General features: G+C 38.0%; 4 protein-coding genes across 4 annotated transcripts; 1 reads left to right on the forward strand and 3 right to left on the reverse strand.

The window, feature by feature from the left end:
- Positions 1 to 21414: 21414 nt before the first annotated feature.
- Positions 21415 to 35786, reverse strand: LOC108682795 (glucoside xylosyltransferase 2). Its single transcript, XM_018172034.2, has 6 exons — positions 35482 to 35786; positions 34465 to 34576; positions 27279 to 27615; positions 26615 to 26782; positions 22776 to 22973; positions 21415 to 21663 (listed from the first exon to the last, which is right to left on the reverse strand). The coding sequence occupies exons 1-6, from the start codon at positions 35654 to 35656 to the stop codon at positions 21478 to 21480; spliced, it is 1176 nt and encodes a 391-aa protein (XP_018027523.1). The 5' UTR covers positions 35657 to 35786; the 3' UTR covers positions 21415 to 21477.
- Positions 35787 to 47314: 11528 nt separating this feature from the next.
- Positions 47315 to 56534, reverse strand: LOC108682793 (protein O-linked-mannose beta-1,2-N-acetylglucosaminyltransferase 1). Its single transcript, XM_018172032.2, has 14 exons — positions 56479 to 56534; positions 56110 to 56203; positions 55535 to 55797; positions 55185 to 55290; positions 54926 to 55056; positions 54620 to 54690; positions 54303 to 54407; positions 53873 to 54034; positions 51391 to 51586; positions 50297 to 50493; positions 49511 to 49625; positions 48533 to 48610; positions 47963 to 48084; positions 47315 to 47664 (listed from the first exon to the last, which is right to left on the reverse strand). The coding sequence occupies exons 1-14, from the start codon at positions 56482 to 56484 to the stop codon at positions 47511 to 47513; spliced, it is 1800 nt and encodes a 599-aa protein (XP_018027521.2). The 5' UTR covers positions 56485 to 56534; the 3' UTR covers positions 47315 to 47510.
- Positions 56535 to 65829: 9295 nt separating this feature from the next.
- On the forward strand, positions 65830 to 96599 carry LOC108682791 (lactosylceramide 4-alpha-galactosyltransferase). Its single transcript, XM_018172031.2, has 9 exons — positions 65830 to 66058; positions 67301 to 67451; positions 72442 to 72537; positions 86392 to 86588; positions 86949 to 87085; positions 87541 to 87639; positions 95067 to 95223; positions 95602 to 95732; positions 95883 to 96599. Exons 1-9 carry the CDS (start codon positions 65962 to 65964, stop codon positions 96027 to 96029), a joined length of 1212 nt encoding a protein of 403 aa, XP_018027520.1. The 5' UTR covers positions 65830 to 65961; the 3' UTR covers positions 96030 to 96599.
- Positions 96600 to 115144: 18545 nt separating this feature from the next.
- LOC108682794 lies at positions 115145 to 117269 on the reverse strand. The gene is made up of 3 exons (XM_018172033.2): positions 117116 to 117269; positions 116262 to 116384; positions 115145 to 116016 (listed from the first exon to the last, which is right to left on the reverse strand). The coding sequence occupies exons 1-3, from the start codon at positions 117258 to 117260 to the stop codon at positions 115724 to 115726; spliced, it is 561 nt and encodes a 186-aa protein (XP_018027522.2). The 5' UTR covers positions 117261 to 117269; the 3' UTR covers positions 115145 to 115723.
- Between the last annotated feature and the right edge of the window lie 15668 nt (positions 117270 to 132937).

Raw genomic sequence — 132937 nt, forward strand, 5'->3', positions numbered from 1 at the left:
AATTTCAGACTCGGTCCAGGCTCCAGACTTATTCTTACACAGTATTTGAGTGTCTGTGTAGTAGGCAGGCCGGAGGAAGTGCAATGTTTCGGCAGCTATTAAGGATCGGCTTGCGATATTGGTCTCGAGGAAGAGGCTCAATGACGGCTGAGCCTTAGTCCAGTCTTAGGCTTTGGGTTAGGAACACATGGAGACTAGCACATGGCAGGTATTTTGCAAGTTTTCGACGCCCTCTTTGTGCCTGCGCCAGCAATACGCAGTCCTGTGCAGCTGTGGTTATTTTAAACATATATAGGGCCGAGGTATATCATCGAATTTTTAGCTGGTGAACTAGAGAATCGTTAGTTCTTGAGACCTCCTCTCTTTCCACATTAATTTCCGATTTTTCCGAAACGTGTAATTATATTTTATTGCACTCCATCAATTTTCATGTTTAAATTTTCTCTTGCTACATGCTATTATGGACTTTTCACTCGACCTTCATGCACTTGTACCCAGCTCCTGTTAAATGCTGTCATGGAGGTTTCACTCGATTTACATTCAATAACGTCCGACTTCTGTTCATTCAACTACCTACGACTCTACCTCATCCAGTTACTTCCGACTCTACTTCATTCAATTACGTCGTACTCTACTTCATTCAGTTACGTCGTACTCCAGTTCATTCAGTTACATCATACTCTGTTCATTCATGTACGACGAACTCTATTTAATCCAGTTACGTCGTACTCCAGTTCATTCAGTCACGTCGCACTCCAGTTTATTCAGTTACGTCGTACTCTAGTTCATTCAATTACGTCGCACTCTAGTTCATTCAGTTACGTCGAACTCAATAGTTCATTCAGTTACGTCCGACTCCTCCAGTTGCATGCAGGCATGGACATTCCACTCGACCTTCATTCAGTTACGTTCGACTCTTATTGCACAGAAGATATCGAGGCAAATTTGTGGGCAACGATAGCGGCGGGAACAGCGGTCACGTTGAGGACTTCAGTGGCGCTCGATAAGACCAAGTTCTTTGCTTTGCTTGCTGCCAAGGAAGCTACTTTGTGCCTCCGCCCTGTACTGAAAATCATAGACGTCGCACCGCTATTCTCTATTCACAGCTTTCCTGGCTTTTATAAATACTGAGAATTGCATGTGTGACATCTGCGTTATATATTATAGGCGTCTTAATACAGGCGGACAATCCGCGTAACGCCTTCTTCAAAGGGTCGCTACGCCTAGAACGAACGTTGCAGCACTAATTATACCTCCTGATGCGCTGAGCTCTAGGCTTAATAGGAGGTTCAATAATTGTATATTAATTTCGCTTCGTCGGTTTAATAGTGCAAGAATAGATCAATGGCAATTATTGAATATATCTGCACAAAACATGGAAAAATAATAAATAATAGAATTGCTGGCAAGGTAATGACAAATATCAGATAATCACAAAAAATACACAAAAATTATACAAACTAGGAACGCTGAACAGATAAAGCGACAGTGGTAGTAGGCAGAGAAAAAGTGGCTGGCGGAGATACGTATCCGCAATCTGCTTATTCTAGCAGATGTTGCCATACGACAATCTCGAAATAAACAGTCTCTAAAGCATACGAGCTGCGGTTACAATCCGCTTATTACAGATATTTACATAGCAAAAATTATAGTTTCAGCATCTGCAAATATGACCGATCGTTGAATGGCCATCGATGATGCGAAAAAAAAATATTCAGAGGACTGGAATAAATAACTTAAAACTTTGTACAGTAATGAAAACAAGATAAGCATTCGCATCTAATCAACTTCAGTGTTGAGTCCCGTTGAACAATCTTTGGGTGTTGAAATTAGCTATGATAATAATTCGTTTTACAACATCCCGATAATTGCATGTATTACTATTTGAATCTGTGACTAGAAAATTGTATTTGATAACTATTTGTTCAACTTTGTTGTCTGAAGGTATGACGTTACAACTCACTACTCGTGACTATTCTGTCTATACATTTAGTAAAAACGTAAGCAGTTGCCAATTTCCATTAGTAGTTGCCAATTTCCAGTAATTTTTCATCAATCGTGAGCGGGAATCTTGCATGCAAAGTCATAAATCCCAACACATAAAGCTTATCTCAGAGAGATCACGTGCGTTTTATTGTGCAGCCATATTGTGCGCGCCATCAACGGCTACAAACCCTAGTACGTTGTCGATATTATGAGCCTTAAGTCCACTCTTAGTAAGCCGATATTACGACCGGAATCTCCATTAAAATCTCCTCGAAACTGCCGCCGCGGGATCGTAACGAGGACTGCTCGTTACAAATCTTTGGATGTGTTCAGTACAAACTGTTTTTATAATGTTTTTAATATATACTATTCTTGAGGGAAATAATATTGAAATTTTATTTATTTATCGACCATCAATCAAACAAAGATTCAATAACAATCAAGAAATGGTCCTGGAAAATTTTCAGGCATTTCTGGAAGCTTGCATATTATGATCACAGTATCAGTTTACCTCTTTATTTATTAACTTCCCTCATTACATAATATATCTTTCCAAATATTCCATCGGTTTAACCACATCAAAATCTCCGCTATCGACCAATCTTCTTTTTTTTTATCTGTAACACCTTCGATAATAACTAGGCAACAGAATATTTTATATGTTCATTAAATCCAATATAACGAGTAGTCCGTGCTCTATTTTAATTAATCACGCCTTGTGTTTAGATCGATCAGAACTTTTATTCAACTGAAGCTTATTGCACGCTGCTTTTGTCATCAACGCAGCCTGTATTGGAGAAATACTCAATACACTCAGAGGAATGTGAAAGACTTTGCCCAAATAACGATCCACCTTTGGACCTCATGCGGGACATTCTGACCCAGTTGGGCCCGCCTATACGTCTGCTCTTAGCCCGTGCCATGGGTAAGAAAGTGCATCACTATTTGGACAATTTGAGGCATTAATTTTTATCAGTACGACAGTACGTCTGCATTTCTCCAGACGCAACTGTTAACGACCACGAATTACCACGCTGCACCTGATGGACGAATAAGCTATTATTTGAATTGCGTGAAGTCCTCGTTGTGCCGTGTAAAATTTTTCTCAGAGCCTCTTTTCTTTTTGTCGGCGGTTATTCCCACTGGTTTACGTTTTTTCGCAATAGCTCCGTTTAAAGTTAAACGACGCTTTAATCTTCCATCTTTTTCTCTGGAGCTTATCAGCTCGTATCGACGTCGGCGCTCAGTTGCTATCACAGTAGCGGCAGTTTGTGATGTACGGAGCAGCAATTTTGTGAGAGCCAAGGAGAAAATAAGGCGGAGCTTCCCTTCATACATGCCTAGGATAATGATGCCCTTAGGCCGCTCATCATTGACGATTCGGCTCAGATGGCTCTTGTAATCTTTATGATTGGTTAGAATTATCTTGATGAAGACTGTTAACTGTTTTATTATAGTGTAGTTGTGTTGGCACTGAACAATAGACCAAGTTTGGCCTGTCGACATTTATTTTTATTTTGGTGTTCAGTCACAGAAGAATTTAAAGACTAACCTTAAGACCAGATCTTTTCAACCCTGAGTTTTTCATAAATCAAATGCATTCTTTACTGCTCCAGACAAGCATTTCAACCACCCAATATCAAATTTAAGCTCCTGTAATAGTTGAATGCTATATTTTACAGTATTATATTCAGCTTCCAAAATAACATACTATGGCATAGTAACATTTGTATCCGCTTGTTGATCTTCTTATTTCCTAATGTTGAGTCATAACCATCATTATTGACGTGGTTCAAGCCTCATATAATCGCCTCACTCTTGAATGCCACCCTCCGGAGCCCCGCTGGCGCGCAATATTCCTCTTCAGAACGCAATTGGCGCTCGTAATCGCTTCTTAGATGCCTGCTTCTGCCGCGCGCGCCGGCAATATCCAATAATTGGACAGATCGATTTGCTGTCGTCCGGAAGCCGAGTGCTTGAGCTCCATCAGCGAGAAATGATGGCCAGCTCAATATTCTTGACTTTGGCTTCGGATTGTCAAGATCATACGTCATGTTATTCTCGTTGAAATGAATCCCTATATAATACCTGTGATTCATTTATTAGTTGTTCTTCTTTTTTTTCTTTTCTAATTACTATATTCGGTCATTAAATGAACACTTGGCTTTCATCTTACCGGTATCTCATTATACCGTTAATTATTATACTAATTTCACTAAATTTTCGTGTTCTGAGTCATCAAAGGTTGCCTGAATGCAGATACATCGCTCGGTATGGCGTGCAGGGAGCAAAGTTCATCTGAATTTCATCAGCTATCCAAGATCAATTACGCATGCTTTGTGATTATAGACACTGATTTGTATACAGATATTTCTTTCTAAATATTCTTCACAAGCATGGAAGATTATATATATTTATTCACGTATATTGACCGTTTACTGGTTTATTCATGTTATATTTGTGCTCACTCGCATTTGAAATATATAAGAAGAATTAACATCACGGCTGCGTTCTCGCACTTAATATAAGCAAAGACTTCATGCGGTTCACAGTTCCTACTTCATTATGCAAGCTTATTGCTTTACGTGTAAAGGGAATTTGTAAAGGGTTAGAAGTGCTTAAAAGCCGCGACTATGCAGTGCTGCTTGCTGTCAACCTCGAATATAAAACAGTGCCTATGCCGAGGCTGCCTGATGAGGTTGCGGTGCTTTTATGGAAATAAAATTTTGCTGGCAGCCTTGCCTTTTATCGTCTATCTGAATAATTTACGCATTTAATTTTTACATAAAAATACATAGAAATAAAAATTTCCAGGCAGCCTTGCCTTCTATCGTCTATCTGAATAATTAATACATTCAAGTTCTAAATAAAAAATTGAAATAAAATTTTACGGAAAGCCTTGCTTCTTGTCGTCTCCCTGGATAATAATAATGCATTTAAGTTTTAAATAAAAATGGAAATAAAATTTTCCAGGCAGCCTTGCCTTTTATCGTCTATCTGAATAATTAATGCATTCAAGTTTAATATGTTTAAACCAAACCTCCAAACCTCTCTGCTAGTCTGCTTCAAGCTAAGTCGCATGACGGAACCAATGGTCAGCCTAGAAATTATATATATAATTTCTAGGGCTAAGTGGATTATTTAAAGTTGTGACTGGCATTGACGAAAAGTGAAAAATTAGACAAAATACCGGTCATAATTTGCAGTAGAATCAATCCCCTCATTTACATAAAACGTCAATTCTTCACTGGACTATATTGTTTTGACCGCGCTCAGATTACGTTATCACTAAACCGAATAAGATTGGCAGTAAGTTCAACATTTCTTTTATGTCCATGACGTCATAGAACTAATTATTCAAAGGCTGGATATTTTGCCGCTTTAGTTATTCTTGGATTTGAAAAAATTTGACTTATTAATTCCTTTCTTTTTTTTTTTGACACGGATAAGTTTGTCCCGAGCGTCCCATTCTTAAGTTATTACAAGGATTCTTAGGAAACGCTGATGGCAGCGAAAACACCTGAGCGGAATTCCCAAACTTTCGCATGAACTTCTAAGTTATTTGATCCTCTAATATGGGTAACTTCTAATTTATTTTAATCCTCCTCCTTCTTTTAATATATATATATTTTTGCGATCCTCTAATATGAGGAACTTCTAAGTTTTTTTATCTCTAATATGAAAAACTTTTAAGTTATTTTTATCCTCTAATATGAGGAACTTCTAATTTATTTTAATCCTCCTTCTTTTAATACATATATTTTTTTTATCCTCTAATATGAGGAACTTTTTAAGTTCTTTTGATCTCTAATATGAGGAACTTTTAAGTTTTTTATCCTCTAATATGAGGAGCTTAATCCTTTACCGCCTGACATGAGTAACCGGAGCAATATTGTCACGCGCCTACTTCCCAAAAAGGATACGTTCTAGTGTGCGCAAAATGACTTGCACTGATGGTTGCCGCCATGTACGACAACTTTAAAATGTTCTCTGTTGCGTACAAACGTCATCAGGTTGCTACACTCAATAGTTTACGTATAATTTATGTTGAAAGTTATGTTCCCGGAGAGTGACATACGGCGGTAGAGGATTTTAAGTTTGATTAGCACGATTACCAAAAGAATTCCTCTTAGGCTATTCACAGTTATAACTAAACTGCAATCGAAATAACATAGAAGTACAATAACGGATCAAACATTTTTACTGCTTCTTATGGGAAGATACCTTGTTATATTTTGAAAAAAAATGCTGTTCCATTTCAAACAATATGTACAATCACTTGGAAAAATTATTTCATTGCCTGTCCAACATTGTAAACTTTTTTTCTTGACTTAAAACACATTTTCAGCAAATTCATAATCTCTACTTTTGATACTAATTACCTCAAAAATTATTTTTATTTTAAATTTCTTACCTGTAAAAAAATTTTTCACGAAAAATTTTTATTTTATGCACTCATTATCCGCCTTTATAGCACCTTCGGTATTGCCATTTTGCTTTTCCCGTCTAAACGACGAGAATCTTCGACGCATAGTCCAGTCCAATCCCATTTTACTCGATGATTACTAACTCTATTATAATTAATAACTATTATTATTTATATACCTATTATCACCTCTCCGTATGTGTGTTTCAGGACGAGCGGGAAGCTGTTCGACTTCAGCGTCCTCTGCCGACACTGTGACAAGGAGACCACCGAACCTATCGAGTGCAGTGTTACAGGTCAGTGTACAGTAAATTGGTTAGCACCTCAGAAATAGGTAATTCTTACATAATTTAATATCGTGGGACTTTGATTGGCTACAAACAAAATTATTAGGAAATATCCTCTCAGATCAACATACTTCATTACTGCCGCTGAATGTTGACCGTCTGATCGTTCATTGCGTGGCTTAGGACATTCAATTATCGCCTTGAAAAGATTCATCTCAGATGGTGGGTAAAATTTTCACGCGTAGGAATAGTAAGCAGCGAAAGTTACGTGCGAATGAAAAATAATTTACAGAATTTGCGCGTGTATGAATAATAATTAACAAAATTCACGTGTGTATGAATAATTAACGACATTTACGATTAGATGTAATGTGTTGAAGTGAATTTGACGTGCGAGCTCAAAAACTGGACGCCGTAGCCAATCCCTGGTTTAGGGTGATTCGCGGAAACTGCCTGATTTGAAAGCTCAATTAAAAAAGAACTAGTAAAGATATCATTACGACATAAATTTGATTCAAAATACATCACCAGAAATTTTGTATCACTTAGTTTTTAAGATAACCTCGGAAAAATTACGGTCCCCATTATCAATGCGTTCAGTTAGTCGATTTATGAAGTTCAGTTCAACTCGCTGAAGCATATTAACGGGTATGTTGGTGATGGCTTGGCGTGTGTTGATCCTCGAATGAGGTAGGGTCATTTTACAGTCATTTTAAATCAGTAATTTAAAATTATTCCTTTAAAAAAAGTCATGCGGATTGTTATCACTCCAATAATGCATGTTTTACTTGTCTACGCTGCCGGAAATGTGGAAGTGAGTCTCGTCGCTATAAAGAAAACGACTGCGTCGTGAGCCAAGTTCTCAAGATGCGCTTCACGTGCATTTCGGCATTCCAGCGAACAATAAAATTGTTTTCCTTGAGTTCTTGTGCCACAGTCAATTTGTAGTGATAAAATTGCAGTTCTTTGTGTAGCATTCGTACCACACTACTAATCGAAATACCTAAAACAGCAGAGTGTACGTTCTGAACGGTGTGGAGAACGCAGAAACGCCTATAAAGCTCCCTCTACGTTTTCGGGTGCTGCGGCAGTCCACTGACCTCCAGACCCTCTTGTATTCACGCTTCTACTTGCCCTAAAAGTATTCATCCACGTAACAATCTATTTCCGATCTGGAACCCGACAGCTAGGGAGGACGAATACTGAACCGAGTACGGAATGCTCGTTAAGTAGCGATAATGGAACGGCCACTAGAAAAGTACGCCTCGACATCAAATGCATGCTACTCACTTGTCCAATGCATAGTAGCAATTTATCAAGCGGGATACAAAACTTCATTACCTTGCCTTTCATATGAAATACTTTTCGTTCTTTTCCTACAACATCTGACTGATTGTCGCGAAATACAAAACATGAAGTTTCCGTGAATTACTCATGCGTTGCGCTGAATAATTCGTTGGTTGCATTAAATTATATATCCGCTGCACTGATTAATTTTCCAGTTGCTTGGGATTATACATCCGTGCGCTTAGGAGTTGACCAGTTATATTATGACTTCATCAGTTATCCTGCTTCACATGAAGCATGATGCTCCACTCGGGCGTGTTATATTCAGCAGTTATATTGACGACTTCATCAGTTATCCTGCTTCACATGAAGCTGGGCTGCCAAGTTAAGCAATTAGTCAGACTGCCGCCGATAGTTTTCATGCTTCATTAGTTGACGAAGCAATTATTACTTCTGCTGTCTGCAGATGTAATCTACAGACTTTCTGCTGTCTGCAGATGTAATCTACAGACTTTCTGCTGTCTGCAGTAGTAATGACTGCATTAAATGTCATTAAATGTTTCCGAATATATTAACATAAGTCCTGTGAACTTGATTAGCATTATCTGTTTTGATCTTACAAGTGAGGTTTGAAAAAACCCTTTCATTGACTGAGAGCTAATGCTTCGCACTCTTAATACCGATGTTCACTGCGTATCAAGATAACAACTGCTGCTAGCAAGAACATTGCGTGAACAATATCAAGCTTAGAAACACAATGTTTGGGAAGCCCAATGTTTAATTGTTTATTTACGGCACAAAACATTGAATCCAAGTTTTCAACGTTTTTTTCTATAATAATTATTTCTATCATTAATTATATTCGTAGAATTCAACAAAAAGGTGAAGCTCGGAATGAAACAGTTGAACGGATATGTTTCGTGCGTTGCCTGAAGCCGGCATGAGAAGGTGAAGATGGGAAGGCGGCTTTCAAAATTTCAACTCTTAAATTATGCGAGCGAAAATAGCCGCCATTCCGCTCATAAAATCAAGAGAGCGAGTGCCTTAAATTTTCTAAGACGTCAATTATTTAGCCGATGAATTTCGCACGAAAAAAGCAAATGAGTCGTTAAATTCCATTTCGTTAGAAGATTTTCATATGAACGGTACAGGCAGACAGAACGGTATTTGACATTTAGGAAGCAACGGAAAATCAATGAGATCGTGAACAGCTCGCCAACGATACGTAAAGGAAATGTCGTGAAAGCAGACATTGCATAAAATTTGAAAAATTTTCCTGAAATATGAATGTGGAATCAGCTTTATATCTATAACAATTATTCGAAATTTCATAGCTAAACAAAGCATCTCAAGATCTTGGTTGTCTATAATGTATGAAATAAGGACGTCTAAACTATCTAGAATATTTTCTAGTCATGAAAAATATACACGACTGACATTACAGGAAAAAAGTAATTTCAGAAAAATCATCTTCACAAAGGCAAAATTTAAAACTGCTGCTGAAACATTACTAACATTTAGAATTGTGAATGTGTTTTCAGTGCAATCTTGGAAAGCGAAAATTCTAGCTATTTCTTACCGAATACTTCGCGACATTGATTGCGTTCTCTGATATCCATTTGTCTCTTTTTACTTGCAATGAGTTTCATGTCGAAAATGAGAGTTCTTCAACCAAAAATTTTTAAATAATTTTATTAACTAGCGTAATTTCGTGTATTAAAAAAACAATAAATTATAAATTTGATTATACTTGGCTCCTCGCACACAGGGAATGCATTTACTACAATTAATGTTGCCCCATCTTCAATGCCTCTGTGGACTGTAAATTAGCCATTTATTTAAACAATATGAAGACTATTTACTAATTCTTGCATCTAACAAAATAATTTTCTCCTATTCACCTTCCTTCCATTTTATTCACGGAATGATGCACGCCTTCAATACGACCATTTTTCTCTTATTGAGTCCAAGTTTGGATCTTCGGCCATAATTTTATTCGACTTCGCAATATGCTAAGCGAGTTCGACATCGATACCTCCTCGGGGGCGGAGCTCGTGATTGCCAGCATGCAGATTTACAGCCTCGAAGCTCTCTGAATACCGGCTTCCTGTTAATTAGTTTCGGTTCATCCCTTCTAATGCATAATTACCAGGCGCTAGAGTGTGGGTCGCAGAACAATGCAGACATTGAGGCATTTCGGCCCCAACCTTCTTAATTAATAATAATAATAATATCATAACTAGTTTGGTGGAATTTATTATCTCTATTTATTTATTTATCTTCACGAAATTTATGAAAAACTTTGTGCAGAGTTTCCTGTCCTAATAAAAACTTGAGCAACAATAAGCGTTTGCACAACATCCGCTTATGCCGCCATCTTTCCTCTTTGCTTATAATGTAGACTCCTTTGATGTTATTCATCAAAGGTTTCTCTTCTGTTGAACATTAATGGCTGAGGGTCGCATTTTCCTAAAAGTTTTGTAACAGAACAACGTTACTAATCTTCTTCCAGGAGCAAATTTAAATTAGATTAACAATATATTTTTAGTCGCTGAAAAACATCGTCATACATAACCATCGTGAATCAAAATATGAATTTTTTTCTGAATTACCATGTCATGAATGCAGTAGGTAGTCAGTATATCTTTATCTCTAGCACGCGAAACCAATAATCGTACTCTCTCCGTATTGCATTTACAATTTTTTACTACTCATGTTTTCTAACAATTATGGCGCGTTAACTTGGAATTGGTGACTAAATATGCATGATTTTATAGAAAAAAATTAATTTATTCAGTTACCAATGGCATTAAAAAAGGGATAAATAATCATTCGATGTTTTAAATTTCATTTCACGTCCTTCAATTTTCATCAACAAATTTACTTTTCGTTAATTTATTAACTCGCAGCTCTAGCAGTTTATGCTTCCATGAACAAACTAACCAAACAATTATCATTTTATTCTCACTTAAATCTTACAAGAAACTTTTTTTTCGTTCCCCTCACTCCAACCTCTTCTTATAAATACATTTTCCATATAAATATATAAATACACCTTCTATATTACTTATATTCTATANACTTAAATCTTACAAGAAACTTTTTTTTCGTTCCCCTCACTCCAACCTCTTCTTATAAATACATTTTCCATATAAATATATAAATACACCTTCTATATTACATATATTCTATATAAATCTTATATAGAACATTACAAATGTTCTCCTTTGTCCAATAAAATGAAACATTGCCCGAGAGATGGCACCGCGAAAGCTCCTTTCAGTTTCGAATTGATATCTTCCCCGAAGGAGCGGCATCCAACGTTTGATGTACTTCACATCACGGCAGTGGGACTCGACTTTCAGGAATCATTTTAGCAGAACATAAACCCTTCATGAATCTCTTCACAGCTCTTACAAACTTGGTTGATGTTGTGCTGAAATGAGTAACTTGGCAGTGCAACTTGAAATCGTTAAAAAAATTAAAAAAACTTACATTTCATCAAACTAGAATGAGAGAAGACGCTATAGAATTAGCTTTTTCATATCCAATTTTATAAATTAGGTGCAAAAAATATTTTAAATTGCATTATAGCTATAAATTAATTGACATATAAATACATTTTGAATGCCTGCTCATACATAGACATTTGGCAAATAGTATTATTCATGTTTAAAATTCCTACAAAATTTCTCCCGATCTTGTTATTTATTTTTTTTTATTATTTAAATTTTTACTTATATTTTTTTCCTCATAGCGTCGCTCTAAATTCCGTCACGTGCCAAAAAATGTGAATTACTTCAGCCTTGAGTGGAAGATAAATTTTCTGTTGAAATATTATTCATTTTCAATATTTCATGTTTAATTCCTCATCCTAACTTTCATTTGTCATCAAAATTTAACACAAATTTTTAATATCTTTACCTTTTCTTCCCATTATCATTCAACGTTTTTCTAGTCGTTTTATGATGACTAGTTTCATACTAAATTTTCATTTCAACTTGATCTTTCTTGATGTTCCTTTACTTTATTATTATACTTCTTGCTTTTTCCTTATTTTTCTTTTCCATCTATTTCGTTTTTCTTCCTCTTGCTATTTACTTTTGGCATCTACTATTTATTGCACAAACAGTGTATCCCTGATAACATCGACCGGCATGTTCTCTCGTACTCGTACGTTCATGCCTACATATCGTGTCCCTGAAAAGATCGACAGACATGTTCTCTCGTACTCGTACGTTCATGCCTACATATCGTGTCCCTGAAAAGATCGACAGACATGTTCTCTCGTACTCGTACGTCCATGCTCACACATTATATCCCTGAGAACCTCCTCGTGACGTCAGGCAGCTCGGTCTCGCCGGCTATAATTAAAGGAGGTGATGGTTCGCTCGAGCGCAAGTTATGCAGGCTGTATCACACTGACACTTCTCTAATTACGGAGGTCGTGAGTTCTAAGAGAAAGGAAAGTAAATTTTGCCGGTGCGCTGCTCCCATTCCAGAAGCTCTGGTTCAAATTTCAGGACAGGGTCTGGTATTCATGAGGCCGTGCAGAGTAGTTCCCACTGCGTGTTTTGGTGAAAATGTTGCCCACAGAGAGCAATTTATTACGTAATTTATTTTTTGCTCGTTTTTCAAGGCACTCGGAATTGATTGATTCCTACATATTAATAATTTTCGAGCGTACATACAATTCTAGGAGCGTGAAAGCTGTAGCTACAAATGTCGTAAAATTATTTAAAATTATTTTCACTCGATCCTGCTCTAGTTTCTATCTTAAAATATTCTACATCGCGAAGTAAATTAAAAAGTTTTACAGTAACCACCGAAATTGACTTTGGATAAACCTATACATATTTTTGTATAATTCCACAGCAAAAACTTCCAAATGTATTTTTATTTGGCAAGTTCTAACGTTTCTCCGTTTTTCCGCGGAGAAAATAAATGAAGTGAAGCGACAGGGCCACTTGCCACTAGTCCCAATAGGCTGCCGTACTTTCCTTCACTGCAGCTTCAATTAACTCTCGACAAGAGCACCGCCAGTGTCTCGTCACTCGCTTGTGAACGTCTCTAGTTTGCTGTTTTGCCCTGTACTCGGTTATGGAAGTTTCAAGCAGGGTTCAGTCCAAGCCATTTTTTTCGTGTATGATGGCCCGAAGTTTGTTCAGTTTCTATAGTTATGAGGTGAGTTACCCTGAGGTGAGTTACCCTGAGGTGAGTTACCCAGAGGTGAGTTACCCTGAGGTGAGTTACCCAGAGGTGAGTTACCCCAAAGTGAGTTACCATGAGGTGAGTTACCCTGAGGTCAGTTATCATAAGGCGAGTAAAATTCACAAATTCAAATAAAATTCACAAATACTTCAAGTATGCCGGCTTACCATCCCAGTATATTGGCACGAGTTGCATCAAATAAATTAGCTAAACTGCGCACAATGAAAATTGTTAACGTCAGCATGACTCACGGATCTTTGATGCAGTATTTATAGATCAAAATCGTGGATAAAATTAACGAGGCCACCGTGAGCACCGCCATTAGATTGAAGTCGTTGTCGAACTGAAGACGAGTTTTGAGACGCACAAACAGGCGCTGGTGACCACTACTGCTCTTTGATTCTTTCATGCTGATAATTTTCCAGAGGCGTATACGAATAAAACTGATCGTAAGAGTTTAGTTTCTACGTACATCCTGCCACTTAATGAGTCAGAAAATTAAGAGAAGGTTAAAATAAGAAGTTGTTGAAATGTAGTTAATTCTTATTGAGGGACGAATATTGCCGAATTCTTATTGAGGGACGTCACTCCGTAAAAAATATGCACGTTTTTCCAATGCATGTGAAAATATAGGAACTTCCTATGTATATGCAGTGTCTTTGGTGGTTGTTTGGTGTGCTTTGCTCTCTGTACAAGTGTTCATTTTGCAGTGCACAGGAAGAGTGCTGACGTTGACCGGTAGTATCAATGGCTGTATATTATTTAGTGGTCCTGCTCTTGCTCGCTTTTAACACTCGCTTGAAATATTTTTCTTCTCTGGACAGGAAACATTCCTGTCTGGGCTGACGGCATTTTTGTCTACGACGGCCCCGGCCTTACGAAAATCGACAAAACGCTCTATCAACACTGCTTCGACTCGGCCGCCATTATACAAAAGTAAGACGATATGCAAGTCATTGCTTTTTACCTTCACTTCCGAAAATGTAAGAATTTTATTTGTCGTAGCAAATGGATAAAACGAATAAGATAATAGCGCGAATTAAAAATTGGATGAAATTATCACAAAGGTAAGCATTTTGTAACCTAAATCCGCATTTATTAGGCCTGCCTAAATGCTTACATAAACTTCACTGATAAACACGACTATATTTTATGGAGCACACTGCGAACGACAATTATTCTACTTGTAAATAGCTTTTAGGTTTCCATTATGGGGTGCCACGAGAAGCATGCCTTGATCAGGCAGCGTGAGCAAAATTTTAATTTCGAGATTAGGAATGCCGTCTTCATTTTCAAATCCTTTTCTTTTCTGCCCCGAGATTTATTCAAGAGTTCAATTTCGGGCGACTTTGGACGAAATAGGTGAGATTATTCATGGCAAGCGTGAATCCTACCATTGATCTCAGTTTATTTTCTGCTCTCAACTTCTCACATTTCTATGGAGAAAAATGGCCCAGGCTCGTTTAGGAAGCTTGGCACTCCTTGGTAATGCGTGCTCGCTGGTGTCACCAGTTTGGCCGTGAAAAATCTTTTTTAAAGCTTGGACGGCTCACTCTGCCCAACTCAACGAAGAGGCTCGATTCTTTTTGTTCTCGCACCGCCTTCTGGAGACCGCATAATTCTTCGCCGAAGATGATGATTCAACTACCACCGAAAAGAACAGATCTTGCTGAGCTGGCATGTCAGAATACGCATCTGGCGTCTGTAAATCCACGAAATTGAAGACAACCATTTTTTCTTTATTGTATACTTTGAGAAGACAACGGAGTTTTAGCGGCTTCGCTCTACAGAGATCGGCGGTTTTTGGTGTCTTTTCTATTAAACTCAGACGAGTTTCTGAGCTTTTGATCTCCTGCAACTTCCGAATTGGGAGAAGGTCCAGATGAAAAGAGTTTTTCAATTTCTCATTTCGCGAGTAATATATTTTTAAATTCTGCTAAATTCGTGAGAAAGACTAGAACTTGTCTGACGTACGTTTTCGCTCGAAAATTACGCAACAACTATTGAAGATCTAATGAGTTATTCGAACTCTCATCATAAAAAGCACCTAATTCTGCCTTCACTTGACGAAATTTACTTTTACTACATTCAGTAAATGAAAAAATCGACAAAATGAAGTAAGTAACACTCTCTCGAATTTAGCCCATCCATAAATTTGACATAAACCTACTCTGCTAAAAAAGGACTCGCTATTCACCAGACAGACAGACGCTAAACGACAGTAATCCATTCATATAATAATTCGACAGTAATCCCTCCATAGCTCGGCTAATTTTTAAAAGTAGAAATTTATTCAGCTAGTCGAATCACCCAAAGCACGGAAACGGTAAAGAATCTCGGAAGAAACTGGCGAAAATGTTATCTTCGAGGCTCCGAATGACTTCGCCATCAAACAAAGTGACCGCGCTTTGCTCAGGCATCTAAAGATGCCTTTCTCAGAGATCCGTGCGGCTATTGAGCGATCGCCTGCTACACCTTCAACTCTCGCTGCTCCATTTGTGGTCGTTACGTCATGACCTCGTGAAATGTGGACGCCATAAAGCTATCAGGAGACGCCGTCATCTAGTGACCTAAGGACGTTTTGAGAGCTAACAGTGGACGTCGTGACCTATAACAAGGGATGTCATGACCTATAACAGGGGACGTCATGACCTCTGACAAGGGACGTTATCATGTAATGACCTGTGGATGTGATAACCTCTAACAGGGGACGTGGTGACCTCTGGCAAGGAATGTCATCACGAAGTTGCCCGTGGACATCATGACCTTTTGACTTATGGACTTTATGTCTTGTAATAGTGGATGTCATAACCTAATGAACGGGACGTAATGTCTCGTGATGAGTGGACGTAATGACCACGCACAGTAGGGACTTCATTGAATTGTGAATTAATTCCATCTAATTGTGACCTTGCAACGAAATGGCTTTGTGATCTGCTGAGATGAACCTATGAGCTGTGATGCAATGAGCTCCTAAAACCGCCGCAACTCAGCTGTGACTCTCATCAGCGATGTCAAATTCAGTACGAAACTTGTAAAATTAATATGTGTAAATTAAGATGTGTTAATATGTTTGTGTGTTTGTTAATTTTAGCTGCACACGAGCAATGAGAAAGATATAACCCCTCGCATGCAGTTGTGACTGGCAAAACAATTATTTATTTCTCAACAATCATTTACCGTTTCAACAAATATTATTCGTTGATGATAAGATAAAAGACGCAGCATTACACGTTGTTGGTTGTGCAGGTTTCGTGTGTCGTCAGGTACAGCGCAGTACATGTCGCGCTACCTGCGCTCCGAGGCTTACAAGAAGAACATGAAGGCAGGCACCATCATCGTCGGGGAGTTTGGCACTGCCCCTGTTGTTCCTGAGAAAGAGAAGGGATTCTTCTCAAAGTAAGGATATATATCTGCAAAGTATCTATTCATTATTGAAACTTTCAATAGAATAATATATAGAAACACTACATATTATACTATGTTTTTCTATTGATCGTACGAAAAAAACGAGAAATTCTTCCGTCACTAGGTGTCGACCGACGATAATTTATCATTTCAGTTGGTCTGTTAGTAAGTCTCCATTCGAAAACGAAGTAAAAGTTGTACAAAATATACATAGTGATAAGGAGCTTTATTATGCATTGCAGGCTTAAGAAGATGACCGATATGGAGAACGTCTTGTCAGACAACGCAGCCGTCAGCATGCATCGGCGGCCGCTAGTACGCGCTCGGCGAGACGCTCTTCATGCAGGAGATCTGCCTCGACACTCTTGAGACCAAGGAGAGGGTGAGACCTCGGACTGCGCTGCATCATAAATGGCCGATGAATCTTGTATTTTGTATTAGGGCATTTCACATGGTCATGTTGTAGCGACATAATAACACATAATACATGTAAATAATAAAAACAGGGTGAGACCTCCGGCTGCGCTGCATCATAAATGCCCTATGAATCTTATTGTGTATTGTAATCTAGCACTCTGAGACAGTCGTATTGCAGCGGAATGTTAACGCCAAAAGGAATATAGTACTAAATAAAAGGTTAAAATCTCGGACGGCGTCCTTTGAAGGCTGTATATTATGATCGAGCATTTTACATGGTCATGTTGTAGCGACATGATAACACATAATATATTTTGTAACCAAATAAAGGGTGAGATCTCAGGCAGTGCTTTATTTTAAATGCCTGACGAATGTTGTGTATTACGAGTATGATCAGGCATTTCACGACGGTCCTATTGTTGCGAAATTATAACGTCATAAGAATGTTATATACTATACCACGCAGTACTGTAATTAAAGGTGCCGTTCTAAATTATTAGTGAAATAGTGTAAACAATTGTAGAAACAATAGTTTTCTTTTCTTTTCTTATTCAATTAATGAGGAATAACTTTATTGTACACAAACGATATGATTAATTAAAAAGTTTAATTTCTATAAAATATTTGAAACTTTGAATTCGCTCAATTAAACATCATTAATACATATCATGATATTTAAACAACGGAAGTTAGTAAATTAGATGCATACAGAAGATTCTGAATGAATCAAGTCAGTGAATATTTTATTTCCAAACATGTTCAATTGTTTAAATTTACCATCATTAACTGCAATCTCAGGGTAGAGTTTTTTTCATCTATTTTCTCTGTCTGATTAAATACATTATTAGGTAGAGAAAATAGATTGTAAAAAAATTACAATTTATAACCTCGAACACGTCCCATGATGATGTAGGTATAAATTTAGCTATGATTTCTTTAGTTAATAATGAGAAATCCATCTTTAACGGGAGCAACCAAATTATATTATAATTTTCAATAATATTTCGGCAGCGGACGTTGTACCGTGAGGGTAGCCTGGTGACGACCTCCCCTCACCCCGTGTACGACAAGCTGGGCAACTGTTACACCGTCGGCCACGCGGTCAGCCTCACAGGATCTAAATACAATGTACTCGAGTTCCCTGCCGACGAAGTATTTAATCTTGGACAACTCATTAACGTGAACTGAATTTCATCCCCTGTAAGGGGATTCATCAAGCTACTTTCGCGAAATTAGGAAAATCAAATTAAACACACTGTTTTCACAAGCTTTTTTGACCATTTAATGAGAAATTTCAGCCATCTCGACAAGCATCCAGGCACGATACGCTGAATTTAAACATTTAATTTAAAACGCTGAATTTAAACTAAGATCTAAAAACTAAAAATTCATAAATAGCAGGAAATCGAAATAAAAATCTATTGCATAATTCGTCCGTACCTCGCAGCGCGTCTGGCTCCGCGGTGGCGCCTGTCTCCGTGCTACATGCACTCCCTGGGCGTCACCGACCGCTACCTCGTCATCATCGAGATGCCTCTTGGCGTGTCGGTCTCCGAGGTCGTCAGTGACGTCTTCAATAACCTCGCCTTCCTCGACGGCATGAAGTGGCATGAGGAAAGTGTGAGTGATAACACGTGAACGGCCCTGTTATGTCAGTTTGTCATGAAGAAAGTGTGAGTGATAACACATAAACAGCCCTGTTATGTCAGTTTGTCATGAAGAAAGTGTGAGTGATAACACATAAACGGCCCTGTTATGTCAGTTTGTCATGAAGAAAGTGTGAGTGATAGATAACACGGGAACGGGACTTGCTTTATGAATTTAACGAGGAGAAATTTTTAAGCTTAACCAGTGAAAACATTTTCCATTGCTCATGTCGTGGCCTTTTTTCTAAATGATGTACCAGGAAAAAAAATATCTATTTCAAAAACTCTCCATCTGCAGTTGATTATTTTAGTTTTTCAGACGTTCATACATCTGATAGAACTATCGACATTGAAGCCTCTACGCAATAAGTTTGTAGTGAAGCTTCTATTTCTGCTGCATATCGCCGCATATGCTGCATAAGTTTGTAGTGAAGCTTCTATTTCTGCTGCATATGCTGGTAACGTCGTGGTGGACTTCCCCAGCTACAGAGACACCGCCCTGCTTCATAAGATGTGCATCGACAAGCTCAGAGTGCGTGCAGTCATATATAGTTGATCTAGTCCCTGCTTTATAAGATGTACATCGACAAGCTCAGAATATAGTTGGTCTAGTCCCTGCTTCATAAGATGTACATCGACAAGCTCAGAGTGCGTGCACTCATATATAGTTGGTCTAGTCCAGTGGTTCCCAAACTTTTTCAGGCTGGCGCCCCCTTTGGCTCCCTAGTGAATTTCTAGCGCCCCCCACAGACACATACGTATAAAAACATTTCAGCCATTAGCTCTTTCTTGAAATTTAGTGCGCTGCAATTTTAAAAGATAAAGGTTAAACACAAATGTGTATTTCACGAATAGAACCCCATTTAGTGAACCAATATTTTTTTCAGCTGTTTCAACGGTTTCAGCACTAGAAACCTAGGACGCTTCGGGCACATGTACGGCCGGACTCGTGGCCGGTCGCACGACCAATCTCAAAATTCAATTATCAAGTAATATCTCCCAGACAAATGAACGCAGTTCAATGAAACTTGGAACACGTATTCATCAGAACCTAACGCGGATTTTTAGCTCGTAAAAATGCGTAAATTTTACCTTCATTCGCGAGTTATATTGCGATACAGGCCAAAATTCGCAGTGATCACAGAATTTTTTCCAACTACTGAACAGATTTGAACGAATTTTTGAACGTACATTCCTAACTACCAAACGGTGATTTTTTTAGCTTGTTAAGAAATTTTTAATTTTACCTTCATTTGCGAGATTTTTTTATTTCATCGTCATTCTTGATTTCACACTTCCTTATATATATATATATACGGCCCGAATCGCCGGATAATTAGTCGCTTAAATTCTCGGCGATCAAGAAATTTCTTCTAAACTACTGAAAAGATTTCAGCGAAACTTTGTATATAAATACCTAGCCTCCAAACGGTGATGTTTAGCTCGTGACAATTTCTCTATTTTGCTTTCGTTCTCGAGTTATACAGATATTGGAGGAACGACCGGCTTTCCTACCGGCAGGTTTAACCAGGAGCCGTTTACGTATATCCGTATACGTATAGCCGTATAACTCGCAAACGAAGGCAAAACAAAAAGTTGTAGCTAGCTAAACATCACCGTTGCTCAGGTTAGGTATTTAAATACTAAGTTTCGTTCAAATCTATTCAGTAGTTATGCAAGAAATTTCTTGATTGCACGTATTTAAGCACGTATTGCTGTTTAAATCACGAATGAAGGTGAAATAAAAAAAACTCGCGAACAAAGGCGCATCGAATAAATTTTCACGAGCTAAACATTACCGTTCGGTAGTTAGGACTGCAAATTCAAAATTTCGTTCGAATCTGTTCAATAGTTTGGAAGAAATTCCTTGATCCCTGTGAATTTCGGCCCGTATTGCCATATAACTGTGGCAAAAAAAATGAAGGCAAAATTAAAAAAAAATTCACGAGCTAAACATTACCGTTAGGTCCTAACGAATACGTGTACCAAGTTTCATCAAGTTAAGTTCAGTAGTTTGAGAGATATTCCTTGATCATTGAATCGCTGGGAGTCATAATGTGCTGCACGTGTTGTGTACAAATCGTCAAACAAACGTTCGAACTTCTGACTTTGACTTCGGACTGCCGCCCGCCTCCTACCGCCCCCCAAACGCCATCTTCTTCCTTACCTTCCCCCAAAATCTTTCTACCGCCCCTATGGGGGCGATATCACCCACTTTGGGAACCACTGATCTAAAGGCTATATTTATAAATGTTGCGGTAACGCTGTAGCGGCAAAACCTCGTATCGCTACTTAAATATGTAGCGGGCGCTACCGCTACATTGCCTTATATGTAGCGCCGCTACCGCTACCGCTACTGAAAATATAGCGGCCGCTAGTAGCGGCCGCTACATGTAGCGCGCTACTGCCTACCTCTGTCTATAAGATTATGATGGCAAATGATAATATCGTGACATACACTGTAATAACGTCACGCAGTGGCCGCCACTACTGGCTCCGAGTACATTAGTCCCCAAGAAGTTTTATAAAACGAATAACCCGAAAGAAACGGATGCAGGAAACGTTTTCATCCGTTTGTGCGCGATTTGAATTCATTTTACTAGTTTGCGGAGCCTCTTTTAGTTTTAGGAAAATGGCTTGAGGTATTTTTAATTTAATTTTTAAATAGCGAAACTGAAATATAAATTTGATTTGTCCTAATTTCCAAGCTAGCATTTGGTAAGCGATTTATGACTCACAATTTTTTTCATTATTTGTTCTTATAAAATCTGAAACCAAGTAATATCAATAGTATAATTTAGGAGAGTATCTAGACGAGATCGTTCAGTTGTTTCAGGAGCTTCTCGAAACTGTAGGAGCAAAACATATTTTCTTCTTGGCTCGCCTCCGCTCTTCGCAGCTCATCTTCTCGTGTGTGGAGGTTTTTGGTTAAGTTTTGAAGTAAGACTGACAAAGAATCAGTCAAGTCGTGCCTCTCCCATGCAACGAAAATCTCCTGCACGAATTAAAGCGAGAAAAAAAGAATTAACACGATTTAAACGCAGCAAAAAATCGGTTTGAAGTTTTATAAAAGTTTTAATCCGTCAAAGAATGAAATCGTTACTTGTAACAATGATATTGTTCCATAAGTGCATAATTCTCCGTAGTGGAGACTGAAAAATGAAAAAAAAAAACAGAAATATATTAAAAATGTAATTGACAGGATATAATTACGTAGAGTTTTATAAACAGTGTACAAATTAATCGAAACCTAAAAATTAATTGTCAGTTGAGTTCAGAAAAACATTACTCACACACTAGGTATTTTCGCTAAGTTACTGAACACTTACGCGCATTCTGGTATGGTTCTTAGGAATCTATTTATACAAGATGGCCTAAATAATCGCGTTTATGAAATAATGCTCTATTATATTGCATATTTAAATTGTAATAAAATTCCGATGGAGATTCTCCGTGTGGAATTATCAAATAATTCATTGGTATTCATCAGAGTATTAGCAAAGATTTTGTGTAAATATCGTCACGATGCTTTATGTTGAAACATAGTGTTCAATACTCTCATACACAGCACGAGCAAAGAGCGGAAGTTGCAAACTATTTTAAGATGCCTTTTTGCCGGGATAATAGGGTATAAGGTGTCCAATACAATTAATGGCAGAAAATACAACGCTATCTGAATAATGCATCATTCATTTTTCTGCGTGCAATTTCATTCAAAGATGGAATTTAAGCAATGATGCAGTAATTATTCCCATGCCACCAAAATTGTAACCATGAAATAAAATACGAGATCAATACGGTGGAACACGTGACGATTTTACAGTTAAACATGCATATAAGCAATCAGAGAACTGAGCAAGACTATGAATAGTGATATTTCGTCCGTGTGTGGGTTCACCGGACGCAGTTCGGCCCGGCAAATGGCTTATCAGTGTTACGTCCGATCTGTGCTCCTGCTGCGAGTAATAGAATATGTCACTATGTGGACAATGGCGCATTCATTTTTATGAGTGAAGGCATTAATCTAAGAAAATTATGCGCTCCTACTTCTAATCCATAAAAAAAGAATGTTCAACTGGAATTTGATGGATAAAAAAACTTAAGTACCTCCATAGGGATGACGAATGGCAATTGATGAGGAATAGTTCTAATATTCCAAAGACCTTCCGCAAAAAATCTTGATCTTGCGCCGTGCACCAACGAAAAGCCTGTTTGTTCGATGGAGCTGCAGTTCCAGTTCACTGTCAAGCACTGCTCGATGTTGCCACTCCAGTCACAGCTGAGGTCGTAGATGTAGTCTGGAAACTGACGACAAAGAATCATTAGGGCGTACAAAAAAGTTACGATTTCGCAAATTTGTAATCAGCCAATCACTGACGGTTTTTGATGCTGAACCCCTAAGCACGCAGAAGAAAATAGTCGCTACGTGTACTCAAACGAGGTTGGATAGTACTGCTTCAGCTCATGAGAATATAATAAACGTCCAATCCTTTATGATGATTTCCGAAAGGCTTATCCAGGCGTTATTTTCACGAATAAACGATCTGGCCGGTGTTCTAGTAGATCGGCCGCCCAGTGGAAATAAACCGATTCGCCGTTTTTTTTACTATGGCCCGTATGCTAAATAGGGCACTAGCACTACGAAGTAGCACTATGCACTACGAAGTAGCACTATGCACTACGAAGTAGCACTATGCACTACGAAGTGTCCTGTTGGTATGCTAAATACGTCACAGACACTAAGCACTTCGAAGTAGCTCTACAATGTTTAGTGTACGCACTATGGCTTGTAGTGCGTAGTGCTACTTCATAGTGCTAGTGCCCTATTTAGCATGCCAACCGTAGTGTTCCATGTCGCACTAGTACGGCACTACGGCTTGTAGTGCGTAGTGCTACTTCGTAGTGCTAGTGCCCTATTTAGCATACGAGCCTATGGCATGGATTTTTTGTGTTAATTTTGAAAAAAAACGACGACGCGGTTATTTGTTTCACGGGCTGGCGGTAACTGAAGTAACGGTCATACCGTTTTGCGTTTTTTTTTTTGTTTTGGGGGAAAGGGGGTTAGTGCGTAATTCATTTCACTTTGGCACTCGTATTTATGATTCATAATTTAAACATCTGTAAGACGCTCAAGAAAAATTCGCTCAAGCTCCTCAAATTCTTAATGAACTGGCTATTTGCACCTTTGTAGTTCATATATTGCAGTAGGAAGAGTGTCTTATTATATTACTTTAGAGTGTATGTGAATTCCTGTCTTAAAAAATTATCAATGATATGTGCAAGGTTATTTTTTCGGCATTTAGTTTTTGTTTGTACATTTACATCATTCACAGAAGCACTTGTAAGCTGCATGTAGAATGACATAATTTGACTTTACAATCGGAGAAGAGCTAAATAAAGATAAAATTTTGTCCAACATTTAATTTCAATAATTAATTATTATTGGTAATTGGTAATAGAGTGTCGGTTTGAGGAAAACCGACTGCCAATAACGCAATCGGATTAAATTTTGGATAAAATTTTAACATATTTTGAAACCTATATTTCAATTTTATATAGAAACAAAAAATGAGCACATCATAGGATATATTATGAAGATCCTCGATTTCAGCGCAAGAAAAGCACTATAAAAATAAGGCTCTAAGAAAATGCAGCAAGTTGGACTCTGATTGGAATTATATTCAACTAAAATTTTTATGTTCTCGGTAAAATTTTTCAAGGGTCTCTGAGGTTTCCTTCTCATCTTCATGCATTTTACGAGTACTGGGTGGTAAATTTTTCAACTAGCAAGTCGTGTAATAGTTCAAAAAATCAGTCTTTCGTTGATTTAGAGGCAATTCGCGTTTGCGCTCATTCGTGCCGTATGTATTTTCATTATTTTCAAAAACTCTATACATTTGTGAAAGGTGTTATGAAGCGGAGCATTTTTCAACGTTTGTCTTCGGGAGGAAATGTGATCTTATTTATAAATATATAAGTGAATGTGTATGGTGGAGTGTGATTTTTTTTTAATTTCACGCCCAATTCCATGAAGAAGAAACTTTGCGATGGAAAGACAGTCCACTTAATGAGATAATGCCTACAGATTGAATGCCCACTTGTAGTAACGAAAGATATATATGTGGCTACTTCGGAGCAACGTCCATAAGCTGCCAGGCGCAAATCACAGCAGAACATAACTGTGGTAGCAGTGATTGCTTATAGTATCCCGGCTGCATTTACGGAGAATGTAAGGCAATGCTGGAGTTCATTGCGGGACTGCATTAATTTTGATTCGGTTCGTTTATTCATTTCTACAAAAGAAAACCGTGTCTCAATAATGCGTTCAGTTCCTATCCTCCTGAAATAGTGAATCGCCAGGCTTTTATCTTGTAGTGTTTTTTCTTATGTATTAATTTTTCGTGTCTTCTATGACTGTGTTCCGCGAGTCCTGGTTTTCGATTTAATGTTGTTATGTGTTATATGATTTTTAGGTTTCAATGTCTGACTAAGAATTTTGAATTGTAAAATGATTGTATTCATTTTTTAGATTGTTGAACTGATGATGGAGCTGGACTCCGAAACGTTTCAATATCGATATGGGTAATTTGTTTGGCGTTTTCTTTGCTTGTAAATTTCTTGATTAGGTTACGTTCTGGCATTTGAGGAACTGTGAAGCCTACAGCCCTAACAATTGATGATGCCTATTCGGAGGCTGCGACTTTACACGTGCAATCTTGTACTGAATGCCTGGTGCCATGATAACCAAAGTATTAGTATTGGATTGTGAAACTAAAATTATGTGAGTAGGTCTTCCCATCTTCATCCCAGCTCAAATAAAAATTATTGGTGGAGCATCGATGATTATTGGAGGCTATAGGTGAGAATTATAGGTAAAGCAGCGATGGCGCATCGATGCGGCATCGATGGCGTTTTCGGCCTTTATTCCAGCCATAACCTGTCGATCAGGAATATATCAGGTGAAGAGGAAAAATTGGAGTCGCAATCATTTTTATGAACTTTTTTCAACAAAATTTTCCTGTGTTTCTCTGACAATTTATGTCAGGAGTCGTCTGATACGTGCCCTGTGGCTTCACTTTTGTGAAGACCTTGCTGCTGTCTGTCAGTTTTACTCACGCCTATAGCGAGTTATCGCTAAATTCTTGTTACATTTACTTGAATCGAAATCTTAAAGTCCAAGCACACAGAACGAATGGTTTCGTCTTAATCTCATATAAACCTCGACTATATAACAACTTTCTACGTTGGATAAATTAAAGTGGCAAATTCCATCGTGCATTGTGCAGTTTGGGCAAACGGTCATCGGTGGCTTACAATAGATACGTATGGCTGCAATGGGCCTTCTATGATTCAGACCCTATAAATCATCGATGAATGTCACCTATACACGCCACCCTCTCAATTTATTGGCGTTTTACTGTCGATTTTCGGCAGATGTGGCCACACACCGTTACGACACCTATATTCTATCATCGCCACCTATAATCATCGATGGGTCATCCTTTATTTTTAAAAGGGAGAATCATAAGAACAGTACTCAAGCTCAATATTTCGACTTTAAAGTTGTCTTTTCTAAAGTTGCTTGTACTATAAATGCCTACATAATATTAGTTATGTATTCTAAACGTGTATTACTCAGATTGCTGTTTCTGTGTTATGCTGAATACTCATAAAGAATTGAAGGAATATTTTGGTGCATTTAATACGCTGCAGATCATATAATCTCCGAATTACACGCAATCGTGTTTTTTTATTCAAGCAAGTTGGCGTCGCTACTTCTGCGACCCTATGGTCTGTTCGAGTAATATTTATTTACAAGCAGAACATTCGCTTCATTAATGCTTGTGGAGCGATGTAAATTAATTGTACAAGCAACCAAGAAGATATGTAATTATAATCGATACCTATTATATTTACGAAGGAAGATATTATTTACGGATTTATACCTCACTGAAAACGAGGTTAAGTATATCTTGATCGCCCATGATGCCTTCCTTGAAAACTTTGGCAACACTTGTCACCATGGGCAGCCAGTCGAAAGGCAGGTCACGCCACCGTGTAAGATTGGCTAGCAAAAGCGCACTGCTTAAGCCTTGCCTCCCGTAGTAAGGTATCTGCACATATAAGGCATTTTAGCAGTAATATCTATGCAAGACCCAAACCGAAAAATTCTAGCTCTAATAATGGCTTAGAAAATTGGGAAGCACATGTCTTCAGAGTAGTGACTTATCATTTTCTATTTAAACGTATAGTCAACCGCGTTTTTCTTAATTACTGATGCACGTATTCAGTGGATATTAAATCTCTATGAGCAAAACGCATGGAACATTGAAACACTATATTCAGTAAATAGTTATTTCCTTCCAGAGTAAGCAAGTAGGAATATTAGGTTATGCAGCTCAATTGCCATTCAGAGGTAGAATATGGTTTGTTCATGCATCAGCACAACCCAGACAAAAATCCTGGCCGGTCAAGCCCCGACTAAGAACCTGAGAAGACTGTAATAAGATTGGAGCAGGGGTGCAAACTCAAATTCATATTTTTCGTTTCAAGTTAGTTAATTTGATTTGAATTCTACATTAAAAAACAACGCAATTATGAGCGATTTACCATTATATTGTGCTGCAAATAGTAACCATCTACAGGTGCGACTCCAAGCACCTGCGTGTCATCAAAGTTTTTGAAGTGCGCTACCAGATGCTCCGGAGGTCTCATGAACACGTGGTCGGTATCCAGATACACGACGGAGTCAAAATCAGACAGCACCCATGGCAGGAACAATTTTTCGGTGACACATTTCTCGTAAAGGTCCATTAAATGCCATCCTTCTGGCATAATGACAGGCCGATAACTCAACTTGAGACGATTCCGAAAAAGATCTGGCCAATGCGACACGTATTCTTCGATTGCAGGCAGAACAGTGTCATCATTTCCTAAGAGGATGAACCTAGTAAAAAAAGTCTTTTGAGCTGATTCTCATTTCAGAATATTTTCATTTTTATTCATTGGTGAGCGTGTAGCTGAATATTAGAGCTTGCATTGAAGCAACAGCAATCAACAATATTCTGCTTCCTATATTAAGAAAAAAATAAAAAAGTGTAAATAAATGTCAAATATAAAGAAAGTCACTTAAATAGCGTTGCCAAATTAAATTCTATGGTCATTATAAAACCAGAAAAATATGGAAAAATTGCAATGAATCCAAATTTGAGAAAATAGTTATAAATTTTCGCCGCTTATATCTACCAGGAGGCAGATAAGCGAATGAATCATCACAGTTTGCAGGAACAGCTTAAATCGCAGATTACTGACCATTTACCCACAAACTTATTTCGAATATTTTCTATCCAAAATTTTAGCATCATCTCCCAATCAAAAAGCCTGATCATTTACCTTCGATTGTTCATGAATTTTTTAACCAATGGCGTCAGTAAAGTTTGGCTACTAAAAACCTCGGACTTGACCTATAGTGTCACTTTGGAAGATACTTTTTTTGGATATATAATTGATATAAATTTTTCAAATACTTTCCAGACCCGAGACCTGAGCGATCACCATACTAAATGCATACACACAGAGCTGCCACCACGGTCACATGATACACTTGATTAAGTGTGGAAGAGAATGAAATGCTATCACACGTAAGATTCGACGTAATATGCACGGCTGAGCAGCGTAAATGCGAGTAGGAACGCAACATCCGCACCAGAGCTATATTCACAAGCTTTCAGGTGATCAATTGGCTTGTTTTCTAGGACTGAATTCAAGGCCGAGACTTATTGAGGAAATAACAGCCGGTATCCTTTATGTCAACGGCTCATGTTTGAAGAACACCGTAGAAAAAAGAAAGCGTTTGTGAATATCGTGCAGGGACCGAGTACCGACTCGTGTAACAAGATGATTACGCGATCTCGCGATGTGAGAGTGAATGGCCTTGAGCAACTCGCTATTTAAACCATGGAATTTACTAAAACTCTCATTTACGCCCGACAACTCAACCATTCTCGTCTATACCTACTAGTCTACTGCATCCATGAGCTGAACTGACTGAGTCATTTTGCTTCAATGCAATATTTAACTGTAGAAGAGTTCCAGTAATCATAGAAGTAGCACACTTCATATCATACGTTAAATTTTGTAATTACAATATTATCTATTGTAAAATAAATATCTATATATCCCACCGCTCATGACCGATATTATCATACCGTCGATTAGTGTCCATTAGAATATTATCTGTCAACATTAAAATGAATATCAAAATATATAACTCTGTTAGAATTTGATGATGGATTGTTAGCAGATATTGGAGAACGGGCATGCACAAATATGGTAAATATAATGTCTGTTAATGCAATACCTGTTCACTGCAGTATAAACAATGGATCATATCTCACTGGTGATTTACAAAATATATTGTATACATTTTTCCCAAACCTTTTCGCTGAATATAAAAGTGTGGAGAATCCTAGTCAACCAATTTGTCTAATCATAGATCAACCTTCAATTTATGATAACCGAAATTGGCTAAAAAATCAAAATAGAAATCTTTTGAACGCCAGAGGTGAAAAAATAACCGAACGATTGCATTTGAGAGCATTGTAGCCGCGCCTCATGCGTCTCTAATTTTTGTACCGCGATTTTCCTTGTTATTTTTTTGCGATCATTCAACAGTTATTCTTGTATTTGTTCTGATAAATTTGTACCCATTTTTCCATTAATGTTTTTGTCTATCGATTTTACTAGTATTTTCATTTAGAGAAAAAGTCTGTTCACCCTGATCATCCGAAGCGCGTCACTTTCATTTTGTCAGTCGTGAAGCACTTTGCGCTTCACTGTTGGTGAACCTTAATTCTGTGACCTTATTTATTGTGACATGTAAATTTGTGCGTGAAATTTGTGAATAGTTATATTGTGAGATCTAAATTTATGCTGTAATATCTGTGAATTGTAATTATTTTGTTAGGAATATTTAAAGTTAAGTATTATAGCCATATCTTAAGTTTATTTATTATTTTTATTTGCAGAATCTTATTGGTTAACTACGAACAATAGGTTCAGTACGAGCCATCCGCTGGGTTTTTGGGTTCATTTCGAGTTTATTTTGTGTTCTTACCAGTGCCTGTGTTACCAATAAATCGTCAGACTACCAAAGTTCACTTCCCTGCATGGATAAAGTTTCGTTTGTCTGACTGGCGCTGAAGTAAGAGCGGCAGGTATAGCCGTCGCGCTTACAGCATGAAATCTAAATATTCTTTAGAAAAAAATTACTTATATGGAGAACTTACAATGGAATGAAACTATTCGGTCAATGAATAGTTTCTTTCCAATGGAATGAAACATGGAATGGAAAAACAATTTCATACAATAGAATGAAACTTTTAGATCGATAAATCAATTAAAAAATTAAAACTCATGATTATGAGAATCGAATTGAAAATAATTTAAATCGCGAACACAACGATATCAAGATTATTATTCAGGATCAGTTTCTATTACCACCACAAAATTGTCTTAACATCGAAGGGATTTTAACTAAAGAGGATGGTAGTAATTATAATTTCAATGATAAAGTATGAATTATTAATCGTGGTCTGATGTATTTATTCGATCGAGTATCTTATAGAATCGGTAATGTTGGAATTGAGGGCTATAGATATCCTGGAATCGCTACAACTCTGAAAGGATTGACAAAATCTACATCTACAAAGCTCAGAATAAAAACGATTTTCTTCTGTAGTATTGATACTAAGAAAAATCAAATATCGAATGATGGATTCAATAAACGTGTAGTAAAAATTTAGGAACCGCCGTTGGTCAATTTAATGCTACAATTCTCCTAAAACATATTTTCGGATTCATGGAAAATTATGACAAAGTAATATATATATAGAGTCAAGCATGACTTAACTCTAAGAAGAGGTGACGATGCAAATGCTCTGTTTAATGTGATAAAAATCCACATAATCAATATATAATTGCAAGCAAAAATATTACTTCTAAAAGACTAATTTGGAAAATGGTGGCTTATAAACTATCTGATGAGTATAATAATCAATTATATAGTCAAATAATAAATAGAATTTGAATATCAACTGCATACATTAATCGACAATTGGAATAAGCAATAATTATCCCTAATCAAAAGTTCTTGGATTTGACTCCTACAACAAGTTCGGGGACTCAGAAACCTCGTTGTGCCATTTTAGCATTTTGAACTGATAGAGATAATTCACAACTTTAAAAATTGCACTGTTTGATAACTGTGATTTAAAGATGCAAATATCCGGCTCAATAACGAAAGGAATCCTAAGCAAGACCTAAAAATTAATTTTTAAAATATCAATTATGCAGTAGTTTATAATATGCATCCCAGACAAATTGTGCTTTTGCATAGAGAGATTATAGGTTTTTACGTCCGATTTTCGTATTTGATATTAGCTGACAAAATGAACGTCTTCAAGGCTGTCCTATTGATATGAAGATTGAAGCTGAATTCAATAATAACATTCATGATAAAACAGATGCTATGCTCTGATTCTTTCAGACAGAATCATTCAATTACGATATGAATATATGTATTCATATCGTAATTTATATATATGTATTCATAAATATATGTATTCATATCGTATTCGTATCGTATTGAATATCAATTCAATATGAATATATATTTAATTTAAAATTAAAAAATTCTCTGGTATTTATATTTCAATAAAATGATGTATTGTGTAAGGTTTAAAAAAATACTGAAACTGAGTATCAGCATATTAGCACGAAAAAGAACAAAATATTAAATAACGGACGTTGCTTAATTTGTTAAAAACTATAACTTCTTATGTATCTGCAAAAGAAGGAGGTTTCATCTTTTCAATTCCTGTAATCCTATGAGCTTTGGGAGATGCTGGGTCTCTGGCAGGGGGAGCTTCTGCCATAGCTAGTGTGGTTAACAAAAAGAAAGCTGATTATAAACTTATAGCAGAAACAAAACGTTATAATGAAGCAATGGAAGATGAAAAAGGAATTGGTCTGAGAGTCCCTTGAGTCAGAGACATTTTCATGAGCGATGCACTTCCTAGGTCACCTATGAAAACGGAGCGAAGAATTTTGAGTCAGGTTGTAGGACAGGGAACTGGGACTCATTGGACTTGGTATAAAGAAAAATATACTTGTTACTATTTTGATAGTGATGGTTTGATGTGTCCTAACGAGTTAAAAAGGACATGAATACATGCAAAAATATTTGGTCCGGTAAAATAATTTGTTGGCACTTATATTTAGAAATGTTAAAACGATTGGAGTATGAGAGATTTTATTCCATCCTTTAGATCTTTGCACGAATGGGTAATAATATTTATTTACTATACATTTTTATAAAATGTCGGGTATTGATATCTATGCAAATAATTTGAATCTTTCATCCAGTTGCAAAGATGGTGAGGAAAAAAAGTGTCCAATTAATTGAGGTATTTTCCTTAGTCTCCGAAAGCTTCAATTGAAACTCTTCGAAATGAACATTCCACCTTCAATTCAATTATCACAGCCCTGGGAGCAGACTTATGAGTTGAGTTTTTTCAATAATAATTTAGGTTTGAAATTTTTATACTCCATACTAGAAGTTGTAGTATAGGTTAGCAAAATTTATTCATTTAAGCAGGTTTCATTGAAGACCGTAGAATTATGAAGACCCTCATCATTAAGAATGAGACCCCAGCCATCAACCTAATTCAGACTACTGGATTTGTCAGAACCTTGAGACTATTTTTGGAGTGATTTTTGCTGTTTTAAATCCTTGATAATCTACAAATTTTTGTGATTTTGTAATTATTTCAAACTATTTTGAATTTTGAATAGTATCCTATTTACATGATTTTATACCTACGTCGAACCAAATTCCATCACTCAATGCGCCTTGTAACTTGATAATGAATGATTGCTACATTCGTAACGTTGTTAAAGAAATGAAAATGTCCATCGGTAAGTTGATTTTCGATTTACCAGTGCAAACAAAAAATAAAATACTTAAAAAAAACTTAAAAAAAAAGTTTTCCTTGTGGACTAAAAAGTAGAAAATAAATTATGGCTCGCCCCAAAAAACGTGTGTCGGGCAGATTTATGATTAAAGCGAAAAGCACACAACACACGAATTTTGGAAATTTGATGGTGAACGTACAGCCGATCCACGTTTTTTTGGGGCGAGCCATAATTTATTTTCTGTTTTTTAGTCCACAAGAAAAACGTGTTTTTTTTAATTTTTTGAGTATTTTATTTTCTCCTTTTTAGTCCATTGCTACACATGAAAAACGTTGTTGCGAGCCAATTTACTTGACTTGACGTACGTATCGATGATACGCAGCGTCAACGCCTGCTCGTCTATAACGTCAGTGCCCGCACGTCATACTATATATATACTATATATATATATATATATACTTCACTCAATTAAGCTAATTTAGGTCTCTCATTGCTAGTTTTTATGATTGTATCTAAAATTGTTGGGCGAAAATAGCCTGCATGCCGAATTTCAGATCTCTAGAGCAATTAGAATTGGGCTAATTTTCGTTATCAATGTTAACAACAAACAAATCCACAAACAAACAAACGCGAAGCTAAGTTAAGAAAAACGTGTTAATAAAAATATTGTTCAATCTATTGAAAAAAATAATAATAGAAAATTGTGAATAAAACGTTTTCTCTGATCTTCAATGAAACCTACTAAAAGATAAGTAAACAATTTTCCAAGATCGATTCTTCGGAAGAAAAACTAATTCGGAAGAAAAACAAAATGAAGAAAAAATCACTAGTTTGCAATTAGCAGTCGATGATGACGTCAAAAAATCGGAATTGCACAATGAAGCAAATTAGAAATTAATTACTAGAGCTTATAAGGAGATCCATAGAGTACTGTTGGTGTTTGAAGATTTAGTGAATGAAAAGCTTAAAACTTAAGAATTGCTGATTCATAACATCGAGTTACAAATTGTTAGAAAGGTATCTTTTACTGAAGTTGATCAGAAATTCAAAGGCTTGGAGTCGAATTTAGCTTCAACTATTGATGCAAAATTTAATAACATAACAAAACAAATCATGGATTACGAGCGAGGTCAGTTTCGATGACAAAAATGGCCGGGAAATTATTAATGTGAGTATCAAAACCTATTCAATGAGTTTTCTAAAGATATTATATTAAATCAGAATGAAATCAATCGACTAGAATCGATGCTACATAATGAAGCTAAGAAAAACACACAACTAAAGAAAATATAAACTGATCGTACAAATATTATTGTAGCTACTCGAGTTCGGGAAAGTCAGTAGGCTTTAGAAAATTTTCTTTGTTAAGAAGACTGGTGAATTGGCAAAAATTCAAAAATTCGAAATAAGATTGTGTGTAAATGATTGGTAACCTGTGATTTAAGCTGTTTATGCAAACTGTGATAATTCACTCGCTTATCTACCTACTTATACCATTGAAGAATTATGTTAAAGGTTTTTAAAAGTAATTGAAATTTACCTTAGCTAGAGTCAAAGCTATAAAAGCGGGCGCTTCACATTACTTCGTGGGAGGAAGCTAACATCATTTAAAATTACATGATAAAAAACATGAGCCACGTTGTCATGACGTAAGCTGCGACTTTCATTCATGTCACACAGACACACACTCATATACCTCATATACATAGATTCACATTTACACGCAGACCAATACAAACACACAGACTCACAAAAACACACAGACCAGACACATACAGGGTTTATGTACTGAACAAATCTAGAAACCGCTATATTAATGTACCTGATCGTAGCTGGGTTGAGGGCTACAGCTGACTTGATAAGAACTTTGGCCTGGCGCATTTGAGTCTCAAACTTAGTCATGGTTGAGCCCTTCGTCCGGTGAATTTTTCCATCTTGGGAGATTTTTGGGAATATCATTTAATTGTAGAAATTAGCAGTTGAGATAACCAATAAATATTTGTAAAAAATTTATAAAGGATAATCAAGAAATACACTTTTTCATACTGAACGCGTCCTGATACCTGCCTGTCATATAATTTAGTGTTCAGAAACAAACTTAAACTATTTAAAGACTATCTACCTAAATCATTGAATTTGAACGTATAGAATTATAAGTTTCAGCAAATAGTTTCAAAATAATTTCAGCTGAACTTCAAACGTTTTGTTACGAATTTTAATATCATTTTATTAGAGATACAATTTATATCTGCACAGTGGTATGACAGTTGGCATACAACACCTACACGAAATCGTGTTCGTCTGGATGACCTATAGTGCTAGCCCAAATGTCATATTGTTACGCTTTGTTCTGAGTGTAATTGTTGAAAATATAATAAAATCAGATAAAAAAATTGAAAATCTAAATCGAAAAATTCAGATTTATTTCAGTGGCTATGATAAAAAATGGCGTCTAGTATTTGCACGATCAGATGGAAGACATTAATTTAATTAGGCAAGAACCAACAGTGAATGGATTTGCATTGCTGGGAGAGTCTGCAATTCAGTTCGAAAACCTTTATGGCTTTCCTCGTGGTTAAGATAAAATTCCAGGGTATACTTCCAACTGCCTTCCCAAATTTGCCACCGTGGATTCCTTGGATTGATGGTTTTTCCTCCACTGTAATTTGAAAAGCCTCAATGATGCAGCTCGCTGCATATCGGTGCCTGAACTTACATGAAACATGACGCGTAAATTTTATGGGGACTTACGTCCACTATAACTATTTACTTTAAAACACACTAAAATAATCAGGATTAATATGAGATAATTGAGTTTATAGGTAACACAAATGCTCACCATTGCAAACAATTAAGACGAAAGGTGGTTCTTCTATGGCAAAGTGTCGTTCGGGATGACTTGTGTGATTTAAATTTGTCAATAACCCTTGATAATTCGACCAGTCATAAATCACTTGAATAACCAGAACAAACGTTACGAAGGCGGTAATATTCTTGAAAAGTCTAGCATACATGATCACTTTTTTTGAGCACAATATAAATCGAATGAGGTGTGATGGCTCATTTGAGCTTCTTCGAAGATTTGTAAATTATATTTGTCTCGCAAATCAGAGGCAGATGCGACAACTTTCGATCGAATTTTGTCTCATTGTATTTAAAATGTTGAGAAATTTTATTATTTTTTGTTATAGAGCTTATTAATTATAGAAACACACTGACTGAACACATTGATAACTGAAAATTTATCGCACAAGTGATGATATTATTATTGTTGGTAACAGCTACCGTTTTTTTTTCAAACATAATGTTAACCAAAAATTTAGGGTCAACATAGCCCCAGTAAATACAAATCGTCAGAATATGTCTCCAAAAAGCACTGAAATCAGTTTATAGTACTACATTTGTTCAGTTTTGCATTAAAATGTAACACTGGGCGATTAAAGTATGAAATAAAGAATTTGGGAAATGAAATAAAATAAAAAGGATTTGCATTTAAAAATTTTTGAGCAAAAAAGTGATATATAACATTTTCAGCATTAGTTAATAAATATTACTTTGAAGATATCTTTTCTGGAGTGCAGAAATCTTTAGTAAAAACACTAAAAAACATATAATATTTAGCTCCTCTTATCTTAAAAAATTACCCATAATTCAGGCAATTACTTTTTCAGGTGCTTTTCATTACATGAGCGTTTCCATGAAATTTTTTCGTTGTTAAAGAGAACGCAAAATTCACGAGAAAAGCCAAGAATCGATCGTTTTGATAGATCGTTAAGATAGAACGAGCTTAACCACGAATGTGCATTGCTGGAGAGTCAGTCATACATCGGGAAACTCACTGTGCCTTTCCTTGAAAATAACTTACACTTTGATCAAATATTTCGTCGTTCCTTCCTATTTTTGCCCCTGGCTTTACTCGTGCTGCTTTTGATTAAAATTAGTCACGTTTTTCCTCTTGCGGTATCTGAGCATGGCGCAATGCAGCTCTCGGAAGGGCGAAATCTTAATAATATTTATACATAGGTTGTTAAAACATGTTCAAGCTAACGACTTAATTATGCTTGCAAAATTATGCATGTCAGCAGGGAAGATTTTCATAAATTGTGATGTTTTCACACAATCGACAAAATGCTAAGTTGAAGAAATAAGTGATCAAGGAAGCTTTAATTTGTAACTCAATCAACCAAGTTCTGAAAATGATTTGGAGTGGTTAAATTTCGTTGAAAGGCAGATTTGAAGTATTGTAAAAAGGTTGATATTCAGTGGTTAACAGTGCATGCAGATATGCCTCAAGACAAGACATGCAGATATGCCTCAAGTGCCGATTGTCACTTCTCCCCCGATGAATAATTAAATTCGCAATATTTCACCATCAATAGGACATCAATCAAAACATAGAAGCAATTCATTAAATCAACTGAGTTCAAGATCACATTCAACGGAACGAATTTGCGAATATAAATAAGTTTCAAGTGCAGAATGAATATAAAATTCGTTCGTGGCACTACAGTTCATTAGCGCCATACACATGACAATCGACTCGCGTTGATGAGAAAAATAGATTCATCCTGAACTCGAATTATTTCATTCAAAATTTTCAGACAAATAAGGGGAATATTTCGATTACAATTTACTTATTTAATTAACTCTCAAGATCATTCAATTGATTAAGATTAAGTAAGACGCTTAATGCTTGTAAGGTGTCGGCGGAACATCGGGAAATGAAATGGCCGCGAAATCTAACTGTAGAGGAAGAAAATCTCAGATATTCATTTTTTAAGTAAGGTTCTATAATACAGTCGCTATTTTTTCAGGTCCTTATTACCAGGAACGAGCGGCATTTTGATCCTCATAGTTGGCAAACGCAGGAATTATATCGATTATCCTCAGGCTTCTTGTGATGGAAAATAAGTAGGATAGGCCGAGTAAATTACTGCATTGAACATGACGCACTAGGCCGAGCAAACTCCTGACTTCAGATTGTAAAGGTGATATAGGAAGTTACGGCTTGATTTTTGTGAAATTTTGGCTAAGCAAAACTTTTTACTGATGCTCGAATAATTACAAACGGATAATAATAAATACATACTAAATAATATGCATATATTTTTTTAACATGAAGTAAGTTGGCGGTCGCTGTTTTCAACGAATTATTTTATTAAACAACCTTGCTTTCTACCAAACGCCTCAAATAATTAAACGTTTTATATCTCGATTGTTTTCCTTAGTTAACATCTATCGACACCTTCATACCAAAATGTTTTTGTATTTTTAATACTCATATTTTTTTGGAAGGTCTATATATTATATAGACCTTCCAAACATGTTATAATATATATGTTATATATAACATATATATTTGAATTTTAATGAAGGTCTTGGTATTTATTCACGAAAGTATATCCACTGAAATCGTGGGCAAAAAATTGTATAATCTGAGAACTTGGGAAAAAATTTGGCGTTTGTTTTCCTGTCGAATTTTCGAAAAATGTATCCTCTGTGATTCTTGAACTACCACCCTTGATTGAAAAAGTTTTTTACTAACCACTCAATATGCTTTGCGACAATTTAAGAAATATTGATAAATTGGTGACATTAACCACTGCTAACGTGTTTATTACAGCTTCGAGGTTTTACTCAAGTGTACCTATTTTAAATTTACTCGAACGACGGATAATTTACTAGAATTAATAACAAGATTTAACTTATGGTTAGCTTTGCCAACGTCACACATTTTCGGCCAGAAGTTGCTTCGACTTTCAACTCAGTGCAGTCGCTGCACATTATGAGGTATGTTTTTCCAACATTTAGAAGTTTGGTTTCACAAAAGTGCGGAAATTTTTTGTAACAACATGTAAGTTATGTCTGGTCAATTTTAGACCTCACTGTTTTGTTTAGATAAGTGTTACTGTATTTGGTAATTCCCAATCATGAATTGTTCAAACCTGCGCTATATTGAGGTGGTTCCGAGCTGTATAACATGCAGGCACCTTGTTCATTGTTATTTTCCATGCTTTGGCACTGCATCTGAAACAATGTCCAAATAATTACAAATTTTTGTTCATCAAATACTTTTCAAATAAGAATTCTCATTTTGTTGATAAATGATTTAAAAATCAGTTCTTTCTCTAGGTAAAAAGATATTATTTCTATAATGTGCAGTCGTCTCTAGTTTAAAAATACAGTTGTGTGCAATGCGCATCTGTGTACGTCGGTATGAATCGAGATCATGATTTGGAACTTTCAGAGCATAAGGAGAGGAGTTGTAGGACTGGACATTTACCAGCGCCTTCCCCTCATCCGGCTGAGCAGAGTATTTGACCAAATTTTGAAGGTGATTTTAGCTTCTACTTTGATGTTTCAAATTTACTTTTTTTCAATCCCTATAAATTTTTAAACAGCTTGAACGTAGCCTCCAATTCGCATCCACTTTGAATTGTGAATAGATTGGTTTTGTGAGTGACATTTTGTTATGTATTTTATCTTTATATTCAAGCTCCAATTTCTGTTTCCTTTAAATTTTGATTGTGCTATCAACTGATTGTATCTGTATTCTAGTATTCTGAAACTGATGATGGAGCTGGACCCCGAAACGTTTCATCTATGGCGATACGGGGATTTGTTTGAAATTGCTTGGATCGGCTTATAGACATCTATTGAATTTGCGACTTGTATAATAGGGTTACATTGATACTTGAATTGCATCAAGTGTAATAGATTTCCTTTCTCTTAAAGGAGTTTATATATACGTCAAAAGTTGCAGCCAAGGGCTACAACGCAACAGCAGCTCATACTGGGCCCGTATTATCAAAACTCTCAAAAGTCCGCAAAATCAACTTACGTGTGGCGTAAGTGCTGATATGATGACGTAACTCAAGCGGTGGTATTATCACAACATTTGCGCGGGAAGCTACATGCAAGAAGCCGTACGTAGCTCTACGCCTGCTCGGAGGTGTCGTAAGTGGAGTTACGTTCAAGTTTTGAGTGTGCCGAAGCAATATAAAACTATTGATTTACTTGCAACACGGTGAATTGTGATAGAATTTAGCAAATAACTTAACATAGGTATAATATGTAATCGTGCTAAACGGTGCTTTTGGGATAAAAATGTCAATTGACTTTTGTGCTATAATTTACAAGCAAATGTTGATATTCATATCTAAGAGTTTTATGATCATTCACTCGAACAATATCTTAATGCATTTTTGATTTAAAATTATGTTGAGGTTGACAAGTCAACCATTACTTCTAGTTCTCTGTAAACAAATTTATTTCTTTTTATGACAGTCGCAATTCCAACTCACGAAATTTTCTAAATTCTTTGTAACCTTCTAAAAATTCTTTTAATTTTGAATGGGGATAATGCATTGATTTGCCCTTATTGTAAGATATTTTGGTTAATGATCACAACAAGAAGTGCATTGCTATTTGGATAACATCTCGCTCATTTATCCAAATATACCTTAGTCAGGCACCGCAAATGCCGCTGACACCGCACAACCTGCTTTCATCCAAGCGCACTGCGCACTGATGACTGATCGAGAGGAGCTATAGGAAATTCGTAAGACCAATGCATTGGTTTGTGAACGATGGAAAATCGTTCACGATATTTTATAAGTTTTTATTGTGCTCATGTCAATTTCTTCGAGGTGACATTGTACATAATAGTGTTAATGAATTTACAGTGAGGCCGCTTGCGTCCCATTGACTCCCGACCTTCTCTGCTGTGGAGAGAAGTGACGAGGGCGGTTGAGTTGTCTTCTAAGTAGTTGTGTTCTGCTAGCCGGTCGGTGAAGTTGCTGCTCTGACCTTCCTAGTGGTAGTTAGTAACTGCCGATCTGGCTTAAATCTTAGTGTGCCCTCTCCCTGACTGAACTGATTAATTCTTTGCCAGTGTTTGTGCTGCTCCTAACATGTAACCGTAACTGTAGAGCGCCCATTTAAAAGTGCTAAGTGTGTTTGTGGAAAGTGGAATAAACGTGTTTGAAACTTCAGTGGTGAACTAGAAAGTGGTTTTCATTATCAATTTAAAACTAGCTTTTTAGTAAGTTCGTGGCCAGCGTGCAACCTTGGGCGGCCATCCGTTGAAGCTAAGGTAGTGAACGTCCGGTCCCAGGTGTGTGTGTTAAATGCACGCAAACACGCTTTCTGTATACATTTTATCCAAGCAATAGAACCTTATAACCATATAATTTTACCGGCACAAAAAGCAGACAATTGGCTGACTATAATAAGAAAGAAATAATGTAATTTGAAGCAATACAGAATCCAAACATCAAATTGACAAAGGCATCTTGAGTACCGATCAAAAATATATTTTCAGGATTCAATAGGACGTCTCGAGTGGTGTTTGATAAGAAAAATTGACTGAAATATACCCTGAAACGATGCATCATTCCAGATGGTGGACAACTGTCAATAGGATTTCAATATGATGCTTTTTAAATCGAGCGAGTTGTTTTACCCATAAATCTTTTTTTTGTGTGTTTTAATATTAGGTGTATTTGTAAATATTTTGATCATTTCATGGTTTTTCTTAGCTCAGTGAATTTTAAATTTGCTATCATTTTAGTAACGGAAACATGGCTCCAAACAGATCAGAGTCAAAACTCTGATCAATTGTTAAATGTTCCTGGTTACTCTATGTATACTATTTTTCGCAACAGTCATGGGGGAGGTATAACTGCCTACGTAGACGACAAGTTCAGCGCGAGGGTGAATAGCGATTTCACTTGGGTGAAAAATGAGTATGAACTCCTGAGTTTTAGTGTCAGCCTGCCTGTATATGAGCTTTCTATATTTTGCGTTTATAGACCGCCCTCTAACAGCGTACGAATCTTCAATGAACTATTTACAACCGAGGTTCTCTCAAAAATCAGGGAAACTAGTAAATTAAGGCATTTTTTTGTGGAAACTTTAATATAAATCAATACAACCCTCTAAACTTATGCTCAACCAACAATTTTATCCATGACATCCTGTGTAGTAATTTTTATCCGATCATAACCAAACCAACCAGGATCTCTCCCAAAATCATATTACCCAATACTCGTTACTCGACCATATTTGGTGTAACTTTTCATTTGGATCCAATCCCGAATCAGCTGTTATTGAATGTGACTTGTCTGATCCCTTGGTGACGTTCTTTTATTTTGAAATGGCGCTTCCGTTTGTTTCGCCTCTGAAATAAATTTGCGTAATGAATGCTGTTAATATTTTGGAGTTCAAGGAGAATATGAGACTTTTCCCATCGGCATTTCTATCAAATATTAACGAACCTAACTTAGCAATGAATTTTTGTATGTCGTAACTCTAAAAATTTTATGACGAATCCTTTGCCATAAAGTTAGTGTCGGTATGGAAACATTGGCCTCCTTGGGTGTCTGCTGAAATTAGGTCTGTCATAAAGAAGAAGCATAAACTTCTAAAGCTTTCCCGCTCTGGTATAATTCTGCGCCCACCGTACACCATTTGCCGGAATGTCCTAAATGCGCTAATCAAGCAAGTTAGGAAACTATTCTGCTCAGCCAAAATCATGCAGACGTCGAATGACTCAAGAGTTCTATGGAAAATTGTCAACACCTTACTTGTAAAAAATGCTGCTAACAAAAGAATTGAATTGATACAAAATAACAAGCTACTTTCTGGTAGCGAGGCAGTGATTGAATATAACAATTATTTTATCTCTGTTGCAAATGACATCACTATAAACTTAGGTCCTGTGAACAATGATGTGTCGCATGAAATTCCTATCTGTGAAGCATCTTGCTTCCTTTTCCCTACTTCTGAACTTGAAATTAAGAAATTCTTACGGTTGTGCAAAGGCAAGCCACTTCAGATCGATGAAGTTCAGCCAAGAATGTTGTATCTTGTAGCTGAACCCGGTAGCACCAGTTTTGGCTCGTATTTTTGACCTATGTATGTCCTGTGGTGTGTATCCCGATTCACTGAAACGTGCTCGCGTTATACCTATTTTTAAATCCGGTGACCCGCACAATGTCTGTAATTATCGTCCAATATCAACCTTGCCATTTCTTAATAAGATTTTTGAAAAAATCCTGCATTCTAGACTCATAAATTTTTCAATAAGTTTTCAATAATTTCTAATGATCAGATTGGTTTCCTTAAGGGAACCAACACAACTATGGCCATATTTTATTTAGTTCTAGACCTTCTCAAGACGTATCATTCTAAAGGATAATGTGTTTCGCTGTTGGAAATATTTTCCAACCTGATTACTGAGTCAGTTGCGACGAAGAACAAGATCTTGTTCTGCCTATTAAAGGCAGAGTCTCTCTGCAATGCCTCATCTCTGTCTTTTTGCCCACAGTTGCGCAAATCCTGAGCACTATTCTGTCGGGGGGCTGCCTTGGACGAGTCTCCAGAGCTCCCTCAGCTCTAAAAGAAGAAGAAGAAGAAAGGCAGAGTCGCAGTTACTCGAAGCTTTTCACTTCTTTTGGAACGCTTTGGCCGGCTAGTTCAATCGCATAGTAAAACTTTAAATGTAAAGCTTTGCAACTTGAATTACTTAAAAACTACTAAAAATTACTTAAATTCTCATTTGGAACTTCGTGTGTTCCCAACTATTGAACGAAAAGTGGCCAGTGGCTAAAGCGATCCACCCTTCAAACCAATGGTGACACTTAATTTGAGCGAGCCCCCGCACGCACCTAAATTTATTCAATTGCCTTTAATCTTACTCGTATTACCATTATCGTATGAAGCACTGGTGTGGTGCACTTATTTTCAATTAAATAAGGTGAGCTACACTCTTGAATTCGAACTAATATTGAAATTGCTGAGAATACAAAGTGACCAAAAATTCATAGCTTAATTGTAAACAAGGATCTATTTCGAACAGTATGACTTCCTTGTGAACTTCTGGCGTCGCCCTCGCTCGTAAACGCTGCTTTCCAAAAATGGATTTACTCTTCTGAAGCGGAATCTGCATTAACTCTGAATGCTGTACCAGCAACTGTTTAATTTCGATTAAAACTACCGCAATTTATGTTCATTTGTTTCAACTCCCTTTCCCTGAATTTTAGCAAATAAAGACTATTTCTGAAAGAGGAATATCCTCGAGCGTAGGGAGGAAAATCCCCTACATCGCTTTTTTCTGGACCTACAAAAGGCCTTTGTATGAATCACCAAGTAATATTGGGCAAGCTCCACCGCTATGCTGTTAGGGGGATTTTCCTTATACTTAGTCAGTCTTACCTCACGAACAGAGAGCAGTTCGTCGCATTGAATGAGTTCAATTCCTCCTTAAGGCCCATCAATCTAGGTGTACCTCAGGGCTCTGTACTTGAGACTTTATTCTTTGATATTTTTATTAATGATATCTCCATCTTTTAATGTGAACTGTAAGCTTTTTGCCGATGACGCCGTGTTCTATGTCTCGAGAAACTCGTATGACGAAGCCTGCGACAATTGATATATCAGAGCTGTCATTGAATCTGTCATCTAGCAAACAAGCTAGTGGCATACACAGACAAAACTAAGTTGATGCTTCTTACTCCCAGACCCGATTCCGTTTTACGTGACATTGTTGTGGGAGAGCTTCCAACATATTTAGGCTATCCGTCAATTTTTGACGCGATAGCGATAATAAAAACTTCCACGAATCTAGGGGTACAAAGGTTTACTCGGAGACTCCAAAAACCAATGCGCATTATATCAAGGTAAGAGTACAGCATACAATAATGAGACCTTGTTAAAATCTGCAAGAAACACTAACCCTAATCCACTTGTCATACACCATTGAAACAATGCGAAAATGCACGAACAAACTACCAGAAGCGCGATGAACGCCTTAAGGCTACGGCCAGACTAAAAGCGTTCACGCGTACGCTGGCTGAAGCTTCAAGCAGAGCGGCGCCTCGCCGCGCGTATGGTGTCCAAACTAGACGCTGAACCGCGCAGCTTACTGCGAGTCAGTGTGTAGAAATGAGTGTCTACGAGAGACTAACAGCCGTTCTCCTTGATGAAAGTGTTATAGGGAAATGAAAGATAAATTTAAAAATCCCATACATACTTTATTTTGTCTTTTTTGGAATCCGTTCAGATGAGGTTATATATGATGCATACCTTATATGATGCATGAGGTTATATATGAGTCATGATGAAACGCCACTTGTATTGCAAGGCGATGCAGCTTACCCATTGCTTCCTAACTTAATGAGACCATGCCCCCGCCAATACATAGATGAAAGCAAGTAAATATATAACTACAGACTATCAAGAGCTCGGCGTTGTGTAGAATGCACCTTTGGCATTATGATTTCAAAATTCAGATTTTTAACGAAATCCATCGAGACCAGCATGGATAATGCTGCAGAAATAATTAAAGCAATTACGGTTTTGCGCAACGTGATTCTTGTTACTTGTTAGAAATTTGATAAAGACACGGCTTATCAATGGAATTGAATGCATCGAATGATCAACCTGAAACTATAATTGCTCCTGTTCTTAGAAACAGCTGTAGAATTGCAACAGATGTCCGGGAAAAATTCACAAATTATTTCGTATCAGATGCAGGAAAAGTTGCTTGGCAGTATCATGTGCTCTAAATAAACAATAAGAATATCCAAGTGCTCTGAGTGCTAAGTTCGTTCACTTCTATTCTCTTTGTTGAATAAAAGAATGTATTATTACTGTTATTAGCTGAAATATTGAGTGCATCAGCTATCATAGACCAATGGATGCTGATGTTTGTCCCATCACTGTGCTGAGGGTGAGAGGCATCCCAGATTGCAGGTACCGCCTCAACTGACGAGAGCAATGCGTCGACATCCTTCTCTCATGGCTGCTTCAAGGACACTGAACGCGCGTGTCCGCGACTCCGCGTCGAAATATTTGTCTAGAGTAATGTCGATTTTCCACCGCGCGGCAACGCGTGTGTACGCTTGAGGCAGCTTCAGCCTGTAAGCGTTTAGTGTGGCCACTCTGGTAGAAATACATACATATAATATCGCAGCGTGAGCGCGCGTACGCCTGCGTACGCGCCAACGCTTTTAGTCTGGCCGTACCCTAACTTCGCAGTAGAAGCAGTGGTCTCCAGGTGTTTATTTCCCGGCCAGCGTGAACCACTTTACTACATGAAGTATCGGTTTTCACTCTTATAAAGCTTGGGCTCTTCACTTCCTCCAGTGCATTGGAAATTCAAGGTGTCTCATTGGAAGTTCTCGTAACCATAAGAGAGAAGGTAAGTCTGGTGCCCACGTCCACCTGGAATAAGCATTAAATACACGAAGTAGCATAATGTTCTTATCAACCTACGCTCTGCCACAAAATAAGAAAATTACGGGGTGTACATCAGCAATTATCCTATGCATTTCAACACGGTGGGAATTGTGCCAAACTATCTAATACAAATCCAAGCAAAGAGTATCGACATTTCGTATAGACATCATTTGCTCTCAAGGCTTACCCGCCACTCAAAGAAAAAAGGAAGGTCACTGCTACGGTAATCTAACAACCATAGGATCGATAAAATTACTAAATAATGTTCCAAAATTCACGCGACACGAGATTGCAGTCGCCCTCAACGCTGATCATTAAAAAGAGACAGGTCGAATGCAACGCATCCTACTCGTCGCCAGCATGAACCTGGACAAACAAAAGACAGACGTATAGCGCAGCTACAACATCACCTTCAATAACACAATTTACAATGGGTAGATGAATTCAGGTATTTTGGTTTAATCCTAGATAACAAGATCTCCTTCAACAAACACATTAACCACGTATGTCAGGGACTGAGTAAAGCCCACGGTATTTTGCGTGCTTTATCAAATGTATTACCTTTCCCTTCATAAAAAACGCTTTTTACGCCTTTTTTTCAAAACTATAAAGCACTTCATAGTAATCTGGGGTGGTGTACCTTTCAATACAAAAAAACGGGTCATCACATTCCTTAATAAATCATTGCGTTCTATGCTTAGGGTTAGGTAGGACGATAATAATATTCCGTTGATATGCTTTGATATGCAGTAACGAATTATATATGTAGGTGGTCGAAAATTTCAAAACTTGACGATATGTTCAGATTTCAACTTTTAAAGTTAATGAATAGAGCTTTTTACCATAATGAACGTCTTTTTAAATCTGCTTTCGCCCCTCTTGTTCCCCAACATTCTCACAACTAACTAACATTCTCAAAACCATTTAACTTACCACAGGTTTGTTTAGCAATAGAAAAGAGTGGTACCGTTTTTCAGTGTGTCAAATGTTTTAACGAATTGCCAGATCAGTTCAAACAAGATTGCTCTAAAATGTTTAAAAAAATACCTTGATTTTATCCTTAACTAGTATTAATTTGACTTCGATAATTATGCAAGTTTTAGGCATTTTGGCTAGATGTTTGCAGTTGTACTCTGTTTTACTAAGTCTAATGTTGATAGCCTCTGATATGCTAATTGTTCTACTATGACATACGGTTATCATTTTTAAGGCTTTTGTTAATGGTTTTGATTATTTTAGAAATTTGTTACTTATTTATTCTAATCGTCGTCTTGTTATCATTGGAATTGAGTTTTGAACCTATTGTTTTGCCTGCGCGGCTTTTTTAGCTTATATGGGCAATCACCTGGAAGCCTTGCTATTTTATTTCACGTCTCTTTTTATTTTTCATTGTAACGTGTGCTCCTTCGGGAATAAGTAACTAAATCAAAGCAAATTAAAATAAAACAATATTAAATATTTTTTTAAATTAATTTATTTTAGGTCGTAATGCGTTCACCTGTGGTTCTATTCAACCAGTATCCTTTGGCACTAGGCCGTATAATACTGTGCTCTATGGTTGGAGTAGCGCACCTCCCTGGTGTTGCTGCACCACCTACAGATTGGCGCACCACTTTGAGGCTACATCTACGCCAGGCCGTAATACGTTGCACTGTGGTTGGAGTAGCGCACCTCCCTGGTGTTGCTGTACCACCTAGCAAGTCTCCAGGCGCGGTCATACCGTGACACTTGCTCCATGGCGCCTGGACGAGGTGACGTCATCATCGCGTTCTTAATGATCCTACTGACCAGGGTGGAAAATTGCACCAAATTTTAGCAATGTATGAACAAAATTTTACGCTATTAACACAATGTATGATGTGAACTTACGGTATTTGTTGAAACGTGAGTTTCAACACAGTAAAAGCGTGAACATTTCTGTGAAATGGCGAATAATTAAGTAAAAATCGTTCATGGTCCCGAAAATGTTCGCCCACAAAAATGTTACCACCAGTTTGAGTGGCTCCACAACAATATATTAAACACCAGCATATCACACAACCCAATATATATCAAATATACCAGTATTTTACACATACCAGTATGTTGAGATGGGACAGGCCACGGCGTACAGTGTGGTGTGTGGAGTGATGTCCGTGATCGTGTACTGCACCACACCTTCGTAGTTGTCAATAGCGTGATCCGAGTAAGTGTGTAAGCACTGGGGAAAAATTTTTCTGTAAATTTTACCCAAGTTATAGTTATATAAAAATAGTCATATAATATGACGAAAAAGTTATTATTTTACTTACAGAGAAATTAGCCCGGAATACTCGTTTGAGTTCCATCGTTGCCCCGTAGAATTTCCCTCTTGAAAAGTAATTTTGAAACTGCAAACTTTATACGTTTTTAATCTCTTTTTATCAGAACTAATGATAATTAAATCATTATTTCATACATAGAATATGAATAAATAATATTTGAACATAATTTGCTGATCGATTATATAATTATCATTGAAGATAATTTGTTACAAGTTGTATAAGTTTGATATAACTTGTCGAACTATTTTTGACAAGTTAACATTATCAGTCACAATTGTCTACATTTTTCATCTTACCAACCAATAATATTATTGTATTATCGACAATATTGTCTCAATCACTAACCTTAGCCAGGAGGACGAGGGACGAATTGAGGTCGCTGTAGGAGTTGGCCTCCAGATGAATTATGACGGGACCGGGACGCTGGGGAAGTTAAACATTCACTGTCGAGTTTATCATTTACTAAGATTATTTAATTACTTCAGTTGCTAATTTACCACGAATTAATGAAAATTATATAGAGTTTAATATACACTAAGATTCATTAAGTAATTAAATTGCTAATTTACCAGGAATTATTGATTATGATATCGAGTTCTACAAGTAATTTAATTTATCAGGAATTTATGATTTTTATACATTTTCTGTCACATTCTTTATTTTGCTTTTCAATTCTCGATTTTAACAAAACATTTGCCTCCAAGCAAATGATGTAGAAAAATCTTTGATTACGAATTGAATTCGGTAAAACCCGTTTAATCAACGTTATTTCAACCGTCTGGTGGGTAGGTTACAGCAAAGTGGCAAACTGGAGACTCACCTTATTAAACGATTTTTCTTTGTTTGACCCAAGATTAGGAAGAAAATTATTAACAGAATTATTAAGCATTAGAGATATTTCAAAGAAACTAAGAAAGTTCCGTATAAGCCATAATGTAATCTCTCACAGGTACAAATGCAGGAGCCACAGATGGTATATATTTAAATAGTATGATTATTCATAGCAAAATCATTTTTCATTTGAGTCATTTGAATGCTATTATGAAAATCATGTGCAAATGATATACCAAAATCAATAGATTTAATTTAATGTATATTTAATTTAAAGGATTTGAATCCCGACCATGCCTGAGCATGCCACTTTATTATTCAAAATTTTTATATACGAGTCTCCTATAAAGAAATTAGCTACTGTTTACTGGTATAAACTGCTGGAACAAAAGAGATTGGAATCGATCCATTTAATTATCTCGAATAATGTAAGTCAATGAAAGATTGGAAGCTGTGGAGGCATTCACAGTGATCTTTTTTAGTTTCAGTCACCAGGTTCTCCGGAATAGTTTCCATATGGCAGGGGTTAAAGCCATTAACCATTGAAAGGACTTTCGCCCTCCTGAGTTCACTCAAAAAATAATCCGCGTAGACGTTAGCTTGGAGTCTGAAATAAGTGTGAATATTTCGATCACAAATTAGAAGGTAATTTCGGCTTAGAAGCAAAAATTCACATTTATAGGCTTATATGGTAGTTCAATTAAATATGCGTTAAATTATAGTTCTGCAAGCTTATTTCAAATATTGCAGGCAAATTGGAAGCCTAAAGAACAAGGTACATCTGTGTTACTTTATTGTACAATTCCTTCAATCATAAAAAATTTTTCAATCTCACTGTGGCTTCTAAACTAAGTGGACCTATGAACTATATTGGTCTCTTAGCTATAGGCGTCTCTTCTATGTCAGTCTCTTATACGTGCATCTCTTAGCTCTATGCGTCTCTGAGCTATACAAGTATACATATATGTATCTGAACATTGTGGGTCCTTGAACAGAGCGCGTCTGCGAACGATGCATGCCTATAATACAACCAAGGAATGTATTTTGTAGCTGAATTGAGTCGAAATTTTTATTTGAAGCATGCAGTCAGGAGTATCTGTGGCAGCCTTTTTTTTAGTTATTGATTCAGTATTCAGGTTTTTCTTTTAAATGTGTCCAAAAATATGGCAAGCCAAGATTTTCCAAATAAATATTTTGTCGGACTTATTCAAGTCGAATGTCCTCCCTGTGGCACGTTGTTATTAGATAGGTAGCAATAGTAAAATGAGACTAACATACAGGTGTAAATTTTTAAGCTTGACATCTGGGTCGTGGTTGTAGATCATGTTGGAGAATATGAGGGCTTGGCTCCATCCATTGATGTGAGCTCCAGACGAACCAGAGTGGAAACTTCGGGACACTTCCGGGACCAGTGCATACCTTCCCCGACGAAGGGCCGCAATATGTAGCCTCCAATCCCAGTCCCAAGATGTGTCCTGTGAGATAATTTTTTGTGATGGAATTTCTTTTGAAATTTTATTTTACGCGTGTGTTGCCAGTGCGGGAAGTATCAAAATGCTCCTTCTGTAGGATACGATCATAAATGTCCGCCAGAAACCGGACCTGTCGAAAATGCCGGGGTATCCCACGACGTCTAGGGAGATCAGGGGCCAGTTATAGTCGATCAACAGCAACAACAGCCAAAAAAGTCACCTTGGTTTGAAAATGTAGGTGAAGTTGTCGCCGTGTTTCTTAAATTGTATCTTTCATTTTATTTCTCATTCTGTTTAGGACGCCTCTCTCATTTCAACTTTCAATGGCCGATTCTGAATAGTATCAAGTGCTGAGAAGGATGAATATTTGCTACAAAATTGAGAAAGGAATTATCTAGAACTTTTATTTCGTTCGACAAAAGCAAAATCTCTTTGCATCGAAGCATGGATCGTGGTGTGCACACCAAGCCGGATTATTGTTATAAGTTTTGCGTTCGTTGTAGCACCGCCTGAAAACTATTGCATTATAATTGCTTTGTGCAGAATACATCTCTGCAGAACCCAACTCTGTTCTGGTGCATCAAGCACCAGAATTAACTCCTTTGGATAAAAAGTTAGGTTTACAGCAGGTTTTAAAAAACATCACTCATTATCCGACATTCACTGCCCCTGCAAACCTTTCATCAACCTTTTTTCTTGCTCATGGTTCGCTCGTTATTCTTTATTTAATAATGTCAATAACCTGCGTATTTCATATAATTTTGGATTTTTTCATATCTTTGTTGTGAAATCTCGCAAATATCATCTCCTTGTAACCTAGGGGCTGGCAAATTATTTTACCCAAGAAATCTTAAGCAGTTATGGCCGCATGAAGCCCAAACTCGGTGCTGTCGCACTCACCGAGTTGTCGACCCAAAAACGAAGGATTTCTTGAGCGTATTCCCTTGTGACCATCCAGCCGAACTGGGGGAACATTTGTGAGCGCCTGACCCGCGTGGCGTCAGCGGCCACCGTGGGGCAGCTGTTGAGGGAGAAGCTGTTCACGACGTAGAGTGTGGCGTCAGCGTCCAGCAGCCACGCCGTCTGGTGGAAGTAGCTGCAAATAAAAGTAAAATAAGGTAGATTGTGGCGTCAGCGCCGGCAGCCACGCCGTCTGGTGGAAGTAGCTGCAAATGAAAGTAAAATAAGGTAGATTGTGGCGTCAGCGCCAGCAGCCACGCCGTCTGGTGGAAGTAGCTGCAAATGAAAGTAAAATAACGTAGTGTGTGGCGTCGGCGTCCAGCAGCCACGCCGTCTAGTGGAATTATCTGTATATGAAAGTAATGTAGTGTGTGGCGTCAGCGTCCAGCAGCCACGTATCATGATGGACGCTGACGCCACGTCGAAGTGCAAAGTTTCTGTAGGGGTGTGTGTGTGTGTTAAAAGCCAGCTAGTCCAAGCTTCAGACTACAGTACAAGTTCCTATCCGTGGCCGAGCCTGAGTACTGAGTTCACAGGCACTAGGTACACAAGCCAGCCTCCAGGGATGTGAAGACTGGCTTCCATGATTCAGGGATGAATCATGGCACTACCTAAACAAATCTAACCGGACCTAACCTAGCCTTATCGGCTGCTGTAAGCTGGAGAAGAGGAGAAAGTAACGATGTGGAGCGGGTTATTGGCTGCAAGAAGGTGGAGCCAGAGTTAGGTGAGTGGGAAGGTAGGGCCATGCTGGGTTATCACATCGTAGAAGACATGACTGGCTTGAGCAGCGACTGTGGTTTGCGGCGATTTACCTTTTAAGGGGACCAACTACCCTCCGGAAAAACTTCTACAGTTATTATCCGATCATCATGAAACTTCACATACATACGTAAAATGTGAAAAAAATAACATTTTGCTTAATGAATTTTTCGAAAAAATTGATAGAAAACGTGAAATTCATAGAAAACGGCTAAAAAGGGGCACTTTAGAAAATCTATCTCCTCCTACAAATATCATCCTACAACATCGAGACACATATCATTCGGTTCGTAAGGACCATACCTATAGATTTGATGATCATTTTTCTCATTTTCCCCTTGGTTTTTTTTCATGCGCGTTTTATCCCATTTTTCTCATTTTTTCTCATTTTTCCCCCCCCCTCCCCCCTTCTCCCCCATATAAAAAACGAACCAGACAGAAATTCAAAAAAATGATCATTAGTTCTATAGGTATGGTCTTTACGAATCGAATGGTATATGTCTCATTGCTGTAGCTTGAAAACTGTAGGAGGAGATAGGTTTGCCGTGCGACCAATCGGAGGTTTTCAGGACGCCCCAAAAACAACCGGGCGGCACGTAAAATGACGTAAAAGAGTCGTAACGTAGCCAACATACCGCAACCAAGCATTAAAACTAAGTGAGGAAGGCATAGAGCGAGTGGCTGCACACCTTTCACCTCGCTGTCATGATGGGCACTGAAAGACCTGGCTGCACGTGGCAGTATATCAAGTCACGCCCCGTAATTAATGCCGTTCCATGGGGCGTGGCAAACGTAAAAATGGAGGTAGAAAGATGATTCTGCCACCAATGGAATTGTCTGAAAGTAAGCTTTAAGATGAGTATGAGCACCGAATAATGCCATGATTGGCCGCTTTACGTCAGACGTTCCTTTTTAGTGTGTCCACCCTTCTAATTAATCCCATAGGCTTTACTGAAGGGCTCTAAAAACTCCCTCCCTTCGGGGGGCTGTTACGAAATCATTTTTCGACGTAGAGGGATGATTCTGGTACGGTTGGATGCGTCAAAAACTAAGCTTTAAGATGAGCAAAAAAACGGAAAGCGCCAAAATTGAAAATTTTAGGGTAGTCGGTCCCCTTAAATATTCGGATATACATTTGGCTTTCGGTGTTTCTATAGAGCTTGATCTACGTTTTCGTAGCTCCTAAGCTCTGTGTGTTTAGGCTGAGCGTTAGCTCCAGGGCTAGTTTTAGTGTACTGTGCGGCCAACGGCTGCGCCCAATATATGGGAAATAAACGAAACATCGTTCAGTGCAATATTAGTCTCTATAAATTTCAAAATAAGTTGTCATTTCTAATATACCTAAGAAATAATGTATCATGATAGAGAATAGAGTAATATTACGTTTACCATAAAGATATTGTAGCCACTTTGTCCGGAAACAAGGGTCGCGCATACGACAGTTTTAATGAAAAAAGTTCGCCAGTCTTTTGAGTTCAAAATTTTTAAAGCATAATATTTCTACAAGAAATAAATAAACGAATAGAGATGCAATAGGCGCTTTTTGTTCACACACACCTTGAAATTTCATGTACAAAGGAATCAAGATTTGTCCGCGATGGCAAAATGATTTATAACATTTCATTATCAATAACATGTATGTATGCTATTATGAACTAACCTTATGAAGTCAGGCGAGACGATGAGATCGTCCTCCAAGATGATGACTTTAGAAGCGTTGCGGAAGGTCGAGAAGGCCGTGAACAAAGAAAATCTGAAGTGCGCGTTGAGGGGCGTGCTGGTGCCGGCGTCTCCCTCGTGGCGGTGCTCGATTACCGGCAAGCTGAGAATTTAAATGCAATTGGTGAGAGAAGAATTTGACCATATCATAGCTTTGTTAATCCTCGCATAAGTACAGAGAAAGTATCAGGCAAATGAAAACTAATTTGGAAAGAAATAGTAGTGGCGATAGATTTATTATTATTTCATTAATTTAAAATTTATTTATTTATTAATTATTTACATTAAATTTAATTTTATGTAAATTTATTAATTTATTTATATTCATTTTATGAATTTTGAATTTTTATGAATTTTATTGAGCTTCTGACCCAAAGATTGCGGCCAGCTGCGCAGTCTCTTCCTGATGACCGTCGATAAGGACCAAAATATCGGTTTGAGCCGCACCCGTAGCCAGTAGGAGACTCATCAGCTGCCTATACATTAGTTAAGTGATCAGGACTAAAGTATAATTATTTGTTTTCATTTATCGCAATCAAGCTCATACAATCTTGAAGATCGCGTTTAACGTCAATAGTTTTTCAATTGAATACAGAGGACGAGCTGCCATTGGTGTCGGAAAAGCTCCGATTCTGTCAGATCAAAAATTAAGGATTTCCTGAACTGTTTCTTTTTGTACGGGACTTACCGGTAAAAAAAGTGACACTTGGTGGCGGTGAGCATCGCGATAGGGATGCTCTCCGACATGTGGATGAAGTTCTTTTGAAGACAAGGTCCTCGTTAGCATCAATGCGACACAATTTGCAAACTGTAATTCAGCTAATTGTTTTTATTTTAAATTGCATGATATATTCTAGACATCTTGACACCTAATGGCGATTATTCGATTGATAAAGTATTTCTTAATTTATTACGAAGTTCAGTGCGGTATGGTCATTTTGTGAAGTAACGAGGAAAGTTTAGCATGACACGTTTATCTTAAGGCAAAAATCACCGATGACCGCCGCAATCGCTGGGGGTCCAAAGGGTCCTTACAGCGGCACAAAGTCCCGTACCCTTCGTGGCGGCGACAAAATTGCGCCTGCTTCTGTCGCCGGGGGTCCCGGTGCCAGTCACATTCTGTTCCTGTATAAGTTATTCACTGCAGATCACGTTCTGTAGGTAATCATCGATGAGTATGTTAATGTAAGGGTTACTCATCATTCTTGTAAGTGAAAATCTATATTGGATAATTAACCACAATAGATACTCACCTTGGCCCTTTGGTATGAGCACTGAAACATCAATGCTAGATTGTTGGTTCTTGGAACCTTTGAAGACCACTGCCGTTTCCAGATAGACACGCGCCGCAAACTCCTCCTGCTCAAGACTATGAAATTTAACACTAGAATCATTATGAAAACCTTGCTGGGACCTAGTACCAACGGCAAAGTTTCAGGTGATGAAAAGCATAAACTTCCCTGTGCAATATTATTCAGCTGAGTGGATTTGTTATATTTGCAACAAGTTTGTACGCGAGTTTATTTAATTTACTGGAGTGATTCTCCTCCCAAATAGTTTTGATTGTATGCTACAAATAACTATTTGTTATAAATTAAAGCACCTCAGCATTTTGTGGTGGCCAGTTTTCGGGAACAACACTGATGAGTATAGACGGGTCGTCAGTGTCAACGTATCCAGTGTATCCCAAAAATATATTTTCGCCATTTTGCAGCCTTTTCTTCCCTTCTCTCTCATCCGATGTGAGCTCCAGTGCTTCGTACGGTTTTTTTGAGCTCTTTGTGTACCCAGCTCCAGCTCGTTGCCTCAGTTGTGCGTTGTCGATGAGGTATGGAGACGAGCCTCTACCCTGCGCCACGCCAGCGTCTGGATGAATACTTGAAATGGTATGAGGTATGTAGACGAGCCTATTCCCTGCGCTAAGAGGTATAACGAGCCAGCGACGATTTTACTGTGGGGAAACTTTATTCCATGGGCCGTGCTATCAAAACTCGCTTATGTACACATAGAGGCTGATTTCTCGTATGTGATTGGTGGGTGTATCTTGGAAAACCGTCAGTAGCTGGCTGACGGTGTTACTAACTGTAACTAATTTTGACATTACGGCACCATGTACGCTAAGGAATTTATTCAATATGCATGGCGCAGTTAATTTATGCGCTGGAAAAACAAGTTCACCTAACTTATGGGCTCCTCCCACGGTGTCGCCCTTCATCCCCAGGTGCTGCAGCAGCATGCGCTCTGTGCTCCTCAGGAAGTCCCAGGCAGTAAACTGAATAAAGCAAAACATTAATTACAAAACGATTGTCCAGTTCCCGTTAGTAATATCAATAGGCACGAAAATTCTACCTGAAAAATACATAACTTGCTTCACCATCATGACTAAAGAAGGCAGGCCTCAGGCAGACTAAGTTTGAGCGTGTGACCGAATTGATCATTCCTTTATAATGTGCCAAAACACTAACCATCATGACCAAGACGACCAGAGCCCCGGGCTGCAGGTTTGTCCAAGCAGTTGAGTCACTGCGAGCTGACCAACACACTCACCATCATGACCAAGACGACCAGAGCCCCGGGCTGCAGGTTGGTCAGGGTTTGTCCAAGCAGTTNCTTGACTATTTTGTACGCCGTGGCGGCATTTGACTCTACTTTGTATGTCTACTTTGTACGCCACTTGTCTCTATTTTTTACGCCGTGGCGGCATTTGACTCTACTTTGTATGTCTACTTTGTACGCCACTTGACTCAACTTCTACGCCTCTCCACAAACCCTTCCCTCCCGCGCTCCTCCACTCTGCTGCTGGAGATCTCGACCGCTGGTCTCGCCCATTCATCTGAGCAATGTGTGGACTACAGACGTGGCTATGGTGGGTGGCTTGGCGACTAGGATGCATTGTCTTCCTAGCATTTCCATACGCTATAAATTCCGTCAGCCAGAAAAGTATTCTCGAGTTGTGACTAATTTTTGATCTAGATTACGGAATCTTTTTTTCATTAAAATCTGTATATTCAATTTTGGAGCTCGTGAGACTGATTTCTTGGGTATGATTACGACAGTTGCTTATTAGTTAGATTTATAATTGTTAGCTTTATTTTAGCGATAACCATTCGATCTTAATTATAGAATTTTACTAGCGTCTCCTGCTCAAATTTGTCACTAATTTTAGGTACTGTGGTCTCTTGAAGCTTGACTGGGAACCTACGGGAGCACCGAAACTCAGCTCGCCTACAGTGCATGCAGGAGTCTCCACCTGCGCCACATTCGGGAAGGCAGACTGAACTATGATGACGTTCATCATAATTTCAATGCGACCTCGCATGTTGTTGCATTTAATAAACCTTTCTTTGACTGATTACTTTCTCAAACCCGGCAAGAAATTTTTCAAGAAGAGCTCTACTAATTACTAGAGACTAATGCGAGTTTTGAAAATTTTCAAAATAATTTTAACCACTTACTTGCATGAAAAATGTATTAAATATAGTTATTTTCATTGCGTCTGATCCTAATTGCTCAAAAACTATAGTTGAACTAATGACTGGCTTGATTACAGTTCCGTTCGTGAGCGGTTAAAACGTTGATCTTGCATTCAGCCAATCCGATTAATTATTCACGAGAAATCCGTGTAACGGTTCAACTTATTAAACCTCTTAGATTTAGATATATGAAGAAAAATTTTATTTTATTATTATCGAAGTATTTTTTGTAAATTATTTACAGACTGCGGCGCTCACCAAGCAAACTTTCTTCTTCCGTTGGCTCCAGAGGTCTCAGGGAGCGGTCCTCTGGAATTAACGCAAATTATTATCAATAATTAATTTTCCCTTAAAATAAACTAATAAATAAGACAACGACGTGGTGGGGAAAATAAAATCTATAGTTTTGATTATCTATGTAATTTTGACGGATGTTGTTTGTTGTCAAAAATTCACACCTTAATTTAGAGCTCCTCTGAACATCCAAGAAACTTGAAATTTGGCAATCATGCTTATGCTGCCTAACAATTCAAGATTTTATCATCATAACTAATAATAAAAAAAAATTTAAAATTCACGTTTGGGAGTAGGGCTATTTTATCGAATATCCAGACTTGCCAACCCTGGAAATTTATTTGAATTGCTAAAATTGCTCAACTAAAAAGTAGCAAATAAATATATATATATAAAAAAACATTTTTAAAAACCACGTTTATCTGGATTTTACGAAATTTAAACTAATGAAATAAAACAAATAAAAAAAACTTTTGAAAACCACGTTTTCTTAACGGACAAAAAAGAAAAACATTTACTCCTACATAACATTAAAGTTATGTAAAATGTTATGTAATGTTATGTAGGAGTAAATGTTTTTTCTTGTTTGTCCGTTAAGAAAACGTGGTTTAAAAGTTTTTTTTTGTTTGATTTAATTATTTATATTTTTGTAAAAAGCAGAAAAACGTGGTTTTTAAAAATGGTTTTTAATTTTTTTTTCTATGAGAATGCCACCCAATTGGTAGTTATGCTGGACAAATACAGATTTATGTAATTTTAAATCTGTTTAGGGACTGAAAATAAATGTTTTCATGTTAATATTTTATGTTTGGAAACGTACATTTTAAATTTTTTTCAGTCAGTACCATATTTCACCAATCGATATCTGCGTTTCTTGGGATAGAAAATATTTGAGATTTAAGGTTCCCTCTATGTATTAATCATCTCAGCTAGCATGATAATTCTACTTGCTAATCAATGCCAATGGAAAATTAACTTTTAATATAAATTTAATCATAGAGTAAAAAAATCAGGGGCTGCTCATTTGTATTCTTTATTCAGTCGTAGTTTTAGAAGCGAGTTTGTATTCCTCAATGCAAGCAAGTCTTTACAAGCCTCAAGATTCCGAGGGAAATTTAAAAAATATCAGGTATCGGTAATATCCCGACACAGTTTGTATTTAAGAAACGAGCTTGCATTGCTCATGTGTGTTACAATATAATTACACAAATAATCAAAATACTTTAAATATATAACAGATTATATATGACATCTCACCGTACAGTTTACGCCAGTGGTCCGGCAAGACACTCATCTTGGGCATGTGTAGGAATGTGTTCCTTATGTTTTTATTTATATTGTTATTTAGATGGTTATATATGTTGTCGAGGTAACTTCTGTTTTTTATTTTGAAGTGGTTGTTGTTGTTGATACTTCTTATTAAATTGAATGCGTTATTACTATTAAGATCATATTTATCTGCATAAGTCTGTTGTTCTATCACATTATCTTCATCTTTCTCTATAAACGATGGTTTGTGGCTCATCATCGTTGTTCTACTCACCGTAAGCGACTGGCAAACGAAATGTTTCAACGTAACGGAGAGAAAAAAATATGTATGATGCACCCTCATTTTCTTACAGGTACGTTCACATTGCTAACTTAAATTGTTTTCAATATTCGCTACTTGGTATATTATATTCTGAGCTCCAGCTGCGGGAAGCAAGAATAAACGGCGTTATTTATTCACTGTATGAATTTAAATCTAAGGTTTCCTTCTGCTACGACTACCGTGCATGTTGAGCCATATACGCGACTCTGGTACTGGTACCTTAGATTTATCGGTGCAATTCATTCTTACTCAGAAAATGTTGGAAAGTCAACACAGCCATTTGACGGCCAGGCTTAGCGGTTTTTCACGTGGAAAAGCTCGATCGATAGTAGAATAAGGGGCCTTAATCTTAAGCCTATCGATTTTATTCACATACTCGAAGCAAACGCTGTTGGCAAGCCAAATAGGTTGGTCAGAGATTTTCTTTCGGCCGGCGGAGCCGACCCTGCATACACTCAGCAGAAGATATGGGACGCTCTCCATAAGAGGTTTGGTTCCAGTGTCCAAGTGGCCAACAGTTTGTTGAAGAGAATCGATAAAATTCCAGTGGTGAGAAGCACCCACGACAGTGAGAAGCTGCAAGAACTCTCAGACTTCTGCGGCATTTTACAGTGCAACATGGAGTCGGCGCACGAGCTGCAGTATTTGAATATGGCCGGGGGTCTTCGGAAGATTCTTTGCAAGCTGCCCGAACATCTGCAAAACAAGTGGCGCACTTTCGGTCATAATTTCGAGCTAATGAATAATGTCCTTCGTCCTGCATTTCACGTTTTTGTTGACTTTCCAGCAAAGAATGTCAGACGAAGTCAGCAATCCGCATTATTTGCACAATAAGCCGATCTTTTCTGCTGACGGTAAGAAAACCAGGATGCTTGCTTCAGTTGCTACTCCCGATAGGCGCTAGTGCGTTTTTCATACAAACAATAGTCACGATCTCTGTAATTGTAAATCTTTCACTAAACTTCCTTTTCAAAAAAGGAAGAATTAGTCAATAGCGAAAACCTTCGTTTCAGGTGTCTGACTGGCGACCACTTGCTTACAAAATGTAAAGATTCAGTTGAATGTAAGATATGTAAAGGAAATCATGCACTGTACGTCAATGCATCGGAATTCCGCCTCCCGCCCATCAGGTAGTGCGGTTGAAAACGCTACGCGCAAAATAGACCCCGTAGTTCCGAAAACACAGTCTCTTTGTGCCACTATCTACGGTACTTCTAGTGTCGTGAAAAGTTGTTTTAAAACTCTCTTAGTGGACTTAACGCATTCAAATGTGCCTCTTAATACATTGCGATGTTATGTCATATTAGACGAGCAATCTAACTCTTCATTCGCTCACTCTAGCTTATTTGAATACTTTGATTTATCTTGCCCAGAGCAAGAATATCAATTATCTACAATGAGCGGTGTCTGTTCTTATGTAACGGGAATGATTACCAAGGGATTTTTAGTGAAACGTGTAGGAGAATCCACATCCTATTTATTAGTAAATGTGATATCAAATGATCATATTCCTGACATACGCCCGCAGGTTTTCGTTCCACTGACAGGCAACTTCACGTGTTTTGTGACGCATCTGAAGAAGCAATCGGCTACGCGATTTACCTGCGCTCCCAGAGCAGCGTGGGTGAGATTTGCGTCAGTCTAGTTATGGACAACTCCAAGGTCGCGCCCCGTGGAGCTACTTCAATTCCACGCCTGGAACTCTGGGCGGCGGTGGAGGCCGCACGAGCCGCCGAGGAGACCGTATTAGGTATGCAATCAAAGATCGCCCAGGTACACTTTCACCGCGTCAGTATGGTCGTACTTGGCTATCTGACAAATGAAACGAAGCGATTTTCGCGATACGTGCCTCGACGCATCAGTGCAATACTGAAAATTTCGAAAAAGCATCAGTGGCACTTCATATCCACCAATGAAAACCCAGCGGATATTACGTCAAGACCGCACGATCCAGATTCGCTTGCAAAAACTGTGTGGAGTTAAGATGTACAACTTTCTATGGAACCGTAATAGAGCGAATAATAGCTGATATGCGATGTGCCTTACATCGTTGTCAGTATGCTTTTTATACTCGTCATACGCAGACTGCTGAACCTCGTTCTCGCTTGTCAGTATATGTTCTGCATTATACTGTGTTTCACTGCCAGCGGTGCGCTGTCTGGTTACCTGTACAAACACGGTTTGGTTTAGCGGCCCTGAATTTCTGTACAATCCGGAAATTAATTAACTAGATTTTATGTCGAATCTGGACACCCTGAGGAAGTGTCTGAGACGGACGGATTAGTTTCCTGCTTGAAAACATCCTCTCAGCGAGAATTCTTTGTCCATGATATAGTCAGACGAACGAGCAATTGGAACAGAGCAAAGCGGCTCGTCGCTAGAGTTGCTTGCACACTGAGAGAAAATCAGTGTGCAGTGTTACCTGCTGCTCCCAAGTGTTTTTAAAACACTTGGATGTTTCAAAGCCTCCCCGAGGGGTCGCCTGCCGAAGACCACCACTGCCCTGGATGTAATGGACCATCATGATTCCTGCCTTCCGGAACGTAGCCTTCAACACTTCAAGCCGTCCGTAGCTAGGCCGTGGGTCGAACCAGCCCTCGGTCGAACGGCCACTCGTGGAAGGACGATAAATTTATTAACAGAATTATGCTATCTGAAACCTAACCTCAGATGCGGTGAACGTAAAATTACGTAATTTAACGATGCCCGGAAGTCAAATTCGATCCGCGGCCTGGTGGTGCTCGGCAGGTGATGGTCAAGGCCGGAAGAGGACAAAGCCGAGTGGTGCACGGCTGATTGGTGTAGGTCCGGAGAGATCCAAGGCGTTCGATTCAGGGCTTAATTTTTATTGGTGCACAAAATTGGTGGTGCACGGCTGCGCTCCCTCCCCGAGCGATCGTGCCCAAACCGAAACACCCAGGTAATTTGAAAACGTTCAGGTAACTCAAATTTGCGATTTTGAGACATCTAGGCGTTTTGACGTTACGACACGAAAGTATACGACGGAGAATTAGACCTTCTTTTCAGAATCTCTGCAATATCCTGGTCCAGTTTACAGCGCCTGATGAAATTATTTTAACATATTCTTACTCCTCTAGTCGATCCCAGTCTAATCCATGGCCGCCTCCCTACCAAAATTATGAAAACTATATTTCTCCATCTCTATCTGATTTCAACACTTTTTTCCTTTACAGCGGAATTAGTCACATATTCATTCTTCTATGCACATATTTATTACACAATTTATATCGGTATGTATAATTATCATGAAACTACACTCTTTCACGGACGACTCGTAGATCATCGTCCACGTCCGACCAACTCAGTATGACTCCACTGTAACAAGGCTCGAGGAAAACCAGATTATCGTCCTGTCCACGTTTGCGCAATGAAAAAACCAAATGAGCCACATAAAGAAGTTTTTGTGTAATATCGCTCTTCCGCATTGAAACTTCAGGCTTAAAAAAACAAACAGCTATCAAGAATTGCATAGTTTTCCTCTATCCTCTATACCTAAAAATTCAAACTTTATAAAAAATCAATTCCTCTATACCTAATAATTCTTAAAACTTGAAACTTCTATAATACTTGAAACTTCTTCCTCTAATCCCAACATGGATTTACAGGCCTAAAATCGGAGGCTGACTATCCACCATTCAGATAATAATATACAACGAACTTGCGCTGTCGAATGATATATTGGTCTGGTTGCATTTCAACATTCAAGATTAAAATATTACTGTAGTTGAACATCTTTTGCTTTATTCGCGTTAACTTACCTATCGCCTTCATCTTCATTATCATCAATCACCATTATCATCATCCCCCTTATTCATCATATGCATTAAGAAAAATACAAAAAAATATAAATATAAAAAGCGAGAACGCATGTATATATGTAAATAGAGTACCACAAACCTCCCATCACCCACTTTTCTAATGCATTCAAAGCCCCGACGGGTTTCCATCCTTCTTTCCACAGCCCCAAACACCTTCAACACCCTATACCCAACCCAATTATATATGCGCTATTGCGCCTTTTCATCTCCTACTGTCTTTTCCATTTCTCCTTCTTCTTTCATGGCCACTTTGTGCCACCTCTTGCTCTTTTCCACTCTTTCCTAGTGGCACCGCAACAGCAACTCCTATCAACCTGATGGATGAGCTGAATGAGGGGAGGGCGCTAATAAATGTCCACTCTTACAACTCCTCTCCTTATGATCTGAAATTTTAGAATTAAGATTACGATTAATACCAGCGTGCGCAGATTCGCGCACAATGGTATTGCAAACTAGAAACGAGCGCATATCAAAGAAAGAATATTTTTGCACCTAAAAAAAAGAATCGAAAGGAATTATACAGCAAAAAACAAAATGAATATTATTTGATAAGTAATTGATGAACAAAATTTTTAAACTATTTTGACATACTTAGTTTCAGATGCAGGGCCGAAGCATGGGAAATAACAATGAACAATTTTCACATATAGAGCTTGGAACCAGCTCAATGTATCGCAAGTTTGGACAATATTCAAGTCTGGTAATTACCAATTAGGTAATATTTATCTAAACAAAACAATGATGTCTAAAATTTACTGCACATAATTTTTATGTTGTGTCAAAACATTTCCGCACTTTTGTGAAACCAAACTCAGAAAAGTTGGAAAAACGCACCACATAATGTGCAGCGACTACATACGTAGAGTTGAAAGTCAGAGCAACTTCTGGCCGAAAATATGTGACGTCGGTAGAGATATACAGAACTTAAATCTTGTTATTAATTCTAGTAAATTATCCGTGGTTCGAGTAAACTTAAAGTTGGTGCACTTGAATAAAATTTCGAGGCTGTAATATAACTACGTTAGCAGAGGTGAATATCACAAATTTATCAATTTTTCTCATATTGTAGAAATTGTCGCAAAACGTATTAAGTGGTTAGTAAAAACAGTTTCTCAATTTTTTTAGGCAGCTAAAGAATCAAAGAGGATACAGTTTTCGAAAATTCGACAGGAAAAACACCAAATTATTTCCTAGTTCTCAAATTATTTCATTTTTTGCTCACGATTTTAGTGGATATACTCTCGCGAATAAAGTCCATGACCATTATTTTGCCAATAAATGTATGTTTGAAAAATGCAAAAAACAATTCAGCATGAAAGTGTCGATAGCCGTTGATCAACGGAAACAATCAAAATAGTAAACAATTACTTAATTAAGGAGTTTTGCCGGAAAAACGGTTGATCAATAAAATAATTTGTTTAGATCATTAAGTGCACAACTTGCCTTATAATTCCAGAATATATATGATGTGTATTTATTATTATGTGTATTTATTATTATCCGTTCGTGATTATTCGAAGCTCGAGCATCAGTAAAAAGTTTTCCTCGGCCGAAATTTCACCGAATTCACGTCGTAACTTCCTATAGGCTATCATCTTTACAATCTGAAGTTAAGATTGTAAGTAACTTACCCAGTTAGTCATGTCCAACGCAGTAATTTGCTCGGCCTAGCCAACTTATTTTCCATGACAGAGAGCCTGAGGAGACTCGAGATATTTCTGGCGTTTGCCAACTATGAGGATCAAAATGCCGCTCATCCTTGATTATAATTACCTGAAAAAATAGCGACTGTATTAGAGAATCGTTCTTAAAAAATAATATCCGCGGTTTTCTTCCTCTACAGTTAGCTGCCGTGGTCATTTCATCTCCCGATGTTCCGCCGACACCTTACAAGCATTAAAGCGTCCTTTTGGTTAATCCCAATCAATTGATCTTGCAAGTAAATTAAATAAGTAAATTGTAGTCGAAGTTCTCCCTTATTTGTCTGAGAATTTTGTATGAAATAATTCGGTTTCAGGACGTATCTACTTTTCCCATCTACGCCAGTCGATTGACATGTGTATGGCGCTAATGAACTGTAGTGCCACGAACGAATTTTATATGACATTCTATGCTTGAAAAATTTTACTACGCGCGAATTCGTTTTATTGAATGTGATCTTGAACTATGTTGATTAAACATATTGCTTCTATGTTTGATTGATGTCCTATTGATGGTAAAATATTGTGAATTTATTCATTCATCTCGATCCCAGTGTTTGATCAGTTTTTTCACTGATGTGAATTAGAGTTCCAGCGTAGTCTGTGGATTCTAGTTCTGTGGCGAGTAGAGTTATTACATGATGAGGCTTGGCGTTGGCTCCAGGACTTAATTAAGACCTAAATTTAAGGCTTTTTGCTACGACCTCCGAAGTAGCGACTGCAAGCCAGCGAAGAATGAGCATATGGTTGGTCTAAGACACCACACCGTAACTCATATACGAAAGAATTGTCGGGCTCATTTTACAATTCTGGTCATTTTAAACGTCTTTTTCCATTATGTCTTTTTGTATCCAGTGGCGTAATGAAGAAAAATATCTTAGGAAATATCTGCTCTCCAATCGGCCGACGGTCGTCTACCTGCTTATTATTAAGTTTTATTATTAATACGAAATAAATTATTTTAAAATAGAACTTATTGAGAAGAATTTGCCGACTTTCAGCTTTAGAAGTGAAATAATAATCTTCACAGCATTGGTATACCACCGTTTAAATTGGTATGCCATTGAATTCAAGATTGAATAAGCATTTCATAATTTTTTTACACAAGTAAACAACATCCCCTATGAACAGGTATGTTGATTCACCGACGAGGGAAATTTGCCATTTTTATGACGTTTCTCATCGTTTCAGCATTTCTTTCCGTCGAAATACGCTACATCAAATTGCCAGGTAAATTCACTGAACTATCTAAAATAAATAATAAATTATACTTTTAATTTTTTTCCCGTTAGAAGTTAGCCCAGCCAGAACGTTTCGATCCCTACACACATATATATTTGTTGAATTCAAATCATATGATTGCATCACTGATACAAGATATGATGTATGCCTTATTATAGTTCATTGTTTGTGTCAGTATCATAGGCTAGTATGAAAATATACGATGCATTTCGGTATGAATATCTAACATTTCCAACAATATTTCACTGAACGGAACAAAAATCACTGCACATGCATGAGATAAACTGGTGCAATGAGCGCACAGATTATTTATTATTATTAGATTTATTATGTTACTTATTATTTATTAGATTATTTATTATTATTTGGTCAAGGAAGTTAATGGCAACACACGCACCACACGTAGAAATGCTCATTCACCTCGGATCTGATTTCACGCGAAAATGGCATAGATTCGTCTAATAAATTCGCGAATAAAATACGACGTATGGTTGGATAACTAAAGTGCATATACCACTTACATATAATGCTTGGCTGCATTTTTGAAATTGCCGCGAATTATCACAAGGATACTTGAAAATTTCATGTCTATTTCTAACGCTAGAACAGCGGACACGAAAACCATTTGATGAAACCAGCAATTGTAACACAGCGACACAAAGGAAAATTGCGAAAAAGGATGACATTTGTTTGAAAGGAAGACGCAGGCCTGGATTTAACCATTGATTAATTTTTAAAACCAATTTTCACCCTGCATGTGTTTTTGATACTGAATATATCGTTTCTGTGCGATACTGATAACGCATCGCGAGTCATAGTGTCTCTTGTACATCTATGTGTATATGCCAGTTGGAGTATATGCAAGTGGAGTATATGCCAGTTAAAATCTCGCGAAATGCTACTACCTTTATATTTTTTTTGCCACTTGACATTTTATGCTGCTCAACGAAATACTTTTCATGACGCGCAATCATCCACAATAATTTTTTTCGTTACTTCCTTCAGTATGACCCATTAGACTGCACATAGTTGCCCGAATATATTGATTTTAATTGAAGTTTCTGCTCCCTTGAAATCCATTTTTGATGGTTATTTCTCCCTGCGCGTCTCTGTTAACGTTGGCTTGTTGTGCTGCCGTGATAAATTTTCAATATATTCCACCAATATAACGATCATGTTTGTGTTACTTTATAGTTCTGCAAATAATCCTGAATATTATTTCACCTACAGTCAGCTGGAACGGCGAACTCAAGCGGTTTTCTTTCCAAAGCCTCATTCATTTGTCTCCAATTAATCAAAGAGTGGCGCGTCCACACACAGAAGATGCCTTGGTAAAAGATGGCTTTTTGAATGGAGCAGGTCAAATACCTGTATTTTACCAGTAAGTTAATTTATAAAACTTTTATTTCAATTATTGGAATGTAAGAAATTAGAATAGGCTATCGTTATTTTTCAATGTAATCTCCAACCTAATTTTTTACCTTGATAGCCTGTAATAATTCAGATTGAGACGCGGTGGAGAGTAGACATGCTGTAATGTCGCTCCAGGAGCCTGACCGATTTGTTTCCTGCGTTGAAGTGCTTCCGGAACTATATTACCGTCGGGCGGCTGTGTTGTACAGGCTTGCTTCTGGGGATTCATTGTTTCCGGCGATTTTTTGCAGTGAGAGACTCTAGCTAAATCTCAGTGAAGGAACCCGGAAATCATTAAACAATTGAGAAAGAAGATTTTTCTATGGCTGGAAAGAAAGTTAACAAGATTGTTAAGAAGGACTGCGGTTCTTCGAAACAAGATGCACCAAACAAATCGAACAGAGGATCGAAATGCGTAGTTGAAAATGTTTGCAAGTTCTGCAAAGAGGCCTTGTTGAAAGAAGATGATCAGATGGTCTTCTGTGAACACTGCAAAGATTTCATTTGCATCAGTTGCGCGGAGCTGAGCTCTGAAGAGTATTTTTTCCTACAAAAAACAGAGTCGTTTCACTGGTTCTGTAGTGACTGCGAGAAATCGACTCAGTGTCCGAAAAAGCGAGAAGCCGATGGGTGAGAAATGGTTCGCTCTTTTCGCAGCATTTCGAGCTGAAATGGAGAACAATTTTCGGAAAGAGATGAGCACGTTGAGCAATGTAGTTGGCTTTTTGACTAATGAACTGAGCTCGTTGCGAAAAGAGCTGATCGAAGAGAGAGCTCAACGGAAATACACAGAAAATATGGAATTGAAGAATTACAACGTTGTCATAGCCGAAGTCGCTAGCGAGAGCTCCCGCGAATTACTAGACAAAGACCGTAGGAAGTGCAACCTTATATGAATCGGCATTCCCCAAAGCACATCATCTGAAACGAACGAACGAGTGATGGCCGACAGCAAGTATGTTGCGGATTGTTGTAGTAAAGCACTAAGCACATCGGTTGATATTGCATCGGGCAAAAGGCTGCGCTCCAAGAATACTGCTGCTAACACCTGCAGACCTCTGTTGGTGACTGTGAAGGAGAAGGCCCATGTTGGAGCGTGCTGAAAGCAGCGAAAAAATTGAGAGCGACCGTTGAATTCAAGTCCGTTTTTGTGAAGAAGGATTCCACCCCTCTAGAGAGGGCGGATTTCCGAAAGAAATGGAAGAAGCGAAACAGACGCAAAAACGCGGAAAATCATGTCAACTACATTCAAGATCTCACGAGGACTCCAACCGTTCGCCGAAAGCGAACGGGTTTTTTGCCGACAACCGCTCGCACAAAAAGTTTTGTAATGTTTCTACACGAAATCTGATTCTGTTTTGAACAAAAGAAATGAACTGTTTACTGTGATCGCAAACGACTGTATAGACATTATTTGTATCACAGAGGCACTCCCTAAAAATCACGGGAGAAAATTGTACCTATTCAATTTCAGTTGCTAGGTTTTAATTGTTTTCATAACTTAAACGAAGAGCAGTGCAGAAGAGATGTAGCTCTGTGGGTTACAACTTTTTATAGGGCCCAGCAAGTTAAATTATCAGCAGAGCACCAATCAGCTAGAGAATCAGTGTGGTGTGAGCCACACTAAAGAGAAGATATAGCCTCCTTATAGGCGTCCTGTATAGATCATCTAACAGTTCCCCTGGTAACGATAAAGTGCTGAACAGTCTTCTACCGAGCATGACTTTCAGCAGGTCACATACGTTGATCGTTGGTGACTTTCCCCATCCAGAAATAGACTGGGCAGATGAATCCTCTCTAAGGGATGGGAAACAGCCTTCATCATTGTTCATGGAGTCTGTGCGAGGCTTTATTGCTGGCAGATCATGCACCACTAATCTCTTGTCTACCTTGAATAATTGGACTCGCCTGCTGGACCAACAGGCGCCAGTGGATGCAGTGTACCTCGATTTTGCCAAGGCATTTGATAGTGTTCCTCATTAGCGACTATTACGTAAAGTGAATTCATTGTGAATAGAGGGAAATGTACTTCAATGGATAAAGGATATCCTTGTAGGCAGAAGACAACGAGTCAGCATTAACGGAACCGTTTCAGACTGGGCGTCTGCGCGCAGTGGCGTACTGCACGAAAGCGTTCTTGGGCCTGTTTTGTTTGTCGCTTTTATAAGCGATCTACCAGAAGTATTGTCAAGCGTGTGCTCAATGTATCCCGATGACACTAAAGTGTAAAGTACAGTTAAGGATGCGTTAAATAAAATGCAACTGCAAAAAAATCTCGATAGTTTAGTTGACAATGCTGTTGACAGTCAACATTGCTGTTGTTAGTTGACAATGCGTTTCAATGCTGACAAGTGTAAAGGACTTCACCTCGGGAAGAACAATGAACAGCAAGCTTACAGCATGAGAAGACATGGTTGCAACGAGAGGGTTATGATTAAGAAGCCTTGCGTGGAAAAAGATCTAGGCGTTTTTGTCGACAAGGACCTAAAATTCTCTAGCTAAAATTCATACTGAAACGCAAGTTAATAAATCCAAAGAACTGCTTGGGCTGATCAGACTCTCATACGAGTACCTGAATGTAGAAATAATGAAACAGTTGTTCACCTGTGTCGTGCGCCCGAGCCTAGAATGTGGAAACGTTGTGACTTTTGAAAAGAACAAAAATTTAGTAGAGAGTGTTCAATGACGTGCAACAAGAAAATTTTCAGGTTTAAAGGGCAAGACTTAAGAAGAAAGATTGAAGATTATAAAGCTTCCCAGTTTCCGTTATCGTCGCCTGCGCAGTGACCTCATTGTAGTAAACAGGGGCGCAGCCGTAGGCTACAAATTTTACTCATAATTTCTGAAATAAACCCTGGAGCCGACGCCTAGCTTCATCATGCATTAACTTTAGTAAGCCTCAGAACTAGAAGCCGCAGACTACGCTTGAAGCCCATAATCCTGACAAGCGACGCACTGCCGAAAGATAATGGCGCCTCAGGTCTTCAGCCAAAGCTTAAGCATGCTCGCTCATAAGCAGTCAGTTCCCCATCCGGCTGTACCTACTGCGGCCTAGCCTCTTCTGGCCTAACCTATTAACGCTGTCCCGGCTCACAACCTTCTTGCAGCCAATGACTGGCTCTACCAGCTCATTTAGACCGCCTTTATAACTTATTGCAGCCAATGAGGTTAGGTTAGGTCAGGTCCGCTCAGGTTTGTTTGGGTGGAGAAAAGTTGCAGCTCGTACAGGTTAGGCTGAAGAGGTTAGGTCAAAGGAGGTTTGGCCAGATGCAGTATGGCCATATTCAGCTTTGGCAAGCTTATTTTGTGGCTGTGGACATCCGGCGCTATGGCTTTGAGCACTTGGCTTCATAGGCCGTTATGCATTCTAGCGTTCTTACCAATGGAAAGGAATGTAAACCAAGTGTGAAGTTTGGCAAAGCTGGCCTTCGGCATGCGCCCCGAAGTAAACAAGTATACTCATAGTTTGTACAAGGTCCCACAAGGATTACTAGAATTTGAAACAAGAACCAACACCAGGGGCCACAACTATAAACTAAATAAACTGCGGTGCAACTCATCCATGGGACAACATTTCTTCTCGCTTCGAGTCACCGACATGTGGAACACCGTCCCTGAAGATATTGTTGACGCTCCGAGTATGAACGCGTTCAAGAACAGACTAGACAAGGCCATGCAGGAGCACATGTTTAGTATTGAAATGCCTCGTATCCTACGGAATAACGGAAATCTAGAAACGATTTTAAACCTACCGTTGGTTGAAAAGATTTGATCAAAAGGCCAGTCTTTTAGATCTGAACTAGTCAAGAAAAGTACAAGAATCGGCGACAGGCCTATCCAGGCTTATTCTTCCATGCCGAAGATACTATACTATACTAATTCAGACGGAAGGAGATTACTAAATTTTTTAAGACGTTAAAGAGGTTCATATTTTGAAAATTAACTTGAATAACGAGAAAATTTCTGTAGTAACTTCAAACTAGGAAATGGTATTTGAATTCATTAAAGTCGTTTGCTTTCTACACTGAATCGGATGGTAATAGAATTTTACTCATCAAATCAATGCTATAAAAACTGACATTCAATTCATAAATGAATCAATAAAACATTTGCGAAGACACTGCATGAGTGTTGTTTAAAAAATCTAAGCATTAGCATCATTTTAGCCATTGTGAAACTTGTTTAATTGTTCATAACCTATTGCCAGGCCTCCAGTAAAGATTGGTATTTGGTCACCTGCAGCTCGTAAGAACGATAGAAGAAAGAAAACATTCGTTCGTTTTGTTAACTTCCTTGGCTACAGAGCCCAATTCGTTCCATCGCGGTTTTCAATATGACGTTTTTCATTTATTTCATTAATTAATTATTAACACGTCTTTCTTTACTCAGCTTCGCGTTTGATTGTTGTTAAAATTGACAACGAAAATTAGCCCACTTCTTATTGCTCTAGAGGTCTGAAATTCGGCATGCAGGCTATTTTCGCCTAACAATTTCATATGCAATCATAAAAACTAGCAATTAGAGACCTAAATTAGCTTAATTGATTAAGTTGTATATATACACGTATATACAACTCACGTATCACCCCGACACACGTTACACGTTTTTCTTGTGGACTAAAAAGTAGAAAATAAATTATGGCTCGCCCCAAAAAACGTGGGTCGGGCTGTACGTTCACCATCAAATTTCCAAAACTCGTGTGTTGTGTGCTTTTCGCTTTAATCATAAATCTTCCCGACACACGTTTTTGGGGCGAGCCATAATTTATTTTCTACTTTATAGTCCACAAGAAAAACGTTTTTTTTTAAGTTTTTTTAAGTATTTTATTTATAATGATTTTCTTGATAGCTAGTGAAAAATTGGATTCTTCATCGGATGATTTTATTGAACAAGGATATACGTGTCTAAGAACAAATCATATATTACCAAGCATGTTTCAATATTAATTTTGCTGACAGAGACATCGAGCCAGAAGTCGGGGCGTATCATATCTACTTCATGGAGACCTCGTCGAGAAGAACCATCACCCAAAGAGGTTTATGCGTTATAGAAAGGTTAGTAAGTCTTTTAATATAGTATGGCTTTCATCGCCGTTATGCTTATTTAATGGCCTTTTAAATTTCAGTTCTGCTTATTCGTAGGATAAAATACATGAACACAACGAGTAGGTTTAGAGAACTGAGTTAGAGTATACTCAGATTGATGCGTTTGCTCAGCCTACCGAAAATACCGATAATCTCATACCGATATCTCCGATAATCTCAGCCTACAATTCACGAAAGAACAAAATTGAGAAAATTTAGGCCATTAATCGGTTTTTAAATCGATAATTAATTTGAGTTTTGACAGCTTTTTACATTCATATCATCAATTCCAATACTTGGCGTAAATTTTGAATGAACCAGAATTGTGGGGTGTTTTTTTTCTTGCCCATTCAAGTAATGGATAAGACAATTACAGTTTCAGTCAATAATAATAAGTAACTAAACATTTTCAGAAAGAAATGACAATTAGCTCGTTTTTTATAGTGCTTGGTGTTTGCATGTTCTTAATTTTTCAATTTACAATTCAAAGTTTTTGCGTTCCGAGAACCTAATAAATATCAGTAAACGAAAACTTTTGTTCTAAATTTTTCTTAATTAACATTTTGATTCCTTGTTGATTTGGCCAAACGAATGGGAGGAATTCATTGTAATACACCCAACTACACATAATTCAAATATGCAAAATTTAATACCAACGAAACAATTGATTAATTTTATACAATCATATGATCTACTAAAAAGTGAAATTTGAATAAAAAATTTTATTCCTCATTATATTTACCCCAACGAATATCGAACTTCAATTTTCATAAACTAATTATAACGTAACATAAATTTTATTATATTATATAATTACATCGACATTTTTCCCACAAAAGTTGATTTCGTGTTAGTCTTCAACTCTTGTAAGACAATTTTTCTAGAAGAGTTTATTTGTGACAATTTTCATCTCAACATTTTTCCAAAATAGTTTATTTCGTGTTATGATATGAGTGAGTTTATCATTGATTGTTTTTTTAAGCTTGTGATAAGTTAATTAATTGATTGATCGGCGATTGCTTCTTTAATTTAGTCAGGTTGCGTCCTTAGCGTTAGGCTTTACACGGAGTATCCGCGTTTATAGGTTCTCGTATATGAAATAGGTTACGGCGCAAATCGTACAGAGAGAGGATTGCAATAAAACACTGGTACCATTTATATTAAATTGGGGAATTTCATGCAACAGCATACAATAAAAAATTTCTATTACAGCAAAAGAAAATTCGAACACAATCAAAGTTAAAAATCTGTCAGTTAACAACACTCAAATCTTCTATTTATACCAGAATATTTTGTTGAACCTATACCGTCCGTTGAGTATAAGACGTAAATGACCGTTATTCACGCGCTCGTTTGCGGGCGTATTTCCAGCGGTCGTACCGCAGACGTAGCCGCGCATCCCCGGCGCTCATTCGTCATAGCCGTCGTGTCTCGCTAATATAGATGTCTCACGGTCAGTCTTGCCGTAGGTTGTTTTCCAACGACCGTACATCTTAATAGTGGTGAAGTCTTTTTCGTTGATGATGTTACTCCAAGCTCATTATCGTGTTTCTGATGTTGGTGATCGTGACCGTACCGCTACTGGCGATGACTGTAACCGTATCGTGTTGATGGCCGTACTGTTGATAATTGTTGCTCAGTGCTCAATCTTCTTAATCGTTGGACATCTTTTGGCCTCTCGCGTTGTCTTACGACAAAGTTCCAACCGAAGCAATGAATGTTGACCGTACAAATAAGCGAAGTTACGGCCGTTAGTCTTAAATTTTTGACGTTATTGTATCAGAGTCGAAGTGGTATGAACGTCTCGAAGTCCCGCGCTGCTGTTATGTTTAACCCCCGCCGGCCGACGGCCGGGCCGTCACCTACGTCTGCGGAGATAGCTGCAGAGCGTACTTGCGTGACAGTCATCACAGTAGAACAACATTTTGGAGTGAATTTAGGGTCTTTGTACAGGCAGCCGTCGCAAAATTAAGCCTACCCCTCGAAATGACGCTTAATTATTTTTTCAACTGATGGAATTTCCCTTGCGACAGGCTCCTCAATGTACAATGTAAACAACACCCAGTCCCATGGCCACGAAACAACCGACGTGTCTTACACACTATGTATCACTTCAACCCAAATTTCTATTATCTCAGCACCTGCACCCAAGCTATGTTCAATATTATGGTACAGAATAAAGCCAGAATTACCTACGCTTTATGTCCTTTCAACTTCCCTAAAAAAGGCTTGAGGCTTTAAAAAAAGGCTTTTCAACTTCCCTAAAAGGCATCAAGACTTTCTTCAATCCTAGTGGTTATTTCTACATGATAAAACCGAATAAATCTACATTACAACGTTAAATTGAGTAAAATTATATCATGCGTGCCCACAACTCATTCACATATGAACAACTTTTTGTCATACTCAGTACATAATTATAAGTCCGACGCGCCACCTGTTAGCCAAATAATATCTCACGGTCCCTAATTTCATTCGTAGAAACACAAAATCAATTTTGCATGAAATATTTTTTAAAATAATCCTAATTATTCCTAGCTAATCGAAACAATTAATGGCCACCTTATCAGTTACTACTATTCGTACATGAAACAATCATTCACACAACTCAAACACATTCCTGTTTTTCCTTCTTCACTTTTACTTATTTGCCACCTCTTTCTTTACATTATGTTTCTCCATACATAGGATTTTACAACCCATTGACCGCAGCACTAATGGACTGTGTGAGTTTCAACATTAATGGGCTGCAGCAAGATATGATGTCTCCTGCGTATCATTTATTCAAGAATTCAGGCAGGCAGGTTGGCGAAATAAACACGAAGAAAATAAAAACATATCTCTACCAGTAGTATAGGAGTGAGCATACCGTCACAATTTGCATGAACAGCGCAACAGGGTACTGATCATTTACCCCGAATATTACTCATCAAAATTGATCAATTACCCCGGTCATTTACCTACAATTTTATTTAGAACCCTCACCGTCAAAAATTTGAGCACTGTCTTTCGATCAAAAACCTTACAATCTTACCTCGAATCTTGATCATCAATTTCATGGGTTAACGACCAATTACCCCAATGGACCGAGCACTTTTTAGCCGAGAACTCAGGGCTTGGGCGATTGTTTTGATGGAAGATACTTTTTTGGGATGTATAATTGATTTAAACTTTTGAAATACTTTCCAGAACCGGGGTGCTCTTCTTTATTGATCAACACAAAACTATAAGGTATTTTATACGTTTCATTACATAGTTCTTGAAACTCTGCAAAGGGCATATCACAAGCAATGTAAACACTATGAATATTCTTCATATTGATGAAAAGAACTCGAATAGAATTAATAAATTTGAATTCGTTCTAATGGTTTTTCTTGGTAGTATGTGATAGTTTTGGGATAAATAAATTTAACTACAGTTATTATGTCTCCCACGGGTGTAAAAACTATCAGCAGGATTATGATTCTTTTCCGTAGCAATATCATCAAAAATGAACAAATTTTTCTTCCTTGGATCTATATCACTGGGATCATGTACAAAAGCAGTATTTTCAAAATATTCGACTGCACATTTTTGTTGAAGTCTTTTAGGTAGGTTTTCAAGATATTCCTCAAATTGCCACAGCCGTCAGAAGATAAATTGATGATTTCAGACTTATTATATCCCTTATCGAAAGCATATTTCAACAACTTATATTCAGGCTGATGAGTTAATTCGCTATACAGGAAAAAATTGTTGAAATCAATAAAGTTCTCCAATAGCAACTTCCGTAGAAATAACGTTTATTTACAGTTCGATCTTCCAATTATGAGACACCTCAAGCTTGGAGAAGGAAAAACAAAATGGCTCTTCTGTTTATTTTTATTATCGTCTTGCCACTTATAGAGCATTTTTTATTCCTAAAATCCTTTTTAATGTTTGTTCTAATATGTTCACTTGAATTATAATCTGATTTATTTCAGTGGAGAGATGGCGAATATCATGGCGAATATTATCAACATCAATCTGCAGCTGATTAATATTTCCTGAATTGGACATCACCTCTTTTTGAACATCTGATATTACGTCTTCCATTTTTATAAGAAATTTCATCAAAGCATCCTCAAAGGCTGCCTCGATTGACTATAGCGTGTAAATGAACTACCCTCAATTAAGTTTAATTTAATTTCATCCTAAATTATTCTATATTTTCGAATATTTTTAATGTGTTTTTCGCTCTTGATTAGATGAAATGACTTTTCTAAGCCAAACCGTAAATACTTCAGGTAGAGTGAATAGTCAATCTTTTGTCTATCAATTATTTTATATTGTACATTAGCTCATTTTTGTTAACCAAGATTACAAATGCATTTGATGAATTTATAGACTTAGAATGTTTCTCATTTAGCTGAAAATCAGTTTGAAGGTCCGCTCCTCATTGACGCTCAATTTTTCTGAGTCGTTCAAACAATTGATTTTGAATTCTTATTAATTCTGCTAGTTCGTTCTTATTTGATGCTATATTTCTAACAGCATCATCAATCAACGCTTTAATTTCAACCTGAATCCCTTCCAGTGATGATAACTTTTCATTCAGAGAAATAAAATTTTTTCCATTAGTTTTTTCAATTTTTCTCGAATTGTCTTTACTTCCTCATCGAGTTTGTCCAACTTCGAATTCACTTTTATCATTTCGTGAGTAACTTTTCCATCAAGAGTTTCTACTACTGATTTTACAGCAGGTAATTCTTTCTCGAGAAAGTTGATATGTACCATGACATTTATTTTTTTATTGGGCATTTCTGAATCCTTTATATAAGCATCTGAGACTTTCACGACCTCCTCATCATGCAGCATAACTCTTGCATGCAGCATCCTTATCCTCAATTGGAAAAGAGATATTTGCAAGTTTCCGATTATTCAGATCAAAATTTTTTCAGCGTCAAGGTACTGAAAGCCGATACCTGGAGGACCTCTTAGAAGTGATATGGGTGTACTATTATTTCCTGTTCCAAATATATTAACACCAGTCATTTTAATAAATAAAATTTCCAAAGCCTACCAACTTTCCCGAACTCGTGAGGGTACAAGATTATTTATACGATCAGTTAATATTTTGTTCAGTTATATGTTTTTATCAGTTTATTTTTGTAACATCAATTCAAATTGATTAATTTCATTCTGATTCGATATAAAATCTCTAAAAAACTCATGAAATATGTTTTTAATATCTTTCATATCATCTATATTTTCCATTTTTGTCTGCGAAACTGACCCCGCTCGTAACTCCATGACTTGTTCTGTTATATTATTAAATTTTACATCATTAATTGAAGCTAAATTAGACTCCAAGCTTTTGAATTTCTGGTCAACATTAGTAAAAGATACTTTTCCATCAATTTTTAACTCGAGGTTATGAATCCGCAATTCTGAAGTTTTAAGCTTTTCATTTACTAACTCTTCAAACGATAAATGTACTCCATGGATCTCCACATCAGCTTTCATAATCAGCTTAAAATTTTCTTCAATATGCAATTTCGAATTCTAGAGTTTATCATCAAGCGCTACCAGCAAACTATTTATTTTCTCCTCAAATTGTTTCCTTGGTTTATCCTCAATACCAATTTCTATATATTTTACTCTATCATCGAGCGCTAACTGCAAAGTGATGATTTTCTCATCAATTTGTTTGATTAGTTTTTCTTCAGAAGAATCTATCTTAGACTCTAAAATTTTATAGATATCTTCAAGGGTAGACTGTAAGACTTTCAAACTTAAATCAGTGTTAGAAAACTCAGCTTGTAAGTCTTCTCTCAGGGTTGTAATAATTGAATTGAAGTTGGAATGTTCATTTCGAAGAGTTTCGATTGAAGTTTTCAGAGACTCTATATAAGGGAAATACTTCAATTGGTTCTTTCTCACCATCTTTGCGAGCTGCTGAAAGATTCAAATTATTTGCATAGATATTAATACTTATTTTTTTGTATTCTATAGGCGGAACAAAAAATTTTGCATTTATTCATGTACGTTTTAAACTCGTTAGGACATGTCAAACCATAACTATCAGAGTAACAACAAGTATCAGTTTCCTTATACCAGCAAGTCCAATGCGTTCCATTTCCCTTTTTCACATCAAGATTCAAAATTCCCCGTTCGGTTTTAAAAGATGACCTAGGCAGTGTATCCCCCATGAAAATATCTCTGACTCTAGGCACTTTCAATACTCCCAAATAATATTTCAAATCATGTGCTAATGGTTTAATGGGTATTATTGTCTTGGTGGATTCAAGTAGCGACTTCCCCAACAAGATTTTTTTTCGATGAAGTTTTTTTTCGCTGGAATCAATCTTAAACCGGATCCCTTTTTAGCTTCCATTGCTTCATTGTGTCGTTTCGTTTCTGTTATAAGTTTATCATCAGCTTTCTTTTCGTTGATCGCAGTAGCTATGGCAGAAGCTCCTCCTGCCAGGGACCCAGCAGCGCCAGGAGCTCCTAGGATAGCAGGAATTGATAAGATGAAGCCTCCTTCTTTTGCTGATACAAAAGAAGTTTTAGTTTTATTACAAATCAAACAACGTCCGCTCTTTAATATTTTATTATTTTTCGTCATAACATACCGAGCATGCTCAGTATCAGTCTTCTTCTGACATTTTTCGCAATACATCATTTTAATAAGATATACATACAAAAGAATTTTTTAATTTTTAGTAATTTATATTCAATTTCACATCATCAGATTGGAATTGAATTATTCTGTCTGAAAGAATCAGAGCATAAGCATGTGTATTATCGGTACCGTAATGTTATTATTAAATTCAGCTTTAATCTTCATATCAATACGACTATCCTTAAGACGTTCAATTAGCGGACTAATATCAAATATGGAAATCGGATGTAATGACCTATAATCTCTGTATGCAACCGAACAATTTGTCTGTGATGCAAAATCTATCATTTTATAAACTACCGCATAATTGTTACTATCAAAATTAATTTGTAAGTTTTGCTCAGGATACCTTTCGTTATTTAGCTGGATATATGCATTCTTCATATCACAGTGATCAAACAGTGCATTGTTAGAAAGTTGCGAATTACCTCTACCAGTTTGAAATGCTAAAATGACATAACGAGGTCTTTGAGTTCACGAACTTGGTGTAAGAGACCAATTCAAGAACTTTTGATTTGGACTCATTATTGTTTGTTTCAATTGTTGATTCATGTATGCAATTGATATTCGAATTTTATCTTTTATTTGACGATATAATTTAATCTTATACTCATCAGAGAGTTTATAAGCCGTCATTTTCCAAATTAGTCTTTTGATGGTGATTTTCCGTATCAACAACTTTATATTGATGATTTGTATCTTTATCGCTAGTCTTGAACAGAGTATTTGCATCATCACCTCTTCTTAGAGTTAAGTCATGCTTGACTCCATATATTACTTTGTCATAATTTTCGCAGAATCCAAAAATAAGTTTTAGGGAAATTGTAGCATTAAATTGACCATCAGCGGCTCCTAAATATTCACTGCGTTCATTGAATCCATCATTCGATTTTTCATTTTTCTTAGTGTCAATACTACAGAAGAACATCATATTTTCTTTGGAGCTTCGTTGATAAGTTGTCAATCCTTCTAGAGTTGTAGCAATTCCAGGATAGCAATTTCCTCATTTCCGATTCTATAGGATACTCGATCGAATAAATACATCAGACAATATATGATGATTGATGATTTATCATCTTTGAAGTTAAAATTGCTACAATCCTATTTCTTTAAAGCACCTTCGAAAGTGAAAGTGTCTAAGAATCTTAAGTCTCTTGTTATGTCTCGCTCTCTCTCAGTTTTTTCATCCATATACATCCTAACTTTGATGTTCTGTGTGATGGTCTTTGCATTTTTGATCCGTTTCTGGTATTGCATTTATTTTACCGGACACTTTACCTAGTTCTTTAATAAACAGATGTGAATCATAATTGGATAAGTTATGCATAAACACTGGAATAAAATTAGGATTTCTAATTTTAAAATTGCACACGAGATGCGCTGGACCTTTATAGTCTCCCATTTGGTGATTGTGATCTCTAACCTTATAGTTTTCTTTAGTAAACTCTTGATGACAGAAATAAAAAACTGTTGCATTTCTGTGTTCATCATATTTTTTAGTTGATAAGAACATCTTTTTTGGATATTGATTTAATAATTCATACACACGTTTTGTTTTAGCCTCTAGATATTCTACAAATTTCTCTGATGCATCTTCACCATTATATAACTCCAACTTTGAGTACCCATCATCCTCACATTTAGTATAGCAACAGAAACTATTAGGCTCGTGTTTTTTAATATTCCGCATATAATTCGACTTCGGGTCTGGTTGACATGAATCAATGCCTATAAAAGTCGATTCAAAATCAGCGTAAATTACAAAGGGATGCTTGATAATCTTTTGAAAGGCCTTGAATTTTAGTTTCTCTTCACTAAAAACATATATGATGGGTGTGTGAATAGAGCAATCATCTTTATGTTTTTCAAGTAGGTCTTCGCGTATGAATGCGTGAAGGCAGTATGGACAAACATATTTAGTTCTATTTCTCGGCTTGTGAATAAATCGATTGAAAGACTTAATCAAGACACAATGACTTCCATTCTCATTTGTAATTAACAATAATGGAACCCATCTTTATTTTAGTTTTAGTTATTCGCAGTGGGCATAGCTCCAAACAATAATTCAAGCTATGTACATTTATAGAAATATTATTAATCTTTTCAAATGTATCGATGTCTTTAATTTTCATAGGGAATTTGATATCTGCGAATTCCAACTCTTCAGCTTTCTTCTTCATTATTTTCGTTATTCTGTTACCATTTTTTTCATCTCTGCAGAAGTGGCGCGTGACCGTCCACTTGGAGCACATGTTATCTTGGTTTTTAATATTTATTAACTTATATTTTGGATTTCTCAATTTTTCAGGTAATTCAATATAGCTAGAACCACCTAAAGGTTTGTATTCAACAATTTTGATTGTGAAGTTTAGCAACTTGTTTAATATCCATCCAGGAGAGTTGTTCGTAAATTCATCGATTCTATGCATCAGATTATCATAGTCTTTTAATTGTATTTGAATTTGAGTGAATCCTTGAAAGTTCTATAAACCTGTTTGAATTGAACCAAGCGGTATTATAGATTTTCTCGCTGCCTGATTTGAATTTATAAAACTCGACTTGCAAATTCAGCTGTAATTTTATGTTATCGAATTTGACCGCCTTATTGCTTGAATAACTTCAGATGTTATATTCGTGAGAAATAACTTCGGATCTATCGTTCTTTTATCATGATAAATATGTTATGCGCATATATCATTTACAGCCTTCTTAATATCACCTCGCATGCATTCAAATTTATTTTTAAAATGCACATTTGAATCTTCATGTATTCCAATATCGTCCACTTCTCAATTACAAAGTTTACAATAAAAGAAGAACTGGCTAATATGCTACCATTTAAACGTTTTCTATGGACGTTTGTTTGCTCATGCATTTTTAAGTTTTGAACTTTGCGATTGCAAATTACACATTCTATCTTTGAATTAAAGTATTCATTTGATATGATCGAATTGTCAATTGCTTTCAGATGCCTCTGAGTTTCAATATGTTTCATTAAGTTTTTAACTACTGTGTTACAAACTTCACAATGGTTCATGCTGACAATACTTGCTTTCATTTTACCTAAGAAATTAATCCAAAGGGTTTTCGTATTCAATGTATGTTTTTTTCACATGACTTACATTAGATGATTTATCAACTCCCATTTTATATAGAAAAAATTAAAAACACCTTGAAAAATTATTGATTTGATCTCTTTGATAAAATTAAAAAGGGCAATAAAACACAACATTTGACATATAGTTTGATACTGAATGTGGGTGGTGACTCGATGCTTAAATTAGTGATGCCTGTCGATGGAGAGGTGACGTCTAGTAATCGGTGTTTTTGGTTCGTGGGCTTGAGTCGGTTGCGTGCTATTAATAATGGTGTGTTGTGGTCGGTGCGTATAGGTGACCATGAGCTGAAGCAGCGCTGGCCTGATGCGCTCGGCGAGCGCGGGCTAATGACCTACTTGGTTGTGCGCTCGGCGAGCGCAGACTGACGACATAATTGGTTGTGCGCTCGCCGAGCGCAGGCTAATGACATAATTGGTTGTGCGCTCAGCGAACGTAGGCTAATGACAATGGGTATGGATGGGTATATGTATGGGTGAGTATGGATATGGACATGGGTGGGTATGGATATGGATATGGGTGGTATGGATATGGGTGGGTATGGGTATGGATGGGTATGGATATGGGTATGGGTGGGTATGGATATGGGTATGAGTGGATATGAGTATGGATGGGTAAGCAGACTATGACCAGTCAGAGGACTATTACTTACGGAGACAAACAATTAGAACGAATTCAAATTTATTAATTCAATTCGATTTACTTGTAATCGATATGAAGAATATTCATAGTGATTACATTGTAATATGCCCTTTGCAGAGTTTCAAGAACTGTGTTATGAAACGTTTAAGGTACCTTATAGTTTCGTGTCCATCAATAAAGATGAGCACCCCGGTTCTGGAAAGTATTTAGAAAATTTAAATTAATCATACACCCCCAAAGAAATATCTTCCATCAAAACACAAGCTCAAGCCTTGAGTTCTCGGGGCTAAAAAGTGCTCGGTCAATCGGGGTAATTGGTCGTTAACCCATGAAATTGATGATCAAGATTCGAGGTAAGATTGTCAGGTTTTCGATCGAAAGACAGTGCTCAAATTTTTGATGGTGAGGATTCTAAATAAAATTGTAGTTAAATCATCGGGAGTAATTGATCAATTTTGATGGGTAATATTCGGAGTAAATGATCGGTACCCTGTTACGCTGTTTATGCAAATTGTGACGGTACGCTCACTCCTATACTACTTCTACCTAAACATCCTTAACATATTCCAACGCCGTCACTCGATCCAAAAATCATCCCGCTTATCAACAGCGCCTTATCATGTCAAATCTCCGCCTTATCAACGGCGCCTCATATCTTGTCAAATCTCAGCCATCCTGGCATTGCGAGTTCTCTTCCTGAGCTGCCTTGAAACCTCTTTAAACATTTCCAATCATTTAAAATCTCAAAGAATTACTCATCAAACTTCTCGTAATTCATCATCATTTGCAGCAAAATATGATCATCAATTCTGCTTTAAAAATCGCAATCTTATCTCTCACTTCTAAGTCACATCCAAGTCAGGTCAGTTTTATGGCTCGCTCCTAAGCACTTCACCTTCAAAGAGACCGCACCCTATTCGAAATATTCGTTAGCCAGACATCCTATAGTTATAAATCACGCTGCTGATACCTGATCTCATTCTCTTTCATTCAGCATATTCCGATAATTATTATTCATCGCCCCAATTCACGTGCAATGAAATTATTGTAAACACCAGGGGATTGTAAACACCATCAGGTACCATTAGAAAAAATCATACATTGTCATGAATGAGTCGGTATTCTAGAGTAATTCTAATTTAAAATGAACGCGGCAACTTCTACACTTAACTACGTGTTGATATACTGTGCCTAAAAAATTCATCTCTGTATAATTCCAGCACTATTATGTAGAGGTTTGATAATACAGTCAGCCTAATCTTGCGCCATCCAGTTTTCGAACGTTTACGAAAATTTAGCTCTAGAATTTAACTGCAACACTCAGATAAAAAATGTCAGAAAATATCTATTTGATACAAATGTAAGCATACGCACATAAAAAAATCACAAAGCAAATATCATTTCAGCACACCAGACCGAGCTGTTTACATGTTTGTATGTAGTAGTGGCAAAAAAACTTTTCATTCTATTTAACACAAAATTTTATTTCAGACCCTAAAATTCCATTACTATTATGAAAAGTTTTGAAATCACTTTAATCGCGCTTCACTGAATTATAAAAAAACGTTTAGGACGATTTCATTTATAACATTCAATTGAAAACGAATTGTGTTACGGCAGAAAAGTTAACTGAACACAATTAAAAGTTAAGATTTACCAACAAAAATAAAATCAAACAGAAAGATAATTTTTTTAATACGAAACTGCACCGTTCATGCCTTTGTGTGCAGCACCGATGAAATAATGCATAATTCTACAGTCGATTTTTTCCACCAAGATACGAGATCTCAATAACAAGGCAAATATAATAATACGTAGATCACTTCAAATAAAAATATATTGCGCCTGCCTGACTACCTTAATCTGTAAATTTTTCTTAATAAGCTATTCATTCATCTCTACAGATTATCGCAAATAATCCCTCACTTCGAACTTCGAGGAGAACATCTTAGTATTATCACTCCGCACTGCCTTCAGACTTACTGCCACTCATTTCCGGTATTAGCATAACGCTGGAATATACACCGAACAGTAATTCTTTGGGACATTGTGAATAATAATTTTGCCATCACTATTGCACGAAAAAGAAAACAAGTTCTCAAACAAATTCTAGCACAGTATGAAGAGTCCTACATCAAAATTGATGTTCCGCAAAACTAAAAATGACAAATCGTTAAAAACGGTATTATTTCAATCAATCCAAACCTCGCAATGTACTTTACCGCGAAACCTTTCAAACCCAACACCTGACACCACTTGATTAAGTTCAAAATTCACTTTGTTTTATTTGATGGTATTTTATTTCGATCGTCCTTTCTAGAGTAACCCAAAAGATTTAGTTGTCAGGTGGATTAGGCCATAGTGGCTGAAATGACAAATAATGGTTCTCTCTCCGGCAATCACGAGTTAACAAAAGGAAGAATAAAAACACATGGAAAATTTAACGCGACCTTTATTATAAAAATCCGACACAGACCTAAGTACAAAAATCGGACAGCATAAAATAAAAGAAATGCCTAACTTGAGTTTCCCTAAACTGGTACATCACCGGATTCGGGACGGAGGCACTGGATACTGAGGGCTGGTCGACGTCACCGTCACTTGCTTCACTGCTCATCTAGGTGTTCGCGGGTATATTCGAAATCCTTTTGTAAAGCTTCGGACGGCTTGTAATTATAAATCTTTTCGTTCGTAAGCGTGCGTTTCTCGTGGCAGTTTCGCCTAGCACATCAAAATACTCTGACCACCAACTTGGTCAGGACACACAACGACATAGGACCGACTGCCAGCTGTAGACTGCCTGGCTCTCGATCTACTCCGAACTGAACTCTTTACACTAGACGCACGCCCCACTACTTATATACCCCGCAACCGGCAACGGAGCGTCGCTTTGGGTTCTACCCTAAACAACCCACCGTCTTCCCCTGTGAACAGGAACAACCACTTCGCCTATATCTTGCTTTTCGCATTCTCCCCCAAATCAAACCCTAATTAACATCCGTAATTCCTATTCTACTCGGTTAGTCTACATCTCTTGAACGACATTTTTTTCCAGAAGGGTTATTATCAAGTCAGTTTTCATCTCTCATACATTTTTTTTCAGAAAGGTGCATTTTGTGTTAGTCTTCATCTCGTGTACGACATTTTTTCCTGGAAAGTTTTTTTCGCATTAGTTTCCATCTATCATACATTTTTCCAGAAAAATTCATTTCGTGTTAATTCACGTCTCGCGTAACTTTCTTCCCTTGTAATTTTGTTTGTGGGTAAAGTTTTCACGTAAATTTTCTCAGATCATATATGTTTCTTATCTTTATTTATACTCCCAATATATGTTTATATTCTTTTACGTTGGTAGCTGCTGAAATTCTTCCGTATGTTTTATCACTGGATGAAAGGAATTAAGCTCCTATAATTTTCAAGTTGGTGTTCCGCTAACCGGAACGCCACAGTCTGGTACCTGGTGACGTCAGCAACGCTGGTGGAGGCCTCGTGGGTGGACTTGATGGAGGTGGTTGCCGTCCACCGTAACCTCCGCCTCGCTTACCTCGATTTCAACTTAGCGCTCAACGACACGCCGCTTGCTGGACTCTACGCATCTGATAAATTCGCTGAAACTCGTGAGTAAAGTTCGAAAACAAGGTTCATCATCCGTGTTTTGAGTGCCCACATTTGTTAACCATAAGTTTTACTGTACATTTAAAAACTGGAGCACCGATGCCACTCAATTTCATATAGGCGTGGAGTCTAAGGAAATAGTTTTTGCGTCCAAAACGATGAAATTCTAATCAAGTAGTTAACAATAATTAATGAGAATTAACGAGTACTCTTTAATGTCAGGAATTTGTCGGTGTTGGCGTAAAATGAAATAAATTAACATCCGTGAAAATTTGCACAACAAATGCTGGTCAACCTGATTAATTTCAAGAAGATAGATTCCTTGAATTTAAAATTTCGGAAACATTTTCCTCAACTTGCAGTTGAAGAGTTCCTGCCCTACAACTTGAGCGACCTTTGTAGACTGGCGGTTGTCTACAAGTCAGGAGGCTTCTACTCTGACATGGACACCCTGGCCCTGAGATCTGTCCTTAATCTCACGAATTTTATAGCGCTATACGTAAGTCTCGCCATTATAGTGCCAAACTATGAAACTGAAAGCATATTCAATAAAACCCTTTACTAATTTACAAAAGGTGTGAAACATGATATAATTATAATTTTCGTCATTGGTAGTTCTCAAATACATACAGTATATCTCTCAAAGTTTCTATGTTGTATGGTTACAGAATTAGGGAAAATACGTGCTATGTGTGTTTGTGCATAAATCAGTGGCAATAACAGAAGAAATATCTTGTCGGAAATCTGTTCTCATTTATGAAATAACCAATCCTTTTCAAACAATTGATTTGCATTTTCCAATTTCCCAAATTATAGTCGAGTGGTTAGTAGCTTTCTTTTCACAGAGCTATTAGTAATGCAGTTCGTTCTAGAATAAAAATTAAGCTAGAACAGCACTTAAACCTTATTTTACAAACTTCTTTTGTCTTGAATTGATAAGATTGAAAATTACAGAATGACAAGACTAAACGTTTCGCGAACGCAGCCTTCCATTTCGAGCGCAGGCACCTCATGCTTCTGAAGATCATGCAACACATCGCTGACCACTACGATGTGCGTATTCAGTACATATTATTTCTGTTTATATATAGCTTTACTCTAACATGTAAAAATAAGTAACATTAGGGTGAAAAATATCGTAAAGATCACACTAACACCACCTCTAAAATCACTCGAGCGTGGAAGGAATTGCCAATTAAGCAGTTTTTGGTCTTCGTACCAAAAACTGTATTGTTTTATATTAGATATAGATACATATAAATACATATATTTATATGTATTGTTTTATATTAGATCAAAGAAGAACTTTCTTAAAGTGAGAAAGTTTTCGGTGTTTTCTTTTGTAAAGTATGAATTCCTCTCATTTCAAGTCTATGTCCATTCATTTTATTGTCATTAACTGCTGATGATTAAACTTAATCTGTGTTTCTATCAGAATGAAACTACAGACCTATAGGATCCCAAAACCAAATTGGTCAAAAATGGATTCGTCAAATTTTTTCCATCTAAGTTTTTTTTCTTTTTGTTCGTTTTTCGAGATACTCAATACAATTTTCGAGGGATTTTCAAATTGCCGGGATTGAAATGTTCGAAATGTTCGGTCAATCTGTTACAGTCTGCGATTGTTATCAGTCATCTGAATTGTAGGTATATATAAGAATTCATGCACAACATTTTCGTTGGGCATTTCTGCAGGCGTTGGTGTGGGGGCTAAATGCCCGACCACTTTCGATAATTATTTGACTCCTATCAGTGGATATTGAGGCCAAGGTAACTAGAGTTATTTTCACTAGAATGGACAGATATCTGAGAGGCGGCTTGATATAATTACGCGGTAATTAATACAACAACATTAGTTATTTACACTTTATTTGATTAAGCTCATGTGACCTGCTCGATGATGATGATGATCCGGAGGAATTGGGAGACCAGGCCACTCCTTGCTCGGTGGTTCGCCTCCGGTGGCGCAAGGGGGACTCGCCCGGGGCCAGCAGCTGTTGGCCCCTGGAGCGGCAAAGGATCCACCGGGGGCGGGGGTAATGTGGAATCAAGCCGCAAGGGGAGATGCCCAACACCCCCCGCTCACAACAGAGGAAGATGGGACTAGCTGCCCCGGACCCCTCTTTAAAAACTTTCAAGGCGAGGGCCCCTCGGGGGCCCGCATCAATGCCTGCCGGACGGTGGCGAGCCGTTTTGGACAGGCTGGCAGTAGCCCTTAGGGTGATTGGACTCCGGTCCATTCACCCGCACCCCGGGCCGAGGAACTGAAGGGGACGGAGGGGAGTGGGAGAGAGGCGAAGAGAAGTGAGGAGGGAAAGGCGTCACGAGGGTCGGAGGAGGAAAGATCGAGAGGGAGAGGATGAGGTTGTGGATGGGAGGCAAAGGAGTGAGAGAGTGATTGTGACGTGGAATGTGCAGAGATTGTCTATGAGAGAGCATAATAGGAGGCGTTTGAGGAGAGTGATAGAGTAGATTTTTTTTAAAGGCCCCCCACACTCACCATTCCAAGAAAAATGATTTATTAATTTCATTAATTGAAGACAGGGAATGGTTTCATGTCAATGATCAGGGCCCCGACCTTAACGCCTCTGATGGTGGCCTACACCGACTCCGAGGGTCACTGAGCTGTGACGCGAGCGAGGAGCGGGCCTACGTCGAACTTTTCTCTGACTGCTGTTAGGATGCTAGCTGCATTGCCTCTCTGCACAGCCAAACACAACCTTTGCTCCAACCATAGAGTCTGTCTACGTTTGCCGGACAATTCCGTAATCCGTAATATTAAAGGACCAGTCGTTTCACCAAATGTGCCCGTCGTTTCTAATGCGACTGGCTCGAAACGATACCGAGCTGCCAACGCCGCGTATTTACGTCTCTTGCTATCCTCCGCCGCACGAGCCGCGAACCCAGCAGAAATAGCCGAATTATTGACGTGCGACTCAGCAAAAGTGTCGACGCAGGTTGCATCCCAGCACAAACACCTCCCATTAGAAAATGGGAAAACCGTTAAGCCATCTTGTCTCTTACCATCCCCTCTGTCCACTCCAACGGGTTCAAGGCATGAAGGAACGCCAGCGCTCTGAAGAGCCCTCCTGATCACATCGTTCAGAGCCGAGTGTCTTGGATGTCGCCCAGCGCTGTACTTACAAGAAAGGCCATGCGCTGGGCGACATCCAAGACACTCGGTTCTGAATGATGTGATCAGGAGGGCTCTTCAGAGCGCTGGCGTTCCTTCATGCCTTGAACCCGTTGGAGTGGACAGAGGAGATGGTAAGAGACCAGATGGCTTAACGGTTTTCCCGTTTTCTAATGGGAGGTGTTTGTGCTGGGATGCAACCTGCGTCGACACTTTTGCTGAGTCGCACGTCAATAATTCGGCTATTTCTGCTGGGTTAGGCCGTGGTTTTGAGGGGTGAGGTGCTAGAGGTGTGGGTGGGAGAGGGACAGAAGAGATGGTTTGAGGAGAGAGTGACTGCTGTGGTGTTGGGAAGGTTGCGTCTGGTATCAGTGTATCAGCCTGTGTGGGGAACGAACGATGACGGTATGGAGAGGTACAGAAGAGCGGTTGAGAATCAAGTTGCGTGTGGTGGGAGTGAGAAATTGATTATAGGGGGAGATTTCAACTCGAATGTGGGAAGAGGGAATGGATGGGAAGGGGCGTGCGGAAGGTATGGCATTGGAAACATGAATGAAGCAGGAAGGGATCTGATTGATTGGTGTGGGGAGGATGAGTTGGAGTATGTGAATAGCTACATGAGGTAAAAAAAGAGAGGGACGTGCTTTAATGTGAGGTATGGTAGATGGTACGAGTTGGATGGTTTTGTGATGAGGAAGAGTGACAGGAGGTGGATGGTAAGAAAGATGAGGACGGATGGAGAATACGAGTTGTTGGATCACAAGGCAGTAGGGATGACTGTGAGAGTGAAGGGGAAAAGATGGAGAGTGCCAGGAGGGAATACGAGAAGAATGCCAAGGATAAAGTGGGAGGTGTTGAAAGAATGGGAGAAGAGGGAGGAATACAAGGTGGAAACGAATGAGAGGATGACTGAGGCAAGTGAGCGAATAAATGAAGGTAATAAATGGAAGGTGCTTGCGGATGTGATGACTGAGGCGGCGAAAGAAGTATGTGGAGTATGTGAGAAGGGTGTTCAGAATCCCTGGACAATTGGGTATAAAGATGAGCTAAATGCGTTGAATGAGAGAGTGAGTGCGGCGGTGCGTTTGAGAAATGGAATGATGCAACTGGTGGGGAATAGGAGAAGGCAGAGGAGAGATGGCAGACTGATGGAGAGGCTGGAAAGAGAGGTGGCTGGAGCGAGAGAGGAGGTGAAGCAGGCGAGGAGAGCTTTGCGAAGACGGTTGAGGCAGCTTGAACGAGAGTGGTGAGAGAATAAGATTGGGGAATGTGAGGAAGCGTGTGCGACAGGCAGAGTGGGAGACATGTACAAGTGTTTGAGGAAGATTGGCACACGAGGATGCAAGGCGGGAGCGAGTGCGGATATCTGTCTGAATGAATTTAAGGAGCATTTTGAACGAGTGACGTGCGAGAGGTATGAAGAGGAGCCGAGAGTGATAAAACGGGCGGTAAATGGTGCGACTGACCTGCGAGAGTGCGAAAGAGGCAAATCATCGACTGAATGAAGTGCCTGAAAGAGAAGAGATTGTTGCGGCTATGAAAGATATGAAAGAGTCGGCGCTTGGGGAAGATTGAGTGAGGATTGGATATATTAAGTGGGCGGACGAAGGAGTGAGAGACAGAGTGATTGAGTTGGTGAGAGAAATGTTTGTGAAGAGAGCGGATGCTTTGGATGAATCTTTGAAAGTAGGCGTTATGATTCCGTTATACAAGAAGGGTGATAGGAATGACTGTAATAACTATAGGGGGGTATGTCTGTTGAGCATGGGGAGCAGAATACTTGCGAGGGTGATAGCGAAGAGAGTGGCATGGTGGGCTGAGTATTTGGGGTTGTTGGATGAGGAACAGGCAGGTTTTCGAAAGGGTAGGTCGACAGCGGATGTGGTGCAAATGATGTTCGTATGCAAGAGGACGTGGTTGATTTGAAGAGAAGAATTGAACTGAATGAGAATGAGGGCATGAATGAAGAGGAGTGGCCTGTGGCCTGTGGCGAGACTGCTGGATTTGAGAAAAGCGTATCCGAGAGTGAACAAACCGGGTTTGTGGAGGTTGCTTGAGAGGTATGGAATGAAAGGGAAATTTCGATGCACAATCGAAATACGATTGTGGATCTGCATGAGTCGACTGTTGACAAGGTGAGAGGGAAGGGAGTGAGTGAAAGCTGGGTGCCTGCGAGAGGTCTGCGAGAGGGGTGCCCTACGTCACCATCTTGTTTAATGTGTACCATCAGGCGGTTATGAGGCAAGCGGAGGTGGCGAGAAGAAGCGGGGGTGAAGAGGTGGGGGTGACGTGGAGATGGGTGCCAGGGGGTTCGTTTGCTGGAGAGAGTGCATAGGAGAAGGGGAGTAGTGAGTGTGTGAGAGGGTCCATGGCTTTGTTTGCGGATGATACTACGATTGTGGGTGTGAAGGGTGAGATTGAGAATGGTGTGAGCAGTGAAAGAAGTGATGAATCAGTGGGAGGAACGAAACAATGAGGAGAAAGAGGAGGTGCTTGAGTTTGGGACGGAAGAGGGGGGTGAAATCAGAGTACTTAGGAGCTGGGTTAGTTCGAAAGTGGATGTGAATAACAGGATCAAGAGAGCTGGAAGTTAGTGGTGGAGAGTGAAAGGGTGGCTGAAAGGGTCGAGAATGTCTAAGAAGTGTCAGGCGAGGTTGGTGGAGGCATGCGTGGGGAGTAGTCTGCTGTATGATTGTCAGGCGAGAGTGTGGTAGGTAAAGGATATGTACCGGTTGCAAAAGTGGATGGATAAGTGTTATAGATACGTGTGGAGTGATCGGAATGGTCAGTCTCTGAGGCAAATGCAAGCGAGCGGAGTGAACATGTGGGATGTGAGGAAGTGTTTGAGTGTAAAGAGTGTGAGATGGAAGATTGAGAAGCGTGTGTTGGAGCGAGTGGGGCATGTTATGAGAATGGGAAATGAGAGGCTGACGAAAGCGATGGTGCTAGGATGATATGAGAGGTTGGAAGGTTTCGGGAAGATGAAAGGGCGTAAGAGGAAGACTGTCTTGTACTGGAAACGGATGTTGAAGGAAGCGGGAGTGGACTGGACTGATGTGGAGCGGCTGAGCAGAGATAGGGATGGATGGAAGAGCATGGTGAAAGAACGAATGGAGCATCTGTATGATTGGGAATGTCAGAAAGGGCATGAGTACGCTTGGGATGTAAATGTGGCGAGAGTGGACAGGAATGTTAGAAGAATGAATGACTGGGTGTGCAGATGTGAGGGGTGTGGGAAGGTCTGCCGAAGTAAGGCGGGCCTGACCAACCACCAGAAGCGCATGCATAGAGTAGCTGAGAAGCGAGTGAGGTTTGTACGTAGCATATGTGGTATGAGTGTTGAGACAGAGGGTGCGAGAGTGAATCATGAGAGGACGTGTACTGGTGGAGCGAGTGGAGTGGGTGACAGGAGACAGTGCGGGATAGGCAATACGTGGATTACAAAGGGGAATTACGCGAGGCATGTGAGGGGGTGTGTTGGGGGACGAGACGTTGGCGACGGTGAGGAGGAGCCGGGGAGAGTCGGAAGGGGGAGGGTGAGAGTCTGGAGGGGGAGGGTCAGGGGGGGGGGGGCGTGTGAGGGAGGACGCTGGGGACGAGACGTTGAAGCGGTTGTGGGGGAAGGAGGGGAGGAGCCTGTGAGAGCCAGCAGAGGGAGGGTCGCTCAGTGTCCGGGGTGCAACAGGGTGCTGTCGGCCGCCAATATGGCGAGGCACCAGAGGGCGTGCCTGGTTCGGGACCCTGGGGGGGGGCAAGTCCCTGACGGAGATCGACGGCCCGGAAATGAAAAAATGAAATGAGACCAGGCCACTGGTGAAGATGAGGTGTTTGGCTCGACGAGATGCACCTGGTTGCGTGATGAAACGTGACGTCGTCATGGCGACGTTGCAGGCAGAACTTATGTTACCGTAAACACGTGGTGAATGTCGTTACATGGCCACGTAGTGATGTTGCCAGAAACACGTTACGTGGTGAATGTCGTTACACGGGCTACGGAACAACTGAAATCTAGAAGTGATTTTTAAACCTACCGTCCGTTGAGGATATTTGATCAAAATACCAGTCTAGTCAAGAAAAGTACAAGAATTGGCGACAAGCCTATCCAGGCCTATTCTTCAATGCCGATGATACTATACTCTATTAGTTATGTTGCCAGAAACACTTGCTGAATGTCGTTACACGGGCACGTAGTGATGTCCCTAGAAATACGTTACGTGGTGAATGTCGTTACACGGGCTCGTAGTGATGTTACCAGAAACACGTGGTGAATGTCGTTACACGGGCACGTAATGATCTTATCAGAAATACGTGGTGAATGTCGTTACACGGGCACGTAGTGATGTTGCCAGAAACACGTGGTGAATGTCGTTACACGGGCACGTAGTGATGTCCCCAGAAATACGTTACGTGGTGAATGTCATTACACGGGCTCGTAGTGATGTCCCAGAAACACGTTACGTGGTGAATGTCGTTACACAGGCACGTGGTGATGTTACCAGAAACACGTGGTGAATATCGTTACACGGGCACGTGGTGATGTTGAGTTTATACATTGCAAGGGCAGAAATGGTTCATTATTCACCGATGAGAGGTCACTGCAAAACAGAACTATGTTAATTCTCGACACCATTTTATGAGTGAGCAAGTTGTCACGTGAGATTAAGACATGGCAAAATCGATTAACTCAAAATCTTGCAATGTCTCTAGGTTTATCTGTTACGTTACACTGCACTAAGCACAACTGAATACAAGGTTCATAAGGTAGGGAACTTTCTAGGATGTGTTGGCAGCACGAAGTCAGGAAAAGAATGAGGCCTAAGCGTGGGAGGAAGATATATAGAGAGAGGGGCTTGGCGGAAGTGAAATGTTGTCGGAAATTAAATCCTACCAACGGAAATTAATTTTCTCTAGACTATTCTTATGATAATATAATGATTAATATGATAAACATAATATGATAAGTATTAATATTAATATGATAAACGAAAAATTAATTCTATATGGCGAAATCCGTCGATATCGGCGCATCAGTCCAAAGCGATGCTAAGTGCATCCCAATTAATGAACGCACTCAGCGTTTCCTTTGATTTGAATCATTAAAGTATTTTAGAAACCATCAAGAGTAATTTGCATCACATAATACTTTTCCCCCTTGGCCATTATAAATTAGGAAGTACGCCAATTCCTTTTAAAGTTGGAAGTAATATAAAAATTCGAACCATACATTTATTATATCATAATTTGTGATTTAATCAGTGTCACGAGATCAGTTTTTGGATAGGAAATTTCTTCATGTGCTTGGCGATTTGTTTTCGTCTGGCATCGAAAGGTTTGTTTCCTATTCTAGGGAATCATTTGGGCCTACAACGGCCCTGTGGCCATAATGCAGACGGTTGAGCGGTTGGGCTGCGACGTAATACCAAGCAACGCAACGGGAGAATCTATTTCAATTCAATCCCAACCCGCAGTTCTTGGAAATTCTACAAAACATAAGAAAAAACCAGGTTAGTTTTTGATTTTTTATAAAATGTATCATTTGTCTTCATGAATTTCAACATATTAAGTTTAACTATTCCCATGACACAGGGACATTTAATCTTTGTCGCTAATTAGGACTGTCGACTGAGGAAATTATCTATTTACGCAACCGTATATTGACTACATTATCATAGATAATATTGTTCAGTGACTTGAGTATGTAATTCAAATTCAAATCCCATACTATTGCCTTCCATAGAACGTCATAAACATCTTTGGCAGTATTGTGTTTGTTTTACCTACTCATATGTTTTTAGATCAGTATTATCTGAGTAACGTTAAAGTTCATAATTTGTTTTTACTATCCTGGAGTTTTTAAGATTCCTATTTCCCATGTTGTTCAGCAAGGAAACTTGAGGTCTGCGATTGGCTGGTTTTGAAACAATCCATCTTCTATCCCATTCATTGGTCACATTCTCACGGAAAACTATTCCTCGCTTCGCGCAAGGGCTCCAACAACCAAACAATCGAAGAAGTGAGTCTATTTTTCGTTGCATAATCCCTTTCTCAACGTAAGTTTACCCGAATAATATAACAATTTATTGAAATTATACCTGTCATATATTCAATATTTATAGATCAATTATATTAGGATATCTTTTAAAACACGAGTTTTGCCCCCCAGATCTTCCCCGGCAGCTATGGCGTGCACTTTGGCGACAAATTCATGAAAGAAATTTACCCACAAAAGGGTAGCCTAATCCTCAAGATCGTACGTCAAGTCTGCCCCATTATTATAACAAAACATCCTTTCCTGAAAAATATTGCATGACGCGGTTATATGTTTTCACATAAAAAATAAAAATGACTAACGCAGCCGAATCCGCTTATAAGCTACTCCACTTCCAAAAAATTGTCAGCATATTGAATAAACCCACTCGACATGCATGGACATCAAACTTTCGGCAGTAAAATATTTCTATTTTATTTTGAGGGAAATATTGCTCCATCTTACATCTTCATCTTACAAAATCTGTATGATGTTTGGCTCCTGATTTAGGGATGCCAGAGACTCACCCAATACGTTAATTAGCGGCTCTATGCCCGGATCAGCGTCTAGTTTGCTGAACGAAATGGCACGGTATTTAGCAAGCTGTAAAATTTATGGCAAATCTGTGTTGATACGTCTTACCTTCGTAATACGTTATACACAGAATACGTCCGAGTCTGACAAGGATTTGGGAAACAGCTCCTCTCCTTAATTAAGCAAGGAAATAACTTTTACTCAACAGGGAACATGAGAGCAACAAGCAAGGTATATTTATTTAAATGTTCGTAGGTAATTAATTAGTCTGGTGTACTTTTCCATTGAGAGGTTTTCACAATACATGTATAAACAACACTTAAAAAATTCATTTATCCTCCATCTGAATCTTGGTCTCTCAATGTTATATGGACGAATGTCAATGTGACGAAATATTAACTATGACAATTTTCCCTGGTACGAAAATACAGTAGTCCTTCGCTACGTGGCGCTTCACCTATCGCAGCTTTACTTCATCGCGGGGTTTCAAGAAATGTTAATGAGATGAATCATTCGCAGATCTTCGCTGGTTCACAGGTTTCTCACTTAAAAAACTTGGGGTATGCTTCAGCCTCCGCCACAGACTCGCCATAGTTGGGTTAGAGTTATTAGCTGCCCGATCGAGATCAGCGACTAGTTAGGCTAGCCTTGTCGACTTCAGAGTCTCCTCAGTGTATGGCAAACATGGGCTTGGCCAAGCCTATCCCGCGCCTGCAAGCTGCCCAGAGACTGTAGCTGCATTGACCGGAAATAGGCAGTAGGCGGAAGCTATTCGGCCGTTCGTGTGCGAGCTCAGCATAACATAACATAGTGATGTCGGCGCTGAAGTGTAGGCCTGATGTGGCCTGTCGCCGATTCTTTTACTTTTCGTGCCTTCTTCACAGAAGATCTAAAATTGTGTCATTTGACCGGATCTTTTCAGGACTGACGATAGTTTGAAATAGCTACTAGACTTCCACCGGGTTCGATATGGTTCTAGGCATTTCTAGTCTGAACATATATTTTTCCATAGCTTTATCTAGTCTGTTCTTGACAGCGTTCATACTTGGAGCGCCAATGATGTAATCGGGGAAGCAGTTCCACATGACGGTGATTCGAAGCGATAAGAAATGTTGTCGCGTGGAGAAGTTGCAGCTCAGTTTTTTTAGTTTATAGTCGTGGCCTCTGGTGTTGCTTCTTGTTTCAAATTCTAGTAATCCTTCGGGAACCTTGCATAACCCATATAATACTTGTATGCTTCAATGAGGTCCCCACGCAGACGTCGATAACTTAGGCTTGGAAGCTTCATAATCTTTAATCTTTCTTCATAGGACTTGCCCTGCAAGCCTGGAATTATCCTCGTTGAACGTATTTGAACATTCTCTATTAAATTTTTGTCCTTTTCAAATCTCGGTGACCACACAACGTTCCCAAACTCTAGATTCGGGCGCAAGACAGCAACAAACAACTACTTCATCGCTTCTGCATCTAGGAACTCGTATGAGCGTCTGATTAGAACAAAAAGTTTGTTTGATGTGTTAGCTTGCGTTTAAATATGCTTAGAAATTTTCAGCTCCTTGTTGACATGAAATCCGAAATATTTTTCCACACTTGAATGTTCAGTTATTACTCTCTCGTTGCTACCATGTCTTCTCATACTGTAATCTTGCTGTTCATTGTTCTTCCCGAGCTGAAGTACTTTACACTTGTCAGCATTAAACCGCAGCTGCCACGTATCAGCCCAAATAACTAAACGGTCAAGATAATCTTGCAATTGCGCTTTTTTGACGCATCCTTCACTGTATCATAAACTATTGTGTTACGCCACTGCGCACTAATGCCCAGTCTGACACGGTTCCGTTATTACTGACACGTTGTCGTCTACCTACTAGAAAATCTCTGATCCATTGGAGTACGTTTCCTCCAATTCCCAGAGACTTCACTTTACGCAATAGCCGCTCAAGCGGAACACTATCAAATGCTTTGGAAAAATCGAGGTACAATGCATCCACTGGAGAAGTTGTCGCGTGGGCATGCAGAGTTGTTGTTGTGGCAGCGTGTCGAACGGGCGTTCGGTGTCGCGCGCGGTCCGCCGGTTACATTTAATTTTGCCGGTTCAACTGTGTTATTGCATTCTGTACTGAAGTGTTCCAGTGAATAGTCGGGAATTAAGAAAAGTCAGTAAAAAATTGAATGCTAGTAACAATTGATTGAAAAACTGAGTACAGCCATTAAAAATAGAGTGCGGGTAACGATTGATTGAGAAAAAATTGAGTACGATTTAACTCTGTTGACTCATACTATACTGAAGTGTTCCAGTGAATAGTCTGGAATTAAGTAAAGTCAGTAAAAAGTGAGTGAGTTACCAATTGATTGTGAAATATGGCAGCCAAACTCTGTGTTAGTAAACCTGCCGGAGAATGTCTGGAATGCAACAAATGCAATTTTGGACAATTAGCACTAAAATCGTGCAGACAATTTTGTAACTTCGAATGTTCACTACTTCCAAAATACCAACTTGCAAGATATTTAAAAACGAGAACATCATTCATGTGTAGAAAATGCGTTATGAACGAGGGGTGGGTGAAAGAAGCCATGGAGAGTGTGCAAACAGTTCGAGCGTCCGAGAGAAGAAGGCCTATTGTGAATGGGTCTCTCTGTTCGACTAAGACGCGGCTACCCTCAACTCCCTCATCTCCCCTTACTCCCTCAACTCCCCTCACTCCCTCCCCCCCATCCCTCACTGCTGCCCGACATGCGCCGCCTACCCAGACCCTTGACCGTAGCGTTGCCCCTCCCCTCTCCTCTTTAAATGCCTCGAACAAGATGTATTTACCTGTTAAGGAACGCGTTTGCTGGAGATATCTTCAGGGCAAGTGCGATGGGGAGAATGAAGAAATGAACTGTAACTATTCTCACCCTAAAAATTTGCAACATTTGGAAGCAAAATCCAACGCGCATGCAAAAAATGCAGAGACTGTCAATATTACCATCCGTTCCTATGCTGGAATACTATTAAAAATGTAGCTTGCAAACGTGATTCCTGTCGGTTTCACCACCTTAATTAAACTCAACCTGCAGTTGAGTGGTAATGCCGAAGAGAGACGTGACCCTGATAGTTCCTCCTTGGAACACAGGATAGATTATACTGTCAAACCCAAAACTTCAGAAAAAAATTGCATGATTAAAAAATCAGTTCTGGGAAGGGCGAATCTATCGAAATCAAAGGTACAGAGCAGTTCCAAAAATTTTCGCACCGGCCAACACAACCTACCGGAGTGAAGAAGAACAAACAGGACTCGATACGAAGCGCAGCCATTTTTTAGGCCTATAGAGACAAGTAGATCAGATTCAACAACAAATTCAGCAGCTGTTGACATTGCACGAACAACAGCAGAAATCACAGCAACAGCTGCAGATCGAGCCAGAGACCCCTGGATGTGCAGTGTTACAGCAACTGAGGACGCAAGTAAGGGAAGAGTCTAGCATCATGATAGCTAATATAGAGGGGCTCTTCCCAAGAAGAAAACGCCACAAGATCGGCGTACTTAAAGAAATTGCTGAGACAGAAGGAATAATCATGCTTGCCTTAACCGAGTCACACCTAAACGCGAAAGCGTTTGACAAAGTCGACCATGGAGTGCTCTTCAGAAAATTAAGACTGCTGGGAGTCGGAGGTGAATTGCTGGCATGGATCCACAGCTTCCTAACAGAAAGACTACAAGCTGTAGTTGTTGGAGGCTCGAGATCGAGCGTGGCTAGGGTGAAGAGTGGAGTACCGCAGGGAACGGTACTCGGCCCAATCCTCTTCCTCATCATTCTGTACACATGGAAAATGATAACCGGAATGGTGCCAAACTTCGAGAGCGAGACCTTCAGGATTCAGACATATCACAACGAGAGACGGGGGAGACTGTGCAAGATTCCTCCCATGCGTAACAGATCCGCAGTCAGATTTCAATCCCTGCGGGAAGGATCGCTTTCCGTGGCAGGGCCAAAGCTGTTCAACGCCCTACCAAGGGATCTAAGAGAGGGGGAGTTCACCCTGGATACTTTCAAAAGACAACTAGACGTGTTTCTGAGCACAATCCCAGATCGACCTCCCCTGCAACACTACTAGTGGCGAGAAGCAAGCAACAGCATCGTGCATCAGGTGGCCCAAATGAGGGCGGATGAACGATAATCAGAGGCGGCGATTCATCGTGGCCTGGGACTGCTATGTCCCAAACAAATACTAAGGATACTGGCTCCCATTAGTCCAGCAAGCAAGTCCAATCGTTCAACGTAGTTAATAAGTTAGTGGTGCAGGATCTACCGGCGATAAAACCATGTTGACAATCTGATATGAGATGGTGAGCACTCAAGTGATCGATAATCCTATCCCTCACAACAGATTCCATTAGCTCACAAACACTTGTCAGACTGACAGGGCGACAGTTACTGGGGCTACTTTTGTCACCTTTTTTGAACATAGGTGTTACTTGAGCTTCTTTCCAGTCGGACGGCAAAGTTCCTTCGTTCAAGGTTTTTTGAAAGAATACTGTCAATGGGCATGCCAGAACGGTTGCTAATTCTTTGAGCAATCTGGGATGGAAGCCGTCTGGTCCAAATGACTTGTTGGGATTTAGAGCTTCCAGGCGCTTGAGAACCTCTTCTTCGTGTATTTCAAAACCTGTTAACTTCGAGCCGGTTGAGCGCTCCTCAATATCTGGAATACTGTTCCTCATCTGTTAACACACTGCTGAAGAACTGATTAAGAACGTTAGCCCTGCCCTCATCAGAGGAAATCTTTCGTTGGTCTACTTTCAAATCAGATATACCGTCCTTCGATGTACACTTTGAACTAGCGTACAAAAAGAAGGCTTTCTGATACTCTTTTGCATTCCTAGCAATATTTTTTTCGAGATTTTTCACTGCAGTGCGACAGACTTTTTAAGCTTGATTTCGAGCCCTTGCATACAGGTTATAATCAGAATCGCTGCGAGTTCGTAAATATCGCTTGTATGCTTCTTTCTTGGTCTTTAGCTGAGCCTTAACTGCACTGTTCATCCACTGGGACATTTTGAGTCCACCAAGCGTAATCTTAGGTACACAGGTATCAACTGCTGACATAACCGTGTCTTTGAGAAACGACCATGAATCAGCCACATTCATGTCCTTAATACAATCCGAAATACTCGCCGCATTCACCGCTTCACGGAGTTTATAATAGTCGCCTTTAGCAAAGTTCTAACGTTCACGCTTCCGAAGCGTTTTCTCTGCACAACACTTGATACTGAAAAACAATGATTGGTGGTGGCTTTTGCCCAACGGGGCCTCATGGCGAAGCTCATCTATCATTGATTCTTCACTATAGTGAACACCAGCTCGAGAATATTTGGGGTTTGTTTACCCCTAAAATGGGTAGGCTTTGTGATGTTTTGGATTAGAAATGAGTCTCGCACAGACTCCAAGACCATGGATGCTGGGTCATTCCCATCTCTTGGAGAAGATTCATTTGCCCAGTCTATTTCTAGATGGTTAAAGTCACCAACAATCAACGTATGCAACTCGCTGAAAGTCATGCTCGGTGAAAGACTGTTTAGTACTATATCGTTATCAGAGAAGCTGTTAGGTGATCTATAAAGGACCCTTATGAGGAGGCTATCTTTGCCTTGTAGAGTAAGTTCGCACCACACTGATTCTCTAGCTGATTGATGCTCTGCAGATAACTTAATTTGCTGGGCCCCATAAGAGGTTCTAACCCACAGAGCTACACCTCTACTCCATTGCTCTTCATTCAAGTTATGAAAACAATCGAAACCTGGCAACTGATATTCAACAGGTACAATTCCCCCCCGTGATTTTTAGGGAATGTTTCTGTGATGCAAATAATGTCTAATTGTCTATACACTCGTTTGCGATCACAGTTAACAGTTCCCATTTTTGTTCAAAACGGAATCCGAGTTCGTGTAAAAATATTCTAAAACTTTTTGTGCACCTTCACTTCGATTCATGCAGTTGCTTCTTACATTACTTACTGGTCTGGAACTGTGGACATGACTTCTACTGCTTACTTGTCTTCCAGCTCAGCTAACTGATCGTGTGCGGACGGTTTTGTCTTGACATTACGTCAGTGCTTGACCTGATGTTCCGTGCTTTTCAGCCTGATTCTTTTCCTGCCATTTCTTGCGAAAATCCTCTCTCTCTGAAGGGGTGAAATCCCTCTCTACACAAACGGAGTTGTACTCAAAAGATTCTTCAAGCTTTCTCGCTGCCTTCAGCACGCTTCCAACCTGTGCAGGATCCTTTACAGTCACCAACAAAGGTCTGCAGGTGTTGGCGGCAGCATCCTCCGAGCGTAACATCTTGCACAATTTAATATCAACCTGTGTGCGGAGTGCCATGCTACAGAATTCTTCAATAAATTTAGTATCAGCCATCACTCGGTCCTTCGTATCAGATGCCGAACTCTCGGGAATTCCAAACCAATTAAGGGGGAGGTATACCCTCCAGAAAAACTTTTTTGTTTACGGACGGATTTTTCTGAAACTTCACACATATATGTAAAACCGCAAAAGAATCACATTTTGTTCGTGTAATTTTTTCGAAAAAATGCATAGAAAACGTGAAATTCGTTGAAAACGGCCAAAAAGGGGGTACTACGGAAAAGCCTACTCCTCCTAGAGTTTTGAAGCTACAACGATGAGACATATACCATTCCATTGGTAAAGACCATACCAATCGAGTAACGAGGCCCGATTTTTTATTTTTGCCTTTGTTTTTTTTTATACGCATTTTTCCATTTTTTCTCATTTTACTCCCTTATTCCCCCCCATTTTGAATCAAAACTATGCACACATCTATAAAAAGGGCCGTGTTACTGCATAGGTATGGTCTTTACAAATAGAATGGTATATGTCTCATCGCTGTAGCTTCAAAACTCTAGGAGGAGTAGGCTTTTCCGTGACAAAAAGTTGAACTTTTCAGGACAGCGCGACAAAGTTCCGTGCGCCTTGAAATAGACACTCAATGTAGCATAGAGACCAAACTACAGGTTTCTGTAGCCTAATTCCACTCAAGGAAGCTAGCAGCGTCTTGTAGCACACGTCTCCGTGTGAAGCAAGCAGGATAACTAAGCCTTGATGCCAGCAGCCAGATGCACCACTATATGTAGTCTTAGCGAGTGAATCAAGTCCTATCTATTTTCTGAAGGAAATCCACCCCCGCCCCCCTTTAGAGCCCTGCTGTGTGCGTTAAAATTCACTCACAGCTATCGCAATAGTATCGTTGAAAAGCTCAGAATGTCAACTTTAAGATGAGACTAAGCATGTAACTGCAGCACAACACAAGTAGAAACTATATTCAAAGATTTCAGCAGCTAATTACTTTATATCTAAATACTTAAAGAACTCTCCCATCCGCTTCCCTTTAAAGAGACGTCATGAACGTAAATATTTACATACAGACATGGCAGTGGTACCATTGGAAAGAGCACAATTTCAGCTTTAAGATGAGATTAAAACCCAAAAATGCCAAATCTGAAAATTTTAGGGTATACCTCCCCCTTAAACCAAGTTGGACTTCCTGCGTTCTCTGTCCAGTAACTCGCGGGAGCTTTCACTAGCAACTTCGGATAAATCAACTCTCTGAGTCTTTATCTCAAAATTTTTCTTATTTTCAGCTGAGCCTTCACTTCAGTCAGAGTTTATTTTCCTTGAGAGTTTATTTATTTCTATGAGAATTTATTTTCCTGGAGGTTAGCATAACATACCATTTAGAATACTTATATTTTGAAAACAATATCAGGAGGATGGTGGTCGTTAGCTGCAACACACTGTTGGAGTCGTTCTCGGAAATTTCCTACAGCACGTACACACATATAGCGAGGTATGGCCATAGCATATGCAATAATCCGTTCCCTTTGCTGTGGTGGGGTGTGGGGGCGAATTCTGAACACCCTTTTTTTTAGATGTCCCCAAAGAAAGAAATCGCAAATGCTCAATTCAGGTGACCTCGCAGGCCACTGTAAATCACCCCTCAGAGACATCAGACGTCCGGGAGACATGCGTCTCAAAACATTGATTGACATTCGGTCTGTGTGAGCAGTAAGGACCACACGTCTCCCAATGCTACATTTTCAACAATGTTTTCCATCCGGGGCTGCAAAAAATATTACAACATTGCAGCATAGCGTTCGGAATTCAATGTCACGGTTACTCCCTCCACAGAGAACGACTCGAACAGTGTGTTGCAGCTAACGGCCACCATCTTCCTGATATTGTTTTCAAAACATAAGTATGCTAAATGTGATGGTATGTTAACCTCGAGAAAAATATACTTTCTTCTTTATATACCTTCATTGCTCTTTTATTTCGCCTCAAAACTTCTCAATCGAATCTGCCTCACCCTGTACTAGGTGAGCCTGAAAAATTGAATTCGCCATCATCTTTTGGAAAACTTTCTTTTTCGCAAAAAAAATTTTCCACTGCTACTCGGAAAATTTATATCAGGAGCAGTCCAATACATGCCCAGTTACTTCACTGTAGCATGAAAAATTTGTGAACGCCCTACAACTGTCCGTCAGTTATACTCGTATCTACCGAACTCACGCTAAATTTACGTGGATCAAAATCTTACAAGCCAAGCACGCAGAACGAAATCATGGTTTCATCTGGATTTCGAATAAACCGCAATCCAATAACTCCTTTCTACCTTGGATAAATGACAGTGGCAAATTCCTTGGTGCACTGTGCAGATTGGGAAAACGGTTAGCGGTGGCTTACAAGAGATTTACCTGCAATGCGTCATCGATGAATCAGATCCTATAAATCATCGGTGATTCATCGATGACTGCCGCCTATACTTGCCACCCTCTCGATTTATTGGAGTTTTATTGTCGATTTTTGGCAGATCTGGCCACCCACTGTTACGCCACCTATAATCATCGATGTGCCACCCTTAATTTTTACTTGGGAGATGAGAGAATGTTTTTCACTGCCGTATGTGGGAAATGTTTGGTACCCGCAATAGATAGGAATTTTTGGTAAGTTTAAATGGGTTAGAATGTTTTGTACATGGATATTGTGGGATAATATTGAGCGGTGTTGAATATTGGAGAATGTTGATTGTTGAGTGCTTGTGAATGTTGAAGCATGTTAGGCTTGAGCAATGTGTGTGAATGCTGAGTACTGGTGAATTTTTATATTTTTTGTTCGAACGGTGTGGGATAATCTGGAATTCTGGTAAGTTTTACAAAAATGTTTGGTTGTGTGTACTGTGGAAAGTTGGGGTTGAAAGTTGTATTTATTGATTTTATTCCCTGTTCAAATTCAGTTTTCCTGGCAATTTGCTTTAACATGCCGCGGAGACACATTTTGTAAATGTTTCCGTTAGTCTGCATATTCAAATGACCCCCCAGTATAAAGGGGACAAGAGGGGGTATTTTTTAATGCAATTTTAGATTTGGCCACGTCCGAGCTGGAGCTATCAGGCTCCAAATACGCGCGCCCCACGAACACGCCAAAGTCGCTCGGTCGTTTGCCGGATTCTAATCGGACGCAGATTTCGCTCGTACAACCAGAGCGAAAAGCGGACATGGATCCGCTAATTCAAGTGCTGGGCGAGCTGAAGCTGTCTTTAATTCAGAAGCTAACCACCCCCAAAATTTTGCTAGGGTGATGTCCCGTCTACCCGGACTGCCACGACGCGGCCTGCCTCTGCAGGGACCTCGTGAGCGACAACCACGCGGCGCAGAGCCTCACCCGGCGCTACCCCAACAGGGTCAGCTGGATGTCGAGCCTTGAGATGCAAGGTGAGTCATTTGAGTGGGGTAAGTAATTGAATTATATCGTCGGGGATGATGAAAAATATACATGAAAAACGTTGGTTATCACCCCACCAAATAACCAGGCGCAGAGCCTCGTTAATTCTACCCTGACAGAGTTAGAACCTTGGACCTTCGCTCTGTGTTCCACTTTACTCGGCTGGTCGGAGATCTCTTTCATGTCATGATGAGTAACGAATCACGTAAAACTTTCGCTTTATGTACCACTTTACGTACTCGGCTGGGTTGGAGATCTCTTCCATGTCATGATAAGTATTAATCACGTAAAACCTTCGCTTTGTGTTCCACTCTACTCGGCTGCGTCGGTGATCTCTTTTACGTCAAGATAAGTAAAAAATCGAGTAAAATCGAAGCAATTAATACACATAAATTTCATCAATAATATCCAAGTTTATTAGATACATCAAAATATTTATTACCTTTACTCCTATTACCGCCGCATGCCACATTTCCAGACTTTTTCGAGTTGCAACTACATGATAAAAACTCACATCAAGGTCTTTTTTCATTAACTGTTTGTATATGGTCTCACATTGTTTGTGACAGTATTAAGTTTAATCCGTAATTTTACCATCTACAATGTTAATGGGAGCTTTACGATAATGTGCACGTAATTTACGATGAGTTCTACGATAACGAGTGCGAAAATACAATAAGGCTTCACGATAATGAGCAGGTGATATATGAGAACCTACACAAAATTGCGACGGGCCGCTGTCAACTGCTCCAACGTGGCTTTAGATAACTGCGTCAACTTGAGAATAATATAAATATTGTGAAACACACATAATCAAACCATATAATTCATACTTAATGATACAATCAATTAGTCTCAATTGATCGCAATATTTCAAGCTCAGCATCGTTTAAGCCTACACAAAATTCGCAATAAATTTACGCAATATACAGGGTGGGGCAGAACCGATTGAGCAGTTTTTAGGCGAAATAAAAGAGTAATGGAAATAAAAATAAAGGACCCCTATGAAATAAAAGAGTAATAAATAAAATAATAAATAAAAGAGTAATGTTAATATGTGCGTAATGTACGATAAACTTATATGCACATGGGGGATTAAAAAACTGGCCTTTTTTAAATTTGCTTATTTATCTGAAATCGTCTTTTAAAATTTGCTGGAGTGACCTTCACGTCACTTGGGACAGTTCCGCAAGTTTTTCAATACATCTTCGTCGATTTTCAGGTATTTGATCCATAATTTTTACATTTTCTCCAGTGCTGTAAGTGAAAGGATGACCTGAGCGAGGTTTTTTGTCAATTGAACTTTCTTTTTATTTTTGAAGAGGGAAAACTGTTCAAAAACTTGTATTCCCACTATAGCATCATCATTGTAGGCTGTCTGTGGCATATTTTCCCCATCTCTTCACAGAAGAAAGCAAAATTTGTTGGCTGCGATTTGCTCGCGAAAATCACTCATCATAAAAAACAACAAGGTCGCTGCTGAAGCGTCACAACAAAAATTGTAATAATTGTACACGACTTTCTGGGGCAGCAACGCTAGACACACTAACAGATGAATGTAGCATATGCACTTACCTGGATAAGGCAGTACTGACTAAACGACGCCCACCACGAAGGCAGTCCGTTTTTTTCGGGTGGCCTCGCGGATAATGTGTCTGTACGTGTACACGTTCATATACCTGTTGGGCTGGAGCGCGTCGGCGTTGAGCTCTTTTCTCATTATTCATCAAAACGTCCTGCTTGGAATATGTGCTTTCCGGGTAATTTGCTTGCCAAAATTGTATCCTCTTTACGCAGAGGGATATGAGTACAAATTCGATTTTCTATTGGGGAAATTCGATATGGGGAAATTTTCTTAAACCGGCAGATAATTATTTTGAGTTTACGTTTACATTTCTAATTAATATTATCAGGGAGTGGATGTTATCGATAACTTCTCTTCAGATGACGGTAGATCAAAAGGCAAGGTTCAGGAAGTAGTAGACAAGCTCACAAGCATAGCAGGTCTCAAAGCATTATCAACAAGCAAGTTTATCTCAAAATCGTCGATGAATTCAACAGGCTTCGTGACTCCCTTGACAACAACGTTAAATTCCAAACTAAGAGCAACAAAGAGTCAAAGACCCCTGCAAAAATGCGGGAGCTATCCGAGAGGCCAGTGTAGTCTATAAATTTTGCTTCAAAGAAGGTTGTAGACTTCTTCATGTTTTGGACAACTTCGGAAAAATTGGACTAACAATCAAGACACCGAGCCGCTGTCTCGTTAGCTACCTTCAAACCGGAGGGCAGGTGAACCACACGAGACAAGCTTACAACCAGACCGTCACTCGCTTTGTGCTGAAGGCACTCACCAGCATCGTGAACAAGCAGTGGCTCGACAACAACCGTCCGGCGATAGCTGAACCCCTCATCTCAACGGATTGGACTCCAGCTATCTATTTTACGACTACCGGATTTGTCTGAACTCTGAAAGAGTTTTCCCAGTAATTTTTTATCCAAAAATTTACTGTTGTATCCTATTGACTTATACTATGTACTTATTTCCACCAAAATGTCACTATTTAATGCCTTTTCTAACTTGAAAATGAATGTTTGTTGCATTCGAAACGTCGTTAATAAAGAAAAACTACTTCCTGAAATTTGCCTTTTGAGCTACCGTCATCTGAAGAAAAGTTCCACTCCCTGACAATATAAATAAATTAATTCTCTGGTCATCAATCGCACGTGTATAAACAATTAAATTCTGCCATTTAATACTAATTTCTAATTAAAGGGAGTCTATGTCTTTCCAACGAAAAATATTAAACATTAGGCTGCAGAAAAATAGTGACACGAAGTGATGAAGGCATTTCACACCAAACTTTTCAAAATTATTGAGTGATAATTCGTTAAAACACGCCAGAATATACTTGATGAAAATATTTCAAATCAAACCGCTGTTAAAATTGGTGTAATGTTCACATTAGGATTTTCGTAAACTATACCTTGTTGATAAATTCTTAGGTGATTGGTTGACAATAAGTTCCGGCGTCACTTCTGAAATTTTCACAACATTTTAGCGCATTATCGACCTTTTTATGAAAGGTTCCTGCTTCAGTCCAGACAAAATAATGTTGAGGTTGATTAAACACAGCAGTACCTTAATTTGTATAATTTTTAATAAAACAAATTTGGTTTCAATGGTGCAAATGTGAGTTATTTTATTGATATTCGCTCAATCATCGATGCAATTCAATCAGCACAAATCAATAATTTGAACATGTTGTTGAGAAATTTTACTACTGTGTTGGAATCTCAGATTCAATGTTTGCCAAGCCAGCTCTCGTTAGGTATTAAATCTTTTTTGCAGTATATTTTTTACGGCGTAGATTTTGACGTTATTTCAATGTTGAAATCTTGTTGAATTCTGAGGTTAAAAAAGCATTTATAAAAGTTTTTTCGAGTTCACAGTATTCACTCGATTTCTACCTTGAAAAAACATCGAAATGTAGGAGGTTGAAAAAGTGACATTGATTCACTTTTCATTCTAGACTAATATATGACGTTGTTTCAACGTCACGAAATACATTGCTTTAACCTGACATTGCCTGCTGGGATATATATATTAAGAGACTCTTCTCATCCATTTTCTTCAAGCCTCCACTTCCGTTCTGCTTGCCTGGACTTTCTTTCAAGTAATACAAAGCGAACTCTACGCACTACAACTCGGGAGCTATAAACCTCTTAATCCATCATGTCTTGATTTAATATAATAAGATCTACACAATACTGCCTTAAATTGCAGGAACCCTAACAACTATTCAATCTTAAACTGCAATTATTTCAATCATTACCTTCAATTAGCGTAAAATGCGGAACAAAATTCACTCTCGTATTATTATCACTCACTTTGTTTCGACATTGATTGTGAATCTTTCTTACCTTGAATCATTTTATTCCGTGTGATATAGAAGGTTAAATTTTATTCAAATATAACGTCATTAAATCATTTCGGTTTTTGAAAGTTAGTGGAACAGTGTTTTCGACGTATGACTAACGTATGGCAATTGCTCGTGGACGCAGGCATTGCTGCAGCCCAATAACGAAATAAAACTTTATCTACGAAGTAGCGGCCCGGAAAAAATGGCAAGTTGAAAAAAATAGCAGTTTTAACGTACATTCTTTGTTAAGATTATCCTTAATTCATTCCAACTCGAAGTTTGCTGCATTTTGTAGAATTCTCTTTGCTGCTGAATTCCTAGTCGATTATCGATTAAGGGGGTGGGGTCTAGCCTCCAGAAAAATTTCCACATTTACGAACGGATCTTTCTGAAACTTCACACATATATGTAAAACCGAAAAACAAACACATTTTGTTCGTATATTTTTTTTTGGAAAAATTGATAGAAAACGTGAAATTCATAGAAAACGGACACAAATGGGGGTGCTTTAAAATTCTATCTCCTCCTAGAGTTTTAAAGCTAAAGCAATGAGACATGCACCATTCGATTCGTAAAGACCATACCAATCGAGTAACGAAGCTCGATTTTTTATTTTTGCCTCAGTTTTTTACACGCATTTTTCCTTTTTCTTCTTATTTTTTTCTCATTTTCTTCAAATTTCCCCTTTCCCCTCATTTAGAATCCAAATTATGCACAAATCTAAATAAGAGGCTTCATTAATCGATAGGTATGGTCTTTACGAATCGAATGGTATATGTCTCATTACTGTAGCTTCAAAACTCTAGGAGGAGATAGTTTTGCCGTAATAATAAGTGTGAATGTTCAGTACAGCCCGACAAAGTCCCGCGCGCATTGCAATAGGCAGTCAATGTAGCAAGGATACGAAACTAAACGTTACTGGAGCTCGATTCCACTCAAGTATGGTGGGAGCGACTGCATGCAAATCTCCTCGTGCGAAGCCCGGCGGATTACTGAGCGTTTCCTCAAGCAGGCACTGTATATAAAGTGTTATGAACCGAATTAACTCCTATCTAATTTGGTAAAGAACGTCCCCACCCTCCCCCTTTCATGATCTGTCCTGTACGCATAAATCAACGTACAGATATTGTAATAGTACCGTTGGATAAAGCAGAATTTCAGCTTTATTAAGATGAGACTAAACGGGTAACTAAGCTGCACCTCAAGCAAACACTGTGTTTAAAGTGCTGGGAACCGAATTACCTCCTATCTAATTTGTTGAAGAACTACCCCACCCTCCTCCCTTTCATGATCTGTCCTGAACGCATAAATCAACGTACAGAGATGGTAATGGTACCGTTGGGCAGACTGTAAGCTTTAAGATGAGTATAAAACCTAAAAACACCAAATTTATGACTAGGCCAGACCCCCCCTTAAAAGAGATCCAGAATAGTTTGAGGAGAAAATAATCTAAGTTTGCTCTTCCGAGGTGCAAAATTATTTTTTGGAGTAACTGCTTCATGTGGATCTTGAGAGGCGTTCCAACTGTTAACGAAAAATGTGATTTTTTCAAATTTTCGTGAATTTATGCCTATTGGGTTCAAAAGTATTTTTATCATTTAGTTTTCCTCCTTTGCAATTAGCCAAAAGTTTCGAAGCAACAGAATAGCTTTATTTTTTTAAACGGCTCTAGAGGGTAAGAAAGTTGATAGTTATTTTGTCTTGGCCTAGAAATAAACCTATAATGTCGAATGATTTTTGACTTTATTTATATAAGGTCACATATACTAGATTATCTTGCACAGAGCGCTCATTCTGGCTGAAAAAAAAAAAATTTCATAGATATTGCTAGACTAGCCTCACCAAAAAATGTCCATTCATGATTGAGTCAAAAATTAGTTTTGCAAAACGATGAAGTGCATTATTTTCAGAATAAACTAGGCTGAGGAAGATTGATGAACTTAGTGGTATTCATGAAGCTTAATCAAATATTTTTTCATTACTTAATGCAAAATTATTATAATGCAAAGCCTGAAAATATTTATCTTAACTGCTCACATGCAGAATTTTGCGAGTACAATTCAGTCGTTAACTTAAACATGTTGGACGATCTTTGTATGAATATTATTGAAATCTCGCCCTTCCGAGAGCTGCATTGCGCTATGCGCAGATACCGCAAGAGGAAAAACGTGACTAAATTTAATCAAAGGCAGCCATGATGAAAGCCTGGGGCAAAAATAGGAAGGAACTAGGAAATATTTCCTAAATATTCAAGTTATAGTCAAGGCAAGGCACAGAGAGCTTTTCGATGCATGACTGACTAGCTCTCCAGCAATTCGTGGTTAAGCTCGTGCCTGATAAAAACTATCTATTTTGGGCTTCCCTCTTGTACTTTGTGTTCTCTTCAAAAACGAAAAACTCTACCTGCAGACGCTTTTGTGTTGATTCAGATGCATAAACTGCCTGAATTATGGGTAATATCTCTTGCTGTTTAGACCAAAAACAAAATGTTTCCTAGTGATTTAAAACAATCCTGTACTTCAGAAGAAACAGTTTTTTAAATAACTCTTCTTTACTTAATGCAGTGAATTTTAAATTCCACTGTCTGCTCAAAAAACTTTTCAAAAGCGCAACCCTATCTATACTATTTTTTGTTTCGTACCTTAATCTTCCAGTGTTTCATTTTTATGAACGACTGAACCGATGCAGTTGTATAACCAGAGTTCATAACACTTTGAGTGCTTATGCTGACGATTTCCATTTACTAGGGCTATGTTGAAACAAAATTTTGGTTATCATCATGTTTGTAAAGCACTTATAGTTGTTAACAATTATATATCATCACTTGTGTTACTGGTTCTCATTCAATGTGTTGTTTTTGTTACCTAAAACGGAAGATACAATACATAACTAAATATTACAAGATTTATTATCATTTTGATACATAGATCGCTCGAAAGTTGTGGCATCTACCTCTGATCCTGTAAACAAATGAACAATTAAAAATCTTCGAAGAAGTTTGGTTTCGCTATTGTACCTGATACAATTGTGCGCAAAAATAGTGATCATGTATGGTAGACTTGTCAAGAATATTATCACAAACGTGGTTTGCTTTCAGGTTGTCCTGATTATTTATTTTCAAGGGATATTCAGAATATTACAGCTTCACACCAGTCATCCGGAAAGACACGTTGCGGCAGAAAAACCCCCTTTCGTCTTAATTATTTGCAACGGTGAGCATTTATGATATTTACGGACTAATTAAATACTTTCAATTTTAATTATCTTATTACGCTTGGCAATGAATTTATTCAAGAGGCTTGTCGAAAAAGCCTTCTCTTAAGAGCAAGTTAGGTGGATATTCCGCTTAAGACGATATAAATGCGATGACATTGTCGCTCCCTCTAGGGTGTTGATTATGCCAGATTAGACGTCCTGAATAGTGTTTTCATACGGAAATTTTTTATACATACGATTCAAGACAATTTATTGTACAGGTTTACTCTTAGTTACTTCCTGAGAAAGATTATAAAATAACGATCCTTACGTGTTGGAAGTTCAAGATTTGTAGCACCTACTCCTCCATTGGAAGCGCCTTTCTGATTGCTTTGCTGCTCTCTCATGTCATCGATCTTTTCCCCATCGTACGTGGCTATTAATTTTTGATGAAATGAATCATTCTGAGGATATTTTTATCAACTGACTAAATTTGCAATTTATTATCATTACACCATTTTTCGAATACGAATAACACTTCAATGAATAGCGTAGAGAGACAGAGAGATCTGCTATACCCTCTGTTTTTAGTGGGTATATATAGTCGGCAGAAGACTCGTTAAAATGTACGCACCCCTCTTCTAATTTACACTAAAGTTCGCGCGTAACTACAAAAAAATATCAAACCTAATTGATGCAATTTTCACTAGCAGACCAGGGGCCGTACTTTCAAAACATTCGTAGCGACTTAAGACAACGTAAGTCCGCTAAGTGCACGTAACCACATTAGTTGTTGCCTTCAAAACATTTCCGCGCCGAGCTACGTCCGAGAAGTTGTGCACAACTTTACGCCGGATAAAAGGAGCCGTACGCACAACTCCTGAGATGGCGAAGCCGCCAAAGCAATTGGGAATCACTGATTTGCAAACTGCATAGTGACTTTTTTTTAATCAATTCCTCGCCAAGTCGAATTTTGTGCTATTACTATTAGTGAATCAATTTTATTAGTATCGACTATTCAGTGTTGGGTTCGGAGGGGAAGGCCAACCTCAATCTTTAATCGTGATAAATAAGCAAAGTTCCAAGGCTAAATTTCCAGTGAATATTGTGACATTACCAATTGCCATACAATAAATTTTTTTTATTTATTGAATGTAATGACCACTCGAATAAAAAATTGGCCTATCAATCATTGTTCCTAACTTTTATGATTTTTTTTTCCTGAGGCTTCAATTTGAGTGTGAAGAAGGCTAGCCGCTAGAGTAGATGCAGACAGATCTCTACTACTTTAGTCTACTTATAATTTCAAATTGTGATGAAAATCTAGGAGGCTAGGTGAATCTCTTGTATCATCAGTATTTATTAGATATATTCATCTTCACTTCATCTAAACTATACCAATAATACCATGGATGTGGAACTGGGAACATAAGATAAGGCCTGTCTCTTATACACATCTAGATGTGTATAAGAGACAGGGTATAGGATCATCATTTACATTTCCTACCCAAGTCTAAAAATCTTTATTTGTGCTGCATACATTGAGTAGGTATCTAATAATCAGGTGTCCTCCCTATATACCCCATCAGGAGGAAACCTTCAATATGATCCTCTAAAATGTGCCAAGATTACTGCAGCCTGTTTGCTACTCCATAACCGATGCATCAAACGAAGTATCCCAAATCCTGCTGATGATCATGCTGAGGAGCATATGGACTTAGAGCATCAAGAGCAGGTTGAAGCACACCAAGCACAAGACCAAGGTGAAGGAGCCAGAGGTCTTGCTAGACAGGTTAGCCGTGCAATTGTTGAAAACTTCTTTTAACACTGGAATTAACTGAGAGTTGGTTGTAAGTTCACAATTAACTTTTTATTGGCCTTTTCCTGTTTTAACAGGGCATCTATATTTTGTTCATTACCTTCATGATAATTACAATATAAAGTTTGATAACGACATGTAGTGAATTCCATCATGATGCTAGGAAAATAATGAATTGCGCAAGTAAATCATATTTATATTTATGGGGATACAAAATCCTTTTTCCTTCATACAAAAAGTAGAGACAATATTTGTCTTTTATTTATAAATCATCACGCTTCTAAGATTGAGCCCAAAATAAACAAATTTGAAAATTTCATCTACGTCAGGTTTCTCAGAAAATAAAGTTGAATAAAATTGATGTTCATGAAATCATTGACTCCTTAACCCTTCTGTTGACCGACTTGGAAATATTAAAAATGAATAGCTATTAAAAAAGCCTCAAACACAAACTGGTACCTCAAAGAGCAATACTTTTCAGACTGAGTGAACATGTGTAGAATATCACAAAAATAACTGTTAAAAGTTGATACCACCTTATTAAAAAAATATGGCAAATACAAGATCATGAAAAAAAAGTTGTATGCCCATTCATTGGTTTTCAAGAGGCTGAGTAATTACAATAGCATTGGCAATCCGCACCACAGCTGCTGTTAGCTCTGAAAGTGATGCAGCCATGCTTTCTGTATTTGCTGCCATGCTTTCTGTATATGCTAATATTCCCCTTTAAACATTCAACATTTCCTGAACCATTGTGTGCTTTGGTGCCTCATTGCTGCGCCTCTTCCTTTTGTGAGTTCCACAAGAAACATTTTCAGAAATTCTTGAGGTTCCAGGCTTGGTAGGGCTGGAGGTCACCTGTTCCACAGGGTTGCAAACCCTAGGTTCTTCCGTATGAACAGATTCTACCAGATGCACAGGTTCTACCAGATGCACAGGTTCTACCAGATGCACAGGTTCAGGTTCTTCCACATAAACAAGGCAAGGTTCATTAGCCTCCTCGTAATGTTCTATATGAACTGGAAAAGAATAGAAACAGACATTAAAATATGAAAAATGGGATTTCTTCCTCGGCAAGCACTTTTTCAATTGAGAACTAAATTTAGTATGGTTGAAAAATCTAATTTCATTAATTGCATCAAATTCATATGAAACTAGTGATTATCAGAAGTAATAAATGCAAATGAATTAAAATTCTAAGGGACAATTATCTTCTACTCTCATAACAATGGAATTTGGAAGATGCTACACCTTCTGTACTCACCTGCATCTGGAACCTCAACTTCACTTTCAGGAATTGGTAACCCAAAGACGGCGGTTCTTGACAGGAGAGGTAACATGGCCTCTTCAATATTGGAATATTTGAACTTCGCAGGATGGCCTCCACCTATTTATATGATAGGATAAGAAGGAACAAATATAAAAAAATTCGAGTTGATATCTTTTAACTTAGGTTAAGAATTGAATCAGGGAACCAGTATCAATGACATATTTTTCAATATGAAAAATGCACAGATGGTGAAAGGTTTCTCTATATGTATATGTTTTTGTGTGCATTATTTCTTTTTGAACATAACCACCTACCAATCAGTTTAAGTTGAAATATAAGGATTATTATAGAATTGAAGACTATGTTTGAAGTCATGCAGGAAAAAAACTATGTGGTTTTTGGAAATGAAGGGATATTTATTAATTAATTTTATTTGCATATAGGATTTGAGGCAAATGGATATGAGAAAATGCAAAATTATTTAGGCTCTGGCAGTTTTTGGCTCATTCTAGGATGGGTTTTGCTATGCTCTTCTTTTTTGGGTAGAGACTAGAAAAGTAATTTTTGCAAGGGAATATCAAGAAATGTAGAATTATATATTGGCTTTCAGTGAACATGAAAGGATTGAAATGAACCCTGCTGTCAATAAAATCATCTCTCTTTGCAAATCCAAACTTTACCATTAAAGTGATGAATAGAAATTAAAGTACAGCCTGTAAATTCACTTTGGTGCTTGGAATTTATTATAGATATATATATAAATTATAAAAATGGTCAATAGATATTTATAGGTAGGTAAAAAGTTGGTAATTGAAATGAGCATTAAATGACCCAAGAAAAACACTTACCAGTTGTTCCAGTATATTTATTTTCTACTGCCACTTTCTTCTTCAAATGTGTTCTCAAGTCGTAAAACTTTTTGCGTACTTCAGCCACATCTCTCTTCACAATTGATACACAGTTTACACTATCGGCCACTGCTTGCCACTGCATCAGCTTAACTTTTGCAGTTATATTCTCATTAAACTTGCCCAAGAGAATCTCTTTCCTTTCAAAAACTGCAGTTACTATTGCCAAAATTTCATCATCACTGAAATTTGGTCGTCTTCTTTTTTGGTCCATTTTTCAAACTTCAAACCTGTTCCTTGAAATTCACACTTTTAATTTTAAATTTGGTTTATTTTTATCAAGAATTGTCAATGATTCAAGTGTTTTGCCCAAAGTTTAAGCTAATAACTTTTTCTAGATTAAACTATGTTATTGCAATTTAGCCTGTGAATTCTGCGAGAATAGTTCAAGTTGATTTAATCATTGAGAAACATTGCACACGAGTAATTAACTCATTGCATATAATAAACTATCAGTTGAAATAAAAATTAATATTAGAAATTTTGAAAATGCATTAATTATAATAAAAATTATAATAAATCATAATACCTCATCTGCTAAAAACATATTTTTAAAAATTATGGTTATAAAGTAAACTTTCATCTATAAGACATAGGTAACTACTTAGCAGCTTTGCAGGAAATTTTGCAGCCAGCAGCCTGCATCTAATGATCTACACTGCTACAGCACTAAACTTGCTACAATGCTACTCATCAATAAGTACCATATAAAACTTTTCAATCATAATTTGTAAGGTTCAATCGCCACATACAAACTAATTAGAATTTGCTAATAATGCAAAAAAGTTTTGGCATTGGTTTTGTTCTGTTAATGATGCAGTAGCAAAGTTTAGTTGGTGTAAAAAAAAAAAACAAGTTATTTGCCACTTCGTTATGTCTATATTATTTTCAATCTACAGAGTACAGATAAGAATAACATATTATTTTAGTGGAAAAGTATATACTTTTTATTTTAAACCAAGTTAAAAAAAATCACTTTTTCCACATAGCTACATTGCTTGCGGTTGCAGATTAAATAAACCATTTAGTATCAAGAAAACACTTTTGCAATGCTGATAGCTGCTTAGAAATTTTTGGAACTAATTTTCAAACCTAATTAGTACATGAAATAAATCCAATTCTTAGTCATGAGCAAATTATCTGTGGTCAAAACTCACAAGTCACAAATCACAACAAGTGTCAAGTGATACGCAGTAACTAGGCAAGGCAACCTGTCCCTCTCATGGGGATCTTCAAAAAATTATAGTTAGACACTAGACAGTTCATAAAGTAAAAGTCACATGAAAATTATTATTTCGCTATGCAACCAAGGGATTCACCGATGCTAAATTTGAGCAATGCTGTCAAAATGTTACTACAAGTGATAAAAATTGTGAAATCACGATACACCGATGATGCACGTAAGACGACTAAAAAGTAAACAAAACCGAGCACGCTGATTGGCTACTTGCCGGAGCGTTTCGAAAGTACCAACTTAGTTACGTATTGCGTACAAAAGTTTTGAAAGTGCCAAAAATAGCTGTGCGCACGCATGACGTAACTTCTTGTACGTAAGCATAAGAAGTTACGTTCACTTAGCGATGTTTTGAAAGTACCTGCCCTAGTTAGCTATGAGTCCACAGTGTCACCGAGAGCTTGCCTTGGACTCTGAGTCGGCAGAAATCAGCTTATGTGTCACAAGGACGAACCCAATGAACGGAAGAAAGTAGCATTGAATACCCCGAAGTGTTATGAAAACCACGAGGTGTATTCCCATTGGAGATTTCCTCCATAATTGTGTTGGAGATGGACTTGTTCTTTTCTTTTAAAAGTACCATACTCCGGTTTTTCCTACTTTTAAGTGAAGGAACTGTATACTTATATATTAATCAATTAATTGCGATATAACTTTCATTACTGTATACTTAAGGTATGAGATACGATTTGACCGGAGGTTCTGAACAAGATGTGTTTTTTGATTTTGTGTCAATACGATCGGGACGATCTTTCCGGAAGAGGGGAGGTGTCCGGAGACAATTCACTTGGCCTGATAGAGATTGAGGACGAGTCAACATCTGATAGACACGTGATAGATCACGCGATCAAGACCGCAGTAGTGGGCGGAAGCGAACGTTATAAAAGGGCTAGCAACCTTAAGCAAAGCCCCCAGTAGCTGATAAGCACTCCTCCGTGTAGCGTGTAGTTTAAGTCTCCGACCTTACGGTCGATGCCGTAGCTTATTCTTCTGTATCGCAACTCTGTATTACCACCCCGTATACAAGATACGTTATCTGGACTTATGTGTCTTACTTATCCCTCACTACCTTAGTCAACGAAACCCGATCCTCAGGTAGAGCTTAATATAATGAGTTCAATGTCTTGAGCGCAACTTCGGACAGTTATCCACAAGGAAAAAAGAACCTTGTGCAATTTCTGAGCAGCAACAGCAGGCTTCAGCAGCAGAGGCTTTGTGACAGTAGAACAGTAGCATCTGATATGGACTAAAGTTAAATGTTATTCTTCTTCAAGAAGGTATAGCCAGAATTTTGCTTAGTACATTAAAATTATCATAGTAAAACTTGAAAAAATCATGATCTGGCTCATGATTTTTGCAATAAGTAGATGAAGTTGGTTCATACAATTTTCACTTTAATTTTGTTATGATTAGGTCTACAGCCATTTTCATGGGGTTACGTAGTTGCTATTGCCTGTCTTGAGAGAATTTCCTGCCCATGCAACCTAATACTTAATTATGACATTGCTCTATTTCAGCTCTAAAATTGCTGTGAATTATTGAAAAAATTATCATAAGCTTTGGTATGGGAAGTATTTGAATGAAGAAGACAAGTAACTTGCTAGAAATGATCAAGGTTCAGTGAAGTGCTGTCATGCTGCAGATGTAGGAACTCATTACTTAAAACATTTTGAAGAAGATAGTGACTTTTTAAATAATTTTGTTGAAAATTCTGTCAAGTTCATCTTATAGAGATGTCATGACTAACAAGTTAACAACACTGGCATAAGCACAACCCAAAACAGTTCCACATAACCTTACCTAAAAAATTAAAAGATTACTTTTTATAACATTGAAAACACATTTAAAACATTACTTTTAAATTACCTGCATATGTCAGTAGTTTCTTCAAAGTTGCGAGATCACTTGCCATTATTGCATGATGAAGAGCAGTGTATCCTTGCTCATCAGTTGTCAATAGGCTTTGTTCAATATCATCATCATAACCTTGAGAAGCCATTGCTTTTTGGAGCAGAATATTATGGATTTTTTATATTTATTAGAAATGCTTTTCCACTGATACCTAGCAAATAGAAAAATAATAGTGAGATGAAAAATGCTGGGAGGAAAAACAGGTAGAGATAAGTTAGCAAGGATTCTGCATTTTTTTCACAGCATTGACAAGTAAATTCAAATTTATTAGCATAGCAAAGTCAGCCTAGATGTTGATTAGGTCGGTCAGGGCAACCCAACTCCCAACAGATAATCTCATTCACTCCAGCCATTACCTGCCACTGACACTCTGATCACACTCTTGGATGGACCACCATGACTACTGTATCATATGATCACCTCCTGAATTACACCAACACGAAAAGTCATCTACTGAGCTAACTGCAGCCCCAAAAACACTATCATGAACTTTGCCAAAGCAAACTAGAAGAATTACAATGCCAAAACTAAAGCTGCCTTCAAAACAGCTAAATTAAGTAAAATATTGCAACACTAAGAATAGTGGGAAAAGTTCACCATTTTTTCTATCTATCTCGCATAAAGCAAGTTTGGAAATTATACATTTACCACCTCTAAAAAATTCCTGAAAAATAAGAGGGAAAAGTGAGATTTTGGAAGTAAAAAGTTGCACACAGGAGTTGGCTTAAAAGCACGACTGACAAAATTTGCACAGCTCATTAAAAAAAGCAGCCATTTCTGCATGGTGGGGCAATAAGGGACATCCTTCCAGGGTAATGAGGGACACCCCCTAAAACACATTTACAGGAGAACCTTGGTTAGCAAAGGCTATAGTTAATGAAAAAATCAATTAACAACAAAAATTTTGATAACATTTACCTTGCCCAGCAAAAAAAATTCTCTTAATGAAAAATTAATGCATCATTAGTCATCACAAAATTGTGCATGGAATGTCATATGGTAGACTTGTGCACCAGGAACATAGAATGAAAAGTAATTAACCTAAACAATTATTCATTTCTCCAAAAAATATGATTGTTTTCACTAAAATATTCCTTCCTGTTTCAGGTATGTTATTACAAATTTTTTTTAATAGTGAATTCACTTGACCCAATTAAAATGGTGTGAAATTACAAGCTGTCCTGTAAGCTTGAAGATACAGAAGAAATGCTATATGGTTGCTGATATGAAGCTTGCAGTGGACAAGGTTGTTGTAAATGCACAAATGCATGTCCCTGGATATGGTAATATATCAATGAAGAAAAAAAAGTAAAAATCCCAGAAAATGTCATTTAATTCATATTTACATCATCTACAAAGGAAGAGTAGGAGCTCAGAGTACTGTTAGTAATGGATGAGTACACTCAGCATGCTTCAAGCATTTTACAATTAAGTTTTATTTCAAGTGCTCCTTATTGCCCCATTCCCAGGGGTGATTTGGAAGGCTTATATTTTGCGTCTGGCACCTTACAAATAGCATTCAGAATTTTTTCAGACATGCCATTCAATAGCCCTTGGCAGTTGGTAATACCTTTAAAATGAGCCCAACTTTGTTTATGAAATGTTTAATGGTAAGAAGTTATCAACAAAAAACACTCAAAACTGGCACTCATTATCTTGTTTGACGGTATCTCCATAACTTAACCAACCTGTCAACAGCTGAACAACAATCACATCAAATTATAATCAGATCAAGCTTCCATACAAACACTTGTGCCCAAAATTATTCATACCACAATATCATTCTGACAAATTACAAGAAATAGACCAAAAAATAATTATCTAAAACTTGAAGAGTTGTATACCATTTATGAACCATGCAACACTTATTTAAAAACCAAGAAACATTATTTTTTCAGTTTTGTAAAAATATACAGAGGAAAGATAAAATAATTCATTTTCAAATTTATTAATACCCTGATAACATGGCCTTTACTATTGATATCCTGTTGTAGATGCTTTGGGTAATGGTCAATAATGTTCCTGCATGTATCAATGCTAAGTTTTGTCCATTCTTTCTAGGCATACTGTTACATTTCTTTCAAATTTTTAGGTTGTCTAGTTTTCATCTTTAATTTCAGTACCTATGCACCACAAATTCTCATTTGGATTGAGATCGGGAGTCGGGACTTTGACTAGGCCATTCCAAGCCATTGATGCAAGAATCCTCAAACCACTTTTGACTATTTTTGATGTGTTCTTTTGATTATTATCCTGCGGAAGAAAAAGTTTTTCTGCCTCATGCTTGATGTTATTTTTTATAATATCAAGATATTGGGTTTTCATGATTTTGTTTACTTTAATCAGACCCCATGGTCCCCTAGCAGAAAAAGAACCCCAAAACATAAGATTGCCACCCCCATGTTTAACTGTGGAGATGGTGTTCTTTGAATTATGAGCCTAACCTTTTTTTCTCCAAACGTAAGCAACATTTATAGGCCCGAATAATTCTATTATTTTAGTCTCATCTGTCCACAAAATCTTGGAGAAGAATCAGGTGGGAGAATTTACATGAGTTTAAGTAAACTTTATACCTGCTTTTACATGCTTTTATGTGAGCAAAGGGGTTTTCTGGGTTAACAACCCTTCAGTCGTTACAACACATTGTTAGTTGCAATGTTTGTCTTGATACCTTCATCCCAGAAGCATCCAAATTGGACAGAATTTCCTTGCTAGTGATCCTAGGATTGTTGCAAATGGAGCTTATGTTTCTAGCGCATCTAGGAGAGATTATTTCCCTTTCTTCCTCAACCAACCAGGTTATCCACAGTGATAATTATGATTTAAACGTTTTATAAGTATCTGTATTGTAGACGTAGGAACATCAAACTTCTTAGATAATGCTTTATATCTCAGCCCTTCTTAGTGGGAATTTACAATTTTCTTTGTTACGTATATCATTACTAAGCAATTTTTTCTTTGCCATCTTCAAACTTTTAGCTAACCCCTAAATTGTAGGAAAAAATGAAATTTTCAGACTTAGCAGAGAAAAACATTACAATGCTTAATAACACTGCATATAGAAATTCAATTATTGAGCATCTACTACCATTTTCATTAATAATTCTTCTTAAATATAATGATAAATGCTCTGGAATAAGAGGGTATAAATAATTATGAACAGTTAGTTACTCACAAAATTCAAAATATGGACTGAGACATGGACTGAGACAGACTCCCGGGGTAACTTAGACCACTTTTCATTTTTTTAACAAAAACCCCCAAAGCTCAAAAACTATTTGACATAGAAAAATTCTGTCAATGGGCATTAAAGGCCTAATACTGAGACTACGTAACAGAATAGAAAGATTTAAAAAGTTTGCATATCTAATAGGTTAAAAAATTAAAAATGTGACTCATGAAAAAGAGCTATTATTTAAAGCCCGTCGGAGTACCCTTTCCAGTTTTTTTTTTCATTTTTTGGCAAAATAACTCCAGGTTTTGATGCATTGTAGTAGAACTCTTCTAGGTACATATGCAAATGACAAATTTTAGGAAAGTGTCAGTTTGCAAATGGGGGCGCCGCCCCCGAATGGGGGAACTTAGACCACCTAATGTCAGCCCTAACAGGGTAACATAGACCGGCTTGATAATTAATTTAAAATGACCATATATAGCATATTTTATGTTTGATACAAAGAAATATCCTCTCCTACTTCTGGGACCCCTACAGCAGGTAATACAGGAACAGTTAGCTATTAGGTATGTTTATTTCTTTGAAATATGTTCAAAAAATAAAAATTTTTTGCTAGCTGTGTGTTCATTGCTAAAAAGTTAATATTGTATTCCCTGTACAGGTACACCAGCAGGCACACCATCAAAGGTGCAGAAATAAATACCCTCTCCTAGATCTGGGACCCCTACAGCAGGTAATACATTTAACAAAGTAAAACCCACCCCTACCAAGAAACTAAAAGCAACTGCTCCTATCAGTGCCACTGATGAAGGATCCTGTACCTCAACAATAACTAAAAGCAGTGCACTTAAAGTGGGTAGCTTTGTGATTACCAAAGTCTATGTCAACAACAGCAGTGACAAACATCAAAAATATTTAGCCACTGTTGATCAGTTCAATGAGACTGAGGTGTCTGTCACATTCCTCCATGCAAGTGAATCCAAGACTGCATTTACAGTGGCTAAAGATGACACAGCCTCAGTGGAGATGAAGGACATCTGTGTGATAATTGACGAGCCTTATAAGTTTAATAGTAGAGAGCAGTATGTGTTCAATGCTGTTCTTGATGTAAGTCTGTAGGCATTAGCTTAGGTCAGTGACTCGGTCTTTATTTATGAAAGGAACATTTTTCTTTTATGAAAGAAAGTTATTACATTTATGGAAGAAAGTTATTATGTTTATTTACAAAAGGATGTTAGTGCATATATTTACAAAAGGATCAGTTAGCTATTATGTTTATTTCTTTGAAATATGTTCAAAAAATGGAAATTTTTTGCCAGTTGTGTGCATTTTGCTCAAAAGTTAATATTGTATTCCCAGTAAGTGAAGATAAATAAAGTGTATTGTTAAATACTTGCGAAATTATTAACATTAGGGGCAACTTAAACCAAGATGGGGTGACTAAAAATAACCAATGAGGTTCCTAAGACCACCCGGTCTAAGATACCCCCAGAGCTGGGGTAAAAAAGACCATCGATTTTTTTTTAAATTACATCAAAACTATGAGAGGCAGGAGCCAGCAATTTATGGTGAGTGAAGCTTGAGTATATACCTGTATTTTGCATGTTTCAATTTAAATTTAACTTGTCTAGTAAAAAATGGCATCATTTAAAAAAAGTGGTCTAAGTTACCCCATTTTACGGTATCATTCGATGGGTAAAGAACATATCTATTGATTCATCCTAGCTTCTTTCAGAATTCAAATTTTTGTGGGTGGGGGGTCATTTTTCGTAAAACTGTTGAAAATTTTTTTATTCCCCCTTTTCAAAATATTTTCAAAACTATAATGAAATAGAAAAAAACTACAACCAATCCTTAGATATTTTATTTGCAAATAAAAGGTATAGGTACCTATCTCTCATCAATGTAGCTTCAAAACTGTAGGAGATAGTTTTCCAGTGACAGTAAGAGTCGATGTTCAGTAGAGCCCGACCAAGTCTTGGGCATCTGAAATTGGCATTCAAGGGTGCAATGTTGCAAGACCAGACAATAATGGAGCTAAATTTCTGTCAAGGATGGTACGAACGACAGGATGAGAACCATCCTCCACAACTGCAGAAGGGTTACTGGAGCGGAGTGTCTGAAGACTGGCTATTTAAGGTGCACTGCGGCAATCATTCCATATCTTAAATGTTGAAGAACTCCACCACCCCTAACCCTGTTGTGAACACATAAATCAACTTATACAGATGGTTTTGGTACTGTTGGATATGTCAGAATGTCAGCTTTGAGAAGAGACTAAAAATCAGAGAAGTCAATTTGTCAATTTTGCACCCAGATGCTCTTCTTAAGTTGTAAATGATCTTCAATTTTCTTTAAAATTTGAAATTATAATAGTATTTCTGAGAGGGTATGAATAATTCCTGCCACAAGTGTATTTTCACTCACTATTCCCTTGGCCTCCGTATATTAGTATATTTCAGCAAAATTTGTTCTTTAAGCAGGTTTCATTGAAGACCAGAGAATATGTTTTATTGACAATTTTTTATTAGTATTTTCAATAGATCAAACAACATTTTTCGTGTGCACTGGTAAATCAAAAATCAGAGTACCAATGGACATTTTGATTTCTTCAATGATGTTTAGAATGTTTCTAACATTCATTATCTAGTTAAAAGTAGCATTGAGTGATGGAATTTGGGTAGACATAAGTGCAAATTCAAGTAAATAGGATACTAGTCAAGAATCAAAATTGTTAGCACCAAAAATTACTCAGAAAACAGTCTCAAGGTTCTGACAAATCCAGTAGTTTGAAGGTTAATGGCTGGGGTTCTATCCTTAATGAGGATAGGACCCCAGAAGATGTCCTGACGCCAACCGACTTGCGATAGCTGAGGCCCTCATCATTAAGGATAGGACCCCAGCCATCAACCTTCAAACTACTGGATTTTTCAGAACCTTGAGACTCTTTTCAGAGTAATTTTCACTGCTTTAATTCTTGATTATTTCTGTGATTTTGTAATTATTCCTAACAATTTTGATTTTTGAGTACGTACTGTCAAACGGGGTAGTAAGGGATGGTTTTGAGCATTTCTTGTTAATAACTTCTTACCATGAAACATTTCATAAATGAGTTTGGGCTCATTTTAAAGGTATTTGCATGGGCTATTGTAAGGCATCTCTGAAAAAAATTCCATATGCTATTTGTAAGATGCCAGATGCAAAATAAAAGCCTCCTGAGCCAACCCTGGAAACGGGTAATAAGGGACACTTGAAATAAATCTCATTTTAAAACGTTTGAAGCACGCAGTGTGCTCATCCATTACTAACAGTACTCTGAAGTCCTCCATTCCTTCGAAGATGATGTATATGTAGAATAAATGACATTTTCTATGATTTTTACTTATTTTTCCATTATTGATGATATGTATTACCTTCCCAGCAGGCATTCGGTGGTTGAATCGACGTTGAATCAACTACGCATTACGACATTGAGATCGGGGTGAAAGGAGGTTTAGAATGAAAATTGAAGCAACATCTTTCATGCAACCTCGTACTGACGTTACAATGCAACGTTGAATCGATGTTGCTACTACGACGTTGCTNGTATAAGAGACAGGTCTGCACACCACAAATTTAAACTTCATGCTTGAACTATATAAGGTCTGTCTCTTATACACATCTAGATGTGTATAAGAGACAGGATTTCGACGTTGATTGGACGTATAATTTGGGTTGTTCCGCATCTCAACCTGATATCAACATTGATTCAACGTTTAAAAATTAGTATAAATTCAACGTACCAATATCGACGTTATTTCAACGTTGGAATAACGTTGTTTTACGTCCCTTCTAGTGTTGGTCAGATTTCGACGTTGATATGACGTTTAATTTTGGTTGTTCAACATTTCAACCTGAAATCAACCAATAATCAACGTTGTTTCAACGTCAGATGCCTGCTGGGTTATCCATACATTACCATATTATTGATGTGATATTACCTAATCCATGGACATGCCATTGAGCTTTTACAACAATTTTGTCCACTGCAAGCTTCATATCAGCGGCCATGTAGCATTTCTTCAGTGGGTAAGCTTACAGGACGGCTTGTGATTTCACACCATTTTAATTGGGTCAAGTGAATTCACTATAGGTAACAAAAAAGGTTGTAAAAAAACATACCTGAAACACAAAGTAATATTTTAGTGACAACCAACATATTTTTTGAGAAAAAAATCATAGTTTAGGTTAATTACTTCTCATTCTATGTTGCCCAGTGAACAATTCTTTCTATGACATTCTATGCACAGTTTGGCTGTGACTGAAAATGCATTAATTTTTTGTCAAGTGAAATATTTTCATTGAGCAAGGTAGATCTAATCAAAATTCTTTGTTGTTAATTGATTTTCTTGTTAACTGAAGCCTTTGCTAACCAAGGCTCTACTGTAAATGCGTTTGTAAGGGTGTACCTTATTACCTCGGGGTGGTGTCCCTTATTACACCATCATGCGGAAATGGCTGCCATTTTTTTCTGGAATGAGAAACGCTAATTCTGTTGATCACATTTCTATGCCAACACCTGTGTGCAACTTTTATGTAAGTAAAATTTTTTAATAAGGTGAATATTTTTTTTTGCTACAGACCTTAGCAGAGGTACTTTTCCAAAATCTCACTTTTCACACTTTCTTTTCAAGGATTTTTTAGAGGCAGTATGAATATGATTTATTAACTTGCTTTATGCTACATAGATAGGTAAAACATTGAACTTCATGCCGCAATTTGTTTGTTTTGCCACAAACTTTTTGTTTAGCAATATTTTAATTGGTTTAGCTGCTATAACTTTTCTATGAAATGGTGGAGGACTGCCCCTCATTACCCCGCCCATCCCTCATTACCCCGTTTGATGGTATCCTATTTACTTGATTTTGTACTTATGTTTTCCCAAATTCCATCACTCAATGCACCTTTTAACTTAATAATGAATGATAGAAACAGTCCAAACATTGCTAAAGAAATAAAATTGTCCATTGGTACCCTGATTTTTTATTTACCAGTGCAACCGACAAATGTTGTTTGATCTATTGAAAATACTAGTAAGAAAATTGAAATTGTCAATAAAATGAATTCTCTGGTCTTCAATGAAACCTGCTTAAAGGAATACAAAAAATATCTATATACACTCAAAGCCCTGCTTCTAATTCAATCATCAACCTCACTCAATGCCAATGTAACCTCTGTTCTGCCAATCCCAAGTCTGACAGCACAGCAAAACTCACTACATAAGTAGACCAACTCATAATGGCCTCAAAGTTGCCCATTGGATAGATTACCTCACCCAATTTGACAACCACATCAGTGACAAGCAACACTGGTCATGCATAAAGGCCATTAGAGAAAGGGACTTCTCTGATAGAAAATCAGAGAAGTCCTTTAACAAAACCATCAATGCCATTACCATCATCAAGTATAATCAAGTAGGTACAACTTCCAATGATCAAGAGCTGCCCAAAAGTTTTTTGACTAACTTTAGACACTATGCCTACCACAAAATAACTGCAGGTTGCAGGAAAAAAAAGCAAGATCTTACTCATACTAAAATATCCTTCTGGAGACTGGAGCTTTATTTGAACACCATAAAGAAACACCATCAAAGTCCACAAACTAACAAAGCCTTTTGTTACCCTATAATCCAAAAGGCTTGCCCAATCTCCTCACTCACTTATATCACCAACATTATGGTAACTTCCAACCACAAAACAAATACCTAATTAAAAATTACATATTACAACCAATTAATGATTGCCACAATACAACAGCCAAACAAGTTCACTCCAAAAGTTAAATACAGATACTCCAGTGGCTGATGATGAGTGATGAGACATTGAGGGCTACTTTCAGGAATATGCAAGTTTTTTGGGGGAATTTTACTGTTCAAAATGAGCTTCCCTAAGGCCTAAACCAATGACCTGCCGAGTTTATACAGAAATTCAGGAATTGCACCATCTTAATCTAATTAATTTGTGCAGTCAGCTGTGTACAGCAGGCAGTGACATCCGCATGGCTGCAAGGCACAAGGATGCAATTGCATCACTGCACAGTCACATACAATTAAGGTATGTCTGGTCACTAATAAACATAGTTTATAAATGCACTGTGAGAAGATACGATCAGATCTTTACAAAGCTGTAGCTGCCACTGCCTTTGATAGCAACAGGCAAAGAAGATGTATGTGGTCACTAATACATAGGTAGGGTATATTAATATAGGCTGTCATAATTTATTTCTTTATGCAGGTTTCATTCAAAACAGAAAATTGGTTCTATCAAAAATTTACTCATAAGTTTTTTCATTATATCGAACAATATTTTTTGTTTGCACTGGTGAATCCAAAAGAAGGGTATTGAAGGACATTTTTATTGTGTTAATTGCATTTTGAATGTATCCATCATTCATTATCAAGTTACTAGATGCATGCAGCACAGAAAAACCTTTTTTCTTCATTTATTTGCAATTTCCATGACTTTCCATAAACTGAAATGAAATCCCATTACTTTCCAGGCCTGGAAAATGAAAAGTCAAATTCCATGACTTTCCAGGTTTTCCATGACTGGTTCGCACCCTGTACTAGGCTGGATCATTCTTGAATATGTCAACTCACATTCCCAGAATTCCACCTTGATTATTTTGGTGGCTATATTGTGTATTCCAATTTTAAATTATAACGAATAGCATTCTTTAGTTTGCTGAAACTTATTCATGAACCACATTTAAAATATCTGCATCATTTTATAATGCATAAGATGATATGACACTCTAATTTTTAAGTCTCTTGTACTGACTACTGACATTAATAATTACCTACTCCTAATTCACTATAAGAACCATGAAAGCCAATTTCATCAATGAAAAAGCTAATGGGTGTTCAGGGCCTTCAGGCATTAATGGTGCATTGAGACAATATTCTAAAAATGGTAAAATCTTAATAACCTGCCTTCAATTGTTCAATATTGTAAAATTAGTAGACAATTTTGAACCTGTCTGTAGACCAAAAAGAAAAGTTTAAAATAATTTAGGGTAACAAGCTAGATAAGTCAATCATCTTAGAATCAGAATTGCTCTACAAAATATTGTTTGGAAAAATTTTGTATAAAAAATTTCAAAATTTACTGCTAGGACAATGTATCATTTAAAGCTTAATAAGTGCTACAATATTATTACTTGAGAAATATATCCATTGAGACAATTTTTTCAATTCTTTACCCTGGCAGATGGGCAGACAGTTTTCTTTGTGTTTGTGATGTACATGTTGCATTGAGTGATGATATCATAATTCATAAGTACAGCATAGTTATCAGTCTCTTGTAATGTTACATTATTTTGTTATCAAATCAGTACATTTTAGAGCAAAATCCCTCCTAATGAGTAGTGACCTAGTCCAGCCTTTCAACTGGGAAAATCTGAAAATGTGTCATAAAATGATAAATCCATTTCTGTTTCTATTTGGCATTTCAGCTTTTGATTGATAGATCAGTCTAGGTAATTAATGGAAGTGATCTATTTATGGAATATCATATTGCCAAAAAGCCCAAAATTGAGTCAGTGGGGAAACTCTTCAAGTGTTTATTTTAAGTACAGGTGCCTAATGTATGAAATTTCAAGTGAAACCTTACTTTCAGAGACATTCTTGATTCATTTTTAGCAAAATATATATTATATTCCATGAATTGCTGTATGTACAGCCTTACAGGTGAGGATTGTCATATGAATGTACTAGTTTCTTTTTACTACATAACCTATTGCAAGAAAAATTCATCTCTGTTCATATCAAGATATGTTTATTGCATGCATGGCCATGATGCAGTAGGATGGAGTGCACAAAAATAGTTTCAATTTTCCAACTTTGAATTATCTTAGGTACCTACCTACTTCTTCCCTAGTAGGCTAGTACCATTGTATTTTTCAAGTTTGGCCAAGACTGCAAAAATACCTTATAGCCTAAGATGACTGAAGGCATTAGCGTATTACGTAGTACTTGATTCAGTTATGTCATGTAACAGCCATTTAATGATTTCTGCCATTATAATGACTTTAATGAAGTCTCCTTCAAGTTTGAGGAAAGGTTTTAGGTACCGTTTTCAACCTTTCATGACATGAAGATTCATGGTTCCACAAGACCACAACGTCAAGTAAATTTTTGTTTTACATGTATTTAAACACATTGCATTGATTTATAATTGAAGCCAGAATCAATTCTGGTGCCTAGTGCCTTATTCAATAATAAGATCCAGATACCTTCCACTTCCAGCTATATGCGTACGCGGCATGGCTGGAGTCGTCATAAACGCCAAGCAACTTTGATGTCCCCATCACAATCTCTCTGGGAGAACCACGCGCAGTCTGTCGCAGCAAATACCACAAGACGAACGCACTGAAGCACGAAGGGATGCTATCCGCCGGCGCCGTCCAGATCCACTTCTTACAGGTATTGCAATTTGCAAGACCGGTCCAGGAACAAATGTTGGTGCGTGTTACCTCTCAGGCTCTCACCCATAGAAGAGCAATAAGCTGGCAGATTTAAAATATCATGAAGAAGTTTGTGAACAAGAACACCACACCCGAGTGACCCGACATGGTCCAGCCTGCTAATCGCTGCACCTAATGCCACCAACAGAAGCTCTTGGTCCCACACGCAAGGACGTATGAAATACCGCCACTGTTTCTTCCCGTCCGGGATCTGACTGTGGAACACTCTGGCTCAAGATGTCGACAGTCGAGCGTGGTCGCCTCCATCCTCATTGCCCTCGAAACATCAGTGAAGCTGCAAATGCAATAATATAGAAGGTTTTGTGCTTCTAACAAGCCGAAACATATGATTTTCTTAAATCGTTTACACCGTCCCAGAGCATGCACGCGTATTCTAGAAAGTTCACACTGAAGATTTTCCAGCAAGTCATCGGAGTTTCCACATCACCATGAAGAAGCTATCGCGAACAGTTTTTTTGAGCAGTTTGGTGCTTCATGTCAGTGTTGCCAGGAGTTTTCTTGGCGAGAATACCAGATTGCCTAGCTCAAAATACCAGAAATTCTATTGTTCAAAAGCAGACTAATACCTCCAAATTTAATGAAACTATTCGTCAGAAACGTTGGTTAGAAAAAGAAAAAAACTTATGAACTGTGTCTACTCTATGTCTATCTGGCTTAACGATAATTTGCCAAATTAAACACGTTATATTTTTTCGCTCTGTTTGGAACATTTTGACACTTTTATTTGCCTGTGTTTGATTACATTGCCGCTTTTTCCTTTTTTTATCACAGTGTGGCACTTCTTCCCCTTCGCTCAACATGAGCAAATCACGGAACAGGTCATCTGTAGTGACTCGATCACATCTCGCACTAGCATTTCTCTCGAATGTCATAATTAATTGTATTAAACCTTTAAACTCGTGATTATCGACCTCTGTAA

Source organism: Hyalella azteca, unplaced genomic scaffold, assembly GCF_000764305.2.
Source record: "Hyalella azteca isolate HAZT.00-mixed unplaced genomic scaffold, Hazt_2.0.2 contig1497, whole genome shotgun sequence".
In the NCBI taxonomy this organism is placed as follows: domain Eukaryota; kingdom Metazoa; phylum Arthropoda; class Malacostraca; order Amphipoda; family Hyalellidae; genus Hyalella; species Hyalella azteca.

Excerpts from the sequence above, each read along its gene's own strand:
- LOC108682793 (XM_018172032.2), bottom strand. Across the intron at positions 55,057-55,184 it reads GCTCATACCAAAGGGCCAAG|GAACAGAATGTGACTGGCAC; the intron begins GTGAGTATCTAT and ends TAACTTATACAG. Across the intron at positions 50,494-51,390 it reads GTTTTTGGGTCGACAACTCG|GACACATCTTGGGACTGGGA; the intron begins GTGAGTGCGACA and ends ATTATCTCACAG.
- LOC108682795 (XM_018172034.2), bottom strand. The coding sequence starts at position 35,656 with ATGTATGCTAGACTTTTCAAGAATATTACCGCCTTCGTAACGTTTGTT. Across the intron at positions 27,616-34,464 it reads CTCAACCCAGCTACGATCAG|GTTCATCCTCTTAGGAAATG; the intron begins GTACATTAATAT and ends TTTTTTTACTAG. Across the intron at positions 21,664-22,775 it reads CATTCGTCATCCCTATGGAG|GAGATTTTCGTTGCATGGGA; the intron begins GTACTTAAGTTT and ends TAATTCGTGCAG.
- LOC108682791 (XM_018172031.2), top strand. The coding sequence starts at position 65,962 with ATGTTGATTCACCGACGAGGGAAATTTGCCATTTTTATGACGTTTCTC. Across the intron at positions 72,538-86,391 it reads GGTTTATGCGTTATAGAAAG|TTGGTGTTCCGCTAACCGGA; the intron begins GTTAGTAAGTCT and ends ATAATTTTCAAG. Across the intron at positions 87,640-95,066 it reads ACATCGCTGACCACTACGAT|GGAATCATTTGGGCCTACAA; the intron begins GTGCGTATTCAG and ends TTCCTATTCTAG.
- LOC108682794 (XM_018172033.2), bottom strand. The coding sequence starts at position 117,260 with ATGCAGTGGCAAGCAGTGGCCGATAGTGTAAACTGTGTATCAATTGTG. Across the intron at positions 116,385-117,115 it reads TAAATATACTGGAACAACTG|GTGGAGGCCATCCTGCGAAG; the intron begins GTAAGTGTTTTT and ends TCATATAAATAG. Across the intron at positions 116,017-116,261 it reads AGTTGAGGTTCCAGATGCAG|TTCATATAGAACATTACGAG; the intron begins GTGAGTACAGAA and ends ATTCTTTTCCAG.